This window comes from Megalobrama amblycephala, linkage group LG7 (genome assembly GCF_018812025.1).
Source record: "Megalobrama amblycephala isolate DHTTF-2021 linkage group LG7, ASM1881202v1, whole genome shotgun sequence".
NCBI lineage: Eukaryota > Metazoa > Chordata > Actinopteri > Cypriniformes > Xenocyprididae > Megalobrama > Megalobrama amblycephala.
In genome coordinates, this window is record NC_063050.1 from 26,860,830 (window position 1) to 27,005,008 (window position 144,179).

General features: G+C 37.0%; 7 protein-coding genes and 1 long non-coding RNA gene across 17 annotated transcripts; 7 read left to right on the plus strand and 1 right to left on the minus strand.

Moving 5' to 3' along the window:
* Positions 1-10,373: 10,373 nt before the first annotated feature.
* scoca (short coiled-coil protein a) lies at positions 10,374-19,663 on the plus strand. Of its 5 annotated transcripts, XM_048196777.1 has the most exons (5): positions 10,374-10,457; positions 10,537-10,602; positions 18,693-18,767; positions 18,890-18,967; positions 19,148-19,663. In XM_048196777.1, the coding sequence occupies exons 2-5, from the start codon at positions 10,539-10,541 to the stop codon at positions 19,288-19,290; spliced, it is 360 nt and encodes a 119-aa protein (XP_048052734.1). In that variant the 5' UTR covers positions 10,374-10,457; positions 10,537-10,538; the 3' UTR covers positions 19,291-19,663. The 5 variants fall into 5 exon arrangements, with proteins under 5 accessions (XP_048052734.1, XP_048052733.1, XP_048052735.1 ...); XM_048196776.1 differs by having other exon boundaries at positions 10,398-10,602; XM_048196778.1 differs by lacking the exons at positions 10,374-10,457; positions 10,537-10,602 and adding an exon at positions 17,976-18,133.
* Positions 19,664-20,532: 869 nt separating this feature from the next.
* clgn (calmegin) lies at positions 20,533-37,867 on the minus strand. 2 transcript variants are annotated; one of them, XM_048196774.1, is made up of 15 exons: positions 37,682-37,867; positions 36,938-37,111; positions 36,707-36,780; positions 36,329-36,387; positions 36,050-36,191; positions 35,878-35,959; positions 34,955-35,147; positions 34,452-34,641; positions 34,040-34,153; positions 28,219-28,375; positions 27,333-27,548; positions 27,121-27,237; positions 25,148-25,295; positions 24,947-25,056; positions 20,533-21,571 (listed from the first exon to the last, which is right to left on the minus strand). In XM_048196774.1, exons 2-15 carry the CDS (start codon positions 37,109-37,111, stop codon positions 21,491-21,493), a joined length of 1,857 nt encoding a protein of 618 aa, XP_048052731.1. In that variant the 5' UTR covers positions 37,682-37,867; the 3' UTR covers positions 20,533-21,490. The 2 variants fall into 2 exon arrangements, with proteins under 2 accessions (XP_048052731.1, XP_048052732.1); XM_048196775.1 differs by having other exon boundaries at positions 37,577-37,867.
* A 1,207-nt stretch (positions 37,868-39,074) lies between these two features.
* naa15b (N-alpha-acetyltransferase 15, NatA auxiliary subunit b) lies at positions 39,075-65,538 on the plus strand. The gene is made up of 20 exons (XM_048196781.1): positions 39,075-39,340; positions 48,911-48,995; positions 49,354-49,458; positions 50,301-50,458; positions 53,301-53,435; positions 56,502-56,655; positions 56,825-56,944; positions 57,061-57,156; positions 57,246-57,352; positions 57,436-57,508; positions 60,091-60,260; positions 60,480-60,632; positions 60,715-60,843; positions 60,952-61,165; positions 61,709-61,902; positions 62,074-62,182; positions 63,751-63,849; positions 64,018-64,161; positions 64,252-64,349; positions 64,515-65,538. The coding sequence occupies exons 1-20, from the start codon at positions 39,287-39,289 to the stop codon at positions 64,713-64,715; spliced, it is 2,598 nt and encodes an 865-aa protein (XP_048052738.1). The 5' UTR covers positions 39,075-39,286; the 3' UTR covers positions 64,716-65,538.
* Positions 65,539-65,990: 452 nt separating this feature from the next.
* Positions 65,991-68,765, plus strand: LOC125273143 (ras-related protein Rab-33B; the record flags this gene model as incomplete). The annotated part of the gene is made up of 2 exons (XM_048198409.1): positions 65,991-66,245; positions 67,804-68,765. Coding segments are annotated over 2 exons (729 nt in total), but the record flags the coding sequence as incomplete, so codon positions are not given.
* Positions 68,766-72,028: 3,263 nt separating this feature from the next.
* Positions 72,029-84,517, plus strand: htra3a (HtrA serine peptidase 3a). 4 transcript variants are annotated; one of them, XM_048196782.1, is made up of 11 exons: positions 72,029-72,973; positions 76,847-76,946; positions 77,063-77,092; positions 77,184-77,406; positions 80,899-81,093; positions 81,198-81,230; positions 81,311-81,425; positions 81,679-81,738; positions 82,744-82,801; positions 82,965-83,060; positions 83,710-84,517. In XM_048196782.1, the coding sequence occupies exons 1-11, from the start codon at positions 72,556-72,558 to the stop codon at positions 83,876-83,878; spliced, it is 1,497 nt and encodes a 498-aa protein (XP_048052739.1). In that variant the 5' UTR covers positions 72,029-72,555; the 3' UTR covers positions 83,879-84,517. The 4 variants fall into 4 exon arrangements, with proteins under 4 accessions (XP_048052739.1, XP_048052741.1, XP_048052742.1 ...); XM_048196784.1 differs by lacking the exon at positions 81,679-81,738; XM_048196783.1 differs by lacking the exon at positions 77,063-77,092 and having other exon boundaries at positions 72,032-72,973.
* Positions 84,518-86,351: 1,834 nt separating this feature from the next.
* LOC125272153 lies at positions 86,352-94,905 on the plus strand. Its single transcript, XR_007185782.1, has 4 exons — positions 86,352-86,716; positions 87,046-87,150; positions 87,453-87,500; positions 94,543-94,905. It is a non-coding gene; the product is annotated as an uncharacterized LOC125272153 (long non-coding RNA).
* A 17,361-nt stretch (positions 94,906-112,266) lies between these two features.
* On the plus strand, positions 112,267-116,322 carry gpr78a (G protein-coupled receptor 78a). The gene is made up of 3 exons (XM_048196789.1): positions 112,267-113,701; positions 113,798-113,911; positions 114,771-116,322. The coding sequence occupies exons 1-3, from the start codon at positions 113,031-113,033 to the stop codon at positions 115,030-115,032; spliced, it is 1,047 nt and encodes a 348-aa protein (XP_048052746.1). The 5' UTR covers positions 112,267-113,030; the 3' UTR covers positions 115,033-116,322.
* A 109-nt stretch (positions 116,323-116,431) lies between these two features.
* On the plus strand, positions 116,432-130,325 carry cpz (carboxypeptidase Z). Of its 2 annotated transcripts, none has more exons than XM_048196787.1 (11): positions 116,432-116,712; positions 117,470-117,499; positions 118,194-118,568; positions 118,697-118,912; positions 121,613-121,848; positions 122,779-122,940; positions 124,809-124,970; positions 125,061-125,196; positions 125,631-125,770; positions 129,081-129,180; positions 129,315-130,325. In XM_048196787.1, exons 1-11 carry the CDS (start codon positions 116,571-116,573, stop codon positions 129,659-129,661), a joined length of 2,046 nt encoding a protein of 681 aa, XP_048052744.1. In that variant the 5' UTR covers positions 116,432-116,570; the 3' UTR covers positions 129,662-130,325. The 2 variants fall into 2 exon arrangements, with proteins under 2 accessions (XP_048052744.1, XP_048052745.1); XM_048196788.1 differs by having other exon boundaries at positions 116,433-116,712; positions 121,613-121,809.
* The last annotated feature ends 13,854 nt before the right edge of the window (positions 130,326-144,179 follow it).

Consider the following 144,179-nt stretch of genomic DNA (forward strand, 5'->3'; position numbering starts at 1 on the left):
ATATGGAGCCTTTTTTGCATCCTATCTTGGAAGCATTTTTATTATTATTTTTTTTTTCTTGATGGCATTTGTCCTCCAAGCCCCCTTTAATTTTTTGACTCTGGTGTACAAGTGGAGGTCTCTTCTGTTGTGAGGCCCATTTCAAGTGAAATGGGTGAAACATAGCAAAGGTTGCTACTGTTCTGAGCACTATAATGTTTTGCTGTAGTGGCTGGCAATGATACTTTTGGCTAACTGAGTCATGCTAACCAGCCACACCCAGAGAAATGCATATGCACATTTAAATTAACTTGAGAGTAGAGGTGAGAATGAATACATTGAGCTGGTAGTGTGGAAGAGTGAAAAATGAAGAAGAATGAGTCGAGCTGAACTATGGAATGTGAAACTACAGGTTGCAGATTAAGGAAAGGTAAACTTCCAAGACGGTCATTCAGAGTGTTCACTGAAGCTTCCTTGACTGATTAGAGGGTGGGTTGTTAAGAAAGTGGGTTGTTAAACTGCTCTCATATGTTGGTCCTCTCTTAAAAATGTAGCGAGAGAACATAGAGGGGAGAATGACAATACTGGAACATCAGTCAGAATCTTAATAGACCTGTTTCTGGTGCTTTAGAGCAGGGGTTCAAACTTCACCACTTCAACCGTAAAGACTTAATAAATTGTATTGGTAATTATTATTATTATTATTATTTTTGACAGTGGATCTCCAGGATCAAGTCTGGACACCCCCTGATGTAGGGCAACAAATAGCCTGCTGGACCTTTACAGACCACCAGGGGTTCACAGCAGAAATCTGGTTGAAAGTCAGACTTTAGAGTAGCGGTTCTTTGTTTTTGAGGATCTGTTGTCCACAACAATATTCAAAGGCCCTAGTCGTTCATAATTTACTCAATGAGGATTTTTAAAAATATTTTTAACTTGCAATTTTAGAGCTAGTAAACTGTATACTCACTATAAAAATAGCCATGGGCCTAGACAGGGCTTAGATTAAGCCATGATTAGGCCTTAGTTCATTTAGGACATTTGGGTAGCTTTTATAAATGTGCCTTAGAAAAAACATTACTGGTGTGCATCTTGAGACAAAACAATGGCACTGACATATTTTAAGATATACAGTGGAATTATTGGCACCCTTGGTAAATATGATCAAAGATGACTGTAAAAATAAATCTGCATTGTTTATCCTTTTGATCTTTAATTCATAAAATGAGTAAAAATCTAACCTTTCATTGAAGGAAAAGAATTGAAAGTGGGGGGAAAATCACATTATGAAATAAATGTTTTTCTCCAAAACATGTTAGCCATAATTATTGGCACCCCTAGAATTTTTTATGAGTAAAATATCTCTGAAGTATATTCCCATTCTTATTTACATTTTTTTTAGCACACCAAGGTGATCATAAACATGAAATTGTCCAGCCATGACTTCCTGTTCCACAGGAGTATAAACATGAGGAAACACAAATGCCAAATTCCCTTAATCATTCATCACAATGAGTAAAACCAAAGAATATAGTTCTGATGTGCAGCAAAAGATTGTTGAGCTTCACAATATAGAAAGTGGCTGTAAGAAAATAGCTAAAGCATTGAAAATCCCCATTTCCACTATCAGGGCAATAATTAAGAAGTTCCAATGAACTAAAGATGTTACAAATCTGCCTGGAAGAGGACGTGTATCTAAATCGTCCTAATGCACGGTGAAGAGGAGAGTTTGAGTGGCCAAAGACTCTCCAAGGATCACAGCTGGAGAATTGCAGAGATTAGTTGAGTCTTGAGTCTCAGAAAGCGATTAAAAAATAAAATAAAAAATCAAACAGCACCTACATCCCCACAAGTTGTTCAGGAGGTTTTCAAGAAAAATCCTCTGCTCTCATCCCGAAACAATCTCCAGTATATTAAGTTGTCAGACATGACTGGAACTTCAAATGGGACCGGCTTCTATGGTCAGATGAAACTAAAAAAAGAGCTTTTTGGCAGCAAACCCACCAGATGGGTTTGGTGCACACATGGATAAAAAGTACCCCATGTCCACGGTTAAATATACTGCTGAATCTGTAATGCTGTGAGCCTATTTTTCTGCTGGAGGTCCTGGACATCTTGTTCAGATTCATAGTATCATGGATTCTACCAAATATCAACAGATAAAAAATCAAAACCTGACCGCTTCTGCTAGAAATCCTATAATGAGCCATGGTTGGATCTTCCATCAGGACAATGATCCAAAACAAAGATCAAAACCAACACAAAAATGTGTCACTGAGCACAAAATGAAGCTTCTGCCATGGTCTTCCCAGTCCCCTGACATGAACCCTAAAGAAAATGAGTGAAGTGAACTGAAGAGAAGAAGCACCAACATGGAGCTGGGAATATGAAGGATCTGTAGAGATTCTGCATGAAGGAATGGTCTCTGATCTCTTGTCAGGTGTTCTCCAAACTCATCAGGCATTATAGAAGACGAATCAGAACTGTTTTCTTGGCAAAAGGAGGTTGCAAAAACTATTGAATAAAAGGGTGCCAATAATTGTGGCCAACGTGTTTTGGAGAAAAACATTTATTTCATAATGTGACTTTCCCCCCACTTTCAATTCTTTTTCTTCAATGAAAGGTTCGATTTTTGCTAAATTTACGAATTAAAGATCAAAAGGATAAACAATGCAGATTTATTTTTACAGCCATCTTTGATCATATTTACCAAGGGTGCCAATAATTCTGAGCATCACTGTATCAGTGCAAGTTGTTTTCAGTGCAGCTCAAACATGCATTTTAGTCTGGGACAAATCTCAAGCCTAGTCTATGAAACCGGGGGGATTGTGTTTTAAGATTTTATACATTTATACTACTTTTCCAGGTCTAAAAATCACACTTTTAATAACCTTCCACATACAGTGTATTCAGGTTTTTAAAGACAGCGGGAACCCTGGTTCTTTAAAGAAAAAAAACTTTAATCAAAATAAGGACTATCTTGATTTTTTTTTTTTTTTTTGCAGTTTTAATTGTTTAATGCTTGTTTTGTCTAATTGTTTGTCTTAAATCATTTTAAGTCACCTTGAGGCCCCCTTGGAAGTTTGCTGATGCCCCCTAGTGGGCCCCAGGCCCCTGGTTGAGAACCACCCAAAGTCTTGTCCAAAAGCAGTGAGTCCAATATTGACCATAAAAGAATAAACAAAACCAGGCATGAAAAGTGCATGTGAACACATAAGAATATTAAATATGAACGTTCAAAAAAATCACAACAACAAATGTTTACCATGTTCAAAGGGTTCCCCATTAATACCTTGTGTTATGTCCTTCACACATTTTTGCTTTATCATATGAGCAACATTGCATAGTCTGATGTTTCAGAATGAGTATTTGAAAGTGCAAACTGCAGATAATAAGAATAACCACAAATCCACTGGATCTTAAAAAAAGAGTTTGTTTACTTGTATTTGCATGTGGATTTACGGGTGGAGGTTCTGTCAGGAGAGGAAGATGACGTCATAATGTCATAGAGACCATCTGCAGAGATGGCCCTGGCACTCCACCACAATGACAGCTCCTTCCTGTCGTGTCGCCGCAACAACGCCTCACACTCCCCTTCCTGAAGCCTCTCCAGGGCCAACCCTCCCAAATTCTCTCTTACACATTGCATATCATATTCTCAGCATGAGCATGTAAACATATTCAGACAACACATCAATACAATATACACTGGAAATTAGGTGATTTTAGTGTCACATGATACAGAAATAAATCTGATATGCTGATGTGGAGCTTAAGAAACAGTTCTTAAAGGGATAATACACACAAAAATGAAAATTACCCCATAATTTACTCACCCTCAAGCTATCCTAGGTGTAATATGACTTTCTTCGTTCAGACAAACACAATCAGAGTTAAATTAAAAATTCCGCTTCCAAGCTTTATAATGGGGGAGATTGATGAGATATTGAAGCCAAAAAAAGTTCATCCATCGATCATAAAACATACTCCACGCAGCTCCTGGGGGGTAAATAAAGGCCTTCTGAAGGAAATCGATGCATTTGTGTAAGACAAATAACCTTATTTGAAACTTCATGAAGTAAAATAATGAGCTTCCGTCGCTACAGCCATACGCATTTGGCTTGGACTTTAAACAGCAGCTGCTGACACAACACCATTCTGGCATTCTGTTGCGTATGCGTTAATTTAACTGCTACTTCATGATGTTCTACTGTAACCCAGGTAGTAACTGTCTACTACGGGAGAGTAGCCGATTTGCCGTAGTCAATAATACGTGACAGATTAGATAAGTAAATGTTATGTTTTATGATTATGTGGCATTTTAATTGTATCTGTATGTAATTTAATGCCAAAAGCAACTATTCTCTAGCTTTTATATAAATGTAATTTATTTTTACTATGTCAAATGATTAAATGACCCGTTACGCCATTCTCTTTGTTGTTGCTCAGTGAATTTTGCATTCTTTAGCTACAGCAGTTGACAGTTTACTTCTGGTTGCCATTGCCGTTCCATCAACTGCTGTTGCTTAAAGTCCCTAACGATATGACGTACTACGCGTTATAATGTAGGAAATAGTGTAGTACATCATGGCGTAGCGTAGAATGTCATGGCAACGAGTTTCCGGCATGACAGCCATACGCATTAAACTTAAAGGGTTAGTTCACCCAAAAATGAAAATTCTGTCATTTATTACTTACCCTCATGCCGTAAGACCTTCGTTCATCTTCAGAACACAAATTAAGATATTTTAGTTGAAATCCGATGGCTTCGTGAGGCCTCCATAAGGAGCAATGGACACTTCCTCTCTCAAGATCCATAAAGGTACTAAAAACATATTTAAATCGGTTCATGTGAGTACAGTGGTTCAATATTAATACTATAAAGCTACAAGAATATTTTTGGAGCGCCAAAAAACAAAATAACGACTTATTTAGTGATGGCCGTTTTCAAAACATCTCTTCTTACTAGTTAATTTAAAGCATCAAATAAACATAAACGAACATCAGAAGGAATGTTCATCTGCGGAAAGATGTCAGTACACACCATTTTCAAGTTCAAGTCCATGTTACTTACTCCCCTGACTGCTTTGTCAGACATAACGGCGGATTCGACGTTATGATTGGTTAGATCGCCTGTCAATCAAACTCCTGGTGGCGGGTCAATCACTCCCATTATAAAGCTGGGAAGAGCCAGGATATTTTTAATATAACTCTGATTGTGTTTGACTGAAAGAAGAAAGTCATATACACCTAGGATGGCTTAAGGGTAAGTAATTTATGCAGTAATTTTAATTTTTGGGTGAACTATCCCTTTAATGTTATGAATTTTGAAATGGGGGCTGACATGTTCAAATCACATGACAAGTAAAATACTATTGATATCTCAGAATACCCCTATTATCATTCACTTTTGCACATGGAATCAATAAATACTGTTTCCTGCTACATTTCTGTAGTGGAAATGGTAACTAAAAATAGGTCTTGCAATATCATTGCTCTTTTACTATACTTTTATCAAATAAATTCAGCCTTGGTGAGCATAAGACACTTCTTCCAATCTTTTGACTTTTGTATTTATATATTGCTTCGTCTGCAAGCATGTGTGTCTGTATCATTGGATGAGAAAGCAGGACCATTTTGAGATTCCTTTCTCAAGGTCTTGTTAAGTATCTTGAGGGATTTCATGCTCTACACAGAAGGGGAGTGATTTGGAACATGTCTTCTGTGTCTGGGGTTCAGTTCTACCGCATCATTTTGCAGTGCAGGCAGATTGAACCTCGGCTGGATGTCACGCCTCAAAGCACTGGAGCCAGGTTCAGTGCCGCCTCCTCTTCCCCTGGCTTGGCTGACCAAAACGTGGGCACAGGGGCACCTTCACTCCCTGGTGTGTCCTAAGGTCTGGATGCGCTATGTTAGCATATTATCATTTGTATGGTGGCCGGCAATGTGATTTCCATTGATAGAGAGGACAGATCTGCACGTGTAGTAAAAAAAGAGGAAGATAGAATTGGTTTGAAAAACAACACTGTTACACCACATGCAGGTGTGTGCTGTACTGCAAATTATTAAAATAGCAAAAAGGCCTAGTATTTTATACAGCTGTTTGGTTGGTGATAGTTTTAGTGGCCTTTTTGCATGTATACTTCATTCTGCCAGTAGGTGGAGTGAGTCATTGAATTACACTCAACCTATTCGTTCAGGAATTAAACAAGTGACTGGATATGCCGGAAATTGCATGTTCTCCAAGTAGGTACTTCTTTTGAATAAGCTCTTACTTTGCGACCATTAAAAAAAATCTGTTTTATCTAATGTTTGTAATCTGGACGTACTATATATAGTCATTGTCATGTGATCTACCAGGTCAGTTGCATCACACTGCCATTCACAAAGCCTCTCCTGTGCCCTCATGGGAAAGTAAAGTGTCCACTGGGTTCACACTTCTGAATTTTGCTGAAAGTTGTTTTATGAATACTGTGAATTCATCTTTTCACAAACTGTTTTTCGCAAAGAATATTTTAGGTAAACATATTTAAAGTACACATATGTGAAATGCAGCTGCCTGTCTATATTGATGTGTCATTGAATGATTCAAGCAACTGATTTGTTCAAAACACTGATTCAGGAACGAAAAACCTCTTACCATCTGCTTGGAGATATATTTGGCTTCTTAATGAACTATTTTAAATAGCGGAGCAGTAATACACAATCTAACTGGCAATATTGTCTCTGCATTATAAGTTACTCAATATTACCTTCTTGTTTATTGAACCACCATTTAAAAGCAATATGTTCTGAATTGCATGGCTGTGATTACCTGATTTTTTCTGAAATGTAACTGACTCGATATTAACTTCTTTGTTCATAGCATTTCATTATTTCTGGCTGTACAGGGAGAGATCCCGTCGCAGCATGTGCTTGGTAACATGGTTAATTACTATTCTTGCACCAGTCAAAAAATAACATTAATTCTCATTGCTCTGCTGGTGTTCCTAAACACAAAGCTGATTTGGGGTCTGTTCAGGGTTTATTGTTGCTGGTGCTTATGCACAGTGCAGATGGGTTGTGCCTCCTTTACAAGCATCAAGAGAGCCTCTGCCAGCCATGGGCATCTGTTAACTCTGCAGTCTGAAAGGAATGAGAGATAGAACGAGAGATTGCCTATACATCTCCATTAGAGTTTATTCTTCATTCTGGCCCTCTGTCACTTATTGTGCCATTTTCTATCTGTCAAACTTTTTATCTCCTGTCAATGTATCATTCTGTTCCTGCATCTCTCTGATTTTCTTCATCTCATCCTTACCATCTCAACCTTCATCATCCTTTCATTAAAATTTCCTTATTCTTCCTTTTCATTCACTCAATCATGTTTCTACATTTCATCTGAAGAGACATTTATGCTATAAATGCTAACAGCTATCTCAAATTAAATTGTAACTTGAATACGGGAGGCGGTCTGGCGGAAGCTAGATATTTTACTAAAATTAAAATGGAATAAATTAAAAAAGATTCTAACAAAAATTAAAATGGAAAATATAAAAATAATATTTAGTTCAAAATATGATATAACTTTTAAAGGTGCCCTAGAACTTTTTAAAAAAAGATGTAATATAAGTCTAAGGTGTCCCCTGAATGTGTCTGTGATGTTTCAGCTCATATAAATGAGCCGATTCAGGGCTACTGGCCCTTTAATTCTCCTGCTCCACGCCCACGGAGCTCGCGCTTGCCTTGAACAGTGCATAAACAAAGTTTACACAGCTAATATAAACCTCAAATGGATCTTTACAAAGTGTTCGTCATGCATGCGGCATGCATACGTCGGATTATGTGAGTATTGTATACTGTTATATTGTTTACATTGATTCTGAATGAATTTGAGGCTGTGCTCCGTGGCTAACGGCTAATGCTATACTGTTGGAGAGATTTATAAAGAATGAAGTTGTGTTTATGCATTATACAGACTGCAAGTGTTTAATAATGAAAATAGCGACGGCTCTTGTCTCCGTGAATACAGTAAGAAACAATGGTAACTTTAACCACATTTAACAGTACATTAGCAACATGCTAACAAAACATTTAGAAAGACAGTTTACAAATATCACTAAAAATATCATGATATCATGGATCATGTCAGTTATTATTGCTCCATCTGCCATTTTTCGCTATTGTTCTTGCTTGCTTACCTAGTCTGTTGATTCACCTGTGGAGATCCAGACGTTACTGGCTGCCCTTGTCTAATGCCTTTCATAATGTTGGGAACATGGGCTGGCATATTGCATATATTGGGGCGTACACCCCGACTGTTACGTAACAGTTGGTGTTATGTTGAGATCCGCCTGTTCTTCGGAGGTCTTTTAAACAAATCAGATTTATATAAGAAAGAGGAAACAATGGAGTTTGAGACTCACTGTCATTTCCATGTACTGAACTCTTGTTATTTGACTATGCCAAGATAAATTCAATTTTTCATTCGAGGGCACCTTTAACTATTTTATATAACTATAATATAACTAGTATCTGAATGATACAAAAAATAACACTGCATAAAGTCTAGTCAGAATTCCCTTCATATGACACAAATGTTTTAATATGTTAAAAGCAATTCAATTTAAATAATTGATTGAAAAGATTATATTTAAAATACAAACAGGTAAAGTGTACTTGCAACTAGTTTACTTTACTTAAATGGTACAGTTTGCAAGTAACATGAAGTTTTCAAAGACATAATTTTTGGCAATATGTTTTGGGATTGCAGTGTACTTGCTTTCAAAGAGAAAGACTACTACTTGAGCCAAATAAGTATGGTTACATATGATCACATACAGTATATTTAGTTTTATTTACTTATACTTCAGGCTATATTTTAGCACAGAGTAGACTGTGTGGCTGTGTTTTGATTAGGCTCATTAATCTTGCATTAACTGTGTTTCTCTGCCATGTAATCACTATCTTGTAAAAGCTCAGGCTTCCACGGAAGTGTGAACATCCTGTCCAAAACCCCAACTCCTAAAATACATGGTTCATAGATCTTGCAATAAAAAAAGACTATTATATGAAATAGCACCATTTTAAGCTTGAATAAGCTTGCATTTGCAGGAATGGCGTATATTGTTCAATTACCTTGAATATAATCAAAGGTATGATCGAACTGAACCACATGAGTTAGTTTTGTATTCATAAAAATGATGGGGCAATCACTATAAAGGTCAGTCTATGGGAGTGATATTTTTGTGTATTAATTGGTGTTGCTGGGATTGTCAATGCCAGTTTCAGGAATTACATGTAGTATTTTCGCAAATATAATACATGACTATTTAAGCTTTAGTCTATATGATATTATTATTGTCAATTAGGTTTATGCTATAAAATCTATTAATATTTCTAGATATTTAAGAATCACAATTAGGCTAATAAAATTCAAAATTAATAGGCCTAATATAAAAATATAATAAAAATAATATTTAATAGAAAGAATTAAAAGCGCAAACAATCATTTCACCTAATTAATATGCAAAAGGCTGTGATGCATAAGTATTTTTTTTTTTTGACAAGCATCGCATCTGTGTTTCATGAGCACAGTTCCTTCTTTAATTTGTGACAGGCTTTAACCACTAGGAGGCACTTCACACATATTTGTCAGGCGATTTTCAAAGCTTTGTTGGCAACAGACAAGACTTCACCAACCCAGATAAGGTGATTCTGCACAGATGATCCTTACCAAGAAATATAAATATCATAATATTTAATAATTTATCCCACACTACACTTTCATGCTTGGACTTGCCCATACTCTCAAAATATATTTACTAATAATTTGTTAAACAGTTATAAAGTGACCATCAAAAGAAAATAAAGGTATGAAGTCTGTTGTAGCCATTAAAAGTACAATTAGGACACTTTGGACATTACAAAACTCTCTACTGGCAGAGACTGTTACATTTACAGACACTATTTGCTGCACTGTGTTAGAGTCAGAAACTAGCCTAACAACATATTTTTACATCTGCAGCCTAAAATGAAACAAGAATGAAATGAAAGCTCCTAGAGGGCAATCAGTTCATCATGACGTGTCTTTTCAGTAACTTGTAGTTATACTCTGGGCTTTTTACAACACTGATCGAAGTGCAAAACAACTAAGCTGGTACTGCCATGTGGTTTTGTTTGTGTGAGGCCATCAGACACTTCCTTTAGTTAATGTGTCACACTCATAGACTGTATTGTCACACTACTACAGCACAAATGAAATGAGACAGATGGCAGGAGAAAGTTAAAGGTGTGCGCTGTTGGGGGAGGGGGGAGTGAACTTTGGATCTCTCAGGCGTTGCTCTGAGTCTTCTGTGGCATTGTCATCGGAGTTGCCACACAGGTCTGGTTGGTAACCGTGGTGATGGTGAATAATTGAGAGGGTACGACCAGACAAACACACAGCATTTCAGGAAGAGAGAGAACTAGATAGAGAGGAAATAACCTTCCAGAGACATGTAACTAAATTGCTTAACATGTTAAATTGTTGTTGTTAACAGGCTACACCCATACAGACACATTTGTGCATATTTTCAGTCATGGAGGGTGACGTAGATGAAGATGATGGGACTTTTACTAACATCTCACTAGCTGATGATTCAGGTAAGACTCCATGTCTTGTCTAAAAGCTGATTTGTTTGTTTTCTTTGAGGAACCAAATCAGTGATGGAACTTGGAAATGTGCATGAAAAAAGCACACAGGTACACATTAAAATGACAGTTATAATCTGAATAATGTATCCACTTTATATTAAGTGTCTTTAACTACTATACTATTTAACTACATTTAAATGAATCATTTGAGACAATACATTGTAGTTACATTGTACTTATTGTACCATTGGTCAAAAGTATGGAATCATTTAGTTTTTTTTTTTTTTTTTAAGAAATCTCATATGCTCACCAAGGCTGAATTTATTTGATCACAAATACAGTAGAAAATGTAATATTGTGAAATATTATTACAATAAAAGTGTTTTCTCTTTTAATATATTTTAAAATGTGATTTATTCCAGTCTTACTCCAGACTTCAGTGTCACATGATTCTAATATATAAATAATTTTAATATGCTGATTTGGTGCTCAAGAAACATTTCTTCTTATTATTAATGTTGTAAACAGTTTTTGCTGCTTAATATGTTTTTGGAAATTGTAACACAGTTGTAACTGTTATGTTCGGTTTTATTGTCATTGTGTTTGGTTTTCCCTGTCTAACTGCACGTCTGTTTTCCTAGTTAGTCTCCTTGGTTGTTAATTAGCTCTGCACCGTTTATGTTTTACCTTGATTAATCTGTCTGTGTATTTTAACCCCTAGTTCTGTCTGTTCATTGTATGTTGTTTACATTTAATGTGGTTGTGTATTACATCTCCTGAGATTTCCTGTTGCAGTTCCAACTGCTCTGCCTGGAGCAAGAGCAATGAAGCCTTGAGGACCACACCATGGAATTTTTAGACATGGCATACCTTACGATATTTCCAGACAGCGCTCTGTGCATGTTTTTCAGGACCAGCATTAACAAGCGCACAAAGGCCATCTGCCTGGTGATGGTCTTCAGGGAAATTTCGCTGCGTTTGTAGAGTGGGTGCTGGTGAACAACGGTTCAGCTTTCACCATCTGCCCCGCTGAGGAGGACATCACCAGCCCCACTCTGGACCTAGAGCCCAGCCAGCCACCTAAACTCTGCACGGAGTGTACACCAGAGCCCACCACAGACACGGAGCCCAAGCCTGCCGTGATGTAAGCACCAGTAGGAACTAAGACTGTACCAATCATCGTCCCGGAGCCCAAGCCCAAGGGAATGTCTGACCAGGTGCGAGGTGGAGTTTGAAGGCATGGAGTGGAGCCACGCCCACGCTCCTGTCGCTGAGGGAGCGCTGCATCTGGCCTCTACATTATATGAGGAATTGGAAGATGATATCTCCCTGTGTCTCCTGTTTCCGCTGGTCCCATCCAGCTCCAAATCTCCTGTGTCTCCGCTGGCCCGCCCAGTTCCAAGTCTCCTGTGTCTCCGCTGGTTCCGCCCAGCTCCAAGTCTCTTGCATCTCCAGTGATCCCGCTCAACCTCCCTCTCCCAACTCCTCTGCCTATAACAGCCAGTTCAGAGCCTTGGCTCCTCCTCTGACTCCAGTCTGCTGTGTGGATATGCCTTGGGTTTTCCTGTTTCCAGCTCTGCCTTGTCAAGTGTATCCCCTGGGTCCGCCTCCAGCCGCCAAGCCCAGCTCGTCAATCTGTCAGCTCCACCTTGGCTCCCCCTTCCCTCAGCTCCTCCTGGGACCATCGCCCTTAAGGCTCCACCGGTCTCCCTCACTCTGCCTGGGCCATGGGCTTCCAGGCCTTCAGCTGTGTTTCGTCCCTTCACCCCTTTGACTCTGTCAGGTTCCACCTTGGTTCTTAGTCCCACTGGCTCGGCTTCAGTCCTCTGACACCCTGGCTCCACCTCAGACGCTCGTCGTTGCGGCTCACTCAATCGGTGTCACTCGGCCTCATCTTCATCGGCTCAGTCTCCATCTGTCATCCTACTGGTTAAACATGCCAAATCTCCACCATGGCTTCTTCCTCCTTCGACTCTGCCATGGGCCTTTTTCCTGGCTGTGGTCTGCGTCCACACCTGGCTCCTCCTGCTCCTGACCCCTCCCTGGCTCCTCCAACCATCATCACCTCCCTGTTTTAACAGTTCTGTTTAGTTCTGTTTAGTTTTAGTGTGTTTTAGATTGGTTCTCCCTGTGCTCATTTGCCTGTGTTCTTGATCCTTGTTTGTTTCCTAGGTTGTTAATTCTACACCTGTTCTGTTTTCCATTGATTATTCTCCCTGAGCATTTAAACCCTTAAGTTTGCCTCTGTTCTTTGTCTTGCGATAACATTAAGTTGTAAGTGTGTATTGCATCTGTGTTCCTAGTGTTTATTAAAAGTTTGTTTGTAACGCTTCGTTCTTTGTGGATTTCACTACCGCTAACTCCTGACAACACTACCATACAAATGTGTGGGGTAACAAACCAATTTATAATTTTATTCAGCAAGGACAATCAAAAGTGATGATAAAAACAGTAAAGGATAGTAAAGGATTTCTATTTAAAAAAATGCAGTTATTTTGAACTTTCTATTCTTCAAAGAATATTGAAAAAAAATGTATCATGGTTTCCACAAAAACATAAAGCAGCAAAAAACTGCATTTCCAACATTGATAATTGTAAGAACCATTATTAAAGGTGCTCTAAGTGATCCTGGGTGGAGTAACTTCCTGTTGACATTCGAAGTGTTGTCAAACAAAACAGAGGCTAGCTAGACCCCCCCTCCTCCTCCTCCCCCTCCCCTCTGTGCTTCCTGAAACAGTCATGAACACACATTTAAAATCATTCTTGTTGGTTATTGGCTGGAGCATGTTTATTATGTTTCGTGGTCCAGACTGCACCAGGTAGTTTTTGTTGCCGTTTTTGGAGCTTGTGGTGACTACAGAGACCGCGTTTTTTTACAGTGTGTTCAGGGGACAGGCAGCTATCGGATAGTGAGGAGATGTTTTCTGTATGTGACAAAAAATGTTTTGGCCTAAAAACGCGTGACATCACTTAGAGCACCTTTAATAATTGAGCACCAATAATAACTGATAGCATATCGGAATGATTTCTGATGGATCATTTGCCACTGAAGACTGGAATAATAGCTGCTGCAAATTCAGCTTACCATCATAGGAATAAATTACATTTAAAAAAAATATTAAAATAGAAATCAGTTATTCTAAATTGTAATAATTTTTCACAATTTTCCTTTTTTTTTTTTTTTTTTTTTACTGAATTGTGGATGCAGCCTTGGTGAGCATAGGAGGATTCTTTCAAAAACATAAAAAATCTTAATGATTCTATGCTTCTTTTTTTTTAACCAGTAGTTTGTTTAAAACTGTCACAATCATGTTCTTTCTCATCTTGTTTAGTTTCTAGTCTTTTCATTGTATGTTTTGCCTTAGTTCTATTCATTCATTTGATGCAATAGTCCCTGATTAGTGTCACTATTCCCTGTTCCGTTGATTACCTTTCTCTGTGTATTTAAGCCTTTAGTTCTTCTCTGTTCTTCATCTTGTGTTATGTAAGATTTATGTTATGTAAGGCACAATATGTAAGATTTTTGGATTAAAATATCCAAAAACCACTAGAATAATGTTATATATTTTGTTGATTTGTACTTACATTATCCCAAATGTTTCCAAGAATGTTTAAATCCAGAGAAATAAGCTATTTTAACCAGGACACGGACCCTGTCTCTGCGTTGCCTATCAATGCCATCATACCCGCATTACCCCCGATTTCCGGTTTTATTTTGTAAAAACCATGGAAACACCAAAGACGCTTTAATATATTATGTGTTTTATTAGAAAGGTTAGCAACTGTTTGCATACATTCATTGACAGAAATCTAATCATGTTATATAGCTCAACACAGTAAGTCTTATTGTTTAAACATAGTTTTCTTGATTTACCGTGAGTACCATGTTTTACCATATCGATCTAGCTTACTGCAGTGTGCAACAAGCGTCTCATAGTAGCTGCCAAGCTATAGCTGCCACTATAACAACTTTCAACACACAAATTTACCTAATATGATTAAACAGCGCTGTGTTACCCCACATGCGCACGACCTGAAGCAGCGGAAGTGGTTGTCTGTGGCATAATAAAAGCTCCACTGCTCTCGAGCAGCCTCGTTCAGTTCCGACGGTTTTCAGCCACACACGGCTTCATAGTACAATAATGTTAAAAAATCTTTAATTTATTTGCTCATCCATCAATATGATTTCTGCCCGAGTCTCGTCGGATTCTTTTCCACTGGCTGTAGACGTGAAGACGACACCTCCCATGATTCCGTGAAATCAAGGCATCATCATGATACACCTTTGTTTTGAATAAGCGACCTCTAGAGGCGAAAACTACATAGTGTGCCTTTAATTTTACATTTGGTTTGTGTAGCTGGATTGTTCTCTGTGTTCATTCATTCAACTTATTGTTCATTCTGCATTGTCTGTGGAATATCTATACAAGTCAACCCATGGCAAAAACATATCTGCATGTAATTACCTGAAGTTATATCTATAATTACACTATTTATCCTACCCCTTAACCCACCCTTTAACCTACCCATACCACCAAAACTGCCACTAAACTTACCTGTATTCCATCTCAATAGCAGCAAAAGTGTTTTGCAATACAACATGAACGCAATAAGTATATTGTACCTTACAATTTATATTTCTAATGTAAGTATACAGGACTACATAATATCAAAGGCTATAGAATAACACGACGTGTCACTCGTATTGTTTTGAATGGGAGAAAGTGTAATGTGACGTCACTGTATTCTATCGCCGCCATATTTGTGACCGGTCACAGCTGCGCGCTCTGTTTAAGTCTATGGTGACAGCAGCTACAACTAGCAGAGGAAGGCCAACAAAACACTCTCAGAAGGTTCACAACAAATTTACAATATGTCTGGGATATGTGGTGCTGTTAGCCGCTTTAACAGTCGTCAGAACTACACATTTATTTGATCCCAAAGGAGTTAGATCGGCAGAATTATTGGCTTCATTCAGAAGGGACCACACCACTGGCAGCCAAACAGCAACGCACAACATTAATAACTGCTGGGACTGTCATTTACATAAGATTATAATTGTATACAATATTGTATTAAAATATTGTGAATTCTAGTTGCTGTGTTTCGGCTTGTTATTACAGGATGAACAAATTCACGACACGAGCTGACTACATTACTTAGTTCAAGTACATGCGTGCATGATTTTGTGCAAATATAAGTTGTAATTTTATGTCTATCTTGTATAAATATATATGAATTACCCTATATAGGATGTGTTCCTTTGAGTTAATTAACTTAAAGCGCTTCATTTTACGGGTGTTCATTCAGTGCGTGCAGCTCAAATAATCAAAATGAGATGATTTGAGAAAAAAATCTGTTATTGTTCGTGATCCTTATTAATCAAACCATGTGTTGCTGAATATAATACAAGAACAATATAAGAGCTAGTTATTAAAAATAATGTATTATTTTTTTTTTTTTTTAAATATGAAAGTTTTAATATTACTGTAAACATTTTAATGACTTAATCATTGCTGTTTGAGCTGCGCACGCTGAAGCTGAAGAGAATAAAAACCCGTAAACAAAGTTAATTAACTCAACGGAACACATCCTATATATTTATACAAGATAGACATAAAATTACAACTTATATTTGCACAAAATCATGCACGCATGTACTTGAACTAATGTAGTCAGCTCGTGTCGTGAATTTGTTCATCCTGTAATAACACGCCGAAACACAGCAACTAGAATTCACAATATTTTAATACAATATTGTATACAATTATAATCTTATGTAAATGACAGTCCCAGCAGTTATTAATGTTGTGCGTTGCTGTTTGGCTGCCAGTGGTGTGGTCCCTTCTGAATGAAGCCAATAATTCTGCCGATCTAACTCCTTTGGGATCAAATAAATGTGTAGTTCTGACGACTCTTAAAACGGCTAACAGCACCACATATCCCAGACATATTGTAAATTTGTTGTGAACCTTCTGAGAGTGTTTTGTTGGCCTTCCTCTGCTAGTTGTAGCTGCTGTCACCATAGACTTAAACAGAGCGCGCAGCTGTGACCGGTCACAAATATGGCGGCGGACATAGCGGAAGTGACGTCTTTGAAACCCATGGATATGGCGGAATAAGTCCCGCCTTCTAAATAAGAGCCAATCGCCGACTGGTAAAGTCATCGCGTCACTTCAGCGGCCGTTAGAATCACGCATGCGCATTAGCTTGATCCAGCCTAAAAAATATTTTTTTTGTCATGATTCGAGAGTTTAGAAACTAAATTTATGAGCCAGTTGTTGTTAGATTTCATTGTTTTTTTAAGAAATATGAAATTTAATCGTAAGGTTGACGAACAGTTTTGGAGAATTTGATGTTTCCCCATTCAAAGAGATTGCATGATGCCCAGGATGCCCGAGAGGCGTTTCAAAGATGGCCGCCGAGTGAAATGACTTGTCTTAAAGGGACCTTAATGATCTTTTTTTTAAATTATGCTTTATGAAGTATATTCTTGCAGCAAGTATAAACTCAGTGTCTAAATGCTTTAGTACTGTGCAGCATGTAGTTTTTCCAAATACATGAATGAATGGCGAGACAGTCAACACATGTCAGAAACCTCACCCGCCATAAGGGTCAGTAAGTGTGTACAGTATCTGCATGTGTATAAGGACTGTGTAGAGACAGGCTGATACATACAGTGAGCATGTGTGAATGAAGCTACTGTCAGAGCAGTAAGTAGAACAAAAGCTGCATATTTCAGATGACTCATGTCTACTCTCGTGATCATTTTTAGAGATGGTTCACCCCAAAAAGAAAATTCTGTCATACTCACACTCATGTTGTTTCAAACCTGTATGACTTTATTTTTTCTGTAGTAGACAAAAGATGATGGGGAGAGGAGACTGAAGCTAGTTGTCAAATTTGTTTTGTTACTAGTTTAAAAGCTTTTGAACATTTCCACTTCCATTTCTCAGAAAAACACAGATATAGATAATGTGTGCTTTTGTGCCCCAATAGCAGGACATGTTGTCAAACTGTATGGGGGTAAGTTGTCACAATGGAATCAGTCTATTATAGAGAGCAAAATGTAATAAAATATTAAAACAATTATGAAATAAAATAACGTAAATCCTATCAAACCATTGTTTTACTACACAACTATTATAAATGATAAATTTATAGCATTGTTTTGTTCACTTGCAAAAAAAAAAATTATTTGGTGGGGTGCAGAATTTATTAAAATATATATATATATATATTGAAAATAGTTCTAATGAGAGCAAATGTTTACTATGTTGCATAATGCATTCTGTTTCAAATACTATTCTTTTAAAAATAGAGGGCAGTAGATAGGCATGCTAGCGTTGCTTTGTGCACACTTTACAGTGAGCTTTGTCTCCCTCTGTCGGTATTTCTCTGTAGTGAGTTAATGTGAGAGAGAAAAAGAGAGAAGTGATGAGGTAACGGACAGTCTGTACCATTATCCTGACATCTGCTTTGGAGGCCTGATTATTTTTGAACATCTTTAATAACGCTGAGAGTTTTAGTCTTATATCAGGTAGGACTGTGTGACTGTGTTTACTCTAGGGCTTCGCTATCACATGCGATCATGCTTATTTCGTCTCAGCGTGTATTAATTTCCTAAAGGCCCTTTTACCAAGTTTATTTGTTGCTAATGATTTAAACTGAATTTTGTTAACGGGTCATTTAATGCCATTTTTCCTTAGCACAAAGGGTGTAGAGGCCTGTAATGCATGAGAACGGGTGGAGACTGAGTTTTGGACCTGGCACGAGTTAAAACTTTATAAAACCAGAGTAATAATGTTATGTCTCGAGTACTTATAGCTATATAATTACACTTTAATCATGCCATTTAAATCACAGTGATCTTAGCTCTCTGTGAACTATATTGATTCATGTCAGGCGATGATTGTTTTGCTAGCCGATAGCTAACTTAGCCAAGTGTTTATATTGATGCGTTAGGACTTTGAAACCGCTTAGTTTACATTGTATTCGCGTGATACTTAAACGAACACCATAAGATGTCCAAAAACATAAGCAAATGTTTTTATTGTAAGTATATTTTATGTCACACTGAATGATAATACCTCTTTTAGCTGACGGTGAGCCGACAGTCCTGCGCTTCATACCAGAGGACCAGAACAGCACCACCATGAACTGTGAGATTGACGGTAAATAGCTCTCACAATTTATTATAATAATTTATAATGTGTTGTTAAAATGCATGTTTTCCATTTCAGTTTAAATTGCTTTGGAGTAGTTTCAGATATTTGTGTGTGTATCTTTTCTGAAGATATGGAGAATCAGGTTGAGCAAGAGGAGAAGTCGAGACTCATAAACCAAGTGTTGGAGCTTCAACACACACTTGAAGGTATAAAAGCATATAATTTTTTAACAGTAGTTTCTTGTTGCTGCTTTTTGTTACTCAATATACACCCTTCATGTTGCTGTTTTTCCTCTAACCAGACTCCACTGATCCACTCAGGCACTCTTAATGGCTGCCAGAAAAGCTAAGTGATGCACTCTAATGCTTTCTGTCTGTTTTCATTAGATCTCTCTGCGCGTGTGGACGCAGTAAAAGAGGAGAACCTTAAGCTCAAATCGGAGAACCAGGTTCTCGGGCAGTACATAGAGAACCTCATGTCCGCCTCCAGCGTGTTTCAGACCACCGACACCAAAAGCAAACGAAAATAAGTGACCATGTGTATCACGTCAGCTAAATCCATCTCTTCTCTTCCCAACATTCAAACTACTAGCCTTACATAAGCCGCTATTTGTTTTGTATTTATTTTGTTGTTAAATATACTGATGCATCTCTCAGCATGGGTTGGGTAATACTTGAATGGACTGAGCTGCTGCCTCTCCCCGTCAGCTCACTGTGTTACAAGATATAAAAGGATGCATGATGCATTTTGTGATCAGATAAGTACAGAGCTGGTGTAATACCACCTCTTCTGTATAATTCACTTAGCAGGTCCATAACCAATCTCAGACCCTCTCATTGACTTCACCTTTTTAAGTACTAGAAAGTACCAAAGTCTGTTTTTTTTTTTTTTTTTTGGCTTTTCACTAACATTTACATTTAAAAATGCATTATGTAAATGGAAGTTCAAAGCAAGCAGACTGTACCCAGATATGTTCCCTTGAAAGTGCATGACATCCCATAACTAAATTGCATGAAGGCTAAGGATGGATATCCTAAACTAGTCCTCCCTCTTAGTATCTTTTTCTTGTTTGAACCAAGGTCCACATTCCCAATTATATCAATGACAGTTGCTCAGCTGGCATAAAAATATGCTATTTGAATTCTGCCATATATAAAAAATTGGCCCCTGACCCATACTTATACAAGTATAACTATAAGGACTTCCTTTAATTGGGTACATTTTAAGAGGCCTTGAGTCAATGAATTACATTTACTCTCTTTCATGGGTGGATTTATCTTAAAAGATCTGACTAGTGCTCAACATCTTTTGAGTAGGATCAATAGACCACAGTGTGAACTGCAGCATTGTGTTGTAGAGTTTGCTCTTCATGGTCACGTCCTTTGGGTCGACTTAAAACGGACGAAATAAGCTTTTACTGCTTTCAAAGACTGAAGTGAGGTTGCCGAGTGATATTGATCCGATTGCTCCAAAGCATCTGCTTTAGCGACATTTATGGGTCTGGATGCTCTGCTCTTTGCTCAGAGTTTGCTGATGTGAAATTTCACTTAGTATGAATTATTGACATGACACTTAAAGATCTGCCACAACACTACATATTCACTCAGTTCAATATTTCTTTTGTGAAATTGTTCATTTATGTAATTTATACCTGCTTGTTCTGAAAGTGTACATTTTATTTTGTAAATATTTTGCCTTTAATAAAATAATTTGCTTTTGCACAAACGACTAAACTGTTCTTAGTTGAAGTCATGGCAACGGTGCACAGATGTTTATAGTAAATATTTATTTCCAAGAGCAATGAACAGTTTGCAAACATGTAAACAAAAGGCTGTCCTTGTAAGGCTGAACACACGACCTAAAAAAGCAGAAAAACAAAACTGTTCATCACTTGAAAAACAACCTGTGTGTTTCCAAAGCTCTATGGTTTCATAGATGGCGGTCAGTCTGATGTCAGTGGGAGTGTTTTCAGTGTGCTTATGACTAGCTCTGCGGTTAGAGAGTGTCAGTGATGACAACTGTGCGTAATGACTTTTTTTGATGCCAAAAAAGCAATACTGATCTGAGATCCTAGCACTCCGCTGACCTAGATGTTTGGTGGAGACGGCCTCTGGTCTCATGGAGCTCTTCTCCACAGCCTGCTAACTGTGGTAATGACACAGTAGAATGCGAGATTAAAAAGTTCTATGCCTAAATTCAATTGCATCATTTTTCAAACAAGATACAAACAATAAATACGATCAGAGCGATTTGATCATGTTAAAAAGCCCATAACTTAAAAACTCACAAAGAACTCACCCCTTTTTAATAACTTAACTTGAACTGAAATATTGAGGTGATCATAAACTAGTTCATCTTTCTAAAATATCCATTGTACATTTCCCTTCACAGTATTCAGACTTTCATCACTAGTAGGGAAACACTGGCCCAGTAAAACTTATTGAATTTTAATCTAAAAAGAAAAAAAATAGGAAAAAAAGTGGAGATAAAACTCAGCAGGTCTGACTTTTGTATCTAAATCCAAATCCCAACAGTAACCGATAAGAACTAAGCGGAAGACTGAAAGAGGGGAGGCGAGGTTCAGTCGGATGAAGGATGACCTCTTCGGGAGAACGGCTAGGCTTGCCGTTTTTTTTTTTTTTTTTGCATGCTAAAGGGCATAAGCCGAAAGCATGCAGCAAAAAGAGGCAAAGGACTGAGAAGAGGGAAAATGGGGAAAATGTGGTTCTTCAATCCTTCCGTACTCTTCTCTTTCTCACAGCTTTAGGTTCTTCTCCTGTGCTCTGAATTTCCTCATCAGCGTCCTTCATCTGCAAAGACCCAAAATTGTCAGTCTAACAACAATCCGTGGATCTAATTGTCAGTACAAATTAAAAAAAAATCTCCCTAAAAAAAAGGCACAGTGACATCAAGTTAGGACAATGCTTCAGCAAAATAGAATCAAACAATGTTACCATAACAGGGCTCAACGCTAAGGATTATTTCTACCAGTGGTTCAAATTTTTACTTGCCCTGCCAGAATTTTCACTGGCACCACAACAAAAAATTAATAAAAGTAAAAGACAAGAGAATGGGCCTATAAAATAGCATAGTTATTGTTTTCGTTGTCTTTGTTACATTTAACCTCAATAAATAGGTTTATGACACCAAAAGCTATTAGATTAACTCACTTATATTTTAAATATTGTTACAAATAAACAGTAAGTAATAAAAAATAACAAATAATCAAATTCCAAGTAATAGCACAAATAAATACAACAGAATAAACATATAAATTAAATAAATTGTGCTTTTCAAGTTTTTCATGTAGGTTTAAACAAGATTTTCAGGTACAGAAATTGTAATCTAATGTATAGCTAAATATATAACTATAGATTAAACTTTATTAAAGTTAATCAGTCAAGAGCAGTTACAGATGCATAAAAATGTTTTTAATGTTGAAAATATAAAACGTTAAACAATGTTACTTGAAATGATTAAAAAAATGAAGACACTTTAAATGTGAAATTAAACCCGCCAGCAGGAGGCAGTGAATCACTGTTAATGAGCGAGTCATTGAGATTCAACCGATTCATTCAAACGGCTGATTCATTCAGGAAGTGTTGCTCAGAGACGCAAAACAATTCTGTGGACTTTGGAACTATTTTCGTTGGCAAAATACAGCGAAACAGACGATTTGGTGTGTAAAATGTAAGTCACTTGATATTAAGTTCTTGTTCATTAAACTGCACGCTGAATAAAATCAATATCACATTTGTAATCATGCTAATTTTTGGAGAAAAACTGCATTCTTTGTGTAATATTGGTTAACTATAATAAATTATATAAATATGAAATGTATACAGGGGCATTTTTGCCCCTTATCTTGAATTCTGGGGCATTCTAAATGTATTTTAATAGACTAAATCACGCAGTGAATGCGTGCATCTAAATATGCACGCGCACTAGTCTAACCTACTAGACTACATCACGTAGTGTATGCGTGCACTCAATGGGTGTTTTTTTGTTTATTTTTTGTAAAGTGAGGGACATAATCGATAATATCAGATTGTTAAATCAACAATTACGATATCATAGACGATATATATCGCACACCCTACAGCACAGGCCCGATCGGGCAAGTGACCTTTCCGTCTACTGTCCCGAGCGTCGTTCACACTGGCCCCGGGCCATCGGGCAGTCCTTATTATCGAGCCCTGCATAATGTTTCTAGCAGGTTCTTTCTAACTGTGTTATTGATTTCAGATTTGCACGCTTTTAAAAGTCATGTAAAAACACAAACTATAATTGATCATTTTTACGACACCGGTCGAACAGTCTCTTCTTGGTTTTCGCACTATGATTTTCGTAATGCAGACGAATCGCGGAACAGTCATAAAAATGGAATTTCCAGTATAAAAAGGAATGTCACAGAATTTGGCAAATTTTGGATTAATAAAGGGCTATACATTAAATCCAATCATGGTATGGATTAGCCAGTGTCTATGAATATTAAAGCACAAAAAGACTGCCATTTAAATATAAAGTCTGAATGTTCTGCGTGTCTCTATGTGAATAAGTGGCACAGTTTCGTCAGGTACACATAAGCCCCTTTCACACATACAGTCATTAGGTTTGGGAATTGAAAATCGACTGCAATTTTCTAAAATAAAAACTGATTCTGCTTACTGATTTCAAGTGCAAGAAGATGCGAAAGAGAACTCAATTCGGTGCTGTTTTCTTTGCGCACACATCCAAAGCTCGAGCGCAGAGAGCCGTCTCTCATATAGTACGCGATACAGAATTGAGTTCTAGTATGCGTCTTGCGCTTGAACGCACAAATACACACAAAATTAGGTCAAAACATCCTTGCAAACAGTTGGTTATGTCTTAAGTGAACGTAAACAGTTGAGAAAGAACACGCATGTTAATCAAAGAAAAGAAACAGAAAAATCACTGATATTGACTGAATAACTTTTGTAACTTAAATCGCTGCAGTCCGCGATTTTTCCTCTTTGTCGCCATCTCTTGTTTGAAACCTGCAATTGCAGTTATATGCAGAACAGTTATCTGTAAGTGCGTTGTGCCTCGGCATAATGTTTAACCAAAAAAAGTTGTGGACTGCAGCTTTAAATAAGAAATAATCTATATTTTATTTATAAAAAGAAAACTATGCAGTGTTATTTTACATTTGATTACAATTTCAGTACCTGAACTTTAGTTGTATTTTTTGTGCTATTGCTAATTTGTTTATTTGTTCTCATTTCATTACCATTTACATGTCTTTAATCATGTTTGAAATTTATATTACTTAGCCCAGTTGTTTTTGCTTTAAAACCATAGGAAAATGTTAGTGTTCTTTAGGCTGCTGATTTTTTGTAGGTTGCAGATTTTTGTTCATGAAAATCAGCTGCAACAAAACGTTTTGCCAAAAGAGACAGAATAAATATGTTTGATATAAATGTTTGGCTAAATGTTTTACCTAACTGGAATTGAAACTGGGAATTGATAAGAATCGGAATCATTAAGCAGAACTTTAATTGCTAAAATTCAAATGATACCCAACCCTAACAGTAATTACTGGTAAATTACTGTTAAGAGATCAAACATACTATTATTCAAAAATGGTATTAAAAATACTGGTAAATCGGTTCTGGCAATTTCCCGGTATGAAAAGTTGTAACATTACAAGACGTACAAGGTCAGAATATGCTGATGTATGAAGTCTGCTTTGGGCCAATCATAAAGCTCTGTCAGAGCCGTTTACAGTAAGTTCTGCTGCTTTTAATTGATTTGTATGTAATCATGCGCTAGACGGACATCTGACCGTTGAGCTGCGTCTCATGCTCAAGACTCTGCCTTCATTTCTATTCATAAGCGCAGTTACTATTGCATACTATAGTAACTCTTAAGCGTCACTTGTTTTTAAGAGTGTGATTCATCCCCTTATGTCTGTCACTCAGAAATAAAAAAAATATATAGTGGACAGTGAAACTAAAGCGCTTCTTACCCAGGTGGATGAAGAAAATGTCGAGTTTTCAGGTATTTTGGTACTGATGTGTGAATGGTATCTGACCAGTACAAAGATGGAAAGCTGTTGCTTGTGTGAACAGCACATCGGACACTACTCTTTTTGCGGAATAATCGACTTCATGTTGATCAAAATCTGTCTACGGAAGACTAAACGACAACGCAAACTTGCTTACTTCATCCTCTGAGGCTGTGTCATTTGGCTTACTGGCCTCTTCCTCATCCTCTGTATCTCCTCCTTCTCCATCCTCTGTGTCCTTCTCCATCCCATCCCCATTCTCATTCACTGGTAAGGGAATAAAAAAAAGAAGAAAATTATGGATAACAGCTACACTGGAAAAGTACTTAAATGGGACACAAGGATAAATTTTACAAACCATTAGCTTCAGTGGCTTCCTCTGCTTTAGTTTCATCTTCATCTTTCCCTTTCTCCTCCTCCTCCTCTTCCTCCTCCTCCTCTTCTACCTCCTCTGTTTCTGCTTTGGGCTGATCAATTTTCTTGTATACATAGTCATCATCTGACTTCTGCAATACACAACATATAAACATGTAAGTTGAGAATATTCAAGAAGTACTTCACTACGAAAGGCACTGAAGGAGCAAGAGGAAGATGCGCACCATCCTGTCTGTAATCACAGATATCTGTTCATATCTGTTGACAAACCTGTAGAACGCTTCAGGGCGGGTCACTGATAGTCTGTTGCTACACCACCAATGATAAACACTCATTAAGAGGATTTTGTGCTTGCAAGCTAATCCTAAACACCATAATCTTTTGCAACATATCAATTGAGTTAGCATAGTAAACCAGATTGATCAGCTGTATTGTTTATGTTTCAAGTGTACTGTTGATGTGGATGTCATCACATAGCAAACACACAACAAATACCAGATTTGAGCCAAGTATCTCAGAATGACCTATACTTGAACTTGAGTATCACAGTACCTCTTTTTTAAAGCTTTACTTACAGTATATATATTGAATAATTTCTATCCTGGATGCTGATCGGCCATTAGATCATTTTAGCCATGTGAAAATAACATACAAAATAGTAAAAGCTGTGACACAAAATGCCTTTCAAACCCTGAAATACCGGTTCTTGACAGACAGCAAACAATATTGAAAACAAACAAAACAAAAACAAATAAAACAAAATAAATTTGGGAAAACAAACAAACAAAAACTAAATAAAAAAGCTAAACAAAACAAAAACACAAAACAATGAAAAACAAACTAAACAAAACTCAGAACCGTGTTTTAAGTAAGTTTTAGGAAAGCTTAAAGGTCCCGTTTTTCGTGTTTTTTTGAAGCTTTGATTGTGTTTATAGTGTGCAATATAACATGTGTTCATGTTTCGCGTGTAAAAAAACACAGTATTTTTCACATAATTTACTTATCTGTATACCGCTGTTTCCACTGTCATAAAAACGGGCTGATGACTTCCTTGTTCTATGAAGTCCCTCCTTCAGAAATACGTAACGAGTTCTGATTGTGCCAGCGGTTCCTGTGTTGTGATTCGACAGCTCTGAGCGCACCGTGCCCGGAAAGGTCACGCTTCTACCATAACGTGGAGATGCACGCGCTCAGTGTTATTGTAAACATGTCTGTAATTTTACCCTATCAATTTGAGCCGGAATCAGACCCGGTGATTGGACTGCGGGATGAAAATAACAGCATTTCGACGACATGGCGACAAACACACTCTACAAACGCAACTCTTGTGTATTCCTGTGGGCGGAGGTTAGTCAAAAAACTGTTTTAGTGACGTCATTAAAGAACGAAGTAAAGGGATGTAGTCCAAACTGGCCGTTCGATGTAGGCAACTTCTGTTAAATAAAATATTTCGCTTGGCATTGAACTTTGAGCTTTAAAATTTTACAGATTTTATTTATACTCTAACAACAACATTACACACTAACTAAAGTTTGAAACATGGGATCACGAAGAACGGGACCTTTAAGATTTCTCAGTGCTAGCTTGTCCTGTACATTCCAGTAGATTTTAGTACTGTGTTTTACAGCAGTTCTCACTGTCTCCTTAAAATGAATCACTTGTGTAGACCTCATTTGTAAGTCGCTTTGAATAAAACTGTCTGCTAAATGTAAAATGTAATTTTGTACGGTTGACTGTGCATGATTGTTTATTTCATTCTGCTTCTCTTCTCATCCGATTTTGCTTTTGGTAGTACGGGACAAATCTTGCAGGTTATGTAATGAATCATTATGCTGTACCCACACACATCTATATGATTCACAGCAAAATACTGACAACCTAAATATATCTGTGCCTGCTATATCGAGTGTTTCCTTTTGCATTCAATGGGATCTCCTCTGTGGGGTCAGGCCTTACCTTTGGCCAACAGAAGAGCACAGCCAGTCCAATAGGCAAACCAACGGTAAGGATGTAAACCACCCACAGCCAGGGCCTCTCTTCTGCAGCTAGTGCCAACTGACTCAACACTCCAGGCTAAGACAGCAAAAGACAGTGAGTATGTCAACCAAACTAAAGCCCAATGAGCAATAATTCCCAGAGCAAAGCTTATGCGAGAGGCAGAGGCATACCTCATTGGCACTAGCCACCAGTTTTTTGAGTCCCCAGCTGTCTGCAGCCCAGCGGTCCGCCACTTCCTTCTCTGCGGTAACAATGAAATTGTCAAAGTAAATGTCAGAGGTCATAGACCACAGCTCCAGACCTACAGCTCTGAATGCTTCCATCCTAAATGGGTGAAGATCCTCAAAGTAGTCAGGGTTTGCAATCTTCCGTGGACTCCACACACCCTGTTAACAAATACAAAAAGTCGTTGAATATAAGTTAAACATTTTTCGTATTATACTTAAAGATCAGTGGTCACAGAACAGTGCACACCCACTTTTTCTGCCATTGGTTACAGAAGTATTTTTCCGTTCATTTTTCCCATGGGGATTTAAAATCTTTGTTAAAGCGCTATAAGCCATGAACCAAGCCAATATTTCAAAATTAGACAAAAAGACAAAAGTACAAGACTGTATACTTCAGTGTACAGCTTTAGTGGGGGAAAGAACTATATATTTTTAACAAAATATTCAAGTCAACTCTGACTGGAATTTTCTATGCACCATAATGGTTAATGTAGTTTTTCACCATGAATTTGTCTGTTAAATGACTATTTAAAAAAATAAGTGGAAATAATGCAAACAGATGGCTTCAACAAAAACATATCGTCGATTAACAACTTTGGAGCTCTAACGGGGCTGTGTTGAAAGGTTGGTAAGTTATCATTAAAAAACAATTTCCCTATGGTGAAAATGAATTAAGTTTTTACTACAGTATCTGACTGTTGCACTCTATTGTCTCTAAAATACAAATATTTTTAACCTAATTTTCAAAGACAGGCTGTGTGTCACATTGGCTTGTACTGAATAAAATCTGGGTACTTCAACAACATTTCCAGACTTCAGATGTCAGTACCTGGTAGTTAGGGTTGTCTATGAGAGGAGCTTTCCATTTGCCCTTATACTGAGGATTATTAACCATGGGCGGCTTCCATTCTCCACAGCCAGGAGCAGCTGTACATGCTGGATTTGGCACCTGAGGAGCCTCCCATTCTCCATCCATTTCCTCATCCCTGAGAGAGAGAGAGAGAGAGAGAGGGGGGGGGGGGGGGTATGAAGAGAATACTGCTGACATGATGATATAAAAGGAAGAAATACAGCTAAAATGACAGCATTGCATATTACATAATACAGATGATCGTCTGCCAAACGGGAGCATTTTTTTTATGATGTATAATAAAATGTGTGAAATAATTGCCTAATAATAATGTACTTGGGTGCTATACAATGCCAATATTGCGTACAACGGCAAGATAGTCTAAAATCACTTGTCAATGACAATATGTGACATAATGATTGAGATGGCCAATCAAATCAAGGAAGGCAGGACTTTACTGTTCACAGAGGTCAAGTATGAATTCCAGCGCAAAGCTTTAATTTTAACGGTAAAAGAGTCTGAGATTAAGTGCATGTAGCTAAACGTCATATTTGACAACTGTTACAATAGAAATGTTAAACGACCAACAGTAATATCCAGGGATGCAAACTACTCAACATTTGTCAAATTTCTCATTTTGAATTTATTAATGTAATGTAATTTCTAACTGAATGTGACGAGACAAGAAACATTAACAGCCCTTTTCAGCATATTAAGCACAAGATTAAGAATGAGTGTGTGCATATTGAAAATTCACTTGTCTATAAAATATTCATAAAAAACTTAAATTGGTAGAGTTACCCTCCTCAGACTTATGAACATGGAAAAACATGTGGCTTTGACTCAAGTGTGTTTATAGTTTGTGGTTAGGACAGTCATTTAGCCTAATACATAAGCTAAATACATTATTTGCAAATCGTTCAAAAGCATACATTTATAGTAAATTATAGTTCTTTAAGTTCATTTATTTATTCTTTTTTTCCTTTTGACAAGAAACTGTACTGTTCAAAGCATAACATAAATTTCAACGCAAAATTTCTGGATTTTGATTTAAAAATATGATACATGTAATGTAATTTCCAACTGAATGTGACGGGACAAGAAACATTAACAAAGCTGTTTTCAGCATATTACGCAATGTGTACTCATTGTAAATGTTCATATTGTTTGTTTTGTGAAAATTCACTCCAATAAAAGAAGTTGGGTAGAGTTACCGTCATTAGACCTACATTAGAATATGGTAAAACATGTGGCGTTGACGCAAATGTTTATAGATTGTGGTTAGGACAGTCATTTAACCTATTAAAGTGCCCCTATTATTCCTAATTTTGTTTTGGAGGTCTCCTGCAATAGACTGACATGCATCAAAGGTCAAAAAACACTTTAATTTACTTAGCACTTCACCTCATTTCTCAGAGTCTGAAAATGGTTTGTTTGCAGATTCAGTCTCTCTAAACCCATCCTTACCGAAAGCCAGCTTTTCTCAGATTGGTCAGACGGCCCAGTCTGTTGTGACTGGCCGACAGCTTACAGCACGTTGGAAACAAAACTTCCATTACCGTTATCTGAATTTTAGCTCCAGAGGCTTCCTCAGGGCTTGTATACAAAGTGATACGAACAATAACGACGGCATCAGTTTTTTCTGTATCAATTCCAGCGCGAGTCCTCATCGCTTTGAAGTGCATGCAAAGTGGATTCACAGTGTTGAAAACTGACATGAACAGCACGAAACTCTTCCAGACCTCAGCTACAACTACAGTGTTTGAGGGCGGTTCAAAGTAGATGATGTTCATGAGTAGCCAATGAAGCCCATAGGCTGATATTATGCAAATGTGTTAGATTGTTACGTTGGTATTATAACAGGAAGTGAGATTGGAATTGCTGACGACTTGTTTCGGCAGTTCAAACTGATTCTTTCTTTTAAGAGACAATCACTTTATTTGTCGTGCACTTTGATCTATAAAACTTTGCAGACCTTTTACATTCACAAACAGCTATATTACACACTGTATGAAAGGTAATATTCGAAAAAGCATAATAGTGGCACATTAAAATAAAAATATTTTTGTAAATAGTTCAAATACATTACAATAAATTCTAATTCTTTAAATATTTTTCTTTATTCCTTCAGGTTTCTCTTTTTGACAAGAAACCCCAAGTGTCTGTAAACTTTGTATTTGTCCATGTAGTTATCCATGTCTGGTCTGTGCTCAAAACAATAAAGGGATATTTTACATAAAATGAAAATTCTGTTATCATTCACTCACCCTAATGCAATAAGGTAATTATCCAACGCTAAATACTACTTCTCATGAAAGTGCGTTTACTTTCTTTGTGACATAGATGAAAACGAAAAAGACTGACGTGGTTTTAAAGCTTTGGATATCCAATTTTTGGTCTACAACCGTCTTAAAATTCTAGATTAATTTCTATATGATATAGTTAGGCAATATTACACAAGTAGGCATGCTGTTTTTCCCAAATATCAGCACAACTGCATACTACTAATTTTATACAACAGTTCAATAAACAAGAAGTTAATATTGTGAGCCAAATTTTAGACACAATATTGGCAATATTGTCCGTTTTTGCTCTATTACGCCGACACAAAAATAGTTCCAAACAAAGCCGCGAGAGAACCGTTGTGCCTCTCAGAATAACACACAGTGGTGTTTCTTTTGCAGTGCAAAAATGGATTTTGTTTATACAAATTTCCATTGTTTGGTAACAACCAAAGTTTCTAATTATTGTTAAAGGTGCCCAAGAATGCTTTTTCACAAGATGTAATATAAGTCTAAGGTGTCCCCTGAATGTGTCTGTGAAGTTTCAGCTCAAAATACCCCATAGATTTTTTTTTATTAATTTTTTTAACTGCCCATTTTGGGGCATAATTAATTATGCACTGATTTTTTTCAGCGCGCCGCCCCTTTAATTCGCGTGCTCCCTGCCACACGAGCTCTCGATTATATTACAGCACATTTACAAAGTTCACACAGCTAACATAACCCTCAAATGGATCTTTACAAGATGTTCGTCATGCATGCTGTATGCATGCTTCGAATTATGTGAGTAAAGTATTTATTTTGATGTTTATATTTGATTCTCTATGAGTTTGAGGCTATGCTCCGTGGCTAACGGCTAATGCTACACTGTTGGAGAGATTTATAAAGAATGAAGTTGTGTTTATGAATTATACAGACTGCAAGTGTTTAAAAATGAAAATAGCGACGGCTCTTGTCTCCGTGAATTCAGTAAGAAACGATGGTAACTTTAACCTCATCTAACAGTACATTAGCAACATGCTAACGAAACATTTAGAAAGACAATTTACAAATATCACTAAAACTAACATGCTATCATGGATCATGTCAGTTATTATTGCTCCATCTGCCATTTTTCGCTGTTGTTCTTGCTTACCTAATCTGTTGATTCACCTGTGCAGATCCAGACGTTACTGGCTGCCCTTGTCTAATGCCTTTCATAATGTTGGGAACATGGGCTGGCATATGCAAATATTGGGGCGTACACCCCGACTGACGTAACAGTCGGTGTTATGTTGAGATCCGCGTGTTTTCCAGAAGTCTTTTAAACAAATGAGATTTACATAAGAAAGAGAAAGCAATGGAGTTTGAAACTCAATGTATGTCTTTTCCATGTACTGAACTCTTGTTATTCAACTATGCCAAGGTAAATTCAAATTTTGAATCTAGGGCACCTTTAAGTTAATGTAAGAATTTGACATAAAAGATGATACATATCATCTAATAAGTTTAGAAAAAATTGCCCTTATGAAGGAAAAAAATGCCCCTTGAAATCAATTTAAGGTTGCCCCTTGAAGAAAGAGTTTCTTAAAGAAAAGAATTAATGTCACTGCTGTGAAAAGCTTTGGGAGTCAGCTGTCTACAACAGGATAAACCAGCAGCACAAAACCCACTCAGCAAAATACTGGCTATTTATCTTTTATCAACAAAATCCCAGAAAATATTGAGATATAACCGTTTGTCAAAATCGCATAACCCTACTTCAAGAATGTGTATATATTTTTTTATTGTACTTTTTGCACTGAAGTCATATTCCTGTGAAAACTTACAGTGGTGTTTAAAGCTGCCGTAGAAATTCTCGTGCTCCCCACCCCAGGAGCTTGTGCTTGCCTTAAACAGCATAAACAAAGTTCACACAGCTAATATAACCCTCAAAATGGATCTTTACAAAGTGTTCGTCATGCAGCATGTCTAATCGCGCAAGTACAGTGTTTATTTGGATGTTTACATTTGATTCTGAATGAGTTTGAGGCTGTGCTCCGTGGCTAAAGCTAACAAGTCACTGTTGGAGAGATTTATAAAGAATGAAGTTGTTTATGAATTTTACAGACTGCAAGTGTTTAAAAATGAAAATAACGACAGTCTTGTCTCCGTGAATATAGTAATAAACGATGGTAACTTTAACCACATTATAACATAATAACAGTACATTAGCAACATGCTAACGAAACATTTAGAAAGACAATTTACAAATATCACTAAAAATATCATGATATCATGGATCATGTCAGTTATTATTGCTCCATCTGCCATTTTTCGCTATTGTTCTTGCTTGCTTACCTAGTCTGATGATTTAGCTGTGCTGCTCCAGACGTTAATACTGGCTGCCCTTGTGTAATGCCTTGAACGTGGGCTGGTATATGCAAATATTGGGGGCATACATATTAATTATCCCGACTGTTACATAACAGTCGGTGTTATGTTGAGATTCGCCTGTTCTTCAGAGGTCTTTTAAACAAATGAGATTTATATAAGAAGGAGGAAACAACAGTGTTTGAGACTCACTGCATGTCATTTCCACGTACTGAACTCTTGTTATTTAACTATGCCAAGGTAAATTCAATTTTTAATTCTAGGGGCACCTTTAAGATACATCAATTTGATGTACTATGACACATCATCAGTTTACTCCTGGCATTAAGATTTGTTTTGTTTGATAGGATCACAAGTGGACGACGCTAAAAACAGGTGTAAACGGGGTGTAAATGTTTTGAGCTTTTCCACTTTCGACCACTTCCAAAAATAGTCGAAAACACATTCGACCGGATTGCTTTCATAGTGTAGACGCTCATGTGGTCGAATGCGTTTGAACAGCCACTAAAGGTAGCCAACTCTTCGCCTACTGACCTAATGTGTAAACATAATGGGAAGCGCTCTAGCCAGATGGGATTTAAACTTTGCCAGCTGAAGACCCAAGTTTGATCTGAAGATAAAAAAAACGTAGCATGCCCAATGTTCTCTCACCGTTCCTGATTTCTAACTCACTCACAGCGTTCAGTGTGGTTTTGCGGCTGTCAGAGCAGAAACGAAAGCTGATGCTCTCTGTGTTTTTCCATTGTCTCTGGGCGTGTTCATATGTAAATTGCACAAGCTTATTTTGCCCATTAGATTGAAACATCTGAAAAAACCCATACATTTACCTGCCCATAGACCCTCCCCTCGAAGAAATCAGGTCAGAAGTAGTTGAATGTGGACAAAAGAGACGGATTAAAACACCAGGTGTAAACGGGTATGTGTCTCCCTCATCTACTTGTGATCCGATTGACCAAAACATATCTTAATACCAGGTGTAAACAGTGATGATGTACTCTGGTGTCCTCAGATGTTTCGGGTCTTTCAACATCAGACACCTTCTCCGAGGGATGAGAAATACTGACAAATTTACAGTGGCAAATAAATTGATTCTGTTAATTACTCTATAGCTCCTCACTGAGCACTGACATAAGCCACTGGATTAAACAAAATACTTTTGCTCTCACCAATCATCAGGCTTTTCTGCAGTGGGGTCAGACACAAACTCTGGCTCATCATCCAACCAACCATCAGGCTTCACTGCATCAGGATCCGGCACCTTAGCAGGGGCATCCTCATCCCTAGATAGAGAGATGCATAGATAAAGGAAAGAAATAGGGTCTTGACATAACACTGCTGCTATTCTCTTGACACAACTTTATCATAAGTTTACATGGTTCATCATATGACTGGCATGTCTGTCACTATGACTTTAAAATTGAAATAAAAACTGTGAAGGTAGTCACAACAATGTACTGTTTTATGTAAGTGGCTTTGGCAAAATAATAATAATAATAATAATAAAAAACCCACAAGCTATCAAAAACATGCCAAATATGTTCTTTGCATTTGACATTGCTTCCTATTCATAGACCTCACCAGTCATCAGGTTTGACTGCTTCTGGGTCCGGGATTTTGGCTTTCTCATCCCAGTCCTCTGGCTTGGAGTCTTTGGGATCGTCAATCTCTTTTGGAGGGTTTACAGGTGGAACGACGTCTGTCAACAGGCTTCCCCTGCTAACACTTGACTGGTCAATAAAGATCTCATAGGTATTGTCTGGATTTAAAACTGAGAAAAGGAGAAGAAGAGAGCAAAAATAATTAAAGAATAATTTACCATTGAATAATATAATCTAAATCATTACATGCATGCATAATTGCTTTCAATTGAAGAAAAAACAAAAAAATGGCTTTACATTAATGTCACATTTCATATGTGATATAGTGAAATACTTTTCAGATTTAATCTCAAATTACATTTGATTAATTTAATTATTTATTATAACATTTATATCTATAAAATAGTAATAATAATTGTTTTTAAAAGGTTGTCAGAGCTTTCACAAGCTTATCACTACAAGAACACAAGTGTGTGTACGCACCAAGTGTGAAGAGGTGTGTCTTTTTATCAGTATAGATCTTTTTCAGATCGACGTCGGGACGTTTGGCATGTTTTTCTTCCATATCTCCGTTAAGGGGGTTTTTATGTCTGAAGATGAAGTGCAGTTTGTAGTCCTCTCCACATTTGTCCGGCCCAAACATGATGCTATATGGTGTCCTGTCATGAAACTGCTCCTATGAGTCAAAAGATGCATACATCACCCTTAAGATAATTTTTTTTCCCCTTAAAATGGCAATTTTATATCATATTGCTTATACCATATTCAAATCCAATATCTTACATTTCAATTTCTACAATACCAGGTCAGGGTTTTTTTAGGGCATGTTCACGCTTGTAGTTTGGTTAACTTTGTTCTTTTGGTCTGGACTAAAAAGGAAATTATACATTTAGTCCTGGTTCACTTAGTGTTCACACTGTCTTTTTAAGACAAAAAAACAAAAGCTTTTTTTGTTTTTTTTAAACATATGATGGTATTTTTAACAGCTGAACAGAAATAAATACAGCTTATAAAATGCGTAAAGGAGTCAAAAGCAGCAGCAGGAATTCCACACAAATGAAGATCTGAGGCAAGGATACTGTGTTTCCGACACCTATACCAAACTGTGATGGGCAACGTAAGCTCCTATGTATGCTTGAGCATTCGGTCCTTTTTACGGTTGCATCTTGTGACATCACATCCTTATTTTGGTTCATTTATAAGTCTTTGGTTTATGTTGCATTCAAAATCATAGAGATTGACTGGAAGGGGCCTGAAAAGGGTCTCAGTCTGTGTGTTCACACTTATTAAAATGAACCGCACTAACAGAGCAATCGCACCAGAGTTTGTTTTAATCGAACCAAACCTGCCGAGTGTGAACACACCCTTAATTTGTTCTAAACATATGAAGCAGTTAATGAACATACCAGGTCTAAGTCTTCTGAGTCTGACAATAGCTTGATATAAGCGCCGCCACAGTCAATCCCATCCTGAAAATTGACCTCATACCTGCATAGATCAGATTTTGTTAGAATGCACAAGCTTTATTTTTCAAGTATCATAGAAATCCAGGGTTCTGTAAGCAAGAACAGCACTCACTGGACAATGAGGGGCTTGTCCTTAAACACAAAGGGTTTGTTAAGCAGAGCCGCGATGGCATGATGCTTAGCACGAGACTTCAGCACCAAGCCCAAATCACCAGGCACCTTGTTTTCCTTCAGGGGCTCAACCTCCCATTTACCTACAGGCACGAGAGACATAATCATTTGGGATTTTAAGTGGGATTAAAGATAAAATATATTATCAGTATTATTTACTAATAAAAATATTAATAAGCGGCACTCAAAAATCACAAATCCTCTCAGCTGGAAAACTAACCATCATATTTCGCAATATCTTCATCAGCATCCTCCTTCATTGTTTTAGACACCTGCCAACTGCAGAAAATAATAAAACATGAAAAAGCTTACAAATAATTAAGCGATAAGTAACAAGAGGCCATGCTATTTGCATAGAGTATTTATTCAATATATTCTGTGATCATTAAATCATTGTTTTTACAAATATCTGCACAAAATCAGTTATCAATATTCTTAGTCAGTTTAAAATGTGTTTATCTGCTAAATGTAAATGTTGTCAACATTTATGAGTATAGTTGAATAAAGATGATCTCAAAGCAAACATACAAGACTTTAATATTGTTTTCATTCTTTTAGAATAATTTTGTGCAATATCAAATTGATAAGCTTCACAAACCTGCCCAAAGATCCGTCATCAAATGTCTCAGTAAAGAACACATCTCCTGTTGGGACTGGGGTCTTGTATGTTACCTGTGCATTTCATATAATGAGTAATTACGAAACACTTAAAGATTAGAGCCCAAGCCATTTAGTGTGAATCAGTGTTAACTGTTCTTATACAAAATATGATATTCATATTTATGTCTGTTATGACAAATGCAATTTTTTTTATTTAGTGGTATCTAACCTGAAAAGACACATTGGCATCTGCTTCGATGCTTTCACCACTGTCTGTCTCTATGTCCACGTCTCCATCTTCCACTTGAGCCTCCTCTTCATCCTCCAGGTCTTCTTCCTGGGCCCATGTTACCATGGAGACGGAGAGTAACAAGAGACACGTCCAGCCCCACCGCAACTTCATCTACAAAAACATGCAAAAAAAGGCATGACCAAACGAAACAACTAAATAATAATAATAATAATAATAATAATAATAATAAAAACGTGTATATATATATTTATTTTCCTTTGAGGCGGAGCGTGTGATTTCATGACACTTTGACCCCGATATTGATCGACACATCTGCCATCAGAAGGAGCTTTTTGTTGTTTCAATATTTGTCGTTTCAATATTTCACTGTATTTCACACTTATGGTTTTATAACAGAACAGCAAATAGCCGCAATTATACTAGCAGAATAAAAAGCGAATAAGACAAATTGATATTTCAATAACATCTTTAACATTTAATCACAATAACCTCCAGCTCTTCGATGTAATTGATATCCCAAATTAGTAAAATATTAAAATTATAAAATTGTATAGTTTTGTTATTTATATTATTTATAGCAATACTATAATAACGTGCTCTGGCTAGCTGCGGTACCGTTAGCTGGGTGACGACGATGATGATGATGACGATGAAGAGGAAAATGATGATGCCTGTGTCTGCGTTTGTAGTGTTTAGCAGAAAATGTCTTTCTTCACTCACCTCCTCCAGCTGAATTAATACTGGCAGTGTGTCGGTTAACTGTAGCTTAAGCGGATGGGTTTGTCATCCAGTGTTTCGGCGCGAAGAGTCCGCTATGAATGAGAGCGATAGCCAGTGTTATCAGAAGCGCAGGACGCCACTGACAACCGCCCCTCTGCGATAAAACACACTTCCGCAACACCTGTCAAAATAAAAGTCCCATTTATTTACCGTATATGCACTCTGTGATGAAATCCACTTTCACATCTCACGCCATAATAAAGGTCCCTTTAATTTTCACTTGGCTTTTCTGTGAAAAAAACACTACTTCCGCATCACGTATCAAAATAAAGTGCCAATTTATTTCTTCAACAATATATATGCCACTGACGCTTGCATCACCAGTGGCACTCAGTTGTCGCAAAATAAACAAACAAACAAAAACCTAGGCCTATTTATGCAAAACTTACGCCAGGATTCTGTACCTAATTTTTTTATGTTAGGAGTTTAAAAATATATTTTATTATTAAAGGATTTATATACCTGCTTCAGTAATGATGTAACAGAAATGATAAATTAAGCGTTTCCAATCTACTAATACCATAAAGGTCACACCTGAACTCAGCACAAAACAACAGCGAAGCGGAAAAACGTTTTTATTTTTTATAAACAACAAATTCTTTTTTTTTTTTTTTCCACAAAAAATACTGCATAGGATTTATCATTTGATACATGTATCGGATGTGAATTATTCCTATAAATTCTGTGGTAATGACAAACGATTTTAGATGTACAAATAAAATTGCAGAAATTATAATCTAGCACCTTTTTACTATCGAGTTATCTAATTTATTGTTTACATAATTTAACCAATTATACTTTGTAAAATTATGTTAATTATATAATGTCACTACTTCTCTCTGTGTCGTCTGTATTCTTCTTCTTCTTCTTCTTCTTCTTCTTATTATTATTATTATTATTATTATTATTATCATTAAATTGCAAGGACTTTACTGAACAATAGAAAGTTAACAAACATAAAGGAACACTATTGAAAATGTCTTAACCAGACAACAGACAAGCATCATAAAACAAGACAAAGAAAATAAAGAATAGGTAATTGAAGAACAAATAAATAAATACGCAATAAATAAACGAATAAATACAAAAAGAGGCAAAAAGAGGAGTTGTCTGCTTGTTTAAATTCCTCTGTTAAGTTAATAAAATTTAAGGCATTCTTCTTCTTCCTTAATTTCAATGATGAGAAATAATGACACGGTTCCTTGGGAAAAATGTAAAGATTTGGATAGTGTTTATATTGATATCTGAATTGATATTCATGTATTGATAGTAAAACATGTTTGACCTACAAATGACGCGCCCCCTGCTGTCCGTGAGGCGGCGAGCAGTCAAACAGCTTGACCCGGAGGAGAAGCGCCGCATCGGCCATTTTGGGCTCAAAGGGGGCTTTTCTGTCACCACGTGAGGGCTGGGTTAGTAAGTCTGACACGGGCACTAAATCGAGCCGAGCGAAGACTCAGAGAACAAGGGGGTAAAACACGGGAAAGACGCTGCCTCACACACCTGCACTCATTTTCACATGTGCTGATATAGAGAGTGTAAAGGATGCCGACAGTCACTCTGCCTCCCAAAGAAAACGCTCTGTTCAAGAGGATCCTGGTGAGTGCTAATGCTCCAGCACAAAAACATCCGTCTGACAAATAAAGCCTGTAGGCAACCGTCATGAGTATGATTCAGAGCTAAAGTTAATGCTCGGGCAGATCCAGCACTTTTTTTCTACGTGCAAAACTGAACTATCAAGAATCTCTTTCTGTCAAATGGAGGTTAGCTTTTAGCCTGTTAGCCGCTAGCTGTCAGTGTGCTAATGTAGCTTATCATACAGACACAATGCTGATGGAAAGAGGCTGTCATTGGTTGAATATAAGCGTACGGGTAGTGTAGCCTTTATTTATTTGATTTTAATGTTGATTTATTTGATCGTTTATACAGTGAAGTGCTTTGCTGTGAAGCTGAATGTTGCATGTCAGTGGCTGAAGTCAGTTTCATGGCCTGTTCAACCTGCAAACCACTTTTAAAGATCCTCAGGATATTTCTTGGAAATTTTTGGAGGAGTTTTGATTTAGCGAGCTTTGCAGAGTTGTTTGGGAAGATATGAAGATCTCAACATGTTTGCAGTGTTTCCGTTGTTTTGCCATTGAAGGAAAACCTGAAAGTTAAGTGATGTTCAACTTCAGAGCTGCAAACACTTGACGTCTCGTGTAATTCACTGTCATAGTGTACATTCTTTTCCCTCTACTGATATATATTGGAATAAACTTTGATTTCAATTAGATTTTAGCAGCCAGACCTGCATTTTGGCTATTTTATCCATGTTTCATAACACGTCTTTGAACGGCTTTGCATGCTTTTTTGTCAGTGCAGACCTTTAAATTTATTATAGTTGGATGTGGGCATTAATTTGATATGGGCAGAAGTAGATTTTGAGATGGTAGACAGCTTGAGAATTGCAACCGACAGCATGATGGGCTTATATGCATGCATAACCTCAATTAAAACTGTGTGCTTACATAATGTCATTCCACCATGTAAAGTGTAAAAAAAAACAACCCAAAAACTATTTTATACAGCATGCATATATCTGCACCCCTATTGTGTTCACTTTTATGCAAAACTCTTGACTTTCAACTGCTATTTTTGTGAAACTGATATGCATTAAAGGTGCAATATGTAAGAATTTTGCAGTAAAATATCTAAACCACTAGACCAGTGTTATATATTTTGTTCACTTCAGTACTTACAGTATCGGAAATGTATGTGTTTACAGTTATTTGTAAATCGTGAGAAAAATTGCAATTTTAACCAAGGCTCCGGGACGTGTGAGGAGTCGCCTGTCAATTGCGTCATACCCGCGTTAACCCTCGGTTATATTTTGTGTAAACCATAGAAACACCAAAGACGCTTTAATATATTACATGTTTTAATAGGCAAGGGAACAACTGTTTTGATATATTTATAGACAGAAAACTAATTATTGTTATATAGCTCAACATGTTTAGTCTTATTGTTTAAATCTAATTTTCTAGACTTTTTTAGCGAGTACCATGCTTTACCATGCCTCAGAGTTTTGTGAAGTAGCTAAAATAGCATAATCAGATGCAGCTTTATTTTTAGTAACAGTAATACAGAATTTTCTCCATCATACAGTACGTTTTAAAATGAATTGCATGCCATTTATCAACACAAGCCATCCAGCATTTAATATGATATTCTAAAATCTAAAATTTTTTTATCTTACTGCAGTGTACAACAAGTGTCTCTCAGCACCCGCCGAGTGAACGCACAGAGTAAATCATATTAGATACACTCAAATGTATCTAATATGATAAACAGAGCTGTATTACCTCATACTCATGACCGGAAAAGCAGAAGCGACGCCGGCGACTGCGGCATAATAAAAGTTCCCCTGCTCGTGAGGCGTGTGTTGCGCAATCGCTCCAGCGGCCTCGTTCAGCTCCCACAACACTCAGTCCTGCTCTGCTTCATACTACAGTAACGTTAATAATCGCATCCATAAACATGATTTCTTCCCGAGTCCTATCCCAATTGTTTTCCACCGGCTGTGAGGTAAAGTCCACATGTCCCAAGATTCCGCGTTCAAACTTGGCGTCATCAAGCTGTGCCTTTTTTTGTATAGGCCTCTAGCAGACAGAAAATATTACATATTGCACCTTTAAATACAGCTTTTTTCCCTTCATGCATTAGTGAAGATTCTAGTGTTGTGTTTTGGCTTAGCCTAGGTATAAGCTGTAACATGCACAGTCTATTTTATGAAGATGTTAAACTGTAATCATAACAAGGCAGGTCTACAACAACTTGGTTACCTCTCTGTTGATCTGATTCACTGTTTTTTTTTTTTTTTTTTTTTTTTAAGAGCATTTTATGTATTATTTTTTACAGAACTTTTATTTCTACAGAAGTTGTAGTTTTTTAGAATCTTATCCCCCGGTTTCACAAACAAGGCTTAAGGTAGTCCTAGACTAAAATGCATGTTTGAACTGTTTCAACTGAAAGAAACTTGCTCTGAGATATCTCAAAATATGTGCATAAGTGCAATTGTTTTGTCTCAAGATGCACATCAGTAATATTCCAAGACAAGTTTATAAAAGTTACTTAAATGCCCTAATTGAACTAAGGCCTAATCCTGGCTTAGGCTAAGCCCTGTCTGTGAAACTGGGCCTACATCTTGTAAAATACTATATGTGTACTCTTAAGCTCAGTCAGATCATGATTGATCACATTGTTATCATGAATCCACTGACTGATTTAGCAGTCAAAAAATGTTTTATTAATGGCCCATGCCTATATGATATCACACTAATTCATTCAAAGATAGTAAGTAATGCATAACCATTTCTGCAATTGAATTTATATTTAATAATATTTACTAAAATAATTAGAAATAAAGAATTTAAACATGAATCAGTCCAGAACTTGGACCACCCCCACCCCCTAAAAGTGCTTTTTTTATCCTGGCAGGCGCTTTTTTAAATGTTGTATTTTTTTTGGTTTGGAGTCTGAGAAACTCTCTTACCAGGGTAACAGACAGTATATAAAGAATGTTGATGATGGTGAAGTATGAGGACAGATCCCCTGTACTTCTACCTTTGCTCATGGATTGGCACTCTGTTCTCTGTTTGATCCAATCACTCAAATCGTGTTGATGGTCAATGTAAAAAGATGCTCTTTACAGTCAAAGTGTTTAGTTATGGCATCTACCAACAGGGGCTAATGGGGGTATGCTATCCAACAAAACCTTGACTCCTCGGTTAGGACTGTCTGAGGGACTCAAGATCATCATCCGAACGTGGAGCCACAGAGTTGCTTTCTACTGCCAGAGGAAAAAAAGGGGCAGTCACACTAGATTTTGTGTTCTGTTCACTTACGTTTAGGCTCTCGGGTTTTTCTTTTTTCTTTTCTGCACTGCAGGATAGGCGAGACGGATATCTAAGCTCTGTAGTAAAGTCTACCAGAACCTTATGAAATGTACCATTAGCCACATAAGAAACTGTGTTGGCATTTTAGCTAAAACTAAATGATCTATTTAATTAAGTGTTAATTGAAATAAAGCTGTTCGTAAACATAAAAAATGTAAATGCAAATTAGAAATGTTGCCTTGGTATTTAACTGAAGTTTAAGTTGAAGTGCTAAAAATGAATAACTGCAATAACTATTAGAGATCCACCAATATTAGGGGGTGTGATGAGTGACAATATTTCTCGTTGATGTCTCGCGATATCAGCATGTCGGAGTTGAGTTTGTGTCTTTTACTGCATATGGTAATTCATGCTCAAAGTAGAACTGAAGTGACCTTCATAACAAGATGATTAGTTTAGGGCTGTCACGATTTCTTGATTAAATTCGAGTGCTTGATTTAAAAAAAAATTAAAGATTAAGTGGACATTTGTATTAAATGTTGTTAGACCATTTGATCATGCTGTAAAGTGTAACAACAACAATCACCAGGCCATTGGCGCCCTCTGTAGGCATTTATTATAATACGTAATGTACAGAAGTTGATTATTGTTTATAGTGTATTACATTATGTATTTTAACAGTGTTGTTCAATAAAACCATATGATTACTTGCTTTTAATACTTGAATTTGAATCAATTATTATTGCCTCATTGTTATTATATATGTATTTTAAGTCATTTTAAAGGCTATCGTTCACTTAGGTCTGTTTTTATTATCACATTGTTTTTACCTTTCAGTCAAATAAAAGACTATTAAATAAAAGATTTCTTTAAATAGTGTTAAAATATAGTCTCGTTTCGTTCTTGTGAACCCAAATTCGTGTATTGTGTCGTGAGCTAAGTGTATCATCACGCCAACTGATATATATATATATATATATATATATATATATATATATATATATATATATATATATATATATATATATTTATTTATAATGGTAATAATTATAATTTGTATGTTTTTATGTTTGATAACCAATATGCAGAACCAATGTTTTTGTTTTATTCTTACTATATTTCTTTTGTTTTTATTTAATTATGTTTATAATACGATTAGCATTTATTTATATATTATATATTAATGATACGATTTTTTTTAATATATATTTTTACAACAGCGACAATAATATTAACAATAGGCAAATTTTTCAAATGGACAATAAAGATGACAAGGTAAGTCTTAATTTTTAGATGTTGTTTATAGGTGTTGACACTAAAGAGTAAAGACAACTATTTCACTGGAATAATTATACAGGATATATAATTATGTCAGGAAAGTAAACAAAACAGTAAATGCATTACATTACAGTCCAGTTCGAAACACATGTTATGATAATTATAAATGTTTTTGTCATGGTCTAGAATAGGTTAATTAAACTGCTTTATTAACATGCACTTGTCCAAGGCTCTTTTACCGATAACCAATAATTCTTTATATTTGAAAGCCGATAACGGATATATTGGCCAATCTAAATCCATATCCAAATTTTAATATAAATTTTGAGGGCCTGATTACAAAAACAAAAGGCTCACCATTAAAAACCATGTCCCAAGCACTGCTACATAAATCAAACATATACAGTACAGTAGCCTAGTTTGAATCAGTGTAAGATTCCTTAACTTGTAAAATTAATTTTACACTCCTGGCCAAAAAAAAAAAAATCTATTGCCTTACAATGAAATAAAATAATGCCTAAATAATGCAAACAAGTCATTGGACAACATTACTTGCATATAAAGAATCAAAGTGCATGTTCCATGGATGAATAAAATGGAATAGCCTATGCACGGACAATAATTAAATTATTTGAATTAAACCATATTGTTGTTGATAAACAATACAAGAAAAACATAATTTCTTGTTAATTAATAATGTGTCAGTGTTTTTGAAAAAGAAAAATCTAAATAGAGCTGCAAGCAGCAATTAAGGGGCCAAGCACCACAGAGGCAGTATGAGGAGCTAAAAATCAAGGCAGCAACATCAGAAACTGCAAAAATGAGTAAAGACATTTGGAGACGAAATGGTTGAAAAATGGTAGCAATGGTAGCAAAATGGTTGAAAGCCCATAAATACAATCACTTGTAATGTGAAATTGCTTATTACTTTTGACCATTAGGTGGTGCGGACACCAAATCGATTTGGTGTGGTCAGTGTTTGGTGTCAGTATGTCAGATCTTTCTAGAGATACAGCCTCAGATGCAGTTTGATATTATGCCATCAAATTTGTTGATGTGGTATACGGAAATGGTTTCGTCTATCAGCACGAAATCCATACCTTTTGCTGGCATGCGCTGAAGATGTTGATGAAAATCGGAGCAACAGTCTGGGAGGAGTTTGATAAAGTAGGTTTTTAAAGAAAATCAAAATGATGGACAAGAAGTTGGGCTGACTGTGGTCAAATTGGTATCTATGTTCTCAGCATGACCTAAGAAATCTATTAAGACCAGTTTCATTATAATACAAAGCTGCACCGAATCTAAAGAATCAAGTCTTGCAAATATTTACTTATTTTTTTGGTAAAACTGTTCAAAAGTTATAAGCAAAAATACCAATTTTTCATATCTTATGACCACAAGGTGGCATGCTAAAGCGTTGCAGAGATATAGCCTCATGTCCATTGCGTGCTGTTCATTGAATTTGTTTGTGCGTTAATCGAGAATGGTTTAAAGAATTGAATTGAATTCCATGTTTTTTGTCAGCATGGTCTGAGGATGATCTGATTCAGTTTCCATGTTAATCGGAGTAACGGTCTAGGAGGAGTTTGAAGGAGGAGTTTTTTTTTTTTTAATGAAAATCAAATGGCAGACAGAAAGTTTGGCCAGCTATGGCAAAATTGAGGTATGACCTAAGGAAACTTTAAGACCAGTTTCATTACAACAGGCAAAATTAATCAAAAGCTTTTGTTGAGTACCTTTAAGGTATGGTGCTGATGACGCTGAGTTTCGTAACGATACACCCATGCTTTTGTAAAATACAGAATTTGATGACAAAAATCAATATTGCAGACACCAAAAATGGGAAATTTGGACATTGTTTGAGGCCGGTGATTTTTGGCCAAATCATTCAGAAGCTACAAGCAAAAATGGCCCTTTTATGTCTCCTGACCACTAGGTGGCACTGTGCTGAAACTATGCATGTACCCTCAGCAGTGTTGCCAAGTCTGCGGCTTTCCCGCAGAATTGGGCTACTTTAACACTTTTGCTGCAGGTTGATTTTCATGTCCGCGGGTTGAAGCAACCACAAATAACATGTAGCCCCTGCAATGCGAATTTTACCAAGGGAACCCCGCCAAAAACGCGGATTTTACCCCCAGAAAGCAATTTTTACTGGGGGACCCCCTCTGAAACGTGATTGGAGTAGTTTTGGGTTAGTTTTGAGTAGCAATTTGACAGGTTTTGTTGCGAAAACCTGGCAGCCCTGACCCTCAGGTCCATGGTTTTGTGTCTGCATGAGCTGAAGATTTCATGAAAAGCTGACAAATTGTCTAGGAGTTTGAAAAAGTAGGTTTTTTTTCATTACTTGAGCCAAGGAATCAGAGGAAAGGTTTTTTTTATTTTTTTTATCTTCTAGCCCTTACGGTTCAAAAGTTATTAGCATAAACATTGTTTCAATCTCTGATGTGTTATGCAGCATAATTTGCATTATTCTTTTCAGTTGTTAAGAGAAACTAAATTGTTTGCAGTTCCATGGGGAAATCGAGTAGGTGGTGTACTTTAACATTTTGAATTTATTGTTCTATTGTACTTACCACTAACACAAAGTTGTTAGTAACTTAAGTAATATCATATTGTTAAAATCCACTGGGACTGGCCTTTTAATAGTTTTCAAAGACTCTATTTTTAATTTATAAAGGCTGTTGTATATACAATGCACTGAGTTGATTCAGTAGTGCTGTATTGAATGGGTAAGAGCAGACTCCAGATTTGCTGACAGAATGAGGTGATGTTAGTGATCTAACAGGCCTGCGTAATAAAGAGGAAACAGAAGCTGCTCCAAATAGAACTACTCAGAGTAAATTACCATCATTTACGGTGTTTGCAGGGGACGGCGCAAGCATGTGCATTGATCAAGTGCACCCTCACACAAGGTTAGCCAGCTATGGATTGTCTTTAGAAAGCACTATCTAACCATAAAGGAAGATAGTACTGCCAATGCTCTGAACTTACAATTTTGTTTAGGAGAACCCAGAGTTAAAATGAATATTAAATTAGTACATTTAATATAATAAATAGAGATTGACTGATAATTGGTTTTACCGATATTTTTCTTGATATTTAAGCATTTTTCCATTATTGTGTATTAGAGCTGCACGATTAATCGTAAAAATATTGCGATCTCGATTCAAGCACCCACGCAATTGTACTTTTATTAATGACAACGATTCTCCCACATCTATTAAACCTTTGACAAAATCATACCGGAACGTTCAAATCTGTGTTCGTGCTGCCAGAGCCAGAGAGAGCCGTTTTGAATCACACATTAGTTATTTCTGTGTAACAAATATTCACATTATTACAGAAGTATTGAGATATAAGTTTTAAGTTAGTATTTAAACAAAAATGTCTACGATAGTGATAAAAATAGAGCAAACTACCTTTTGAAATGAACTTGGCACGTCAAATAATGGTTGTATCAATTACATCTAATTCCACTAGGTGGCGACAACTGACCGTTAAAAAATGTATTTGTCATTGAATTGTTCATTCAAAAGATTCGTTCAAAAACACTGATTCATCCAGCAATAAAAAAAAGTATTTATTAAAGAGTCATTGAATTAATTCAAAACCATTTTTTAAATAATTCATTCAAACATTTTCCAGCAATAAGAGTCAGCAATTTAGATTTTGTCAGAACCTCTAGTAAATTACATGTTATTTTGTTTGGTGGTATATATTGGAAGGTAAACCTTCGGCCCAGTCTGAGGTCCTGAGCACTCTGGAGAAGGTTTTCGTCCAGGATATCCCTGTACTTGGCCACATTCGTCTTTCCCTCGATTGCAACCAGTCTTCTGGTCCCTGCAGCTGAAAAACACCCCCACAGCATGATGCTGCCACCACCATGCTTCACTGTTGGGACTGTATTGGACAGGTGATGAGCAGTGCCTGGCTTTCTCCACACATACCGCTTAGAATTAAGGCCAAAAAGTTCTATCTTGGTCTCATCAGACCAGAGAATCTTATTTCTCACCATCTTGGAGTCCTTCAGGTGTTTTTTTAGCAAACTCCATGCAGGCTTTCATGTGTCTTGCACTGAGGAGAGGCTTCTGTCGGGCCACTCTGCCATAAAGCCCCGACTGGTGGAGGGCTGCAGTGATGGTTGACTTTCAACAACTTTCTCCCATCTCCCGACTGCATCTCTGGAGCTCAGCCACAGTGATCTTTGGGTTCTTCTTTACCAAGGCTCTTCTCCCCCGATAGCTCAGTTTGGCCAGACGGCCAGCTCTAGGAAGGGTTCTGGTCATCCCAAACGTCTTCCATTTAAGGATTATGGAGGCCACTGTGCTCTTAGGAACCTTAAGTGCAGCAGAAATTTTTTTTGTAACCATGGCCAGATCTGTGCCTTGCCACAATTCTGTCTCTGAGCTCTTCAGGCAGTTCCTTTGACCTCATGATTCTCATTTGCTCTGACATGCACTGTGAGCTGTTAGGTCTTATATAGACAGGTGTGTGGCTTTCCTAATCAAATCCAATCAGTATAATCAAACACAGCTGGACTCAAATAAAGGTGTAGAACCATCTCAAGGATGATCAGAAGAAATGGAGAGCACCTGAGTTAAATATATGAGTGTCACAGCAAAGGGTCTGAATACTTAGGACCATGTGATATTTCAGTTTTTCTTTTTTAATAAATCTGCAAAAATGTCAACAATTCTGTTTTTCTGTCAATATGGGGTGCTGTGTGTACATTGAGGAAAAAAATGAACTTAAATGATTTTAGCAAATGGCTGCAATATAACAAAGAGTGAAATTTAAGGGGGTCTGAATACTTTCCGTACCCACTGTATGTCTGTTATGTATATGGTTTATCAGGCACATGCAAATAATCAGTATTGATTATAAAACGTTAACATTGGATGATCTCTAATAATAAAGATCATGAAAATCATCTGAAAAAATTTAATAACACTGGCCTTTACAATTAAATTAGTTTATATTGTTTGTATTAATTGTTTTTCTCTCCTTATCTCATCAGAGATGTTATGAACACAAGCAGTACAGAAATGGACTGAAATTCTGCAAACAGATTCTCTCTAATCCCAAGTTCTCAGAACATGGAGGTAGGAATCCTACTTGGCTTAAACAGTTTAATGTGAATAATATGGACACAAATCTAATTTAAATAAACATATTCTAAACAATATTTACTCAAACATGTCCATATCTATTGACAAAACAGGACATTTAGTGACTGTGCAGAATGACTAATTGGGTTATTAATAATCTCGAAATAGTCACATATCACTCTGGCTCATTATTATTGCATAAAACATACATATTTATGTAGATTTAGAGTGCATTTGAGAATTTGTATTTTATCATCTTAAACATTAAATCATTCCTGAATGAAAGGTTTTCTGTTTTAATCCCATGTAAGTTTACTAGGGCTTAATGGGTTAAAGGTTATGATCTTTGCAGAGACACTGGCGATGAAAGGCCTGACCCTGAACTGCCTGGGAAAGAAAGAAGAAGCCTACGAACTTGTCCGTAGAGGTCTACGAAATGACCTGAAGAGCCACGTTTGTATCCTTGGAGCTAGTGAACAAAACACACATTTGAAAGCTTTCAATTTAACATTTATATTTGTTCACCTCCAGTATGCAGAGTTGAGTACAGTAATGGTTCATGTGTTGGAGCAGTTGGAATGATTTTGTTTCCTCATGTTCATAGCAGCAGAATTAACACTCCAGTATTTGTCTCAATTTGAAGCCTGTCGCTGCCGGTGGGGGTGATGGAGCCCAGCCAAGATTCCTGCCCTGTGTCTGACCATGATGTGCAGTGACACCATGAACTGTTTAAAGAGCCAAACACATAGTGCAGTGTTTCCTCGCTGCCAGTCAAATGCTTCACATTCTAGAGGCTCATGGTTTACAAGAAAAAAATATAATTCTGGAATATAATGGATTGCTTCATTTTATTGGTTGTTTGAGATACATTTACCACAATTTTACCTAAATTATAGCAAAAATACCAAAAAGTGCTTCAATTTGTTTGAATTTAATGTAAAATGTTTGATAGTGGATAGACAAAAGACACTGTCAGCTTAATATTAATTAGTTTCTTGATATTTTAGTAATGTGGATTGGCCTTGTTGAAAATACACAGTAAAAAAAATTGCAACATATTGTTCATACAACTTTTTTGCCTACTATCACTCTATCTATTTTCTTTCCCCCTACAATATAAATAAAAACATATACACCTCTTGTGTAGTCCCTGGTATAGTCGACCCATTGTGCCCGGGGTCTTGGCTTTTGTGAATTTTAGCTATCGTTCTGGGAACACTACTGACTGTCATCAGCTCTCTTGTCTTGTTTCTCTTTGCAAATAGTTTTCCCTGCTTGTCCTTAACGTGACATTTTCAGGTTGGCACGTGTACGGTCTGCTCCAGAGGTCTGACAAGAAGTACGATGAGGCTATAAAGTGCTACAGAAACGCACTGAAATGGGACAAAGACAACTTGCAGATCCTTCGAGATCTCTCACTGCTGCAGATCCAGATGAGAGACCTGGAGGGTTACAGGGTGAGTATGTGTGTTCGCACTTCTATTTAATTCTTTAATTACAGTACCGTTCAAAAGTTTGGGGTCATTATAATGTTTTAAAGAAATTAACTTTTATTCAGCAAGTATGCATTACATTGTTTAAAAGTGACAGTAAAGACATTTATAAATTTACAAGAGATTTCTATTTTGAATAAATGCTTTCTTTTGATCTTTCTATTAATCAAAGAATCCTGAAAAAAAAAAAATCACAATTTCCACAAAAATAATAAGCAGCACAACTGTTTTTAACATAGATAATAAGAAAAAAATGTTTCCTTAGCATTAAATCAGCATTCTGAAGAATCACGTGACACTGAAGAATTACTTTAAGTTGTAATGATAATTCACAATATTATTTTTTTAGATTCTGCTGTATTATTTTATCAAATACAACCTGAATGTTGGGACGTTTTTTTTAAAATTTGAATAAAATAAAAACTAAAAGACTTTCGAATCACATGAGCCAATATTTTATTCATGATAGAACATAGATAACACAACAAATGTTTAAAGGGAGAAATTTTACACTTATCCATTAAATTAGCTCATTTCAAATTTGATGGCTGCTACAGGTCTCAAAAAAGTTGGCACAGGGGCAACAAATGGCTGAAAAAGCAAGAAATTTTGAAAAGATTCAGCTGGGAGAACATCTAGCAACTAATTAAGTTAATTGATATCAGGTCTGTAACATCAGCTATAAAAGGGATGTCTTAGAGAGGCAGAGTCTGTCAGAAGTAAAGATGGGTAGAGGCTCTCAAATCTGTGAAAGAGTGCATAAAAAGAATACTTTAAAAACAATGTTCTTCAATGTCAAATTGCAAATCTCATCATCTACAGTGTATAACATCATCAAAAGATTCAGAGAAACTGGAGAAATCTCTGTGCGTAAGAGACAAGGCCGAAGACCTTTATTGGATGCCCATGGTCTTCGGGCCCTCAGACGACACTGCATCACTCATCTGCATGATTGTGTCAATGACATTACTAAATGTGCCCAGGAATACTTCCAGAACCCACTGTCGGTAAACACAATCTGCCGTGCCATCTGCAGATGCCAACTAAAGCTCTCGTGCAAAAAAGGAAGCCATATGTGAACATGGTCCAGAAGCGCCGTCGTGTCCTGTGGGCCAAGGTGAAGTGTTCTATGGTCAGACGAGTCAAAATTTGACATTCTTGTTGGAAATCACGGACTCTTGTGTCCTCCGGGCTAAAGAGAAGGGAGACCTTCCAGCGTGTCATCAGCGTTCAGTTCAAAAGCCAGCATCTCTGATGGTATGGGGGTGCATAAGTGCATACGGTATGGGCAGCTTGCATGTTTTGTAAGGCACTATGAATGCTGAAAGGTACATAAAGGTTTTAGAGCAACGTATGTTCCCCTCCAGACGATGCCTATTTCAGGAAAGGCCTTGTGTATTTCAGCAGGACAATGCAAAACCGCATACTGCAGCTATTACAACAGCATGTCTTTGCCCTAGAAGATTCCAGGTGCTGAATTGGCCTGCCTGCAGTCCAAATCTTTCACCTGTAGAGAACATTTGGCGCATCATTAAACGAAAAATGCATCAAAGACGATCACAAACTCTTCAGCAGCTGGAAACCTACATCAGGCAAAAATAGGACCAAATTCTAACACCAAAACTCCAGAAACTCATAACCTTGATGCCCAGACATCTTCAAACTGTTTCGAAAAGTGGAGATGCTACACCATGGTAAACATGCCCCCATCTCAACTATTTTTGTGAGACCTGTAGCAGGCATCAAATTTGAAATGAGCTCATTTTGTGCATAAATTTGTAAAATATCTGTTTAAACATTTGTTATGTTATCTATGTTCTATTGTGAATAAAATATTGGCTCATGTGATTTGAAAGTATTGTAGTTTTCATTTTATTCAAATTTAAAAAATGTCCCAACATTTCCAGATTTCGGGTTGTAAATTGGTAACGCTTTACAATGTTTCATTTTTTTAACATTAGTTAATGTATTAACTAACATGAACCAACCATGAGCAATACATTTGTTACAGTATTTATTAATCTTTGTTAATATTAGTTAATAAAATACAGTTGTTCATTGTTTGTTCATGTTAGTTCACAGTGCATTAATGTTAACAAAAAACTTTGGATTTTAATAATGTATTAGTAAATGTTGAAATTAGCATTAACAAAGATTAATAAAATGCTATAGAGGTGCAATTCATTATTATAATTTTTTTTATCTAATGTAGTTTACAATAAGGTTCATTCATTAACATTAGTTAAGTGTTACCAATAAATTCAGTCTTGTTGAGCATAAGAGACTTCTTTCAAAAACATTTAAAAATCATGAAGACCCAAAATCTTTGAACAGTAGTGTGTATTTCATTTATTGCAGAATATTCACTATGTTCACTTGAATATGTAAAATATGCTCTTCAAAGTAATTAATTAAAGAGATGAAACACAAAGGATGCATGTGTGTGTTGGACCAAATACAGGGGCCATGACTCAGCAATGTCCATTTCCTGTCTCTTGAGCTTGTTTCTTTCTCCCCTTCTCCTGTGTCTTCGTTTCTTTGTCTTCTGCGGTATTATAAAGTGGGTGTTTAATGTTTCATAGCCGCAGGCTAGTCTGATATCTGCTTTTACCACTGAAATGAAGCTGTTCAGATTTGGGCATTGTGCAATATGGCTCCACTGTTGTGTTCTGTAGTTTTACATGGTACTTTGTTGTATTGTTTTGAGATCCAATTTCTCCTCTGCATTCAGCAAGAGCTTAAACCTTTTAAAAAGCTTTTTAAAATCTAACACCTTTGTGCTGACTTTGTTTTGACTTTCTTGTAGGAGACCCGGTATCAGCTGCTGCAGTTGCGGCCAGCCCAGCGAGCATCATGGATTGGTTACGCCATTGCGTATCACCTCTTAGAGGACTATGAGATGGCCGCCAAAATCATTGAGGAGTTTAGAAAAACACAACAGGTAGATACAGACATGACAGGCTGATGCAGTGTTTATCTTGTAGGGTTGTCACAATATCAAAATGCAAGTATGCTAATATTTCATATTGATAATATATTAATATGATTTGAAACAACATGGATTGTGAAGTGTTATTTAAAAATGTATTTGACATATTAAATGAAAACAATGGTTTGTAGTATGTACAAGGGTTTTATTTTAGTATTGTGCGCTTGTATTAAGGTTATTATAACTAAAATTAACCCCAAAAAAAAAAAAAATAGTTACTTTAAATTAGGCATGTGACGATATCAAATTTTCAAGTTGCGATAATTGCTGAAGCTTTTATCACATATACGGTATTATCACGATTTTGAAATAAGTTGCAAAAAAGTTGTCATAATATGACAGGTTTAAGAACTCTTTCTTATAACAAAAAGAACCCTGAACGTTTAAATATAATAACACAATACACTAAAAAAATTATAAAGTAAAATGTTTCAAACAGATTAAAGTGCAAAATAATTATAAAGAACAACAGGTAACACTTTACAATAAGGTCTCATTATTTAATGTTATTTAATGCATTAACTAAGATTAAGAATGAGCAATAGCTACATTTTTTTTTACAGAAATTGTACAGGTATTATTTTTTTGTTAATGTTAGTTAAAGGTGCTAAAGAGGATGTTTTGTTTTATACATTTTTGCAATATTACTTGAAACTGTCTTTACTAACTGATAAAAGACTATTTATTAGGTGCACTGAAAGGAATAATATTAATATACATCATCTGTGCACGAAGTAGGGCCTTAAAAACATCAGCCAATCGTTTACGCGATCATCGGGTAAAATGATTGGCCCTCTGGCTTGTCAATCACTGCCGTGACATTCCTTGTGAGATACGAGCGCGGCTGCGCGCTCCAGTAACTTTCCACACTCCACAGGCGTTGCATGCAATGTTTTTGTCAGGAGACAGGAGTAACAACTGCAGATTATGAGTTACCTGCGGTGAGTCCGACATAATGAATCCACAAACACGATATAGAGAATGCCAGTGGTAAACACTCGTTTTCCAATACTCATGCACGATTTTTGGGAGGCGTTCCTTTGAAATGAGCTGTGAAGGAGGGGGGTTGTTCTTACGCATGCGCTCATTTGAAAAACTCACTAACAGTCTTTGGATTCTCAGTCGACGAAAAAATCCTCTCTATCACCTTTAAAATATACAACTGATCATTGTTAGTTTTAGCTCCGGTCCGCTAAATAATAGTTACAACTTTTTATGTTATTAAACATTAACTAACAAATTAACATTAAATAAGATTAATAAATGCTTTATAAGTATTTTTCATTGTCAGTTTGGTAACAATGAATTAACATGAATTAACAAATGAAGCCTTATGTCACTGTTGACATAGTGTTACAATAACAAATAACAACAACAACAAGTGTTATTTAACAATAACAAATAATCATAACATTTTCAATCATTATAGGGCATGTTGTAGCCCAGATTAAAATACAAAAAATGTTTAAGTTTGAAAATAAATAGCATATTGAAGTCTTTAAGTATTTAAGTATCTGGTGCTTTGCGAATACGAAAAACTGAATGACTATTTGGAGCATTTTAAATACTAATCAGTAGCAGCTGCTTTGTTTCCGGGGTAACCGCTGCTTTTCTGCTCTTCCATCAGCGCCCTCTGCTGTCAGAAAGTGAACTTTCACTTTTATTCATTGCCTCTCCTTCACTTGTTCTGACATGTGCTTCTCATGCACATTGGGTTTGTTTACATCTGAGTGTGCATGGTGTTGTGCATTTTATACTGTTGATAAGGAAAGTATTATTAAAATTTATTATAAAAATTTGAATAATTCATAATAAATAATTATTCACATATTTTGAAGTGCCCACGATAACAATGTTGTGCATATTCGAGATATCATATTACAGAATCTCGGCACATGTCTACTTTAAATAGAATAAACATTAATTGAAATAAAATATAAAATAGTATAATGATTTAATTTAGTACATCCTTTAACTTGATATACTAAAAAAAAACTAATTGAAATAAAAAGAGAAAAATTAATAATAAAAACTATACTGAGAACTATACTAAAATAATACTGGCTTCTATACAATTCAATTAGCTTATTTTTATATTTTCAGTTTTCATTTTGGTTTGTTCTGCTTTTGTCATTTTTATTATTAATTTTTTTAATTCAAATTTACTTAAAATTATCAACTTAAGCGTAAAGTGTTTTATCTAATATTTTATTTTATATCATATATTTTCATATCATTTCAATTAACAATATAGAATTTTAATAGTTTAACAATAGCTAGTATTTTTTCACTTAGACACTCAAGTTTTTCAAATAATAATTCAAGTACAGAGCCAGTAAATAAAACAAAAATTGACAATTGAGTTTTTCATAATGCTGTTGTATGACTATTAAGTACAGACTTTTTCCATAATGTTGTTTGACTAATATTAAAGAGACCTTTTCTTTCTTTTTTTTTTCCATAATATTTTCGTTTGACTAATATTAAGGACAGACCTTTTAATTTTTTTTATTATATGGGAAAGTGGAGAAAGATTTATGCAAACATCTGCATTGCATCAAGACATGAATGCTCTTCTCAGAGTGTCTATACAAAAGCACATATGAATGTTCAAAAACTGCCTGTCAGAAAAATTAAATAGTGCAGTATAAACATGCGTGCCAAAGTACCTGTACTTTTCACATCCCTATTAGCTTGGAATAGATTTGTAAGAACAGGGGCAGAGTAACAGGAGTGTTAAATGAGGTATTGTGAAGACTTTGACCTGCCACTCCAGGTCAACAGGCAACACAATGGCACACGATTATTGTGGCTTCCAAGATAAGGCGCTTACTTCCTCTTGTTGGTTTCTAACACAACAGGAAATTACAAGTTGGCAGGCTAAATAAATGATTCCTAACTATTGTATATTTTTTTGGAGGGATTAGTTCATGCAACAGATCATTTCTCTATATATGTGTATTTTTTAATGGCGTTTATGAATGTTAGTTGGATATTTTATTATTTTTTTTTCCCCAGACGTCCCCTGACAAAGTGGATTATGAGTACAGTGAACTGCTGCTGTATCAGAATCAGGTCCTGAGGGAGGCGGGACTCTTGAGAGAAGCTCTGGATCATCTCACCACCTACGAGAAACAGATCTGTGATAAACTGGCTGTGGAGGAAACCAAAGGTACACATTTTTCCTTTGTTTCCTTTTTTGTTCTGCATTTTATATTTTGTCCATTATGCAGTTTTTCTTGTTCACATTTTGCCTGTCTAGCAGATTGACTTCCTGTTTGTGGTGCCCAATGGAAAGTTGTCTCTCGTTTCATTCCTCTGTTCCTGTTGTGGATGTGTAGGGGAGCTTCTGTTGAATCTGGAACGGTTTGAGGAGGCGGCAGATGTGTACAGACGACTGCAGGAGAGAAATCCTGAAAACTGGGCTTATTACCATGGCCTGGAGAAAGCACTCAAACCTGGTACACACATGCAAACTGATTCCCCAACATCGTTTTTATCCCTCATCTTACAAAAATAGGCATGCACATTAGTAACAGTTTAAAAAAAAAAACAGCATTTCTGGTGTTTTTTTCAGTGAATACAGAAGAGAAGCTAAAGATCTATGAGGAGGCCTGGGAGAAATACCCTAAAGGTCTCGTACCTCGCAGGTTACCACTCAGCTTCCTGTCTGGTAGGCAACTCCTCTTCTAGTCTAATGCGTCAGCTTCTACCATAATTTTACATTTGTTGAATAAAATAAAATGTTTCTGTATTGTTCAGGGGACAAGTTTCGAGAGTGTTTGGATAGATATTTAAGAATGAACTTCAGTAAAGGCTGTCCTCCAGTCTTCACCACACTCAGATCTCTCTATCAGGACAAAGAGAAGGTGCGGAAACACACTACACATACAGAACATACATACAAGTGTTTATGTCCAGATGGGTTTTTCACATTTTATTTTAATTGCAGGTGTCAATAATTGAAGAATTAGTTGTTGGTTTTGAAACGTCGTTACGGAGCTGTCGAATGTTCAGCCCAGATGGTATGATTTTTTTTTTTTTCTTTATTTCCTGTATCTACCTTTTTTATTTAATTTTATTATACTATTTGAATTATAGGGATCGTATCATGAGGAATCAAATTTTGCTTGATCTTTTAAAAAAAGTCAATCTTTATTGTAGCTTTCAGAATACAAAACTTTCTCCCTAGTGCAAAAATACCATATCAAAATGGTGTTAAAGCAGTTGTTATTATTATGTGAATACCCACATCTATGTGAAAAACAGTTAAAGGGATAGTTCACCCAAAAATTTTAATTCGCAGTTAATTTACTAACCCTCAGGCCATCCAAGATGTAGGTGTATTTTTTTTTCTTCTGTAGAAGAGTAAAGAAGATTTTTAGCTGAAACCGTGGTCCTTGATGATTCATATAATGCAAATCAATGGCTACAGTCACTTTGGGAGTCAAAAATATATACAGTAAACACAAAATTAATACCCGTGGCTCCTGACGATACATTGAGGTCTTATGAAGCGAAATGATCGGTCTGTGTGAGAAAATGTACATTATTTACAACATTATTACCTGTAATCCACAACCTCGGCAAACGGTCCTGAGAGCGTTCATGGCAGCCTGGAGTGCGAGCTTCCTGATGCATAATGACGTATGCGCAGGATCTAAAATGTTGGGAATCTGTGAAAAGATTGAGATTGCACAAGTGTATGTAATCAAAATTTTTTATATAGGTTGCGGCATCCAGGATAAACACGAGCAAGTACTACTTTGATGAACAAAACCATATGCACGTCATTCCTCTCTTTTGTTAACAAACACAGTGTCAGCTCACGTGTGAGTTTGCTCTCACGCATACATCATTATGCTACAGGAAACCGCTAGTATGCATTTTGTTTTTGCCTGTATATTAGGGGTGTGACGAGACGGGTATCTCACGAGACGAGACTCGAGATTGAGTTCACGAGACGAGAAGATTTTTACACACTATTTTTAAGAAATCCTCAGTGGTGAAATACATGACTAGAAAAAAATATTCTGCAGGTGTATTTGAAAGGTTTTAACTAATCATCTTGTAATGAATGTCATTTCAGTTCTACTTTCTTAGTATGAATTATCACAGTAAAAGACAACAATACTCAAGCACTGTAAAAGGTTTTGCCACAAACTCGACTGACTTCTCTTCTGTATGATTTCAGTCTCTTCAGACCTTGATGTACATGATTTATGAGCTTCTACAACTTTTGACCTCCTAACTGAACTCCTTTCCACAAACTGATCATATAATAAAAAACAGTATAAATAAAAATGGTAACACTTTACAATAAGGTCTCATTTATTTACATTAATGTATTAATCAACATCAACTAACAATGAGCAATATATTTGCTACAGTATTTATTAATCTTTGTTTATGTTAGTTAATAAAAAGTAATTCATTGTTAACAAATGAAACCTTGTTTGTTCTTAATAAGATTAAGAAAACTGTTATTCATTTTTTATGGTAACAACACTTTACAATAAGTGCAGCCATAATCGCACTCTCTCAATATTCAAAGTGCAAATAAGACCAAATTTTTCTTTGATACAGAGCTAAAAGATGGTTACAACTACACTGCCCAGCCTAAAACAGCTTTCATATTGAGAGATATTTGCATTCATCAGGGAGCCGCTTTCAAAATGCGGGGTATTGAAATCGCGTTTGAATGCGTAATGTAAACGTAGCTGTGGCATATTCTTTCCTAATCATCCTAACACTCTGTCAGGGCAATATCACGAGACTACTTTTCGCCGTGACGAGAAATCTCGTCACATATTAGTCTCACGAGATCTCGTGACATCCCTACTGTATATGTTACTCAAAGTGACTGTAATACTCTCAAAGTGACTCTAGCTATTGCATTATATGAATCATCAAAGACCACGGTTTCAGCTAAAAATCTTCTTTATACTTCTTCTGAAGAAAATAAGATGCCTACATCTTGGATGGCCTGAGGGCGAGTAACTTAACAGCAATTTTTCATTTTTGGGTGAACTATCCCTGTAAGCCCAAAGCATACTTTGGCTGTACACATTCCGTGACTGCCTGCGTGACATAATTTACGTCATCAGGAGGGTCCGTGGACATCCATGCACACTGTGTCCGCATGCAGCCCAATTTTTGCGTCTGCGCAGATACAACAGTGCATGCGCAAGGTGAATATTGAGACCAAAAAGTCCACTAGGTGGCAATACCCAGTCATGATGGATTGTGTTAGAAGAGTGCAGAAAGAGGGATACAAAACATCATGCTGTTCTAAGAACAGTAAACACAACAGCATATCATTCTCCATCGTTTTTGTTTTGGTTCTTGTTCTAAACGTTGCATACAGTGGCGTACAAAACCTTTCTAGCGAATGTCCTGTAAATTACACTACTCAGTGCTGCCCTCTGTCGTCTTGTAGAGTATAGAAAAGCAACTGCACTCTGCATGTGTCGAACTCATCCAGCAAGTGGAAATTATGGAGAAATTAAATAATGATAAAATGTATGATATGATGCTTTTAATGCTGTGGTGAGCCTGCATGGTGGATTAGTATTATCTGATTGGTTCTTTTGATGGTTATATGTAGATGATGGCAAAGAGGAGCCGCCCACTACATTACTTTGGGTGCAGTATTTTCTGGCTCAGCACTATGATCAGATCGGCCAGCACACCATGGCACTCGAATACATCAACGCTGGCATTGAGAGCACGCCTACTCTGATCGAGCTCTTCCTCATTAAAGCCAAGATATACAAGGTAACGTACAAAACACATCACACACCATTACCATTTTGCAGATGCTTTCCATTCAATCTGCAGTATGCTAATTAACGCGACAGTCACAACGGCTTGGGTCTCTCACTGAAAGGTGCAACTAATCAAAAAAATAATGAGAATAATTAGGTGGGTTCATTGATTTGATTGTCAGATTTCCTAGCTCCATGATTGTGTCTCTTTTGTATTTTCCTCCCTCAGCATGCTGGGAACATCCGGGAAGCAGCTCGTTGGATGGACGAAGCTCAGGCCCTGGACACAGCAGACCGTTTTATTAACTCCAAATGCGCCAAGTACCTGCTTAAAGCAGGTCTGGTCAAAGAAGCTGAGGAAATGTGCGCCAAATTCACGAGGGTAAGCGGAGTGTGCGTTCATGCTCATTTACGTACATAAGCAGTCTTCCCTGTATCCATTTTGTGTGTAACTTTTGTCTCAGGAGGGAGCGTCTGCAGTAGAGAATCTGAATGAGATGCAGTGTATGTGGTTCCAGACCGAATGTGCTCTGGCCTATAAATCTATGAAGAAATGTGGAGAAGCACTCAAAAAATGCCATGAGATTGAAAGGGTCAGTCTTTTTCTGCTTTATTTATATCATGGTTTTTGTGTGCTGATTTTACCTCATCTGATTGTTTCCCACTTTATTGGCTCTCTGTCACACATTTGTTCCTCACAGCACTTTGTAGAGATAACAGATGATCAGTTTGACTTCCATACGTACTGCATGCGGAAGATGACACTGCGTTCCTACGTGGACCTGCTTAAGCTGGAGGATGTGTTACGCATGCACCCATTCTACTTCAAAGCCTCACAGACCGCCATCCAAATCTACCTCAACCTGCATGACAACCCGCTAACGGATGACAGCAAGGAGCTACAGGCTGAAACTGGTAATATGACTGAATTAAGCCTGTATGTCATTGTCGGGCGGAAACCTTCCATATTTCGTCTTATTTTACACCCTTTGTCTGTGGGTTTTGCAAATAATTATCCAATGAAAATTATTAAAAAGAGCTTGTGTCTAAACCTCATAGCTGGATCCTCAAACTCTCAGTAAAACCTCATAACTTTGATGTAAAAAATGTAATGCAATTCACTTAATGCCTCAGATGTAGCCGTTCTAACGAAGGACAAAATGTGTATGTCAGACATTTGCTGGCCAAAAACCTTGTAACTTCATTTGAGCTTGATTTTGATAAAATGTTAATAATTTAATAACACATGCAAGTGTCTGACCATATATAAAGCCACAATATAAACTCACAACAGTGTGGGTTTTTTTTTTTTTTTTTTTTTTTTTTTTACAAAATACAGTGTTTTTTCCACATTTCCTGAAAAGCGGTTTTGGATTACGAGGTTTCTGCTCGACAGGGACAATATGTTTTCTGTGTTTTCTTAAGAAGTGTGCTTAATGTTGCTTGTTTTTCAACCAGGGAACCTGACTGACAAAGAACTGAAAAAGTTAAGGAATAAGCAACGGAGAGCACAGAAGAAAGCACAGCTGGAGGAGGAAAAAAAGAATGCAGAGAAAGAGAAACAGTTAAAGAACCAGAAGAAGAAAAAAGAGGATGATGACGAAGAGATCGGCGGCCCTAAAGAGGAACTCATACCAGAGAAACTGGCCAGGGTGTGTGTTTTGTTTTGAGAGAAATGTTTGTGAAAGTGGGGAATTCTGATGAGACCTGCAAATAGAAGATAAACACAATTCATGTCATTAGTTGGAACCTAAGGGGAAATTTGAAGGAACTTAAAAGCTGTTATTGTACTTGGACAGAAACAGTTCTCGTTTGTTTTCCAGGTGGAGAATCCATTAGATGAAGCTGTAAAGTTTCTGACACCTTTGAAAAACCTGGTGAAGAATAAAATAGACACACACCTTCTGGCCTTTGAAATCTACTTTAGGAAAGGTATATGCTTTATATTTCTGAACCACATTCTCATCTCCATTTGAACATTCTAATAATAGTAATCTGACAATATTTAGTCGTCATAATATTTAAGTCGGAATGAAAATTCACCTTATCTATTTTCTAAATGCACATTATTGATCTTATTGCGAACAATTCTTTCGACCTCGTAATTTGAATCAAAATATCATAATCGGTGAAACGTAAAGGATTAGTTCACTTTAAAATGAAAATTACCCTGAGATTTACACACCCTCAAGCCACCCTAGGTGTATATGACTTTCTTCTTTCTGATGAACACAATCTGAGTTATATTAATAGATATTCTGACGTGCCCAAGCTTTATAATGGCAGTGAACAGGGACGATGAGTTTGAAACTCAAGAAAGTGCTTCCATCCATCATAAACGTACTCCACGGCTCCAGGGGGTTAAAGGTGCTATAGAGGATGTTTTGTTTTATACATTTTTGCAATATTACTTGAAACTGTCTTTACTAACTGATTAAAGACTATTTATTAGGTGCACTGAAAGGCATAATATCAATATACATCATCTGTGCACGAGGTAGGGCCTTAAAAACATCAGCCAATCGTTTGTGTGATCATCGCATAAACGATTGGCCCTCTGGCTTGTCAATCACTGCCATTTACGTTCCTTGTGAGAGACGTGCGCGGATTGGCCCTCTTGGGCAATCGTGGCAGTGATTGACAAGCCAGAGGGCAAATCGTTTATGCGATGATCACACAAACGATTGACAGTTTCCTTTCAGTGCACCTAATAAATAGTCTTTTATCAGTTAGTAAAGACAGTTTCAAGTAATATTGCAAAAATGTATAAAACAAAACATCCTCTTTAGCACCTTTAATAAAGGGCTTCTGAAGCAAATTGATGCATTTGTGTAAGGAAAATATCCACATTTAACACGTTATAAAGTAAAATATCTAGCTTCCCGCCTGATCGCCTTTCATATTCAACTTACAAAAAAAGCATAACTGATGTCGTGTCAGTTACACTTTTTTTATAAGTTGAATAGGGAAGGCATAGGACATAATGCAAGCATTTTGAACTGCGAGAGGCGTTACACTTTCTTTGTAATTTGAATACGGATGCTCGATATTTTACTTTATATCTTTTTAAATATGTATATTTTTCTTACACAAATGCATTGCTTCAGAAGGCCTTTATTACCCCCGGAGCTGTGTGGAGTACGTTTATGGATGGATGGGTGCACGCACTTTCCCCCGTTCATAACCATTATAAAGCTTGGACGCGTCAGGATATTAATATAACTCTGATTGTGTTCATCAGAAAGAAGAAAGTAAATCCTTGGGTAATTTTAATTTTAAAGTGAACTAATCCTTTAACTTCTCTCTGGTGACGTATGACGCTCACTTTCAGATTTGCCTCCATCTAGTCAACAACTACCTTCGTTTTTTTTCTTTTTCCAATTATATTTCACTTGGATGTACATCACAATATGGAAGAAATTTTCTGCCGCTACTTCCGTTACATTGCGACTTTAATAGTTTAATAATTTGAACATTCTTTGTCATCAATTTCCTCACAGAAAAGTTCCTATTAATGCTGCAGTCGGTGAAGAGGGCCAATGCAATAGACCCGGACCACCCTTGGCTTCACCAGTGTCTAGTGCGCTTCTTTAAAGGAGGTGAGTGAACCCAGAGTGCCTCTTGCTTTTAGTTTGGTTTTATCAATTTTATCAATTGGTCACTATTTTGTCCTATTTGTTGCTTTTGACACCATATTCACCCCCATGTGTTGTGATTGGTTTTGTTGTAAAGTTTGGTCGGTAATGTTCATATTGATTGGCTAACAGTGTCCGAAAGTAAAGACCTAGCAGAATCGGTCAGCATGGTGCTCAAGCAGGAAATCTCCAGGCTGTTTGGGGAAAGCAATGCTAAGAGCTTCAATCAGGCCTTCCTCAGCAAGCACTCCAGTTCCATCCCTCACCGAGTAGCAGGTGCACATGCTCAACACGTCATATGCTTTTTTTTTATTTGTATAAATACTACTTTTCCATAATGCATTTTCACATTTTCTTCCTTTACAGCTGCCAAAATGATGTTCTACTTAGACCCTTCAACACAGAAGAAGGCAGTGGAATTGGCTATAGCACTTGATGAATCACTGAACAACAGGAGTATTCAGGTACATAGTAGACTACATGACCTTGAGATGATTTTACTAGCTGGTTAATGTACAAAAAAGTGACAAGAATGGACACATTTGGTAAATATTGTAAAACTACTTTTTTGGAGTTGCCAGGTGTAAACAAGCCCTATATTATAGCCATACTACTTTATTTTCTTGCAGATCTGTACAGAGGTTTTGGAAAGCCTGTGTGATGGCAGCCTTGGAGAGGCTAAAGAAACGGCCGAGTTATACCGGGCAGAGTGTCATAAGATCTACCCCTATACGCTGGCCTTCATGCCCCCAGGCTACGAGGAAAACATGAAGATTGCTGTCAATGGAGACGTCTCCACGGAAACTGAGGAGCTGGCCAATGATATGTGAACAGCCGAAGAGGGTGAAGGACTGAGGGAGGAGGAGGTGGAATGGGAAGCGGTGCGGCACCGCCACTGTCGAACACCCAAGACGGTTGCCATTGACTGCTGCGGTTCTTTGAGGAACTTCCTGCGATCTTCTACGCCCCCAGATAATTGCAGTTAGGACTGACAGACAATGACTGTGTTTTGGAGTGGAGGAAGAAGAGGAGGGGTGTGGAGGGAGAGATGAGAATAAAACGCCCATTTTACTTTTTTAACCTTGCTGATGACTACTCTCTAACTAAAAACTAGTCAAACATGCATCCCATTTTGAAATACAGTATGTCTGAATGCAAACTTTGTGCAATGGCGAGAGCAAATCCCATAGTCAACACACCAAGCAAGAGAAACGCACTCAAACCCATCTTTCCCCTGTTTTAAAGAGTAATTTATATGAAAAATAAAAGCTTAAAAAGGATATTGCTTTTTTGTGCAGAAGATCTGATTTCAAGTGGTGGCTGAATCATCTGAAGTTGGACATGGTTTTGGGGGCAGGCTCGGTGTGGACAGGAAGTGATGTCGTAATGAGGAAGCAGCATGTGTAGATGTTCCTTATTGCATTTTTTGGGTGTCGATGGAAAAAAGAAAAAAAAAAAGAAAAAAAAACTTGCTTGATAATGACAGCAAACCATTATCAAGAGCCCTTTTCCCCCTCTGCTCTCTGTTCCAGCTTACCTCATTTTATCACTCTGTCTGATCCAGTTGGGTTACAGTGTTCAAAGAGTTTGTTGTATGATATAGATTTTTTTGTAATAAAAAAAAATCAAAATGTGAGCACATATTTAGCACCATCTCGTTGACATTGGTAGGTTCTTTAAAGTATTTTATTGGCTCTGAAAAAGTACACTTTGTCACACACACACACACACACACACACACACACACACACAAAAAACTTTTTCTTTCACTAGATACATTTTAAGCTCCTCAGAGGGATATGAAAAACTGTGGGCTGTTTTTGGTTTCTGTCTAAGCTGGATGTCAGACTTCCCTTTTAACAACGGTTCTTACCCATTTTATTATGCATAATTACATAAATGAATTCATGAATAAAAATGAGTAATCGTGTGTATTATATTGCAAAAAGACAAAAGTTTTCTTTAATTACCTGCTTATGAAGGTGGGCTTAGAAAACGAGTTCAAGTTTCTCTTTAATTTAAGGGGAAGTTGTAATCAGTAACCATCAGTCATGGGCATGTGAGGAGTGCTCACTTGAGCACTCTGAACTTTAAGCCTCCTTTAAACATCCACTTCGTGTTTATTTTTCACCACGGGAACGGTAGATGGATTCGTCCTTGAGAGCTCCAGCTCATCGAACGGTGCGCTGCCGGTGCGCTGCTGTCGAACCTGTAAGATTATTGTGATCGGAGATGCCGGTGTCGGCAAGACCTGTCTGACACACCGCTTCTGCACCGGACAGTTTCCCAGCAGAACGGAGGCGACAATTGGTGTGGATTTTCGTGAGAAAGTTCTTGACATAGAAGGCGAGAAAGTCAAAGTAAGAATTTAGTCTTTTCATTTTTACTGTATTTTTGATTAATTTTAAAGCACGTTTATTTTGGAGCAGATTACAAAAGGTTGCCTGGATGTCAAATCATAAACACTACGTTTTATTTGTAAAGTCGTTATTTGTAACATGTTATTCGGCTAAAATAAGTTTTCACCCTTTTAACTTTTCACCCCATAAATCGAATCCTCGGTACATAATTGTTCGACTATCATCGTTTCTCTTCTCACGACATGAATCAGATATGAATCGGGCGTGTTCGAAAGAGCGGCGAATGACATCAAAGTACCGCGAGAGCGTTTGGGGAGCATACGACCCTTTATGCTTTTGAATCGCTCTCGCGGTACTTTGATGTCATTCGCCGATCGTTCTGACTCCAAAAAGGCCGGTTTTGGAACTGATTCGTTTTAGAGATCCGACTCAAAGAAATGACTAGTTGACTAAATCGGACATTCTGACGCCTTATCATGATTTGATATATTTTGGGAAGTAAATAATTAGGATTTACCGGATCTGTTTATCGGATTCAATAACCATGACGTAAATTCTTTACTTCTTCTTTAATTTTTAAGTGGTAGGAGATTTATTGCTTGTGAATCCCATGGAGGAACAGCAGCAGAACGCGGGATTTCACCGTGTTGTTGAGATCTCACCTTCTAAATGAGGGATTTGACTTCACTTTTGAGAAGAGAATATGTAGTCCTACGCCACAAATATTAAATAACAATTGCATTAAAGATGAACATTTACTTTACACTACTAGTACTACCCATATTACCCCCATTTCAACCGAGGCACTAGTTTTTTCTTTCTTTCTTTTTTTCCCTTTTTTTTTTTTTTTCATTTCAAGCTCTGTGTATATTTATGTACACTCTAAAAAATGCTGTTAAAACAACTGAAAATGGACAAACCCAGCAGCCCAGCCGTTGGGTTAAATGTTTGCCCAACCTGCAATTTTATTAAACTCAGCTATTGTTTAAAAATACTATATGGCTGGCTTAAAATAAACCCAAAATAGGTTGGAAATTAAAAATAAGACACATATTTACTAGAGGCAACAATAATCATCAAAAGATGAACATTTATTAATAAGCAATTTAATAAATGTTTATTGTTTAATTATTATTAATTAAACTTATTAATAAATATTAATTGCCAACATATTTTGGGTTCATTTTAAGCAAGCAATACAGTCATTTTTAAACAATAGTTGAGTTAAACAAAACTACCCAGGAGGTTGGGCAAACATTTAACCCAACCACTGGGTCAAAACAACCCATTTGCTGCGTTTGTCCATTTTCAACCCAACTTGGGTTGTTTTTAACCCAGCATTTTTTCGAGTGTAGTCAAAAAAACAAATAAACTCAATAAATACCATCAGATCAGGCAGATATAACTCAATGAACACTCAAGTTTCAATTTGTAATGTTTCTGTAGCTCAACTGTTATGCCAAGCAATGCCAAGGTTATGAGTAAAAATCTGTATAATATATATGTAGCCTGAATGTGTACAAAAATATAAATCTTGTCATTTTCCATCTCACTTTAGGTACAGCTGTGGGACACAGCTGGTCAGGAGCGTTTTCGTAAAAGCATGGTGCAGCACTACTATCGCAATGTGCACGGGATTGTCTTCGTGTTTGATGTCACTAACCCCATTAGTTTCCGCAATCTGCCACTGTGGATGGACGAGTGCCGTCAGCACTCTCTTGGTCCAGATATACCCCGGGCCCTTGTTTGCAACAAGGCCGATCTGGTCACTTCAGCAATTACATCTGTGTTAATCGAGCAGGCTCGTCATTTGGCCGAAGTCCATGGAATGTCTTTTTATCTTACTTCAGCCAAAGGTCGCAAAGGGGACCAGGTGGACAGCATCTTTGTGACATTGGCAAAGAGTCTGAAAAGCCAGAGAAGCCAGAGTGTGAACGAATGTGTGTTACAGTGCAGATCTGAGAGCTTCACAATCCCAGCAAAAATTATAATAGCACAAGAGAGCAAGAAGAAATGGGCCTGCATCTGCTAACGGACAGATGCACACAAGAGTGGTGTGCTTATTTCAGTGTGTCCACTAATAGGGACAAGAGTAAATAGCAATTTTGTCCTTTGAGAATCACAAGTCTGTGGTCAGAAAGAGAGAGAGAAAAAAAATCTTTAAACTTCTTGCAGTCAAAGCAACTTATGTTGGCCATTATATAAAGAAGGAATTATGAAGTAATTCTTCCAGCATGGAGTCTTCTACAGAGAAGTGTAACACTGCTAGACTAAATGACTTCACTCTAAACCTGGAGATAAGGACTAATTGTGACTTCACATGTTAAAAAGTATAGCTTTTGGCTGTATATTTGTAGTCTCTGACAACTGATTCTTCGCTTATTTGTTCTTGCTGCTCTGTGCTGTCCCATGTGGGTCTAAGGCTACTGACTAACCATTACAGTCAAACCAAAATTTATTCAGACACCTTGAACATTTAATTCATTAATACAGTTTATTCACTATAGTTTAATAAAATATGACAAGATCTCAGAGTTAAACTGTGTCAGAAAAAAATAATCTTAATTATGTCAGATAACACTTAAGCAAAACATGGTCAGGTCAAAGTGTCTGAATAATTTTTGTTTCCAAATTTTTATCAGTTTTACTGGTAGTCCACTGTATGAAGGATTTTTGGGTATAATATGTCACAGTTTATTTTATTTTGTTATCCTCACTTACATAAATGAGCTATAGTGTCCTGCACCCACTAGTAAAAATATATCAAAAATGTCTGAATAATTTTTTGGTTTGACTGTAGATGTAACTGTAATACACAATTTAAATATATTTAACAGCAAACTTGTTTTTATGATTCAATAAAAAAGAAGTACATTGTCTCAGTTAATATTTTTCAGCATTCTGAAAGTTACTTCTACAATCCTCTGACATAATGACATATACCTGCAAAAAAGAACAGATTCTGGAACTGAAGCAGGAACAAAGATTCATTGACACCCTCATGTGGCTATTAGAGGAAACTGATGGGGGTTACATAAGTTAAAAAAAAAAAAGATTTTGAAGATTTATTTACATTTTTGGCTGTTACAAAGTTTGGTTTGTTGATTATCGGACTATGGCTTTGCTGCAGCTGTCAAATAGTCAAATTTAATCATTGTATAGATTACAAATAGGCTATGTGTTGTGCAGTCTTTGTTGTCTTTATGAAATACTGTACAAAATTTAAATTCTAAAATTTGCATTTAGGTTTTTACTTTAAGAATGTTGCTTGTGCATTTGTTTTTAGCCTACTGTCTAAATACTGTTTCAGATCACAGCATCAGACGTGGAGAAAAGAGCTCCCTGTCCACCAGTGATGGGAATAACGGCGTTATAAATAACAGGCGTTACTAACGCCGTTGCTTTTTTCAGTAACGAGTAATCAAACGAATTACTTTTTCTCCCGTTACAACGCCGTTAGCGTTACTGACAAAAAAAATGCCGCGTTACTATAATTGAGCTCACTGAAGCGGTTTTCATCCGAGTAAGCTCTCTCTCAGCCATAGGACCTGCAAAGTTTTTTTCTCTGGTGTGTGCTGCGGTTAGTCATACACAAATATAATTTTAAACTGATAATAATGTATGATGCGCTGTGTGTGTGTGTCTGTCAGAGCATGCGCGCGAAGCGAGAGCTCAAACCAGAATACCCTTTTTGATGCTTGATCGAAAATATGTGAAATGAGTTTTTTTCTAGTCGACTAGTAGTTGTTCATTTAAGCTATTAGTTGACAAATCACATTTATATTAATTTAATTTCTTAAATACTGGAGAGAATAAACCATAATAAGGAGCGTTTACATAATATAGGCTATATAGCACTCAAGGGCACGCATAATTGCCATAAAGAACCGGCAAAAGTAATGATTATGAGTGTGACAAAAACAGCAAGGAGACATTTTAATTGTTTATTAATAAAGTAATGTTTTCTGAATCAGTGTCGGCTGCAAAGATGAAGTTGACATTGCTGATTCTCTTTGCTGATCATCTGCTCATGGACGCGCCTAGAGAGATAATGCACATTTCATTCGGATTAGGCTATATAATCAGAGTAGTCTCTTTCTTTTCATTTTTAATTACTTCATTTTCGTTAAAGTAGATATTTCAAGCATTCTATAGATATATTTCTCATGTCTGCGAGGCAAGCAGCCTCTGAGTTTCGGTTCATTTAGCCTATAAGACGCGCTCCAGTTCACGCGCCAGTGATCGCTCCCGCGCCTCCATGTCATGATTTTATTGTCTGCTATATTTGCTTGTTATATATTAAATCCAAGCAATTGGTTGATGAAACATTGATTAAAATTAAGATACAATTTTTACAAAACGAAATTCACTTTAAAGAGAGGCTTTCTATAAAACAAAACTTAATGTAGTGTTTAAAATCATGTCTGACCCACTCCATGTCTCCCGATATATTTTCGCATCTTGTGATGCATCTTACTCACGCTGTTCACTTTTCATAATCGAATAAATGGATTTAAAACATAACATAGGACTATTTAAACATAAATATGAAACTACGTTTTCTTTAATGGCTACCAACACAGTACAGAGAAATTTCATGTCGTGAGCAAGAGCGGATCATGAGTCAGGAGTCGCATCAAGAATAATTTATTCTTAGACTTATACGTAATAGTGGGGGCATTCAATTTATTTGGCATATTTTTATTTTTTTATTTTTTTTTAAAGTAACGCATAGTTACTTTCCCTGGTAATTAGTTACTTTTATAATGATGTAACTCAGTTACTAACTCCGTTACTATTTGTGAGAAGTAACTAGTAACTATAACTAATTACTTTTTTTAAAGTAACGTGCCCAACACTGCTGTCCACTATCTCAACCAGTATAGGCCTATAAAACAAAACTTTATAGATTTAACTTTGGTATTTCAACAATAAGAGTAGCCAATTTCAAATTAAAATGATATCATTCTCTCTCTAAATGGTGCATACATGAAAAAAGGTTTATTTCAATAATATCAAAACTGTTCTAATACTTTATTATCTTAAAGGGATAGTTCACCCAAAAATGAAAATTCTGTCATCATATATTCACCCTCAAGTTGGTCCAAACCTGTACAAATTTCTTTGTTCTGCTGAACACAAAAGAAGATATTTTGAAGAATGTGGGAAACTGAACTGTTTTGGGGCACCATTGACTTCCATAGTATTTTTTTTTTTTCTACTATGGAAGTCAATGGTGCCCCAAAGCAGCCTTGTTACAAACTGGTCAACAGACCAAAGAAATTTATACAGGTTTGGAACAACTTGAGGGTGAGTAAATGATGACAGAATTTTCATTTTTGGGTGAACTATCCCTTTAAGAAGACATTCTGCATACAATGGAAGTCAATGTGGTCCATCAACTGTTTGGTTACCGACATTCTTCAAAATATCTTCTTTTGTGTTCAACAGAAGAAAGAAATTGATACAGGTTTGGAACAACCTAAGAGTGAGTAAATGATAACAGAATTTTCATTTAAAGGTGAACTATCCCTTTAAAAGCCCTCCGTGAAGCAAAGCCTCGATCACCTTGTCATAATTAAGTTTTAGTATGCAAAATGTTTGGCATTTTTTCTGCATACGCCACAAGGAGGCATGATAAAGTAGGAAGCGATGAGCTGAGAGAAGCTCACATGTGTTGTAAAACTGAGAAATAGGCTTTTACAGAAAATGACAGCAGAAATAAACAACATTTTTCCACATTTTGTATTTCTGTTATGGTGGGGAGTTTCTATTGGTTTTTATTGTTTTTATACCCTGATTATATTTTTCTAGCCTGATATTTTGAATTTGAATGCATATTCCATAAATTTCTTGAAATTGAGCTATTTCCACATAATGTGATTAAATGAATTCGCTCTTTATTGCATTGTTTTGTAATGACACTGCCCTGCCTCTTTCATCACACCTCACACTGAGAGTGTGAAGTATATACAAAAGCAGTGTAGTGGAGGGAGTGAGTGTGCCGCACACGAGAAATCAGAGAGATTTATTCAGCACTCTATTTTTTAATGGCATAACACAAGGAGCATAAGAAAGAGCATATGAGACTGAAATTTTAATCTAGGGAATTAACTACATTTCATGTTAAACTCCATTACATCAGCGTGTGATGCTCATGGAAAAGTCAGCGGAGCTCTTTGCTGTATTTTGGACATCATAGGCCACGAATGAATATCACAAAGAATTAAAGTAGCTAACTGAACAAACTGACCGACTGCCTGTCTTCACTGACTGAATTTCTCTCCAAGTGTACCTGAAAACTGGAGGAATGCTGGTCATTCTGTTTGCAGCAACAATGCTCTTTGCGCAGGACCTCGCCTTGGCCGAGCCGAAGACGAAATGTTCATCCAGGTGTGATGTGAGTAAATGTCCGAGCCCGAGCTGTCCGAGCGGGTATGTGCCCGACCACTGCAACTGCTGTCTTGTGTGCAGCCTGGGCGAGGGAGCGTCGTGTGGTCGGAAGGATGATGCTCCGTGTGGCGACGGGCTAGAATGTAAATTTCCAGCCGGTAAGCGACTTTCCAAAGGCGTTTGCCAGTGTAAGACAACTCACAGAGTGTGTGGCAGCGACGGAAACACCTACGGTAATGTGTGCAAGATGAGGGCAGCCGCGCGTAAAGCGCAACAGCGAGGGCTTTCCGTTATTACCCAAGCACACAAGGGTTCATGCGCGCCATCAAGCTCAGGTCAGTAACTTATAAGTTCAACTATTCATTTTTCCTCTTGATTTTTCTATTTCTGTTAAATTATACTATCAGAATTGGTGCTGTGCAGTTTATCTGGACTAGCAACAATTATGTTAGCGCCACTATTAACACTGCTAGCGCATGGCAATTAAAGGGTTAGTTCACCCAAAAATTAAAATTCTGTCATTTATTACTCACCCTCATGTCGTTCCACACCCGTAAGACCTTCGTTCATCTTCGGAACACAAATTTAAATATTTTTGATGAAAGGGCTCTCTGACTTATCCATAGACATCAATTTAACCACCACTTTCAAGGTCCAGAAAGGCACAAAAACATCGTTAAAATAGTCAACGTGATAACAGTGGTTCAACCTTAATTTTATGAAGCAACGAGAATATTTTTTGTGCGCAAAAACAAAAATAACGACTTTAATCAACAATATCTTATCTTCAGTGTCATTCTCCTACATTGTTTACGTTCAGCGCTTCCTGGTTCTAGTCAGAACACCGGCTCATTATTGGTCGGATCAAGCATCAGCATCACGAATGCATCGTGCTGCTCACGTGAACAGCGTCAGACAATACTGAGTCGACATACAACCTGGAAGCGCTGAACAGAAGAGAAGATACTGTTGAATAAAGTTGTTATTTTTGTTTTGTTTTTGCACAGAAAAAGTATTCTAGTTGCTTCATACAATTAAGGCTGAACCACTGTAGTCACGTTGACCTTTTTTAACAATGTCTTTAGTACTTTTCTGGGCCTTAAAAGTAGTGGTTAAATTGCTGTCTTTTGGGGATAAAAAAAAAAATATCTCAGATTTTATCAAAAATATTTTATATTCTGAAGATGAACAAAGGTCTTACGGGTGTGGAATGACATTAGAGTGAGTAATTAATAACATTTTTGGGGTTTTTTTTGGGGGTGAACTAACCCTTTAAAGGTGCTAAAGACGATCTTTTCGTCGACTGAGAAACCAAAGAATGTTAGTGAGTTTTTGAAATGAGCGCATGCGTAAGAACAACCCCCCTCCTTCACAGCTCATTTTGAGGTAACGCCTCCCAAAACTCGTGCACAAGTATTGGAACACGAGTGTTTACCAACGGCATTCGCTGTGTCGTGTTAGTGGATTCATTATGTCGGACTCACCGCAGGTAACTCATAATCTGCAGTTGTTACTCCTGTCTCCTGACAAAAACATTGCATGCGGCGCCTGTGGAGTGTGGAAAGTTACTGGAGCGCGCAGCCGCGCTCGTCTCTCACAAGGAACGTCATGGCAGTGATTGACAAGCCAGAGGGCCAATCCGCGCACGTCTTTCACAAGGAATGTAATGGCAGTGATTGACAAGCCAGAGGGCCAATCGTTTACGCGATGATCGCGTAAACGATTGGCTGATGTTTTTAAGGCCCTACCTCGTGCACAGATGATGTATATTAATATTATTCCTTTCAGTGCACCTAATAAATAGTCTTTTATCAGTTAGTAAAGACAGTTTCAAGTAATATTGCAAAAATGTATAAAACAAAACATCCTCTTTAGCACCTTTAACTCATGCTAGTTGTCTACTATAACTCTATTTGTATGAAAGCTTGAATTTCATAAATGCATTGCATTTGACAGTATGTCCTGTCTTATAATTTCCAAAGGTTTGGCAAATATGTTTAAATGATGTAAACTCACATTAAGGGAAGACTCAATTCAGTGGCATACATAGGGTTTTCCCTATCTCTTTTCCACCCTCCTTTCTGAATAGTAGAAACCCCCTTGTTATTGGACCTTTTTGAATGTGGGGTTATACAAATGCACCTGCAAAATGGCATCACAATGGCATCAATAACTGAAAACTTTTGACTGATGCGTCATGCATATTGATAAGACCATTGTTGTACTGACTGGCAAAATAAACAAAAAATAACTTGTGGGTGAAGCATAATAGTCAGTCAGCTGTAGGACTGTTGCTATATCTCCACTAATTTTGGCTTCCTGTGTGATGTCTGATTTTGTCTGATTGAGATATCTTGGAATGTCTACTAAGTAGAAACACCAGTGTGATTTTGGATGTTTAGTGAGATGTAGAGTCAACAGCTCTTAGTTCCTCTTACTATTCAAGTGTGGTCTGTAGTTATTTCACTCAGAACCAGAGAACATAAACACCATCCAAATGCAGCTTTAACCTTTTTATACTTAAGTGCGAAAAACGTGCAACAATGTTAATAGAGTCTAGCTCTCGAATAGAGGACACAATCTAGGCCGAATACCATCTGGGTCCAGCCCACAGAATGTGAGGGAAGTATTAAATATGACACACCTAATCACAGATGAGTAGTGATCTAAATTATTACAATGGGTGTCTTATATCTATTCTGTTATGTGCTCTATGGGACATCAGATAGAACAAATAGAACATTTGGTCACCGTGATTTTGTAAGTAAGACATGTTGCTGGGTCAACATATTTTGTTGATTCTGGAAGAACATTCCAGTCCAAAAATTTTGTCCCAACCCTTTCCTTACCCCTAAACCTAACCCTACCCATAACTTATCCCTTAAATCAGAGGGAAATGATGAATTACACTAATGTAGAAGCACCTAACCCTGGTTGTAAGCCTAGACATAAACTGTAAACTTGTCCCTCAAATTCGATTGGTTGTTTGGAATGTTGTTCCAGGAACATGTTGTACTTGGTGAAATCATGTAAACCCAGAAGATTTAGTTCTGAGCAGCACTTTGGAGGTTGCTTAAGTTAATGAAGCCTAAATATGTTTGTCTTTCATAGATCTGGGCCTACAGTATATTTAGAGGAAATTCCTGTATCATTGATTTCTCACTTAAAAACACTACCTGTCAAAAGTTTGGAATAACTAAGTTATAATAATTTAATGTTTTCAAAAGAAGACTGCATTTATAAGTATAACTGAAACAGTATTATTAAAATAAAGTAAAAAGCTTTATTATTATTCATTTTAATTATGTTGAAAACAGTTGTGCTGCTTATAATTTTGTGGAAACTGTGATAAACTACTATTCAGAAGTTTCGGGTAAATAATATTTAAAAAAGTAAAGAAATTAATACTTTTATTCAGCAAGGGTGCATTAAATTAATCAAATATGATGGTGAAGACATTTATATTGTTACAAAAGCTTTCAATTTTAATGAAATGCTGTTCTTTTGAACTGTCTAAAAAAAAAAAAAGTATCACATTTTCCAGGGGGAAAAAAAAACCCAGTTTCCACAAAAATATTAAGCAGCAAAAATAGTTTTTAACATGGATGATAATAAGAACCATTATTAATAATAGAGAACCAATAATAACTGATAAATCTGAGCGCCAAATCAGCAAATTTGAATATTTTCCATAGGATCATGTGATGATGAAGACTATAGTAATGGCTGTTGAAAATTCAGCTTTGACATCAGAGGAATAATTAACATTTTACAATATATTTAAATAGAAAACAGTTATTTAAATTGTAATAATATTTTACAATATTACTGTTTTTTTATTGTATTTTTTGATCAAATAAATGCATAGGTCTACTTGGTAAACTTCAAAAACATACTTTTGATCAGTATAGTGTATTAATTACACCATACATTTAAATTTTGTTTCAATTCAGTTCATCTTTATTAATTTCCCAAAGGCAATTTGGTTGCAGCACAAAAGCATTTGTGTGCTGTGTTGACACTTATTCTGCTAATACAATATAAATTCTGCGAGAAAGATTTGCTTAAATATTAATTTAGTGCACATTTACACTTGTATATTTAGGATATTTACCAAAAACAGGTAAGTATTGCTAAAATATTAGACATTAGTCCTCATATCTGGCATATCATGTCATTGACGTGAACAATTCTTCCTGCTAGTATAGGTTCTGCACATCTGAACAGCCCAAGGTATAAGTTTAACTTCATCGCTGATGTTGTGGAGAAGATTGCCCCTGCTGTGGTACACGTCGAGCTCTTCCTCAAGTAAATACAATTCTGGTCTTCTATATATTTATTTGTCATTTTTGCACTGATTGATATCTCACTGATTGATATACCTCACTGATAGCCAACAGTTGCTTTGGTATCATTTTGTTTAGTTCTGTAGTAATCACAGTCACATATTTCAGGTCAGTTTTATTTTCAAGCAATACTAGAATATAATTGTAACATTTTCACACTTAGTCATGCATAACTACTGTTTTCAATGTTTGTGCCCAGCCATCCGCTCTTTGGTCGTCATGTACCTTTGTCAAGCGGTTCTGGATTCATAATGACGCAGGCAGGTCTGATTGTGACCAATGCTCATGTGGTAGCTAGTAGTGCAACAGTAACAGGAACCCAGCATCTACAAGTGCAGCTACACGATGGCCAAACCTATGAGGCCTCCATCAGAGACATCGACAAGAAGTCTGACATCGCAACTATCAAAATTAATCCAAAGGTGAGAATCAATTAATGACCCTTAACGGAAGCTTGTTTCAGGCGCTAAATAAAAAATTAAAAAGATAATTTGTGACTTTTTATCTCACAATTCCGACATTATAACTCACAATTTCAACTTTATATCTCACAATTCTGTAAACTCGCAATTGCGAGAAAAAAGTCAGAATTGTGAGTTAAAAAGTCACAATTATCTTTTAATTTTTTGTAATTCTGTGGCGGAAAGTTTCAATACTTAACTTGCTGCTCTTTTTTATTTACTTTTTTTGTTATCACATATTGTAGTAATAATCGTAAATTAGGTATCATTCAAAATAAAAAAAACATCCTGTGAAAGTGCTTTGAAATTGGACATTGCATTAACATGGAAATGGTACATTAAAACCTTTTAGCAGGCTCATCCCCCTAGTGGACATTGTCATGTTTCATATTTCAAAATGCATTTACAATTTACAATTATTTTACAAAACTAGATGACTTTGTTTCTTCAGTAGAACATAAATGATGATTTTTAACTACAACCATTGCGGTCTGTCAGTCATTTAATGCATGTCAATGGGAACTTCGTCTATAAGAGTAAAAAAAAAACATGCACAGACAAATCCAAATTAAACCCTGCGGCTCGTGACGACACATTGATGTCCTAAGACATGAAACGATTGGTTTGTGCGAGAAACTGAACAGTATTTATATCATTTTTTACCTCTAAAACACCACTATGTCCAACTACGTTCAGCATCCGGTTAGTGAGGTCTGAAAACACGTTCTGATGACGGAAGTGATGTCTCGTGCTTTGCTTCAATGAGTATGAGACATCACTTCCGTTGTCAGAGCGCGATCAGACCTCACTAACAGGATGTGCAGGGCAGTTGGACATAGTGGTGTTTTAGAGGTAAAAAATGATATAAATACTGTTCGGTTTCTTGCACAAACCAATCGTTTCGTGTCTTAGGACATCAATGTGTCATCACGAGCCGCAGGGTTTAATTTGGATTTGTCTGTGCATGTTTTTTTTTACTCTTATAGACGAAGTTCCCAATTGACATGCATTATACGACTGACAGACCGCAACGGTTGGAGTTAAAAATCATCATTTGTGTTCTACTGAAGAAACAAAGTCACCTACATCTTGGATGCGCTGGAGGTAAGCAGATAAACATCACATTTTCATTTTTGGGTGAATTATCCCTTTAATATTTGTGATATCAACTTCATTTTATAACTTTTCATAGTTTCATTTTTTGAAGTGCTTCGGGGGTCCTTTATTCCTTCTTTTTCCTTTATTTTTTATTTTATGTTGTGTTTCCATGGTCTCCTTTATTTCTTTTTGTAAATGTGGAACAAGGCCTTGAGGCTGAAAAAGTTTAATCCCCAACCTTTCTTGCTGTCACCATACAGTTTTCATTACAGTGCAGTTTCCCAACACAAAGCCTATTAGCCAGTAGACCAGAGTTCACCTTTCAGAAACTTTCAAAGTATAAAACTCAGCACAAATCATCCAAAAATGGCAACACATTTGACTCTCAAATCCTATGTTTATGACTCCAGAGGCAGATGGTTTATATCACACAATCTGCCTCATCTAGACACACTTGGACATGTTGACCTACATTTGTGTGTGAGAATTTAGGAGGTGTTGTGTTGTAAGAGGTGTTTTGTTTCCAGATGCATATGGATCTGATTATGGAGATGCGTAAACTGTCTAGTGCAATATTTCTGTAGCCAATTTTTGATTTAGACTATCAAAGAGAAACTATTCAGAGTACAGACTGCTTTGGAAAAATAAAATCGTAGAATGTTCCCATGTCAGAGAGTCTGGAATGCTTGCAGATATTTTGTGTCTGTTTATAGTAGTTGATGTCATTTCCCCATCTCTTGCCCAGCAGCCTTAGACTGTTTCTACACTGCACCCCATTCTGATTTGTTTTTCAAATTTGTTCTTAAGGATAGACTGTTCAAATGTTTTTGCAAGTAATGAAATCAGACCAGTTTGTTCAGGTAGTGTTATCAATTAAGCAATATTACATGAGTATGAGTGCTGTTGTTCATATCACCATCCCAGCCTGTGTTCTGATGATTTGTGCTACCTGCAGTTAAAACAGTCATTTTTCAAGTTTAGTAGCCTGCTTCGTGAGGCAAAAAAGAAGCTGTCAAATGTGGTAGGACAGCGTGAATTGTGTAAAAAAAATGTGAGTAGCATATCTTGACAGGAAAATAACTAATCAGAATGTGCCATTGAAATAACAACTGACATTATTTCAACTACATTTCAACAATGAATGTTGATAGCTGTGATTCGGGGCAAGGCTGCACTAAATCACAGCTGTGCTGCTTTTCAGACCAACAGGATGATTTAAAGGTGCCATCGAACGTTTTTTTACAAGATGTAATATAAGTCTAAGGTGTCCCCTGAATGTGTCTGTGAAGTTTCAGCTCAAAATACCCCATAGATTTTTTTTAATAAATTTTTTTAACTGCCTATTTTGGGGCATCATTAACTATGCACCGATTCAGGCTGCGGCCCCTTTAATTCCTCACGCTCCCCGCCCCCGGAGCTCTCGCTTACCTTAAACAGCATAAACAAACTTCACACAGCTAATATAACCCTCAAAACGGATCTTTACAAAGTGTTCGTCATTCATGCTGCATGCATACATCAGATCATGTGAGTATAGTATTTATTTGGATGTTTACATTTGATTCTGAATGAGTTTGATAGTGCTCCGTGGCTAACGGGCTAAAGCTAACATTACACACTGTTGGAGAGATTTATAAAGAATGAAGTTGTGTTTATGAATTATACAGACTGCAAGTGTTTAAAAATGAAAATAGTGACGGCTCTTGTCTCCTTGAATACAGTAATAAACGATGGTAACTTTAACCACATTTAACAGTACATTAGCAACATGCTAACGAAACATTTAGAAAGACAATTTACAAATATCACTAAAAATATCATGATATCATGGATCATGTCAGTTATTATCGCTCCATCTGCCATTTTTCGCAGTTGTTCTTGCTTGCTTACCTAGTCTGATGATTCAGCTGTGCACATCCAGACGTTACTGGCTGCCCTTTTGTAATGCCTTGAACATGGGCTGGCATATGCAAATATTGGGGGCGTACATATTAATGATCCCGACTGTTACGTAACAGTCGGTGTTATGTTGAGATTCGCCTGTTCTTCTGAGGTCTTTTAAACAAATGAGATTTATATAAGAAGGAGGAAACAATGGAGTTTGAGACTCACTGTATGTCATTTCCATGTACTGAACTCTTGTTATTCAACCATGCCAAGGTAAATTAAATTTTCCATTCAATGGCACCTTTAAGTGTGATATACAATAATTCAATTAAAAAAGAAGTTAATATTGAGTAATGTAGTGGTGTTTCATTCCTGAGTGAACCTGTGTTTTTGAACAAACAGAAAACATACTGACTAAATCACATTTCAGTTGATTTAATTTGCATGAATTGTTCTGTTTGTCTCCAGAAAAAATTACCAGTGTTGTCACTGGGTCAGTCTGCTGACCTGAGGCCTGGTGAGTTTGTGGTTGCCATTGGCAGCCCATTTGCTCTTCAGAACACAGTCACAACAGGCATCGTCAGCACAACACAGAGAGATGGAAAAGAGCTCGGCATCCAAGACTCTGATATGGACTACATCCAGACTGATGCTATCATCAATGTAAGACAAAAGAGAATGATGTTTTCAGGGTACAACAGTTGTTTAATGGATGTTTTGCCTGAATTTAATTCTCTATTTCTCTCTCTTTCATCATCAATGGGAAGTATGGAAACTCAGGAGGTCCACTTGTCAATCTAGTGAGTGTGAATGGAAATTTACGTAAGAGGACACTGGTTAGATACATTATCTTTTTACATAATATTTTTTGTCTTGTTAGGATGGTGAGGTAATTGGAATAAACACACTTAAAGTTACTGCAGGGATCTCTTTTGCCATTCCATCAGACCGAATCATCAAGTTCCTTGATGAATCCAATGATAAACAGCAGAAAGGTAAGCAATTCAGCAGAAAGACAGGGAATTCCAAAATTAATTCATCAACAGAAATGTTAGCCCACCGAAATCTGATATAGAAATAGATGTTAATTTTCATTCAATTCTGTGGATTAATCAGAGAATAGGTATTTGTGAGTCCCACCTATTAAGTTACATTCTGCCAACTGTAACAAAATGGCTACAAAACACAAACAATATGCATGTAACAGCCTGTCCATTACATCCTTGGTGTCATTTACTTTGATTTCAGTCAAACAAAGGGTAGTCAGGACAAACTTCACGCAGTCTCAAACTGTGAAGACTGCCTCAGGTGAGGTAATTGCTAGCAAATTTCACTTTGCTAGCTAGCTGCTAGTCATCTTGCCGGCCTGATAACATCAAACATACAAGCTATAACAGAATCAATTTAACTGGTCCATCATACCATTAAATTACTTCGTGAGAGGAGCTAAAGTGGAGGTACAGTATTGTAGATGTTTAGGCCTGAATACTGTATTAGGTTGTTAACTGTTAATCAAACATACTGTGAAACTGCTATGCATGAATTTGTCCCAGTAACCTGCTACTAGCTAACTGCAAGACAATATAACTCTTTGCTTCGGTGTTTAACGAAAATCGCTAACAAACAAAAAAACAGCTGTTATTTTGTTCAGTTTCACATTGCAATGCAAATATTTGTGCTAAACCCATGTTTGGAAATATGGGTTACTACAATTATCTGATGGTACTTTTTAAGTCCTCCTGGGAAGTTTGTATTTATGAGTTGGGAAGTTATGATGGCAGGTGTGTTCAAATCACTTTGTTTGGATAAAGATGGCCATGTACCAATTCTACAAAAAATTCTACAAGATTTTGTAACTCTGCTACTACAAAATGATGAATAAAGAATGTGCATCAGATGTTTTTGTTGTTGCTTTTTTATGGTGCTATTGAATTTTTGAAGATGCTGAATTGTTATATATTATATTGTAATAGTACAATACTGTCCTATTTAGTACATGCAACTATAGTTTCATTGTAAATATATATATATATATATATATATATATATATATATATATATATATTTACAATATTTTACATAAATTTACCATCAATACCGACCCTGCATCCCTGGTGTTCACCCTATTTTCACACTGACATGCCCCCAACTCGGAAATTCATGCAGGGCTCAAAGAAAATCCTGAATTTCCCAATCGTATTTACTTTGTGGTGCCATTCATGTGCTTTTAACTCATAAACACAATCTTTCCGGCATGACTTAAATTCACTATGAAATTGTACAAATATCTAAAACTAATAATTTCTCTTTCAGATATAAAAGGCCCCAAGAAAAGGTTTATTGGAATCAAAATGGTCACTTTAACCGAGAAGTATGTTATGTCAGTCAGTAACATTGTTTTTTGTTTTTAATAGGATCCTTTACATTTGTTAGTGTCAGGTACAAACAGTAAGCTTTCTGAAAGGAGAAATCTCTGTCTGCATCACTTTTTCATCAGATCTATGAAAAAGTTATATTTCTCTTCTTTTCCTCAGCATTGTCCAGGGGTTAAAATGGCACAATCCAGACTTTCCAGATATTGGCAGTGGAATTCTTGTCCATGAAGTTGTCCAGGATTCCCCAGCTCAGAAGTATGTCTAAAGGCCAATTCACACCGCACCAACAGACGCCGACAGACGGCAACAGACACTTCATTGGGTTTTCTCGGATCAGTGTATTACGCGCCTGTCAGAGTGTGTTGGAGCTTATTTTCGCCTACTGAACATGCTGAACTGGATTTAGAATGTCTGGTGACTGTCGGCATTGGTCTGCGTCTGTCGGTGCAGTGTTAATTGACCTTAAAAGAATAGTTCACCCAAAAGTGAAAATTTTGTCATCGTTTACTGTTGACAATGTTGTTCTGAACCTGTATGAGTTTTTTTCTTCTGTTTAACGTAAAAGAAGATATTTTAAAGAATGTTGGTAACTAGACAGTTGATGGTAACTTTTGACTTTTGTATTTTTCCTACTATGGAAGTCAATGGCTATTATCAACTGTTTGATTGGTTTGGAACAACTTGAGGGTGAGTAAGTGATGACAAAATTAGTTTTTGGGTGAACTAAGCCAAAAAATATATATATTTTTTTTACCCCAGATTCTTTTCAAAATGCTTTTTAGCATATCATATTTTAAGCTTTCTGTTACATACAGTATATGTTGTTGCAACATCAACCAACTGCAGTTTTATTTATCCCAAACTAATCAAGTGACATTCTTCTTTCATTGGTTCCTGTTCACAGGGGTGGGCTTGAAACAGGGGATATTATAGTGAAGCTAAACGGCCATCCATTGGTCAACACTGGAGAATTATTGGAGGCGATTCAGGGAGACATGCCTCTCCTTCTGGAAGTTCGGCGTGGTAATGATGATCTACTATTTAACATTGAACCTCATATCCTTATGCAATGACAATGGCAGAGATGTGGAGCCAGAGGAGTGATCTGAAGAACAAGATCAAGTGAAGCAGATTGTGGATGAAAGTGTAAAGAATGTAAAGCACAATTTACATTGCATCTGGGCTTCAAAGGACAAATAACAATTGCCTAGTATGCCCACTGGATCTTCAGACCATTTTCATCATTTTTAATAAATTAATTAATTGTTATTAATGTCATTCTAACTCCAAAGTAACACAGTGTGTTTCTGTCTGGACAGACTTGGTCCTATCAATGAAGATCAATTATCATTTCGAAATAAAAAAGAGGCATTTTGTCAATACACTTTAGATTTACGCTACTGAATGCTTTCAGCACATGAAGTGTATCATTTTCATTTGATTTGATATCATTGCTTACAGGAAATCCACAAGTCACAGTAGTCTTTGCACATAGCTTTTGTAAAGGCAAATTCTGATATTGTTTATTAGTTTATTAAATGCAAAATATTTGCACAATGAATATGCGTTTTGATAAATGACTATTGAATAGGCTATACTCTTGAATAAATATTATTTTCCAAAGCTGACTGACAGTGTCTAGCACTGTTTTAACACTGTTTTTACAATGCGTTTTTGAATGTCAAGTAATAAATGCTCAGAATTTTATCAGTCATTGTACTCATTTGTATCACTCACTGTGTATCCAGGTATCCTGTTGCTGGATAGGCAGAAGGAAGCCAGGCTTTGTGAGAGTAGTACAGCAAACAAAAAGATGGATGAGTTGATGTTAAGAGTATGACATTATTATAATAATACATTATTCCCTGATGAAAAGCCTACATGTAGAGTAATAAATACAAAGAGCTAAATGTATTTTTATATATTTATTATATTTTTATTTGATTTGGGTTCTTGTGTGTGTGTGTGTGTATTTGAGTGTTGAAGTCTGGTGGGGATTGACTCTTAATGCAGATTAGTGAAAGTGTAAGTGAGGTCATTTAAATCAGTGAATCTCAACCTTTTTTGGACCCCAGTCATATTTGGAGAACCCCAGAATAAAATTGGCTCATTGGTATCATTACTGTCTTTGTGACGAACCAAATGCAATCAAGTAATTTACTACTATGTTAGTTGACTTGTCCTATATTTAGTCATATTGTCAGTTATATTATACATATATTATCTTCTTTTATGGGAACATGTCAAATGTCAAAATATACAAAAATTCATATTCAGATATTTTATAAGGACCCCCTGGCATTATGTCAAGGACCACTAGGGGTTCATGCAAGGTGCGAACTAAGGGGGAACTAGGGGGAGCTCAGCTCCCCCTGATAAGACATGGGCTCCCCTGAAAACGTGCTTTGTGAAATTTTGGGGGGTCTATTTGGGGGTTATTTTGATGTGCAATTTCAGTTTTGTGTAATGTTATCATCATTGATTATTATGTTTTAAAATTGCAAAAATGTTCATTCGCATGATGGCGATTTAAACCTAATTCACTTCAATAAAGAAAACTATACATGCTATTCTTGTCATGAGCATCAAGGTGTGGGGGCGCTGCGGTGCAAATTCTACTCATGTTTAGTACATGTTAAATGGATAGTTCTCCCAAAAATGAAAATTTGATGTTTATCTGCTTACCCCCAGAGCATCCAAGATGTAGGTGACTTTGTTTCTTCAGTAGAACACAAATGATGATTTTTAACTCCAACCGTTGCCGTCTGTCAGTTGTATAATGCGTGTCAATGGCAACACAATCTATAAGAATAAATAAAAAAAACAAAAAAAAAAAACACGCACAGACAAATCCAAATTAAACCCTGTGGCTCGTGAACTATAACTCGAACAGCAAAGGAAGCTGACCTCAGGCCTGTGTTAAGGTAAGGAAAGGCATGTTATGTTGTGGCTGAGTTGTTACAGGTCTGCGTGACTCTCAATGTATTAGACCAATTGAACGGAGGAATTTTGGTATTCTTCTGTAGCCTGACGAGTAATTTTAACCGTTGGTCATGTGAACTCGAAGACAGTGACAGCGACAGCCTAATGCTTTGTTTATAGACTATTTGTGGGTGGCTGTTTGTTGTTTCACTTATCAATTCGTGTCGATAACGTATAATAGGGTAAATCCTGTATAGTGAATTATCCTATATAGTGCTTGCATAAAGCAAGTAGTGTACACAGTCTTAAGGGGCGGTGCACTTTTTGTTCCATTGACTTCCATTCAAACGCATGCGAAATTTGCGAATGCGTCAGACCGGAAACGCAATTTGTGCGAAAAAAATTCGCATTTCGCTGCGTTCCAAAGTTCAAGTTTGGTGAATTCTGACCTGCGAATTCGCATCACGTGAAGACGTGCGACCAGTAGAAGATCGATTCGTCACGGCATGACCTCTTGGCTGAATGAAAATAATTATATTTTTGCAGTGAAGTCGAGTATGTTCTATATTTTTACATTTTGAATGTATTACTTTAAGTTATGCGTTGAATTCATGTTTATAAAAAAAGACGCTGTAGACCGTGACGTCATATCACGACCGTTACAGCATCCGAAAAAAAATCTCACGTTCAAAGTCTAGTGTGACCGCGGCTTTAGCTGTTATGTTTCTTTGTAACTCATTGTAAGTCAAGCGCAAGCGCACAACCCATGTTGACCGATCACTGATGCTACTTTCAGGTTTTTTTTCCAGTTCCACTGCTCACTTCTCGAATCTTCGAATTGTGAGATTAATTTTGAGATCAAAAGTCGCAATTACCTTTTTTATTTTATTTTGTGACGGAAACAAGCTTCCAATGGCATCAAGACATGTAGGCCTACTCAAAATTTCCAGCATGTGAGACAATTTTGTGGCAAGTTTTCAGCATACAGAGTAAGTGTTCCACCTGACATGGATAAGATAACAGTTTGAAAAGAAAAAAAAGTGCAATTTTATATTTTTGATTGATGAAATAGGGCAATTGCGGAAAGTAATATTTTTCTCTTGCCTGGGTTGAGGATGAGTGGATACTTCCGAGAACTGTTTTCTGTTTGGTCATCATCCTAAATCATCACAGACAGATGTTATGAAATAGCTTTCTGCTATCCAGAACTTCCTCTATTTCCAATAATTCACAGTTTATAGTTTCTCAAAATATATTTTGAAGAATGTTGCTGGATAAGACATTCTCAACAAACATTGTAACCTACTTTCCTTTTAAGGAGATCTCAGGCAGTCAGGAACAGTTCTGCGCTGTTATTTCATCAAGGCAAAATCCAAAACAACTAGCAAAGCCTGCAGTGACTCCACTGCTGTCCTGAAGACAGGTAGGTGTGATTGGCACAGTGGTGGAATGTGACACTAATCTGTGTAAACAAACACATCTCATCTACACAATAAGTGCTGCAAACAAAATATAACACATTTAATTCGGTTTCTCCAGACATATTAGCAGTAATAAATAAAACAAAACAATAATAATGTTAGGTGCATAGAGTTAAACATTGTTGCTTTGTAATAATAATATGAAAAAAATATATATAATATAAAAGAATAATCATTTGTTTTAACTTTTAAAAGTGGAAAAATGTCAAACACTGTATTAATAACATTTGTTATTATCTGGTAGGATGCCTAAAATCTGATGCATCATGTCTTGACTAGATCGAAGACATAGGTAAGTTCAAGTCCACAGGCAACCTTTTTCTGGAAGTAGGTCATTTTTGAACACGTGTCCACACTCTGACTCACATGGCAGTTCCTCTACTCTGTTTTGAGGCCGTTTAGAAGGGAAGTGTTTGTGTATGTTGGTCAATATGTTGTTTACTAGATAGAAAACAGAGACAAATATTTTTACACTTTAAGAAGACATGATGAAAAGTGTTTGAATTTCAAGTCAAGGCTGAACTTTTACAAATAATCCAGCATTGCTAATGTACACTGGTTGGCAAGTACTGCACCTTATAATTTAGTTTTCAAGTTTTTACTATTAAACTTTTTAAAGGGACACTGTAACTTTTTTGTTCAAAATTAAGACGCGATGTATGATGCAGGATGTAGGTGCAGCATATCATACATCGCGTCTTAATTTTGAACAAAAAAGTTACAGTGATAACTAGCTTCTGGCAGACAGCCGTACGCATACTCAATTGGCGACTTGCACAGTATGCGTACAGCCGTCTGCCAGAAGCTAGTTATTATAGTTAATAAAGTTTTAAATATGGATATTTTTATTACAAAAACCGATCCCTTTGCTTCAAAAGGCCGTTTTTAACAATCAGAGATCTATTTTTAAATATATCTCTGATTGTGTTTATCTGAAAGAAGATTGTCATATACACGTAGGATGGCTTGAGGGTAAGTCATGGGATAATTTTCATTTTTGGTTGAATTAAACCTTTAATGGATACAGCTACAGTAACATCTTCAGCTAGTCAGCTTGAGATCCTTTCCATCTAAACTGGTTATATCTCTCAGTAGTGAAAGTTTTATTTATGAGAATGAACCATATTCAGTCAATACAGTCATGCAGAGCTGAAGCACAACCAAAACAATGTTCTTCTACAAAATGCATGCAGTTTTTATTTATTTAATTTTTTTTTTAACCAAAACGGGCCAAAAGTTACATAGCGTACCTTTAATGTAGGCAATATATGTTAGTGAGAAAGAGAGTAGAGTAAAATCAGAACCTGAATAGTTAGAAAGATGATGCAGTATTCTTTTTGGCTGCCAACACACTTTCTCATGTACGTGTCCAAGTTTATTTTGGAGAAAGTTAAACCAAAGCTGTGACGAAGCAGTCTGAAACCTCAAGACCTTCACTATGGACTTGATCTGATCTTCAGCAAACTTTTGTCTAGTTATTTTGGTTCATGTTGTGGTAAAGCTGTGGGCTGTGGGATTGAGACATTATTGTGGATTTGGGAGACTTCAAGAGTTATAATTGTATTTTTTTTTTTTTTTTTTTTTTAGGATTTTCAAAGAGAGGTCATTAGTGTGTGGTATTATCTAAATTATAGTGGACTGATTTTGATCTTCTGAGGTTAATACCAGAATTATAGCACAGCAGTAGCACATGTGCTTATGTCACGTAAGGTTTTTAGTGCTCCTATAAGGACACAAGTCTGAAGCCAAACCACATAATTTCCCAATCCCACACACCCCTCCTCCCTCCTACTCTTTCCTGTCATCGTTCTTTAATAAAAGGTATAAACTTTTCTTGGCAAAAGTTAAAATTAAGTCTTTTGACATGTCTATTGCCTACAATTTCCCATCTTGGATAAAGCTTAAGGTGATGAAGGCAGGCAGAGTCAAATTTAATTTACTGTATAGAGCAGTTTGTGAGCACCCTCTGGAGGAACAGACCATCAGAATAAAACTAGCTCATGCCACATGCACCTATAGCTACTGTATAAAGGAGGACAATTGCAGATGATTTGACCCTTATTACATTGAGTGCTAATTCAAACATATAGGTTATTTACATTACATATGTCTGTCTTTTGTAACTGCCAAGTATGTAGTGCTCGAGTGACTACTTGTTTTAACAAGTAATTCTTTGAGAGATTTCAACAGTTTTGAAATTTTAGTTAAACTTCTCATTTCTACTATAAACACTGTTGGTTCCAGCGGTGACTGATCTACTCAAGCTGCCAATACCTAAATATTTTTTTCTTCCACATGTTGTTTTCTTTGTTTTTGAAGTCAGTAATGTTGACTGACCACTAGATGATGCTATTTGTTTAGTCATCAAGTAAGTCCTGGTCTTTGAGAGACGTGGCACAGTCATGTATCTACTTTTTTGTGTTTATTCTAGTCTTTCTCAGGCTGTTTAAATACCAGAGTTGTTCTTCCAGCATGATTCCATCGTGATTTTCTTAATATTTTGTTTAAAGTTAAATTATCCTGCTATATATATATATATATATATATATATATATATACACATACATACATAATTTAATGTTGTAACATCACCTCACTAAATTTTGTTACATTTATACTGATTTGAAAAAGCTGAAATTAAGTCTTAGTTTTGCTAATCAAGTGAACTTGTTTAGAATTTTTATTGGAAAATAGGACAAAAATAATGATTATAAAAAAATATATATTTTTGTTAAATTATAAAGTAAATAAACGGAGCAATTCCAAGAGGGTTTGCTCACAATTGGTGCTCTGGCCCTAATGAGATTTTGTTTGCACAAAACTATGAGAAAATATGCATGGTGAGATAATGTAAATATTAACACTGCATGCCAGATCTCCTTTAAATGTTTGTCCATGTCTCATAATGAACTTTCTCTGTCACATTAATAGCATAACAGATCATTATAATAGGAAGGCAAGACAGACGTCATCTACTGTATGTTCCTGTCATTTTTTTACCCAGCGATTTATGTCTCGTCTTTTTTCTTTCTCTATTTCTTAAATTCCACCACTGAACATCACTTACAGAAACTCACAACTACACATTGGGGCCCTCCTACAGAGACTCCTTAGCATAAACTTTTTTTTTTTCTGTAAGTGGTAAAAGAGCAGTGTGGATTCATACCTCTGGAACACACAGCAGACAAAAGAAGTTAAACACCGGTCACAGATGCACTGGCATCTGCTATACTGTCTCTGCGCCAGTACTGATAATCTGTTTCCTACACACACTGTGCTAATACTCATGTTATGACATCTGGTTTATGGATAAAAAATAAGATATTTTTTGTATAATAATTAAACATTGTTAATCTCTTATTTAATTTTATTACAGTTAATGTTGTATACACTCAACTTCCAAACTCAAATGCTCACATACATATGTCATCTTCTGAACCTCTGAGTCTGAATATGAGTGAATGTCCTTTTTGAGAGCCAGCATACCTATTTCATCACATCTAGCTCATCTACGGTCACAATACTGTAGCATTTGGAGATTTTTGTTTGTGTTATTTCAATGCAATTTCAATTCAATGACTTGCAAGGGTTTATTTAATGGCAATTCTCTTGGAAAACTTTTATCTTGATGTGAAACAAAAATATCAACGTTGTGTTTAAAAGTAAATGTTGATGTGACTTGAATCGCCACTTAAAACCATCATTTGTGATTAGTCAGTCATTCTTATAAAAGCTGAAGTCCCTAAGTTTTGTCTCTTTGTCGCCATATCTGTTTGAAACCTGCAATTGCAGTTATTTGCAGAATTATCATTTTTACGTGGGTTGTGCATCGGCACAGCTCCTCAGTGCGGATAAATCTAATGTTTTTAGTATAGAATGTGTGGCTGTCAGAGGTGGGTACTGTACTTCGGGATAACAGATTGTAGTCTTGGAAGTATGACCAATAGGGATGTAACAATATTATCAATATCGTGGTATTGCGATAGCAAAATTGTCTCGATATTATCGTGGTCACATGACTGTATGAAACGATACGTCTTCTGGGCAAAAAGTGTAGTTTTTTTTTCAGCCCGGTTTGGATAATGGTTCTGGTGTGATGGGTGGGTAAATTGCGAGGAGCATATCCTTTAATAGACACATCTCACCTCATAAATATTATAACAATGAATGCACTGAAAAGCCCTCGCAGCTCGCGCTACTCATATACGTCAGATATCAATGCAGAGAGAGAGAGAGAGAGATAGTGGTGCACAAAGGCAAGCTGCACGATTATTAATCTTTAAAAGATCGCGTTCTTGATTTCATCACCCACATGATCTAACTCCTAAATGACAACGATTCGCCCGTGTGTATTAAACCTTTTGACAAAAATAAAATCGTGACATTCAAATCTGCGTTCACGCTGCCGTTGATCTAAAGAGAGTTGTCATGATTAGATATATAAACAGCTTCACAAACAATTTTGTGAAACACACAGAATCATTTCTGTTAAAAATATTACAATTATCACAGAAGCGTACAAAAGTGTGTATTATTCAGATACGCTGATGTCTACTTTACTGGTCAAAATAGAATAAATCACCTTTAAAAGTGCAATTGTTTTATAAAAGGGAGTTTTTGGTCATTTAACTAATCTCATAATTACCTCATACCTCTAAGCAACAGTTATGATTAGAGGATAAAGAAAAGAGGACAGGATATGACATGGTTAATTTGTTGTAATGTTCAATCATTGTTTAACACTTATGGCAATTTTTTCCAAGTCTTCATTTGGCTTTTTTTAAAAAAAATAAAAATAAAAAAAATATCGCAATAAATATCATATCGTGGACTTTATATTGAGGTATTATCATATCGTGAGATTTTGATATCGTTACATCCCTTGAGACCAAAATAAGAATTTTCACCAGAGAATGATCTGAACAAGTAACAAATCTGCCATTTTTGTTCTGACCAACTGAGATAAAAAAGCATTATAATAAATCGCGCTGCCAATGGTGATTAAATCTAACGATCACTTAGCTCATATCACATCAAACTGAGCAAATTATTATTATTGTTATACTTTGCTCTCAAATTGTTAATGTTAACAACATCAGCATTGCGTGACTATGTGTATTTAGTATGTATTAGCGTTACCTGTAGATTTCAGTTGTCCATTTGTCATACCATACAATCCGCCATCAAAATGATAAGTTTAATTATTTCAGCTGCTGTGAGAAAAGGCTATAAATGATCCGCCACCTGCAGCATCCTCACATGCCATGTAGCCTACAAGGCTACTGGGACTTGTTCTTTATGTAAACAGACGTGACGTAATGACACAAAGACGAACGGCGGCACGCTCAAATTTCCCGCGGAAACCTACCAGTACCACCCGAATTAGAAAACATTATTACAAGCTTACCGTTGTAAATCGGGCTAAGGTAAGGAGATAGTTTTGAACACTGGCTGGTTATGTACTTGCTCAAAAATTGATTTTGGATCATTTTTACTAAAAAAGTTACGGACAGCAGCTTTAAAACTTCATGTTAAAATCAACCACAGAGTAGAAACACTGAATCTATTGGCTGGTTCATGTCTGTGATATGTAAATGACCCATCTGTCAGAGAAAGTCATCCACATAGCAATATTTCTATGCTATACTTGATTCGTCTGAAACTTGCTACACCATGTTTAATGCATGCCAGTCACACAGTCAAAATGTGGTAAAGGTCACACAAGGAGACAATATGGGATCTTATTAGGTCAAACCTGAACAAATGATGTCTGGGATAATCTACAAATCAGAACAGACAGTTATCCTAATCTCTGGCGATTACAGTTGAGCGATTATAGTTACAGCTGTTGCTAAGCAGCATCAGAATGAGAAGACTAACTATGGTAATTTAATGATTTTATTAACTAAGGTTGTATCTCTATTTAAATTGCATGGGCTGAGCTACAGTATATGTGCATGAGTTTGTGTCTGTAAGCTACATCTTATACTGAATGTGTAGGACTGCTGACTAATGCTCTTTTAGGTCTAGAATGTCATTTGCAGTTGTAGTACTGGTTACAAATGACAACTACTGAATTATTTTGAATTACATCTGCTAATTTTGGTGTTTAGTTTTAATTTAAATATTTTAACAACATTCTGCTTTCAGTTTTAACAGAGACATTTATGTATGACAGATTAGTGCACACAAAAACATTTTGACTAATGCAGACATGCAGGCTTATTGGCTTCATGTAGGCTGCAAATAGTTTACATTTGTGATTTAGGCCTGTAATAAACCATGCAGAAAATTATATATTAGGCTACTGTTTAACATTAACATTAAAGACCAAACCAAAATGCAGGAAGTGAAAACTGATTTAAGGGCCGGATTTAAGGATAAACTAAACACTTGTGGGATGTACAGCAAGTATTGTGCACATCAAATGTTCGAGACCCCTGATCTAAACTGCTACTATCTCCCTTAATCTTTGGCTTCTTCCTTTTATAGCTGATGCCTGCAGTTTTTTTTTTTAATTTGTTTTTCATTTTTATTCAGTACTACCCACTATTTCCAGATGCTATTTTTATTAGTGGTGTTCTGATGAAATTTTAGACAATGGGTCTCATTCGCTGTTAATTTCACATGAATACACAGCAGGTGTGTGCGCTAAACACATACTGTGTATTTGTTCTTTCGCTTATTGTAATGTTGATGATTCTCATGTCCACAGCTAGTAATTTGCATAAAACACACAACATGTCTAAGTGCTTTTGGTACAATGCTCACTTCTCCCTCTCCTACTTGCTCATGCTCTCTCTCATGTAGAACTCTTGCCTGAGCACACAGAAAGATCTTTGAGCAAAGTAATTTCAAAACCAGTATTATGAATCAGCTCAAAGTGGAAATATTAATAATTATTCATAACTCATTATGATTAATTATGAATATTTAACCCTTTAAAACCTGAAGGCTTTTTTAGAGGTTTTTTTTGCTGAGCGACATACACAAAAGTAAAAACTCATAATTTCAAAACTATAGCAAGGAGAGTCAAAAGGTAGGTATCGTATGATATAGCTCTTTTTAAATTTTTAGAAAATATAAATTACATTACATTTGGATATTTTCATGCTGAGAAACTGCTGATAAAATACAAAATATATATAGAATTTTTATTATAATTTTTCTATTTTTTTTTTTTTTTATTTGACATGGAATAACTCAGGAAGGAAATAAGATCAGAGAAAAATTATTTTTGGTGATGCTCTCCCACATGTGAGGTGCATCTGGTTCAAATTTTGTGGTGATAGCATAAAGTATAGTTGAATGAAGTATTATCCCTTTTTTTGCAGCTAGATGGCACCCACAGGCGGTAAACTCCGGTTTAGAGGCACTTCTCAGCACACGTTAGGAGTTTATCAAAATGGTTAGATGCATTAAAAAGCTTCTTTAAAATGATACATATTTTGTGTTATTCCAAGTTGGAAAACGAACATGGATGCAGGGCTCCAGACAAAAAAATTAATTAAAGAGCCATTGGCTCCTATAGGGGGAAAAACAGGCGCCAAATAATTTTTTTAAGAGCCACACAGCAATGAACTTAAAATTTTAAATCACTTACTTTTAGTCACTTACTTCACTTTACAGTTTCACCATTTTCATCTTGAATGTCACTATTTCCACTTAATACTATTATAGTTTTTGTTAATATTTTGAATCTGATTAGATTTTTATATTTTCTGCTTTCATTTTTAAGTTTTAAGTTTTTTTTAAACATGTCTGTTTAGTTTGTATAGATTTTTATTTTAGTATTAACATTTATTTCAAGCAATAGAAAATGTTTTTAATGGTTTTTAGTTAACTATAATAACCCTGATGCTAGTAAAATCTTTATATTGAATAATATGTCAAATAATGTTCGTAGTCCTTCCTTCCTGAAGCTACAACAGTTTACTTTGAATCAAATGAAAATAAACATAAATATATGGAAATAAATATATAAATATATTTAATTATATTAAATACAGCGGGACTCTTATTTTGAAATGTCTGTGCTTTACTTTTGCTGCTCATTCAAGTTCAGATGAGGATTAAAAAAATATGTTGCAACAACCGTTTACAACACAATATAATATAAATAATATGAAGTAAATTTTTGATAATTGATCAGCATTAGTTTATAAGCAATCGGTTGACAAATGTGCACTAATCATTGAATGCGAGCTGCTCTGAAGAACGCGCAACAGCGCCATCTTTTGACTTTAAAACATGCAGCCCTCACATTTATTTAATGAAATTAATAATAATCACATTAGAGAGTTTTTCAATTAAAAAAATATAAGATGTCTTAAAATGATCGTTTATACTCTTGTTATACTTTTTAAGGCACTGAAGAGTTTTAATGACTTTTAATAATGTGTGTTCAAATGCAGCTGTTTTGCACCGACGCAGCTGACGCGAGGCAACCACACAGTCGGCTTTCATCAGCTCTAGTTCTTTGCCGTCTGTTTGGTGTGTGAAATTTTTCCATACCTGTTCATATTTCACGCTCTAGTGAAACATTCACAGCAACTCATTTAATTTGTATGGTCGCCAATGGCGACCTCAGCAAAAATATCACTCGCACATTAATAATTTTAGTCGCAAATGCAACCGTTTTTGCCGCAGTCTGGAGCCCTGTGGATGTTTCCAGGAACATTGGATACACACTGCATCTTGGAAAGATAAGAGACATGTTTTTAACCAAGCACATTACATCATTCTGTGACTAATATATTGTGATCAACACAATATATTATGTTGATTTTAATCATGAGAATCTGCTTTAAATGATGATATGCCATTTTCTATGATCTGTGCATTTTTCATGAAGTGCATATGATTCATTAGAGGGTGAAAACAATTTAACATGAGCATGTGGGAGGCTTAATCTGAATGTGCAAAGTCTCTGATTTTGTATGCAAAAAGAATTATTGTGCTACCTATATGGGTTCAGTTTTTATTGGCTCTTAAACAGAGACATGCTAACGGGAGCGCCGACGCTCCATCCGGTCTTAAAGGGTTAAATCATTTAATCAGATGAACTTGATGTAGCTACATTAAAATTACAATCAATAAATCAATCAAACTGATGCACAGGTGAACCCTCAGGATTGATTATTAATTAATTCTAAGATAATGGTATTTTTCACGGCCACAGAAAAATAATTCTTTCTTAGCATTTACAGTGCTTAGAGCTGTTAATAAGATCTGATCATTTAAGAGACAATCTATTGCAGACAGAGAGTCAGAACCAAATATGTATTGTGCACAAGTTTTATTAACTAAATCAAAATCAAAACTGCTGGAGAGTCTGTTTCTACAGATCCCAAGGCAGTGCCATGGCGGAGCTGGTGCGACTGAGGTGGATCCAGAAGAAAGAAGAAGCCCGACGGAGCCGAAGGGTTGGAAAAAGATGTGAAAAGACTGGTTGTTAGGCTGAGATGGAGTGATGGGCTTGGAGGTTCGAGGTGGAGCCAGGGGTTTGACATACCAGGGTGAAGCTAGTGAACAGGAAGTCCAAGAGTGGATCAGAGCTGCAGAGAGGAGCCAGTGAAGTAGGAGCTGAAGGACTGAAGGGAGCTAGCAAAGACATGGCCGAAGAATTGGAAAGCATGGACAGGGAATGGCCTCCTTGGCTTGTACTGGACAGGCAGACAGTTCAAGAACAGTTCCTTGGCCGATACAGGAGAGGCAGAGAGTTTAAAATGCCTCCTTGGTCGATATGGGACAGGCAGAGGAGGTGGGAGGCATCATAATCCACACTTACATGGTGCTTGGCGACAGAACAGACATGGTACTTGGTGATGAAACAAGCATGGTGCCGTGTGACGAAACGGGCATGGTGCTCATCCTTACGTACTCCTCAATAATGGGGTTCAAAGTCAGCACACTCACATTAGCATTGGTACTTTGGGCAGGGCTCCACTCCATGCCCTGCGGTGGGCTCGTCATGAAGTCCGCTGGTGGCTTGGCTGATAGTGTGATGTGCTGTGGTCGCTAGTGGGTTTTGATCCTCCTCACTCTCACCACTGGAGATGGGGGATCCACACTGATGTAAAATCCACTAAATGTACTCATGGAATGTTCTTTGAGGGGTGTCTCAGGGCAGGTCGACTTGGTCTGTTGATTCAGACTTGACCGGAAAAATCACAGAGGCTGATGTCATCATAGTGCAGAAATGGAATCAGACCTTAAAACTAGGGATGCAACGATACCAAGCTCATGTACTTGTACTCATACTTGTAAAAATACTCCCGATACCAAAGACCGATACCTCACGTGATGTAACCGACATAATTTTCCGTGCACAGAGAAACCGGTGGCAGCAGCAGAACCAATGTCTGCCTCAGGGGTGTGGAAATACTTAAAAATGAATGATGACAACCCACTCATTCTTAACTGCATGCTTTGTTCTGCATTAATATCAAGAAGAGGTACAAAACAAATGCTGTAAAGAACATCCTTAGCTTAATTCTTATGATTTGCAGCAGGTGTAGTGTTGCTTACCCAGATTTAACAGTACACTATTATATTTCACACTTTCGGTTGCGTTGGGGTGAGCAGACATCCCATTTTTCTGGGACAGTCCTGTATTTCAGCTCTATTTTTAGTGTCCCGACTTATTAAGAAAAAAAATCATGTTTTGTCCTGTATTTCATCTTTCCATCAATTTTACAAAACAAAATTACATCAACTTCATGATCGGCTCTTTTGATACTCCCCTTTTGAGGTTTTTCGTATTAGTCCCATTGGAGTGGCTACTAGGAAATTCTTGGGTAAAAAAACTCCTTTTAATTGATTTGTCAGCTCTGCATAATTCCCCATTCCCAAGCATAAACAGCTTGATTTATCTCAATGAATATTCTCTCAAATACCACGACATAGATCATGCAATCTTTACGATAAAAATCATGGATCAAGGCACTTGGCTCGCCAAAGTTGACATCACTTTTGCTTTCAAAGTGATGCCTATCCATCCGGATTCATGGTGCAAATTTGGGGTGTGCTGGCACAGGAAATTGTACTTCGGCGTGTGCTTAGCTTTTGGATGCAAAAGCAGCCCCAAGATATTCGACATGTTATCAGAAACCGTTAGTTGGATTTTGTCAAACAACTAAACAATTCCTCACCTTATTCACCTGCTAGAAGATTTTCTTAATCATCTTGCCTCCCGACGCCATCCCAGCTGCGCATATCCTTACAGTTCAAAAAGTTTTTTTTTTCCTGAGCTCCAAATCCCCATTGCCCAGGAGAAAACCATGGGCCCTGCCACATCGATTTCTTCGGCATTAATGAGTGAGTGAGTGAAGTGACATGTGGCCAAGTATGGTGACCCATACTCGGAATTTGTGCTCTGCATTTAACCCATCCAAGTGCACATACACAGCAGTGAACACACACCCAGAGCAGTGGGCAGCCATTGCTGCGGTGCCCGGGGAGCAGTTGGGGGTACGGTGCCTTGCTCAAGGGTCTCACCTCAGTCGTGGTGTTGAGGGTGGAGAGAGCGCTGGATATTCACTCCCCCTCACCGACAATCCCTGCCGGACCTGAGACTCGAACCCGTGACCTTTGGGTTACAAGTCCGACTCTCTATCCATTAGGCCACGACTGCCCCAATTAATTTTGATTCAGACAATTTCCAGGCTTCTCTGCCCAAGGAAAAAAAAAAGGCCAAGGTCAAAAAAATCAAATCACAGACTTTCTCGTTCTCTTTCTCTTTCTCGTTTTCTGTTTCAGAAATTCAGGATGCTGGCTCCAGAGGTAGACCAATATTCAACTCCAGTACCTCACTCTTCAGAACTAATATTCCCATTACCAACCCGTTAAAACCCCTCGTTGATGCATCGCTTGATGCCATTCTCCAAGCAGTTTCTCCCAGAACCCTCTAATCCTGTCACAGCATGGAGGTGTTCAAAGCCTTTCGTATAACCTGCCGTTACCCCATTTTTCCCTCCTCTCAATCACCTCATTTATCTCCTACCTTAGCAGTGTTAAGGGCCTCCAAGTTGGGTCCATCAAAGGCTATCTGAGTGGCGTCCAATTTTTCCACAAACTGATCTATGGCACTGCCTCCCCCGAGATAAATAATTCAAAAACCTCCTTCCTGATCAAAGGAATTCAGTGATCCCAACCCACCCGCCCTGACACCAGACAACCCATAACGTTAGACATTCTCACGAAATGTATTCAAACTCTCCGCACAGGCTACCACCCCATTAATACTGCCCACACACACTGAGCTATGTTTATTTTAGCCTTTTTTGGTTTTCTTAGATGCTCGGAACTCGCTATCACTTCCAAATTGCTTCCAAAAATCCACCCCACCATCTCAGACTCATTAGTACTCAATAGGGAAACAATCTCCTATTTGATTACACAAAGCAAGACAGACCAAGCTAAAAAATAGGCCTTTTCTTTTTATATATTTTCACCCTCTAGTCACCAATCCAACCATACCAAATTCTTTTTGCCTACCTCCAATTCAGAAGCTCTCAGACTAAATCCCCTTTCGAGCCTCTGTTCATAGATAACTCCATAAAACCTGTTATACTTTTTGGTTCCAAAAACGCCTAAAATCTGTTCTACAATTGGGCGTCCCCACAAAAAAGTTTCTCCAGTCACTCTTTTTGCATCGGGGCAGCCACCACAGCAGCCCAAAAAGGCCTCTCCCAGCAGCAGATCCAAGCTCTCAGTGATGGTCTTCAGAGACTTTCAAAAGCTACATCAAGACCAATCAGTTCCACAAGCCCACCAAACCCTCATCAACTAACTAGTCCACACCTACAAAAAACAAACAAAAAAAACCCTGGGGTTTCTATCCTTGGTCGACCTCAAGCAGAGCATTGAACTCCCTTCGGATGCTGCAAGAGCTGTCCAGGTTGAGCGACCACGCTTTCTCTGTTCAACAGGCGGGGCTTACCCTTCCGATGCCGTGATAATTGAAAGGGTCGAACGGCTATGCTTTTTCCCGTTTGTTTGCCAGCGAGGCTTACCCATCCAGTGCCATGAGTTTTGAACATCTGTCGGATGCTGCGAGAGCCCTCCCGGTCGGTTGTTTCAAATCGTGCTATACCCCGTGCATCGGCCAGTAGAGCCCGTCCACCCGGCGGCATGAGCCACTCCCATCAGAGAAAGTGTAGGCCCTCCTGATTGGGTGGTTCAAATCACGCTGCTCCTCATTCATCGGCCGGTAGGGCTCACCCTTCTGACACCGCGAGCTGCTCTCATCAAGAAGTGGCGTGAGCCCTCCTGATTGGGTGTTCCAAATCATGCTGCTCCTCGTTCATCCTCGACCTGCTCCCGTCTGAAGTTGCTTGGGCCCTCCCAATCAAACATCTAGGCTTATTTTTGAAATGCCAGCCTGCCAAATTTCAGCGCTCATTTTAGGGGGGCTTTTTGCTCATTACCATAACCTTTACTCTATTTATTTAAGTGTGAACTTGAAATGTTATTTAAATACATTATGATACTTTGCTTATTACATATACGTGCAACATTTCAGCCATAAATAAATCATAAATGTTAGCTATATTATTTTAATTATCTGTCTAGTGATGTATGTTCATGCTGAAATATAATTAAATAATAGTTTGTATTTTAAAGGTCCCGTTCTTCCTGATCCCATGTTTCAAACTTTAGTTAGTGTGTAATGTTGTTGTTAGAGTATAAATAAAATCTGTAAAATTTTAAAGCTCAAAGTTCAATGCCAAGCGAGATATTTTATTTAACAGAAGTCGCCTACATCGAACTGCCAGTTTGGACTACATCCCTCTACTTCCTTCTTTAATGACGTCACTAAAACAGTTTTTTGACTAACCTCCGCCCACAGGAATACACAAAAAAAGGGGGCGTGGTCTTGTTGCGCTCCCACGGAGAAGAGCAAGAGTTGCGTTTGTAGAGTGTGTTTGTCGCCATGTCGTTGAAACGCTGTTATTTTCATCCCGCAGTCAAATCACCTTTGTTTGGCCTTCCCAGGGACGCTGTACTTAGAGATCAATGGTTACAATTTATGTTTAACTCGGTTCCCGAAAATTATAATCCACATGTAAAACTATGTGCAGCACTTTCCGGGCAAGGTGCGCTAAGTTGCTGTCGAATCACAACACAGGAACCGCTGGCACAATCAGAACTCGTCACGTATTTCTGAAGGAGGGACTTCATAGAACAAGGAAGTCATCAGCCCGTTTTTATGACAGTGGAAACAGCGGTATACAGATATGTAAATTATGTGAAAAATACTGTGTTTTTTTACACGCGAAACATGAACACATGTTGTATCGCACACTATAAACACAATCAAAGCTTCAAAAAACCACGAAAAACGGGACCTTTAAAAAACATTGCGTCATTATGTGTTATCTTTTGGGCTTCAGAACTTCTGTTAAGGGAACATAGTGAGCATTGATGCTCCCTGGTTTTCACATTGCGTTGTGGGACTTTTTAGGGAGCGAATGTTTCAGTGCACTGAATGGATTTTGCGTTTGAGACAGCCCTTAAAATGGCCAACTCCTTGAACAGTGTCCTGACTACTGAACTAGGGAGCTGATTGAGACGCACCCAAACAAAACTCAAACCCAGAAACAGATGTAAGTATACATGTGATTTTTGTGTACATGTGGTTTCAGTTGGTTTTAAATTTTATTGTTATTTAAAATACATTTTAGTGTGAACTTAATTGATAATGAATTCTGTGTTAAACTTATATATATATAATATGATATGCATACAGTGGCAAGAAAAAGTTTGTGAACCCCTTGCAGAATCTGTGAAATTGAGAATTATTTTAATAAAATAAGAGAGATCATACAAAATGCATGTTATTTTTTGTTTAGTACTGTCCTGAGAAAGATATTTAAAAAATGTTTGCATTTAGTTCACAAGACAAAACAATAGCTGAATTTATTAAAATGGCCCCATTCAAAAGTATGTGAACCATTGATTCTCAATACTGTGTGTGTTTACCTGGATGATCCACGACTGTTTTTTTGTTTTGTGATGGTTGTTCTTGATTCCCTTGTTTGTTCTGAACAGTTAAACTGAGCTCTGTTCTTCAGAAAAATCCTTCAGGTACTGCAGATTCTTCAGTTTTCAAGCATTTTTTACATATTTGAACCCTTTCCAGCAGTGACTGAATGATTTTGAGATCTGTTTTTTCACACTGAGGACAACTGAGGGACACACTCATATATGTAAAAATGCTTGAAAACTGAAGAATCTGTAGGATACAGAGGATTTTTCTGAAGAACAGAGCTCAGTTTAACTGTTCAGAACAAACAAGAGACTCATGAACAACCATCACAAAACAAACAAACAGTCATAGATCATCCAGGTAATGACAAACAGTATTAAGAACCAATGTTTCACATACTTTTGAATGGGGTTATTTTAATAAATTCAGCTATTGTTTTGTCTTGTGAACTAAATGCAAACATCTTTTATGTAAAATATCTTACTCAGGACAGTACTAAACAAAAAATAACATGCATTTTGTATGATCTCTTATTTTATTAAAATAATTCTCATTTTCACAGATTCTGCAAGGGGTTCACAAACTTTTTCTTGCCACTGTATATACAACTTAAATGCATATTTTACACACAAAAATGTGAAAATGGTTAGTGAATAAGACTGTAGAATTTTCGTCATAACCTCAGAGGAACAGACTTTTAATCACTCACTCCTTCAGAGTTCTATTTCTGGAGGCTGAAGTAAGCACATGTGGCCGTTTATGCAGCCCGCCTCGGTGGAGAGTTTGCACACAGACTGATAGGGGAGAGGGAACAACGGAGAGTGCTTTTGCACAATTGTAGTCTGCCACTTACCGAATCCAAGCTCCATGGACACACACACATTAAAACACTATTACAAATGGAGCATCTATGCCATGGTAAATAGCCTTTGAAGCTAATCTGGACACATAATATATAAAGCCATTACAAGAAATGAAATAGCAAAGGTGATGGAGATGATGAGACAGAGCAAATAGGGTGTGTTTTATTTTCCCTGCTAAAAATTGGCTGTTTGAAGATTTCAGACATATATTCTCTAATAGCACTGACCAAGATTAAAGGCCTTCCAGAAAGCTTATTATACTATTTTTAGTAAGTACTTTTTCCACATACTTTATCTTTAATGCTCTTTATTGATGTATTTTTGTCTTTCTCTGTTTCTGTTTTTCTCTTGTCATTCTTCATTATCTCCTCTCCATGTCCAAGAATGTTTTTCCAACCACATTCTTCACATTCATTCAATTAATTTTACTCTATTTGCCAGCAGATAGAAAGAGGAAGAGAACATTAGCTTTGTCTTCTGTCACTCCATTGGTAACAGACCCACCGTCTCTCAGAGCAGCAGGTGCTTGTGGATGATAAGAAGTACCTGTCAACTGGTACAGCACTCACCTGTCACATTCAGACTGCTGTGAAGTGCTAAATATAGTCAGACCACTGCAGTGCGTGTGTTTGTGGGTGTGTTCAAGAAAATAATAAACATAATTTAAAATCATTTGTTTAATTGATACCTTAATTCAGGTTTGTTCAGTTGATTTTCAGTTTTATTAATTCAAATTAAATGAAATCCCACTTCACAATAAGGTCTCATTTGTTATCATGAACTATGATCAGTATATTTTTACAGCATTCATTAAGTTTTGGTAGTAAAAATACAACTGATCATTGTCAGCTCATGTTGTTTATCATTAGTTCATGTTTAAAGGTGCCCTAGAATGTTTTTTCACAAGATGTAATATAGGTCTAAGGTGTCCCCTGAATGTGTCTGAAGTTTCAGCTCAAAATACCCCATAGATTATTTTAATTCATTTTTTTTAACTGCCTATTTTGGGGCATCATTAAATATGTGGCAATTCAGCGTGCTTCTCCTTTAAATGCTCACGCTCCCCGCCCCAAGCTCGCGACTCTATAATACATTGCATAAACAAAGTTCACACAGCTAATATAACCCTCAAAATGGATCTTTACAAAGTGTTCGTCATGCAGCATACCCGATTATGTAAGTATGGTATTTATTTGGATGTTTACATTTGATTCTGAATGAGTTTGATAGTGCTCCGTGGCTAACGGGCTAAAGCTAACATTACACACTGTTGGAGAGATTTATAAAGAATGAAGTTGTTTATGAATTATACGGACTCCAACAACAATGGTAACTTTAACCATATTTAACAGTACATTAGCAACATGCTAACGAAACATTTAGAAAGACAATTTACAAATATCACTAAAAATATCATGATATTGTGGATTATGACAGTTATTATTGCTCCATCTGCCATTTTTTGCTATTGTCCAATTGCTTACCTGTATAAAGTCTGATGATTCAGCTGTGCACAGATCCAGACGTTAATATTGGCTTTAAATGGTCTCTCAGTCTAGTTCTGTAGGCTACACAATCATGGGGAAGACTGCTGACTTGACAGTTGTCCAAAAGACGACCTTTGACACCTTGCACAAGGAGGGCAAGACACAAAAGGTCATTGCAAAAGAGGCTGGCTGTTCACAGAGCTCTGTGTCCAAGAACATTAATAGAGAGGTGAAGAGAAGGAAAAGATGTGGTAGAAAAAAGTGTACAAGCAATAGGGATAACCGCACCCTGGAGAGGATTGTGAAACAAAACCCATTCAAAAATGTGGGGGAGATTCACAAAGAGTGGACTGCAGCTGGAGTCAGTGCTTCAAGAACCACTACGCACAGACGTATGCAAGACATGGGTTTCAGCTGTCGCATTCCTTGTCAAGCCGCTCTTGAACAACAGACAGCGTCAGAAGCATCTCGCTTGGGATAAAGACAAAAAGGACTGGACAGCTGCTGAGTGGTCCAAAGTTATGTTCTCTGATGAAAGTAAATTTTGCATTTCCTTTGGAAATCAGGGTCCCAGAGTCTGGAGGAAGAGAGGAGAGGCACACGGTCCACGTTGCTTGAGGTCCAGTGTAAAGTTTCCACAGTCAGTGATGGTTTGGGCTGCCATGTCATCTGCTGGTGTTGGTCCACTGTGTTTTCTGAGGTCCAAGGTCAACGCAGCCGTATACCAGGAAGTTTTAGAGCACTTCATGCTTCCTGTTGCTGACCAACTTTATGGAGATGCAGATTTCATTTTCCAACAGGACTTGGCACCTGCACACAGTGCCAAAGCTACCAGTACCTGGTTTAAGGACCATGGTATCCCTGTTCTTAATTGGCCAGAAAACTCGCCTTAACCCCATAGAAAATCTATGGGGTATTGTGAAGAGGAAGATGCGATATGCCAGACCCAACAATGCAGAAGAGCTGGAGGCCACTATCAGAGCAACCTGGGCTCTCATAACACATGAGCAGTGCCACAGACTGATCGACTCCATGCCACGCCGCATTGCTGCAGTAATTCAGGCAAAAGGAGCCCCAACTAAGTATTGAGTGCTGTACATGCTCATACTTTTCATGTTCATACTTTTCAGTTGGCCAGGATTTCTAAAAATCTTTTCTTTGTATTGGTCTTAAGTAATATTCTAATTTTCTGAGATACTGAATTTGGGATTTTCCTTAGTTGTCAGTTATAATCATCAAAATTAAAAGAAATAAACATTTGAAATGTATCAGTCTGTATGTAATGAATGAATATAATATACAAGTTTCACTTTTTGAATGGAATTAGTGAAATAAATAAACTTTTTGATGATATTCTAATTATATGACCAGCACCTGTAATGTGTTGCTAATGTTCCACAAACCATGTTCACGTTCGCGAGTCAGACCTCTTTAATGATATGCTAAAGCCCGCCGGCACGTTGACATGATTGGTTACAAGGTAGTTTGTGACGTTAGAAACACCAGTGATTTCAAACCGCGGGTTTGTGTAGCAATGGTCAACTTGTGAATTTGCACATGGTTTGTCTTAAAGCATATTAAAAACACCACATAGTCATAGACATACAAACATTAAAAACTTGATTTTCACCACAGGCGGACTTTAAAATGTCTTTTCCTTTTTTCATTTTAGCATAAACTATCTTTTAGTGAGCTGTGTCCAATACATTCCATCTGTATTGTGTATTATTGTTTGTGGACTGTATGTATTGGGGAATATGGGAGGACTGTGATAAGCCCGTGGAGCCAGTACTGATAACAGACGTGCTGCTTGCAAAGAATACATCACTGGGGGGCTTGTGCAATCTTATTATAAACAAGGCAAAATGATGCTAAGTGGCTTGTAAAAAAAAGGAGAGATGTTAGTGTTTACAGGCAGGGTAAGAATGGCTTTGTCACATTGTTTAAATCAAGAGCACAAGTAAATAAAAATGAACTTCAGCTTTTTGTTTTAAAAATTATGAAATAAAAAAAACTTTCTACTAGAAAAAGGAACATTTATATTAGATATGATTAAGTGCTGCAATCTTGACAAATAATAAAGTGCTGACAGTATGTCTTATGATGTCAATAGTTATTTCAGATGAAATTCTTGGCTTTAGGATGTTCACTATGTTGTATGGTGTACTCATAATTAATAATGAATTGGATCTTGAGTGAACACAACCCCATCCACACACACAAGTGGAGAGCCCATTAAATTTAAAGGGAAAACAAGTTCATTGCAAAACTGAAATTCCAGTCGCTTTAGTGTAACATGTTGCTCCATTAACAAAGGAATTAAACAGGAACTATTACCCACAGCAGTAAACTCCTTCAAACCCCAGAGCGCTTGAGAGGCTGGAAAATTAATGGGATTTTTGTGGAGGAGTAGCGTATTTCACAACAGCCTTTGGGTTCACTCCAGACTAGCCTGGCTCTGGGTCCACTTTCACTCAATGTGATTAAATCTTTTTTCAGGGTTATTTTATCAACTTTATTCTTACAAAACTTGTGCTCCGGGATGACGCCCATCTATCCCACTTTCAAAAATAAACCATCTGGACATGTTTTTAGCCACTATAGTCACACAAAGTACAAGATGTTAATCAGCACCCACAACAAAGTTAGCAGATAGTAAGCAGATAAGAAATACAAACAAGACAGTTTTCCTGAGAAAAACATATAATGCAACATATAGATGCTTACACTATCAGTTAGTGACAGGATACAGCCTACAGATATAGTCTCATACTGAACTTGAATAATTTATGGAATGTTTTTATTGCCTCTTTCTTTGCATTTTATGACCTGACATTTCTGTTGTGAGATGTCATGTCTGTTGAGTTAATTAAGAGCTGATGTCTGTGGGAAAGATGCTCTGTAAAGTGTCCTGGAAATATGACACGTGATAAACAATACAGGTGCAACCGTTTAGAGGAGCGGCGGAAACTGTTTCCCACCCTTCCCTTAAACTTGCAAACTGCAATGGAAAAATCATGGAGTTAATTCAAACTAATACTTAACATTAATATTTAAGATTTAAAATACAATTACACATCGAAATGATTGAGGAAACATGCACATGTGACATCACATACAAGAACTGCAAGCAATGAGCCCAGTTCTAGACTCAGCTGAACTTAGGCGACATGAGTTTTTAGTGAATTATTTACTGAAGGCTGCAGTGCGGAGGAAAAAGCATGTTATATTTAAGGCTTGTATACCTAAAAGACGGTCTGTCATTTTCAGATTTCAGTAGGTCTATTTGAAAACCATTATATACAGTGGATATAAAAAGTCTGCACACCCCTGTGAAAATAACTATTTATTTGTGATGTATAAAATGAAACAAGGATCAGAACTGTTGCACCTTTAGTGTAAAAATTGCAAATATACACTGTTTGCATCACAATGTCCATTTTATATATGTATGCCATTTACAGAAATACTGAACTAATTAGTCCACCATACACAATGTCTTTTGTCTGTCTTGGAGGGAAAAAAATATGGCAGAAGTTATGAGTCTTAACTGAAAGCACATTATTTTACATCTATGGGGATGAAACGATTTTCATCTATTTCAAATGCTGCCCGCCTGCTGTGTGTGTGCCTGTGGTGCAGGGAAGCTGAAGGCTGTGGATGGTCAACCTGTCTTATCATATTAATATAACTGGAGCAATAGCAGAGCCACCGGTCTTCTCTTCCTCTTCTACTCCTGTCCTTCTCTTATATGTGTTTGCATATATATTTACATTACTTGCTTTTACTACATAAAGAAAATGAACCTGTCAATAATTACTGTGCCCTTATCATGCCTTTGACTAAATATGGGGTGTAATACAGGAAGTCATGGTTTACTTTGGATAGATTAACTGTTCTGCAAACAGTTGATTTTATGACACTATAGGCTGCTTAATTTGATAAAGACATAAATATTGTAGCAGATGTGATCCTGGATCGGGTCAAATGTAGGTTCATTAATATTGTTGACACAATAAATGACAATTTTGTGTGTGTGAGTCATGTTTTATATCCCACAAGGAAATCGTAAATCCTGAAATTGCATCATTGCATTTGAAAAACGTGCCTCTATCTACATTTTTTGCAAAATTAAAACAAGCACCAATACATATACAAATCACTGCAGTTTTCAGCTGAAAATGAACACTAGAGGCAGAAAAACAGCAACAATTTATTATTTTTACACAAAATTATGATTATCTTTTGTGCGCCCAAAAAACCCCCCAAAATAACAACTTTATGCAACAATATCTAGTGATAGGCGATTTCAAAACACTCCTTAATGAACCTTTACGAATCTTTTGTTTCGAATCAGTGGTTCGGAGCGCTTATCAAACTGCCAAAGTTACATGAACCATTGGAATTTCGAAACACTTATGACGTAACAAAGCCTCGTTTACTGAAATCACATGACTTTGGCAGTTGGATACACGCTCCGAACCACTGATTCGAAACAAAAGATTCGTAAAGCTTCGAAGCTTCATGAAGCAGTGTTTTGAAATCACCTATCACTAGATATTGTTGAATAAAGTCGTTATTTTGGGGGGTTTTGGCGCACTAAAAATATTCTCGTCGCTTTATAGCATTAAGGTTGAACCACTTTAGTCTTATGAACTGTTTTAAATACGTCTTTAGTAGCTTTCTGGGCATTTGAAAGTGTTAATTATATTGCTGTCTATGCAGGCCTCACTGAGCCATCAGATTTTATGAAAAATATCTTAATTTGTGTTCTGAAGATGAACAAAGATCTTACAGCTGTAGGGTGAGTAATAAATGAGAGAATTTTCCATTTTTGTTGAACTAACCCTTTAAAACTGTCAGGTATGTTTAGAGTTTGGTGTAGGTAATGCGTCATTTTCAACCGCGAAGCATTAACCTTTAGCTCCACTCTAAACATTTCATTTCCGAACTACCATGATACTTAGAACAGCCAACTTAATAAAACATTGCCAGATTCATGTTCATCTGTTTCAGATTTGACTGAACATGCTTTTAGTACCACTCACTAGACATTTCACTTTCCAATGAGCCTGGGTTGCGAAATCACCATCATGGTACCAACCACCATTCGCCTAAACGCCTCATTAAATATATTTCTTAATATAAATGCAAAAAAAAATTCCATGGGGGTTAGGGAAAATATCATTATCTCTGTACAAAAACAGCAGAGGTCAATGTAAATTGCCCACCATGATAAAAAATCAAAGTATGTGTTTGAGAAAATATGTATGTGGTTGTAGCCTACTTTATGGGACAAAAATGGCTAGAGGGTGTCCATATGGATGTGGGTACAGAACACCTCCATAAGAACAGCAAACAACCTTATGTTATGTAATCTCTCTCTCTTTATATATGTATGAAGAGAGTGAGAGAGGGAAAGAAAGAGAGAGGTATACCCTGACTGCTGACATCTTAAGTGGTTCTGTCATCAGCACTTTCTTGCGTAACATCCTCTCAGGGTCTGAACATGTGAACACAAAGAGGTTTCCTTCTTTACCACAGGACATTTGCTCAGCACTCTAAAGAGGTTTTCCAGCAAGACATCTAAAATGAGCATACACTTATTATCTCAATGTGTGACAGTAAACTGTTGAAGCACTGTTGGAGCCTCATGGTGTTTTTTTTTTTTTTTTGTATATCTGCAAATTGAATCACAGCAGAGACATTTTCATTTGTATGTATAATATAATGTGATGCAGTATGATGTGTTACCAATGAAGTGATGGACACAGATTCTTTTATTTAACCTGCACTGCATGCTCATCGTCATCATCACCTGGCTCTGAATGCAGATGACTCTTGTCTGAAATCATCTTAAATAAAACATAATAGACAGAGGTTGAATATACTATCTTATATAATACAGGTAGTTTAACCAAACTGAGAGGGAAAATGAAGTATTATTCAGATTAGCCTTGGATGTATTTAGTAAGAGCCATCTGCAAACATAGCAATGCCAGTATATTGTTTGTGATTTGGAGTTTAGTTAAGTAGGGTCAGGCATTGGTTTTCTTTTAGTATTCAATAAACAATTTTTTCGATCATCATTTTTTCAACCAGAAAGAAAATCCTTAAGGGGTTCATTGTACACAGGATCAGCTGCCTCAAAATACCACAATGACAGACATGTTTCATAAATGGTCCTCAGTGTTTAAAGAAGAAAAAAACCTCAAAATATGGAATAAAAGCCCATGCTTTACAAGTTGCCATGGTGATGGAGAAAAAATAGCCCTAGCTTTACCTGCTGAGCAGTTGTTTACATGTGCGTATAAAGAAACACATTTCACATTTGTACTCCCAAGAAAGAAAGAAATGCAGAAGGAAATGGACTATATAGCATTAAAAGTGGTTCTTGGCTCTAAAGGGGAACCACTTTTGGTGCTATGTAGCACCATATCTTTAAAGGTGCTCTAGCACCTTTGTAAAATGGTGCTATGTACCCATAAGAGGTGCCATATTGCATTTTATTTCTTCAACAAAAATGGTGCTAAACAACACCAACAGTAGTTCTTTGGCTCGTAAAGAATCTTTAAAGGGGCTTAACAGGTTCTTTGTATGGTGCTATATAGCACCTTAACCACCCCAAAGAACCACTGAAGAACCACTTAAAGGGTTAGTTCACCCAAAAATTATGTCATTAATGACTCACCCTCATGTCGTTCCAAACCCCCAAGACCTCCGTTCCTCTTCGGAACACAGTTTAAGATATTTTAGATTTAGTCCGAGATCTTTCTGTCCCTCCTTTGAAAATGTATGTACGGTGCACTGTCCATGTCCAGAAAGGTAATAAAAACATCATCAAAATACATTTTGGTCCAAAAATAACAAAAACTACAACTTTATTCAGCATTGTATTCTCTTCTGGAATCCTTTCCATTGAATTGATTCCATTGAATTGATTCCATTGAATCCTTTCATCTGTCGGCGTTGGTAATGCACTTTTACGTCGCCGTGGTTGTTTTTGGCGATTAGGACATCTGCAACATGCACACTTATGCACCATTTTAAAAAAATATAGCAATACCAAAATACAAACAATGTAGAATACAGCTCGGGCGCACCAGATAACACGTCAGCAGCGTCTTACATCAGCAGCGTCACTGCGGAGTCATGAACCACACTCCGGAGCAGAAGGGGGCGGCAATGCACCAGTAAGCTGGATGCCAACCGCCGTAAAACAGGAAAGAAGAAGAAGAAGAAGCGGAGTCGTGAACGCGAATTGACAACAGACCCGGAAGAGAATACAATGCTGAATAAAGTCATATGTGACAGATGAAAGGATTCAATGGAATCAATTCAGTGGAATCAATTCAATGGAAAGGATTCCGGAAGAGAAGACAATGCTGAATAAAGTCGTAGTTTTTGTTATTTTTGGACCAAAATGTATTTTCGATGCTTCAACAAATTCTAACTAACCCACTGATGTCGCATGGACTACTTTGATGATGTTTTTATTACCTTTTTGGACATGGACAGTATACCGTACATACATTTTCAATGGAGGGACAGAAAGCTCTCGGACTAAATCTAAAATATCTTAAACTGTGTTCTGAAGATGAACGGAGGTCTTACAGCTTTGGAACGACATGAGGGTGAGTCATTAATGACATAATTTTCATTTTTGGGTGAACTTTAAGACCATACAGGGTGCTATACAGCACGTAAAGTGGTTCCCCTATGATTACAAGCCAAAGAACCACTTTTAGTACTATATAGCACCATTTATTTTTAGAGTGTATATCAAAAAGTCTTTACCTTTACCATATAAAGTGAGTTGAGACAGGCTATGTAATATAGAAACTATCTCTCAATCCTTCACTGATCAATGGCTAAATTCAGCTCTTTATTAGACAGGTTCCAGCCTGTTAAGTATCCTCACAATTGTGCTGTGTATATAATCAAGCTAATGATTTTTCTAAAATATGCATTTTTTTATATTACAGTACAGACCTCAAAAGGTACTGCATCGATTCTTTTATTTTTGAACTGAGCTTTGCAACTTCCTTAGGCTTAAAATAATCTATCTCTTCCATCTTTCCCGCTGGCCAAACTGCATGTTTATCAAGCAAACGTCACATGTAATAAACTGGCTGCACGTGATCCGGAGCGCTCAGAGAAGAATAATTCTAATACGCATGAGCACGCGCTCCGGCTGCGCGCTCTCAATTCACCTTCGAACGTGTTGTTATTCGGTGCCTAATATAAAAACATACAAAAAAATTATCATTTTAACTTAATCAATGTGGACGACAGGATTGAGCTTAATTAAAGGATGTGATGGTAATCAAGTCAGTCAGAGATAACTTCAGCACACTGGACAGCGTTCATTTTTACCAAAGCAGAATGGAAAGCAGCAAAGATGAGCCACCGAGGACCCTTGGGGATATCACGGACAAAACCCCGCAACAAATCAGCCGTTATTGACTTTAGACAGAGACATGAACTTATTGGAAATATTTCTGGAGTTACTCATCGTTGTAATTGCAGTTGTGTCACTCGTGGCGAACTTGCTAGTGTTAGTATGTTTCACATGCAGCGCACAAGTTCGTGCACAGGTACCAGGGATCTTCATCGTGAACCTGTCATTCTGCAACATCCTCATCACCGTTCTCAACATGCCTTCTACCCTACTTGGGGTCGTAAAACGCCAAAAGCCATTTGGCGACCACTTTTGTTATACAGTGAGTTTCATGGATACTTTTCTGACTACCAACACAATGTTGAGCATGGCAGCTCTTAGTATAGACCGCTGGATAGCCGTGGTTTTTCCTTTGACTTATTCCAGCAAAATGAGACTCAAGAATGTCGCGCTAATGGTCATCTATGCCTGGCTTCACTCGCTCGCATTCTCGCTTACTGCTGTCCTGCTGTCGTGGGTCGACTATAGCCCCGCGTACGCGTCATGCACTGTGCACCTGAGAGACGGTGATGGGAGCCGTGGTCACTTCATTGTGTTCACCATAGTGTTCCACGCATGTACTTTCGCAATCTCGCTTTTCATCCTGTGCTTTACCTACCTGAAAGTACTTCAAGTGGCTCGCTTCCATTGTAAGAGGATAGACGTTATAACGGTGCAGACACTTTTGCTACTTGTCGACATTCACCCAAGGTACGTTTAAAACATTATATATCAACTGTTCAAACAGAGAACAGTTTACATATTGTAAGCATATGCATTCTTGACGTATTCTTTGAAACTTTTTAGTGTGAAACAACGGTGCTTACTGGAGCAGAAGAAAAGGAGACAGAGGGCCACCAAGAAAATCTGCATATTCATCGGGTCGTTCGTCCTGTGCTTCGCCCCCTATGTCATAACACGGTATTGTTTTATGACAATACATTTTAGTAGAATGGAAAATATAAAAATAATTATAAACAATGTGCACATGCTATTGCCATGATACAGATAGGCCTATTGTTTCTATGGCAATATTAGCATAGGCCTATGTGTAACAGTAAGAGGAGACCGAGCTGAGGCTAGTTCAATTTAAGTAATATTACTCAGAGTAGGTTTATTTTTGAAAGTCAATTTCTGTATATCTTAATGCCTTGCTACAATGAAGGTATTGAACATTTACACCGTTATCGCCCAGAAAAAAAGAATAAATTTTGTTGCATGTGAGCCCTATTATGTAATATGATTATTAAAGCAACCTCTTTAATAATCCTACTGCAGACTACAAAATACTAAGAACTAGTGCTGTCAAAAGTAATGACTTTGATACCAAGTCAGTACTGAAATTTAAAAAATGTGACGCATTGAGCGCTGTTGAACTGATGCGTAAACACCTCTGATTGGTCTTTGTGTTCACGCACTCATCAGATACATCTGTGATTGGCTACAATGATCAATGCACAAGCATTTGAAAGGCACGGAAGTGTTTGAATTTGAAAGTGCCTGTGTGTATCTGTGTAAGCGCTTGATGTCTATTTACAACATGTTTTTGAAGCGCTGATCATTGTAGCCAATCACAGACATATCTGTTGAGCGCGTGAACACAACGGCCAATTAGAGGTTCAACAGCGCTCAAAGCATCATATTTTTAAAATTTCAGTACTAACACTAACACTAATTTCTTGTAATTTGCTTCCAGCATGGTCATATATCAATTCCCTCAATACAGTGCCATATTGAATGTTTATATAATAGCCTAATATATATCCTTCTTTTCTCATAGACTGACTGAACTGACTGCTTCAGTAAAAATCGACCGTTACTGGGGGATCATGAGTAAGTGCTTGATGTACAGCAAAGCTGCCTCTGACCCTTTCGTGTACTCCCTCTTACGGCAACAATATAAGAAGGCCCTTTTTGGAGTGTTCAACAGGATTTTGGGACGGAACTCATACACACTGTCTGGTCACAGCAGCCCCTCGGACATAGAAAATGGATGCTACTCACAAAGGGTTAACAATATGCTGAAGGATAACTGTCACTAGAGCAGGTCAAAAAGACTGACAACTGACACCTTCAGAAAGACGTGCTCAGCAGTGGGCTCTGGTTAGTTAATGGCAAAATGCCAAACGAAACTACCTATAATTTCTGAAATAATGGCTTATACTGTATCATTTCTAAGTCTGTATAAACCTTGGAAAGCCACAAAGTTTGCCATTCACTGGATTTTCTTTTATTGAGTTCAGACCATTTGCACACTCATCTGTTATATGACTTTATTCACAACATAGTCCTATAACGTGTATTATAATGTTCATTCTGAAATAAAAATAATTATAGTAGAAGAGTAAGTATTGTATAGATATTTGTTGCCTAGCATGAGATATAAATTTATTTGGATAAACTTGACTTTTTCACTATCCATCGACTCATAATAGTAGGCCTACATTAATCTCACATGTAATTAAATATTCAGAGCCTTATTCTGCCAAGAGCAGCCTCTGGCAGGGCCACAAGGCCATTAAAACCTGTACTAAAGTCACTCCAGTGTTGTCTTGAAAGGTGAAAATTAGGCCTATCTTAAAATGTCTGTTTCTATTTGATTCAATATTCTCTTAATTCAGTTGTTGCCTTATCAAACTGCCATTATCACTCTCTGGTTGTGACTGTTATTTGTTTTGTAGAAGTTATGTGTGTCTAAATTACAGTTGACAGTCACATGAAAAAGAAACATTTTGGAAACATAACAAGACATACTGAAATGCACAGCTTACAATGCAGTTAATGTGTTATTACCATAAGCAGATTGCACACTTTAAAATTACTGTATTGGTTTACAAATAAAAATGTAAAAATACAATTTAATTCAACACATAATGCTAACTAGTTTATAGTGTATGTTCAGAATTTTAAGTTAAATTCATAAAGAAATGCAGCAGGTAGGCCTAGTATACATTCCCATACTACATCTGTCATGCATTGTCCTTTGACCCTTGTGTCCTTTGACCTATGACATACTAACAGCAAGCACTAAAATATGTGCAATTTAAAACAAAAGATATAACTTTTGTGGTAGGCTTTTAATGTACACTTAAAAATGCCAATTCTACACGTTTTTCAAAAGGCTCCTCATCAGCTCCAGTGAATAAAGATTTGTTTCTTACTCATACAACATAGCTACTTGAGTTCCTTTATAAGCTGTTAGGTTTTAGATTTTGGTCTAAAACAACGAGAAGTGGGGCTTTATATAGCCAGGTGGCCACGTGCCTTTCTGAATCCCGTCCAGGCAAGTGAATTTACCACACATAGGGATTACAGTCACGTTCTTGGAAATGGAAAAAAGTACGTTTTTGTTTGTTTTTGTTTTTTTCAAACGCGGCATTGATTTTTTTAAGTCTATACCACAATAAGGGTAAATGTGAAGTCAGGCTTTCTGAAAGAACTATAATTATAGTGGGTCCCAGACACAGCAGAAGAGCGGCCGCCTACGGGAGAAACTTTTTTTGCTGTAATTTGATCATTTGGCAGCGGTGCTCGTGCAGGCTCTCCCTTAAGCGATGGGGGTAGCGGGACTTTTCGGAAGATGATCAACTTTGTACGTCGTAGCGACTGCCACATCATTCAGTTTATGGACAACAACATGCTCACGGTTTTAATTCTTTTAAGCGCTCTGGCGACGTGCTTGTGCATCCCACCACAATGTACACCGGAAGAAGCAGCAATAGGTAACGTTGTACATTCATTCAATGTTACACCAACTTTAATAGGCTACAGTTAACTCATGCAATGTTATGTGAGGGAAAAATGGAGACGTTTACAATATAACTACACTAATAGTCACAAATTTGAACGCTGTTTTGAATTTGTTTCTCGTGATCTTAAAAATATTTTTTTATTAAAAAAATTAAAGCAGTTTTTATTTTTGTAAGCATAAATTGTGACTACAAATGATATTATTATTACATATTACATTTTATTATTGCAAAAATATTAATAATAAACATTTTTTTTAATAGTTTGTTTTATCAATACGCTAAAGTAAAAATAAGTTCACAAGACGCTTAAATACTGTTTAAAAAGCATCCTAAGATGCACCTCATCAAGCTGGTTGGTTGAATGCCCAGAACTGTAGGCTAATTGAGGCAACGGGCTGCTGCCTTTACTAAAAAGCAAAAATGTTAGCTTAAAATATTAGCAATAATAAACCGTACTACTAATTTAAATGTGTAAATAGCAATAATAAAGAATGAGAGGGTGTGTAACCTACAAACTTTTGACTGGCAGTATAAATGCTCAGAGGTCAAATAACGTTTTGCTTATTCACAAATGCACGCGCCAAGTGTGAAGGCTTGACATTTATATATTCGTGCAGAAAAATGTCTTTCTTTCCACTGTGTACTCTACTGCCATCTAGCCTTCAGAGACCAGGCTTTGCATCGACTTCAGCAGCTGTAACATCCTCTGTGAATAATTGTTTTTTAGGAAGATGCAGAACACCTGCAGGAGAGAAGCGTAAGTATTCATTTTATTACATTGTGCATAGTGAGTCAGGTTACTGCATGTACCTATAGTTGTATGTAATACACAATTGTTATATCATCATGTTGCTTGTTTTTCTGAAATAAAGTGCAGAAACTTCTAGTGTTTCACAGCTCTAGCATGTAAGGGATGGTGAATACCAAACACCACTGCAAGATGGGACTTGTCCACATCACTGTAGAAAGGGAAAGACATAAAATGCATTTAAAGGCCTTAGGGTGATTAAGTAAAAGTTTTGAGATGGCTTATAAGGTGCAATCTGTAATTTGTTTAATAAAGGCCAAAAAATTAATCTGATAAATTAAACTAGCAGTAATGTCTTGTCATGCTGGGTGTCACATACTGTCATTGTAAGAAGGTATTTATTATTAAACTGCCACTAATAGGCTGAATAATCGAAGCAGCCATGCATTTCTTTTCTTGAAACTTTAAAATAGTCCATATATTTGATTCATGAGGCCCTCCCTTCAAAATGTAGTATTAAAAACATTCCACTGCAGATGACATTCCACAAACTGTTCCATTCCAGGAAATTGGAGCAATATAATTCTCTTTAGTTTCCATATTAAATTAAAATAGTGCTACACTGCCCACGACACATTCTTCCTCCATTCTCCACCAGCCTCAAACTGATTTTAATGTAAAATCCTTTCTCTCCTGTCTCTAGCACAGTGCATAGAGATGGTGCTTGGTTACTGTCAGGATGTGCCCTACAGCCACACCACATTCCCCAACATTGTGGGCCACCGTACACGGCAGGATTTAGAGATGGGTGCAGAGTACCTTCTCTTGAGCGTGATCCATGGGCTGCTGAAAGGAGAGTGTTCTCCAGACATCCGTCTGTTGGGTTGCTCCGTATTGGCTCCACGTTGTCAAGACGGCAGACTTATGAAGCCGTGCCGTAGCACATGTGAGATGGTGAAAAAAAGCTGTATCCATGCCTTTGAGGCCATACAAATGGCATGGCCTTACTTTCTGGACTGCGACCGATTCTTTGTTGGCCGTGAGGAGGGTTGTTATGACCCATTGTCAGAGCTAAGAGGTAAGAGTTAAAAATTACAGTTCATAAAAAATATTAATATGCTTAAATACTTAATTTATACTTAAAAAGTATTAATAAGTAAGCTTATTTTATAAGTATTAAGAAAAATACATACTTTCTCCCCTCAGAAAAGCAGGAAGTGGCCTTCGCCAACATATCTGATGGTGGTCTTTCCACTATCATTCAGTTCACTTACCACTCTAACTCTCAGATGTTCAGCATCCTGAAGAAGACAGCAGCAAAATGCCCCCATATCTCACAAACGTACAGCATTGGACGCAGTGTGGAAGGAAAAGACTTACTGGTTATTGAATTCTCTAATAACCCTGGACAACATGACCTATGTGAGTATGAGGTACACTACAGTTTAAAATTTGGGGGTCAGTAAGATTTTTTTAACCCTTAAATGCATGACTGTTTCGCCAATCATTCTTACATATTCGGGTCTTTATCGACCTGGATCTATATCTAACACGGAAGGATCTCTACCTGTCACGATAATATAAAACTCCTCTGATATTAGAGTAACAATTACAGAAGAATAAAATAAATCATATTTTGTTACCTTTTGGAGCTTGAAAGGGCTCCGTTTGAGCAGATGTTTTATGCCATCATCACTGTCCTCGTCAGAGCTCATTTCCCAGTAAATTCAGCAAATAATGGGCTAGTTTTATGTTTGAGGTCATGAATATGAGCCCATTCGCGATCTCAAACATATTCTCAAAACTATATAATTTTCAACATCTTCAAAATCAATATTCAATATTCGATCGAAAATTTCGATCGCTAACAGCTTCACCAGATCCATCCAGTGACAGTTACAGTCATATTTGATTGTGTTCAGTACTTGCTCTGCAGTAAATCGCTGAGCCATTTCATGTGTTTCTTATTATTTCGTTTTCTGTCTGAATGAGTCGTCACTTCAGCATTGTGTATCAGACATTGCCACCTTGTTGAATAAAGGTGAATTGCACTTCCGTCATCTAAGATTCAATTATTGTATTGCCGAAAAAATATACATACACTCATAGACACCTCAGGTCATTTGCGACCCTATACAATTTTTACAAAAATGAATACAAAAATAGGCATTCTTATGTAATTTTATGATTTTTTTTTTGTTATATTCTTTATAATAAATTGATTGAGGAATACCAAGAAGGTTGATGTCTAACTTTAAAAAATTAATGAGGAGGAGGGTAGTGATTGACGTCCCGGGTCACTAAAGACCCGAGGTATGCATTAAAGGGTTAAAAGATTAGGGTTTTATTCAGCAAATATGCATTAAATGTATCTAGAGTGACAGTAAAGACATTTATAATGTTACAAAAGATTTATATTTCAAAGAAATACAAAGTTCTGTCATAAAACTGATGGTGCAGGCTGATAGATCCTTAACTCAATCTGCTTGCAATCACATCATTCTCTATAGGGCACAGCTGATTGGTTCCTACTTTATCAGTAGCCAATGAGCTTCCTGTTCATCCTTTAAATACTTGGTCAGCATTTTGCTGTAGCAGTTTGAAGCGCGTTTTCAGAAACCCTCCATCTTCCCCAGCTCCACCTGTATAGATCTGCGACGGATAATTCATGTACGCTAAATTGTACAGCCGCAGCTTACTTGCTCACAGCAGCATGTTGTGTATTGGCAGTAGCAAGTCTGGAATAAATTACATTTTAAAATAAATTAAAAAGAAAAACATTATTTTAAATTTGTCACGTGTGGTTGTAGTGAAGCGCACAACGATCGATATTTAAGGAAATAAGGTCTTTGCACACAGTCTGAAATTCGTGTCCAAAACTTTTGCATGTTCGACCTCACGTTATGTCAATCACATTTACACACTGCCTCCGAAACTTTCGTCCGTCATAAAAAAAATCGAATCAGGTTCGATTTTCTGCGTTTTTCGCATCCGTGGCACGCATTTTGAGAGACGTTTTGACAATTCAGAGCCACCGTACGCGAGTGCCAAAATCCAGAATGCCATCTGACAAGTTGATCCACGTCATCTACAGCACAAAGCAGCAGCGGAATACAAAGAGACAGAATATAAAGACAGATTATGCCAGTAGCAAAGCATCAAACTGAGCCACTGACATCCTGAAGTAAACTTAGAAATGCTCGGGATAATCAAGCAGCTCCTTGATGAGGTGGAACTCTCCTTTCTCTCTATGCAATCTCGGGATTGGATGGACCCAATATTTCCTCTTTATTTTTCTCTTTTTAAGAAGAGAGACGACAACTAAATCATGCTCACTGCTTGAAGACTTCATTTTGTATTGTTTTGCTTTTTTTTTTTGCAACTGTTTCATTAATACGCATCGAACTCAGTGTGCAAGGCCTCTGTGCGTGACGAATTTTTAGGATCACGAATATGAAAAAACGCATGCGAAAATTTCGAACTCAGTGTGCAAAGGCCTATAGTCTTTAATAATTCATTCATCCAATGGGCACATGATAACTCAGGAGAAAGATTGTACAACCACGTATAACACAAACAATACCAGGCAATGCACTAAGGAAACTAAGGACTTAGTTAACACAGATAGGGTTATCAATGTAAAACAGAACAGGTGTAGAGCTAATTAATAACCAAGGAAACCAACTAGGGAACAGAACTCAGGCAAAGCAGAACAGGGAACAGAATGAAAACACAATGAAACTGAACAGACATAGAACCACACGTTACAAAATTGTTATAATATTTCACAATATCACAGTTTTTACTGTATTTTTGATCATGCAGTATTGGTGAGAATCAAAAACTTTGCAAAACATGAAAAATCTTACCAACCCAAAAACTTTTCGTAGGTAGTTTACATTTTGATACTATAGATTTCACAAAAGAACTGCAACAAGAGTGAAAAACATCTTTTCATCCCCTGTTAAATCTCCTTCCTAGACACAATATCTGAATTTGGAGTAGCATACTTCTCTTGCTATTTCTGCTCTAAACAATAGTAAGAGTACTATTCTAGTATACTATTCTGAATTCAGCTTTGATTAAATTCCTGTTCCCATTTTTCTCTTCACTGCCCTCTAGTGGAGCCGGAGATAAAATTAATTGGAAACATGCATGGAAACGAGGTCCTCGGCCGACAGCTGCTGATATACCTGGCTCAGTATCTGTGCTCTGAGTATCTGCTGGGCAATGAGCGAGTTCAGACCCTCATCAACACCACACGCATCCATATCCTGCCCTCCATGAATCCTGATGGCTATGAGATTGCCGCTTCTGAGGTAGCCGATAGGAATGACCCCGAAAACATCTACCAGGAAGTAAATATTTTGTTGTCTGAGTCTGTCTGCCTGTCTGTTTGTCGGCTGACTGACCATAGCAAGCTCCCTGCACCAGAGAGTGTCCTCCAGAACAGTTCAGGCCTCGGAGGAAGTCCATATCAAGGCAACTACAGCTCTTGCTATTGTGGAATAATTGTGTTTCAATGTTGGCACAGTTTATTACTGCCTAGGAAATAAAAACCATAGCAAAACAAGCATAAAAAAGGTACATAAAATTGGTCTAGTGATTCAACTATGAATTGAAAAGGACAACTGGTAGAGGGAGGCCTTGACTAACCACTCTAATAGACTATTGGCCGCATTTTGTTTGTCATATAACACAGCAGTATTTTAACAATAGCTTGGTAAACTAATAGATTCATCTACATCTTCTCAAAATCTTTTTACTGGTCACCACGGGTGATGTTTAAGAATATAATGTGTTGTGTTGGAAACAACTGTTTAATTAAGTAATTTCAAATAATGTTTTATAAGAATTGTTATAAAAAATATTATTTATTTATTTATAAAAATAAAATGAATTCCACATAAATTGTTTTAGATAACATAAAAATGAATTCTAATCTTAGTCTGAATCTTAAATAGGAGGATAAAACCGTGTTGGTCTACTCATTTAACACTAACAGACGTATCTTTGCCTGGTTCTGATGTTTTCTGTCTTTGTATAAATTTTCATCGACTACAGTCTTTTAACACTTGCCTTCTTTTTTAATATTTCGCTTTCTGATCCATTAAATGTGTTAAATTGTTTAACTCCTTTATTAGTAATTTAGTTTGATGTGTAGCTAATGTCTTAGATGTAAATTGAAAGAGAGTAATACAAATATTTTTACGTATTTAGTGACTCTCTTTGAAGCCCTGTTAAAAATTTGCCCATGAATTTTGACCGGTGGGATTTGTAACATTTAGGGTCATGAGTACAACGGATGGACCAGCGGTCGGACCAATGCACAGAATCTCGATCTGAACCGCAACTTCCCTGATCTCACCTCCATCTTTTACAATCGGCGTCGCTTCAGACATTTCCGTAGTGACCACATACCCATCCCTGATTCCTACTGGTTAAATAAGGTAGAAGTATGAATGCATAGCCATTTCTATCAAACATACAGTTGCACAACAAAAATACACTTGATTCATGTTCTTTGTGAATATCTGAATAACATTTGTATACAAATGTACAGTGCATCCAAAAAGTATTCACAGCGCTTCACTTTTTCCACATTTTATTATGTTACAGCCTTATTCAAAAATGGATTCAATTCATTATCCTCCTCAGAATTCTACAAACAATACCCCATAATGGCAACGTAAAAGTTTGTTTGAAATCTTTGCAAATTTATAAAAAAACAAAAAAAAACAATCACATGTACATAAGTATTCACAGCCTTTGCTCAATACTTTTTTGAAGCACCTTTGGCACCAATTACAGCCTCAAGTCTTTTTATGATGCTACAAGCTTGGCACACCTATTTTTGCGCAGTTTCTCCCATTCTTCTTTGCAGGACCTCTCAAGCTCCATCAGGTTGGATGGGGAGCGTTGATGCACAGCCATTTTCAGATCTCTCCAGAGATGTTCAATCAGGTTCAAGTCTGGCCTCTGGCTGGGCCACTCAAGGACATTCACAGAGTTGTCCCATAGCCACTCCTTTGTTATCTTGGCTGTGTGCTTAGGGTCATTGTCCTGTTGGAAGATGAACCTTCGCCCCAGTCTGAGGTCCAGAACGCTCTGGAGCAGATTTTCATCAAAGATATCTCTGTACATTGCTGCATTCATCTTTCCCTCGATCCTGACTAGTCTTCCTGTTCCTGCTGCTGAAAAACATCCCCACACCATGGTATTGGCCAGGTGATGAGCGGTGCCTGGTTTCCTCCAGACATTAAGCTTTCTATTCAGGCCAAAGAGTTAAATCTTTGTTTCATCAGACAAGAAAATTTTGTTTCTCATGGTCTGAGAGTCCTCCAGGTGGGCTATCATGTGCCTTTTACTGAGGAGTGGCTTCCGTCTGGCCACTCTACCATACAGGCCTGATTGGTGGAGTGCTGCAGAGATGTTTGTTCTTCTGGAAGGTTCTCCTCTCTTCACAGAGAAACGCTGGAGCTGACCATCGGGTTCATGGTCACCTCCCTGACTAAGACCCTTCTCCTCTGATCGCTCAGTTTGGCCGGGCGGCCCGCTCTAGGAAGAGTCCTGGTGGTTCCAAACTTCTTCCATTTATGCATGATGGAGGCCACTGTGCTCATTGGGACCTTCAATGCTGTAGAAAATTTTCTGTACCCTTCCCCAGATCTGTGCCTCGAAACAATCCTGTCTCAGAGGTTTACAGACAAGTCCTTGGACTTCATGGCTTGGTTTGTGCTCTGACATGCACTGTTAACTGTGGGACCTTATAGACAGGTGTGTGCCTTTCCAAATCATGTCCAACTGAATTTACCACAGGTGGAGTCCAATCAAGTTGTAGAAACATCTCAAGGATGATCAGTGGAAACAGGATGCACCTGAGCTCAATTTTGAGTGTCATGGCAAAGGCTGTGAATACTTATGTACATGTGATTTGTTTATTTTTTTATTTTTTATAAATTTGCAAAGATTTCAAACAAACTTCTTTCATGTTGTCATTATGGGGTATTGTTTGTAGAATTTTGAGGAAAATAAATGTAATCCATTTTGGAATAAGGTTGTAACATAACAAAATGTGGAAAAAGTGAAGCGCTGTGAATACTTTCCGGATGCACCGTATGTTTCGTTACTTTCATATGAATCTGCTGTATTATTGTAATGTTCAATACAGTGATTCAGTATAGTGACAATACTGTACCTTGTTTATACAGTGAAGCTATGAAGTGACAAATCACATAGAATATTATTTAGAGAGCATTTAGAAACTTTAAAATGACATCTTGTGTTCATTTATTTTTATTTATTTATTTCTTTTTAGGTAATTGCACCAGAGACCTATGCTGTAATGAAATGGATAAGATCATATCCTTTCGTTATATCTGCCAGTCTACATGGAGGAGAACTGGTCATCTCATACCCTTTTGACTTCTCTAGACACCCTCAAGAAGAAAGGATGTACTCACCCACACCAGATGAACAAGTGAGTAATTGAATGTTCCTCCAACTTTTTCTGCGGGTGAAGCTCCTGCACTTACTTATTTTACATAACAAAGTCATTTCCTGTGTGTAGATCTTTAGGCAGTTGGCTAGGATATATGCAGATGCCCATGCCACAATGTCCAACAATGACACAGAGAGATGTGGAGCCTCATTTGCCAATAAAGGAGGGATAACAAATGGAGCACAGTGGTATAGCTTTGCTGGAGGTAAACACTTTCCTTACAGAAAATCATTGTGTCTTTGAGGCTTAATTATAAAAGGGTTAGTTCACCCAAAACTGAATGCCGGCCAATAATGAGTCGATGTTCTGACATAGAACCTGAAAGCACTGCACTGTGTTTACAATGTCAACTACAAAGGAGAATGACAGGGAAGAAAAGAAATTGCTGAATAAAGTTATTTTTGTTTTGTTTTTCCGCACAAAAAGTATTCTTGTTGCTTCGTAACGTTAAGGTTGAACCACTGTAGTCACGTCAACTGTTTTAACGATGTCATTACTGCCTTTCTGGCCTTTGAATGTGGTAATTATGTTGCTTTCTCTGGGGGATCAGAAGCCTCTTGGATTTAATCAAAAATATCTTAATTTGTGTTCTGAAGCCCCATTCTATTTCCCATGTCTGTCTATGTGTTATTGTATCAGGGATGTCAGATTTTAACTACCTGCACAGTAACTGTTATGAGATCACAGTGGAGTTGGGCTGTGATAAATTCCCCTCTGAGGAGGAGCTCTACCCTGAGTGGCTCAGGAATAAGGAGGCACTGCTCAGCTTCATGGAGTCTGTGAGTTTACTGTTCTATTGGCTCATTGAGCTAAGAGTAGATTGCAGAGTTGCAACTGCATAGACTCTTTGTTTTGTTTGTTTATTTCCTCACCATGCTAAATATGTGCCTGATTTAATTTTCTCTACACTGAACTCTTGTACACGTAATTACACAAAAAGACTGCTTTGCAATTTTTTTTTGCATGACACTACATGCAAAAAACGAGTTTTTCTCATGCACTGAGCCAGAAATCTCAACTTCAGTAGAAATTACAGCACATACACCAAACCTTGTAACCTTTCTATATTCTGAAGGTTTTTACAGAGGGGTTTATGCTTTTTCTGTCATAAAAATAGATATGTAAAATCAATTCTGTAAGAACCTGTAAAAACTAATATGTCAACAGAATGAAACGAATTCTGAATCTGGTTTTATCCAATGTTCATATTTCTGTTCTTGAAATGTCTGCAAATTAGTGCATATTTAATCAGATAATGCCACATTTGCATATTTAAGGGTACACTATATAACTTTTTTATTCAAAATTAACAAAATTTAAATAAGTTGACACTTCATCAATCTTTCTTCTAAAACATGTTTTTGTCTTAGCCTGATTAACTATGGTAAACCTAGTATAATATATAATTTATATTTTAGACCTGACGGGATGAAATTGTTTACATATGTTACTCGCCTCTGCATGTTTCATCATTTTATTGGTATTTTATTGAACCGATAAATGTAGCTCTCTAACAAAGTTCATTGTAAAGCATTATCTATTGTGCTGGAATGTATTTTCAAAGAAGTACCGTGTCTATTAATGGGTAAAGCTACGGTGATGTCTTCAGCTAGTCAGCTTGAGATCCTGGTTATATCTCTTAAAGGAGTACTTCAATGCTGGAAAAATTGCTTTAGTAGGAAATACTTTTTAACTTTTAGTCATAATGGTGTCGACTTGTATTGTTCCCAGTTGAAGAATTCAAAGAGTAAACATTTAGCGGGAGTGAGTTACTGTCCAATGAAGGATCCAGCACATTGTAGGCAGCGGCTAAAGGCTGTCCATGGGTGGGAATACAAAAATATAATCTGTAGTTTTCATGAAAGCCCTACACTGCTGTAAAATAACTGTAAAATACTTGCAGCTGTGGTTGTCACCAGTAGTGTACTGTTAGTTTACAGCTCTCCCTTTTTACAGTATGTTACCATAATAATACCATGGAAGGTAACTCATTTCATTTGGGAAACCAATTGTTTAAAACATCCAAGTTTAAAAACTAGTATTTATACAGTGTTAGTAATTTATACTGTGAACTTATTTCATTTAAGTCCACTGAAAATAGATATTTCAAACACTTAATGTGTAATAATGAAATAATCACAACATGACTTTAACTCAAATCAGTGCAGTCCTTCGTTAGCTAACAAAAGTACACATGTGCTACAGTACTTAACAAAGAGATCATTACTTCATCAGCAAATTCACAAATCCACTGCCTTTAAATATAGCAACATGCAGTATAACATCAGTGTTTCTCAGCTCATCATTGACTGAAGCAAAACTAATGTTTAAAAATCAAGGGTCAAGAGCCCAACTAAAGCAAACACTGATCTCCATCATGGTGAACGTCAAAGTTCAAAGTTTCTGTTCTTGTTTCTCTTTCCTTCTGTGATTCTGCTTGTTAACAGCAGGTGTTCATCAGTGTCTGATGTCACTCATTTGTTTTTAATTCACTCTTTTAAGTGGGCTGTATTAGTAAACTAATGTAGTGAGTAGTGAATAGTGTGATTTGGAACAACCTCTGAGTGTCAACTTTGAGCGCTGTTAATTGACCCTTCGTAAAGACCCGCCCCCCCTTAGTTACTGTTGCTTTGTCTGACAAGCCGTGGCACTGTCATGCCAAACAGAATGATAAAAGGACACTGACAACACGTCGACAGTCAAGACAGAGCAGGTTACTTATGATATTATGATATTAAGTCCCAGCTTTCAAACTGTAAATTTTTTTAAAGAATTTTTTTGTTTTGTTTTGTTTTGTTTTGTGGCTCTTTAATGTGTTGTAACAGATTGCTGTAACGCCTCAGCTCAAGCGGCTCGTGAACTGATCATCTCTTCCTACTAGTTAATTTATAGCATCAAATAAACATGAATGAACATGAGAAGGAATGTTGTTGCAAACGCAGAAAGATGTCAGTACACACCATTTTTCAAGTTCAAGTCCACCAAGAACTCCTGACTGATTTGTCGGACAAAATGAGGGATTCGGCGTTATGGTTAGATCGTTTGTCAATCAAACTCCCAGAGAAGGGTCAATTCACGGTATATTGCTGTTGGCTACTTTCTCAAACACGACAAATATTACCCAGAATCCATTGTTTTCTACGGTATATTACTGTTTTAATGGAAAACAGTATGTTACTATTAAAATGTGGCCTTTTTTTACAGCAATTTTTAACAGCGTGGAGCTAAAAAAGTCCAGCGGACTTTTGTTGACAAATAAACGTGAATTTCTTGATCCAGGTAACATGGAGAATGAGTAAACATCATTCATTTGCATATACTACCCATTTTATAGCAATACAAAGCGGGTTGAAAAATTGCCGAATTTACACTTTAAGCCTAGTAGTGAATGTTTATGAGCGGTAGGATAACCATATTCATCCAAAGAGTCACATCCGAAACAATGTTCTTCCACAAAATGCATGAGTTTTGTTTTTTAACCACTGGACGACCAAAAGTTAAATATAGTGTACCTTTAAACAGTTTCTGAAATCTTGTAATACAAAAAATGTTTGTAATTCTTAAAGTAATGAATCAGAAGTATGGTGATATATTCACCTAGTACTAATACTTACCATTCAGTGTCTTGTATTTATTTAGCTGGTTAAATGGTATGAAATGTTATGTTGTATTTATCCTTCATATTTTTTCCCCATATTCCTCACCTTATTTAAGTGTTTTTAACAGTATCTAACAAATTAAATGAATGAACATTGCGCCTAGATACAGCAACACACTGGACTAGTCCATTCTCATAAGAGAGGATGACTGTTTTGATATATATATATATATATATATATATATATATATATATATATATTTATATTTATTTTTTTATTTTTTTTAATTATTCAGATTTCTTCTTAATTGTTGGAAGAACAAGACCTGGAAAACTTAGAAAAACAAGATGAAATATGTGGGGCTATAGACCCCATAGTTATGCCCCTGATCTCTTCTAACTATGCTAGTATCTATATTTGAGAGAGAGGCTTATTTTAAATGGCTATATGGTAACAGATAAGATAAATAGCTACTTTATCACTCTTGTAGGTCCACAGAGGTATAAAGGGCATTGTGAAGGATGAACAAGGAAATGGCATTAAAGGAGCCACAATAACTGTTAGGGGCTTGCGACATGACATCACTACAGGTAACAATTTATTGTAAAGTCATAATGCAACCTTCAACACACTTTTACAAACCTCTTGTGTTCCTTTTCATTGACCTGAAATGAATAATGCAGATGTAAATGAGTGTTGATGTAGCCTCTGTCTCTCTCTACAGCTGAGGACGGTGATTACTGGAGATTGTTGAATCCAGGTGTCCACATTATGACTGCAGCTGCCTCTGGCTACTCTAAAGTATCCAAGCGCATTAACATGCCAAGGAACGTTCGGATGGGCAGAGTGGACTTTGTGCTGAAGAAGGCCCCACGAGAACCCTCTCTTGACTACTTTAACATCCCTGAGCTGGACAATTATGAGCGTTTTGACCCATTTAATCAGTTTGAGCAATACAGCCAGAGAGAGCTGGGAGAGAACGGAGAGGAGAGAACTGAGAAGCCCTGGTGGTGGGCTTATTTTAGCCAGTTAGGCATATCTGCGCCTACCTGGCTCCTGCGGAACTACTAGGGACCCTCAGGACACCATTGGAGAGCAAAATGATCCCTAACTTTTTGCACCCAAGCTTTACTTGATTGTCATCATGATGATATAGCATTAACTCCTTATGACATGCTAGATGTGCAGCTAACCACTGGGAATGGTGAAGCATTACTACTTTGGTAAATAGCCTATCTTATAAAAAAAAGTCAAAAGTTTGGAATAATTAAGATTTTTTAATGTTTTTGAAAGAAGTCTCTTGTGCTCACTAAGGCTGAATTTATTTGATCAAAAAAAGAAAAGAAGTTAAGATAGTGTATCAGACTGGCATCATATAGTAACAGAATTCACCTGTAAAAATACTGGAAGTATTTTCTTTTATTTCTCTTTTATTTTTGTTCAGCAGTAGATCAAATTCTCCAAATGCAGCAATAAACACCTTACTCTAAAGTTTGGCAGCTAGACATGGGATGGATAGCATTGCATAGTAAATGATAGCGTTGCTGTGGCTTTTGCAGTGTGTTATCTGTTATCAGGGCATATATTGTATATTAATCTTTTTCTGGCACATTAAGGATGTTTCAGTGCATGACTTTTGAGGCTGTCATTAAAGTGTTAAAGTACTGTTTTAAATAGGCATAAAAAAATCTATTAAGATAAATCAAGATAAATAAAAGAACAAACTTCTGTGCAATTTCAGATTATTTTCTTTACATTCTACAATTTAATGTACATTAGAGTTGGATTATCATAAATATTTGAATGAGGATTCCATAATGGACCAAAATGAGCACAAAAAAAAAATGTTAGGAAGCCACAGTACTTTGTTGAACCGCTAGATGGCAACAAAGTCTGTATAATGAATCAGCTCTATCTAACTTTAATTTTAGGTACATGCCTTCTTGTAAACAATGGCAATAGATAAAGATATTAGGATTCTGAAACTGGGGGTTGATTATTAAGAATGTACAATGGCTGATTCTGATATCTACATAAAGTATTGTGTTACTTTAAAATATTATTTACTAAGAGGATATTTATTTCTGTTACTTAAATTTCTGTTTTGAGTTTGCTCTTAAACCTGATTGTGAAAAATTCAAGAGGAAATCCAAGGAAATTATATTTGGGCATCAGTCCTGTCTCTGTCTCAGCAATCATAGTCTGTTAGCTCAGATTTAGCACAACAATTCTCCATTTGCCTTCAAACCACTTCACGACTGACCCATAAATGAACTGGTGGCAGGGGTTAATCCAGTGTCGCATTCAATTTAAAGACCTATATAATAGTAATGCACCCATAGTATGCTCTGTTTTAAAGGCTACAGTATTATCTCAGTGTCACTGCAGAATATTACACCTATGCTCTGAACACCAAATAAGACATGTTGAGAGCACAATATAAGGCAATATAATTTGCTGTCAGCATAGCCTATCGTAAATTACAATTGATGTCATAACACCGCAGCTGCAGTAGTATTCTTTACAGTTGAGCAGGTGCCTGTCCCAGTGGCTTTGTAAAGAAAGTCTCTAATGGCCTATAATAGCTGCATCGTTACACAAGCTCCAAACACATGCTGATGGAATTTACACGCAGAAAACATCATAACTCGCTTGTGTCAGTGCCCCGGATGCATATCACACTCGTTGTTCTTATTGCAGCAAACCATTTTGACACATTAGCCTGAAGAATAATCAGAGTGGGGTCAAAGTATCACAGCAAAGGCGCCGCTCTAAGTGCCTTTTCGCACTGCCTTGTCAAATTCTGCACTCTATAGGCTCTGCAGGTCTTTCCTGCAGTCAGTACATCTTCAGTGGTTTTCAGTTATACAGTAGTCCGCTAACAAACCCTCAGAACTAATTACATAGTCTGTGTACTTTACCTCTGAGTCAGACTTTGTCATCAGACCAAAAGAAAGACATTTGGACAAACTTCCTTAGAAATTTAGAAAAGAATAAAAAAAAAAAAATATTTATTCTGCATATTTTTTTCAACATTTTCCACGGCTGGCCTTACAAGATGCTCTACTTCATATGCTGGTCAAGATTTGGTACAGATATTTACTAGGGGTGTAACACTATATAACAATATATCCCAATACAAAAACACAACAATGTCGTATTGTGGATAGTGACAATATTTGACAATATGAATATGCGTAGTTCACCCAAAATGAAAATTCAAGTTTACAGAGTTTTAATGTCAGTACTACATTGAACTACTATATATATTGTTGATTATAATGAATAATAATGCAATAGGGGAATATTTGTGGGTCCTGATAATGCCAAATGTCTTATGTTACCAGTAAAAAGTGGCTTACGTTATTTGAAATATATCTAGTCAGTGACAGAGTGCAAACATGTTCATCTAAAATAAATCTGTTTCAGCATTAGAATCGTGAATATTTTTGTTCTGGTGTCACCATTGTCCTGTGCATTGGGTTACCAGCACCAAGTCCAAGCCTGTTCATTTCTACCCCCAATATAATACCAAATTTAGCATTTTTTGTTATCCTTTTACCATATGCCTTGGAGTTTCGCAATAATATCGTATTGTGAGTTCAGTATCGTGATACGTATCGAATCTTGACATGAAGGTATCGTTACACCCCTAATACTTGCACATCTATTTGTTGGTTTGGCAGGTCTTGCTTTTATGTACTTTTTACATTTTTTTCATTCTTACAGTTTTTAACATTTTTTTTAAAGACCTTGGTTAAGTTGGGCTTAAAAAAATCCATCATATGACTTTTCCCTCACATAAACCCTTGTCCTAGTTAATTAAATAAAAGTTTTAGTAAAAGGATTTTAGTTTAAAAACAACTTTTTTTTTTTTGATTAGTCAAATTTGCAACTCTTGTCATATTACTCAATGAAAAATGTATCAACAGGCACAAGTTCAAAGCTGCTGAGTACTGTACTTCCTTTTTTAGTGATAGCAAAATTACAAGTGACTAATTATTATTCAAAAAGTTAAGGAGTTTGCTTCCATATATAAAATTATTTTATATGTTACAGAATCAGGATATTTACTCTGATTTCTGTAAGCTCTTTACTAATAAGTTATATAATTTACATTGCTAACTGAAGCTCTCAGAAAATCTAGGAGCAAATGACAAATTCTAACAGCTTGATATGGTTTTATTCAGTCATGCTCAATAAGTTTATACAAGAGAAAACACTACTATGTATTATGCTACCTTATTTTTTTCTTCAATGTACTATACAATTACTATATTATTTGTGACCCTGGGCCACAAAACCAGTCATAAGTCGCACTGGTATATTTGTAGCAATAGACAACAATACATTGTATGGGTCAAAATTATAGATTTTTCTTTTATGCCAAAAATCATTAGGATATTAACTAAAGTCATGTTCTATGAAGATATTTTGTAAATTTCCTACTGTAAATATATCAAAAATGTATTTTTGTGAGTGAATATGCATTGCTTAGGACTTCATTTGGACAACTTTAAAGGCAATTTTCTCAATTTTTTGTTTTTTGCACTCTCAGATTCCAGATTTTCAAATAGTTGTATCTCAAACCAGATATTATCCTATCCTAACAAACCATACATCAATGGAAAGCTTATTTATTCAGCTTTCAGATGATGTGTAAATCTTAATTTAAAAAAAAAATTCCCCCTTATGACTGGTTTTGTGGTCCAGGGTCACATATATGTAATATAAATATGTTATTTCTACAAAAATGTAATTTAATAAAAAATAATATATCAGTTTGTGAATAAGTTCTTTAAAAAGGCATAACAGATTTGTTTATAATGAATAATGATAATGATAATGGAAAACTCTACATGCACTTTGTTTTACATTCCTCAAGTCATCCTTGCAGTGTCTCCTAAAATAAAACAGTTTTTGGAAGAGCTGACACTAGTGAATCCAATGAAGAACTAATAAATGAAATGTTTGCACATTTTACCTCAAGCTAAATGGGTCATTCTCACTTACTGACAGTTTGTTACATGTTTGTTCCTGAGAAGTTTTTATAGAATAAAATACTTAATATCCCCCCACCCCACTGCTGGCTTTCAGTAGACTAATTGCATACGCTTGATTTTTTTTTTTTTGCATCATCTTTAATTCTCTCTCTCTCTCTCTCTCTCTCTCTCAGCACACTGTATAATGAGGATATCATGAAAATCATCCAACTGTTATCTTTCTCTTTCATAATTTCTGCTGTCTCCAATTTAAGATTAACCTCTTTCTGCTTTCTTAGTTTTTATTTTCCCATCCGTTTGACGTGCAACTCAAACTCTTTGCCGGATTTTTTTTCCCCTGTATAATTGGAGGCACAGTACATGAACAATACAGCTTCAGTTGGAACATGTCAGCATGGAATCCGTGGTTTAGGCCTATGCATCCATGTAAAAGAGCTCTTTTGGTAGCCTGCTTTCTTCTTTCTCTCTCTCCCGGCGGTGAGGTGTGCTCAATGTGGCAGAGATAATTTGTTTGCTTTGCAATTATTTTCCATCAGTGGAGACAAATTGATTTGTACAGCATAAAGCGACAGTGAGAGTGTAGTGCACTATAAGCAGCTCAGACAGATCAGCGCTAACTTGCTTATGCTAAAGTCTGACAGACAATGGCACTGTTCCTGTCATTCACTCTCTGTTGAACTCAGTAGTTGGTGCACCTAAGAGAAAATGACTGTGGTGCTCTAAAATCAGTCAGTTGTACAGTATGTGATATGAACTGTTGTTTGCTTTAAGAAAGTTACCAAGCCCTGTACGCATGATTGCATTATTGCATGACAGAGCAAGACAATATCCAGACCAAGTTTTCCATTTATCTGCATATAACCAACAAGACTGGTAAAATGGGGGAGCCAGTGCTGTTAATGCAATATTTTTTTCTAATTTAAATTAAATATTGCATTTTAAATTTGATCTGTGAAATGTGTTTTTTGTCAAATTGCAACAGGAAATTTAGTAGTTTACTACTCTATCACAAGAATGAACAGAGTCTATGAAAAAAAAAATCCTGCCTTTTTGATAAAGATCACAGAGCTTCTACAGGTTTCTTTGGATTTTTGGTTTCCTTTGAGTCAAATATACTTTTGCCTATAGGTCATCTGTGCATTTTTTTCTATCCCCAAACTGCAGCAAGGACAGACAGTACAGCTTGTGATTTGCATTTACTCCATGGTGTGAAATACACTGTAACTGTATTTTTGTATGAATTTGAACAGTATTTACTGTAATATTTACAATAAGATACTGTAGGCTTATGTAAAATGTGTATAAAATATATTACTGTAAACAGCAAAGGATTATGGAAAAATATATGGTCACTACTGTAATTCTTTTCATAAATAAATTTACAGAAATGAACTTGCCCGCAAAAAACTCACCAATGGCAAGGAAGATTTGTTTAACCCTTAAATGCATACCTCAGGTCTTTAGTGACCCGGGACATCATTCACTACCCTCCTCCTCATTCATTTTTTTAAAAAAGAAAAAAATCATAAAATTATAAAAGAATGCCTATTTTTGTATTCATTTTTGTAAAAATTGTATAGGGTTGCTAACGACCCGAGGTGTGTATGAGTGTACGTATATTTTTTCTTCACAACAATAATTGAATCTTAGATGACGGAATAAGTGCAATTCACCTTTATTCACAAGGTGGCAATGTCTGATACACAATGCTGAAGTGACGACTCATTCAGACAGAAAACGAAATAATAAGAAAAACATGAAATGGCTCAGCGATTTACTGCAGAGCAAGTACTGAACGCAATCAAATATGACTGTAACTGTTACTGGATTGATCTGGTGAAACTGTTAGCGATCGAAATATTGATTTTGAAGATGTTGAAAATTATATAGTTTTGAGAATACTTTTGAGATCGCGAATGGGCTCATATTCGTGACCTCAAGCATAAAACTAGCCTATTATTTGCTGAATTTACTGGGAAATGAGCTCTGACGAGGACAGTGATGATGGCATAAAACATCTGCTCAAACGGAGCCCTTTCAAGCTCCAAAAGGTAACAAAATATGCTTTATTTTATTCTTCTGTAATTGTTACTCTAATATCAGAGGAGTTTTATATTATCGCGACAGGTAGAGATCCTTCCGTGTTAGATATAGATCCGGGTCGATAAAGACCCGAATATGTAAGAACGATTGGTGAAACAGTCATGCATTTAAGGGTTAACTGTTTGGTGGAAGTTGCAGTAAAAGGTCAAAAGAGTAATAAAGTGTATAACTCAACAAAAAGGTTAGCTTATTTCTATTTGTGTGTGTGTCAAATTACTTAGTTACACTATAACCGATTTTTGTAATTTGAACAGTATTTTACTGTAATATTTACAAAAAGATACTGTAGACACTACTGTAATTCTTTTCATAAATAAATTTAAGCCATTAGTCAGTTGTTACCTGCAACAACTGACTAATGGCTTAACTTTTTGGTGGAAGTGGCGGTAAAAGGACAAAAGAGAAATAATGATGTTCTGGTAACTCAACAAGAAGGTTAGCTTATTTCTATTTTATATGTAAACCTTTCTAAAAAAGAAAAAGATAACTTTTGTATGTTATGCTGCCTCTTTAACATATAAATTAGCTAATCAGGTGGAGTCTTTGGTATCTTACAGCGAGGTGAGCTAACATGAAATACTGAGAGAAAGTGAGTTAGGCAACACCATTGTTTAAGTTTTTGAAAAGTATTTTCATGTACATATTTTGTTTATTTATTTTTATATTTGTTAAGAGACAGAGAATTTATTTTAATTAATTCATTTCAGTTTCATACCCTATTTTGTTCCTTGTTCGTGGAAAGTGTCTTAACAAAAAGTTGTCAGCTGCATTAACACTGTGAGATGAATCAACACCAAACTGATAACCTAAGCTGATAACCTAATATAGCTTTTTTAGTACAATTTAGTACAGCTTTTGCTACAGTTTTACTATTTTTTTTTTTACATGTTTACTAATATCAAAATAAAGTTATAGATTGCTTATGTCTGCCAATGAAAAAGCTGTGAATGACTGTTATACAGAGAGCTCAAAATCTCTCTCTCTCTCTCTCTCTCTCTCTCTCTCTCTCTCTCTCTCTCTCACACACACACACTGCTCCCCCATGTGAGCCAGAGTTCAGGGGTCACCAATTACTTGGGGAGGCTGAGAAAGTTGCAGAGGCCAACCCACGGCTGCCATGTTGAATTAATGTCTGTTTGCTCATAGGTAGGAAGTCAGACCTCACTACAGCTCAGTGGATCTTTTGAGTTATAGTCAGTCATGCAATATGCAGAATGTATGTGAAATCACTTACATGTATATAAAGTCATTTCTCTTAAAAAAGAAAAAAAATGAAAAAAAAAATGCTTAAAATCTCTGTTTTTATAGATGAGGTGCTATTAACAAAAAACTATTTCAGACATTAACAACATTAACACAGAAACCATTGTAACAGTGTGGTTAAATCAAATGGAGAATATCAAATTTCAAGAATTAGTCTTTTAATAATAAACCAAAATACTAAGGAGATCATACAAACAGACATAAAAACAAAAAACCACATGTAGTGTCAACAAGAACCGACAAGAGACTAAACTAAACGCGATATATACAGGGGACTAAATTAATGAGAAAACAAGGGGCAGAATAGGTACACGCTAGGAAACTAGGTCAACTAAGGAAGACAGGAAATGAACACAGGAACTGGGAGTGCAAAACTAAGCTAAAACATAAACCTTAAATCCACTCCCAGAAAGGCGCATTTTCATGCCGTAACAAAAAGAGTAGGGAGGGTGGGGGCTCTGGAGAATGATGTGGAGAGAGGTGTGACCTTGGGGGGTTGACAGAGGGAACCATCACGGAGAAGATGATGGAGGGTGGAGCCATATGATGATCCAGCAGCACGGTATCCTGACGAAGGCCCATGGCGGAACCAATAGAGGAAGGAGCCATGATGGAGACTTGAACCCACCCGGCATCGGTGGAGCCAGGAGAACTGGAGACTCAGGCAGAGCCGCAGAGACCAAGTGACACGTAGGTTCTGGAGGCCAAGGTGGAGCTGTGGTGAAGAGGGGCCGAGATGGAGCCGTAATGCTGGAGGACTGAGGTGGAGCTGGTGGGACAGAGATCCATGGTGGGGCCGGAGGGAAGGCAGAGCCGACAAAGCTGAAGGGGTGGAAGGACAAGGCACAGCCACAGGCCCAGAATTCTAGGCTTCTGATTCTGGCGCTTGCTTCGAGACAGGCTTGGGCTCTCTGTCTGCAGTGGGATCAGGCATGATGTCCATTATGGGGATGGCTGAGGTCTGGCAGGGCTCTGGGTCCTTGACCATGGTGGGACTGGTGAGGTACTGGATGGGCTCAGGGTCTGTGACTGTTATGATCAGGAGTGGTAACGGAGATGGGAGGATTTCTGAGATGGGGTGTCCTGGGATGACACACACGATGGATGGCAACAGTAGGGCATGTGTGCCCTGGGAGGACTGCAACTTAATGGCAATGTTGTCTTCTACTTAGTCACTTAGTCAGTGCGTAGTCAATGTACTGTGTCAGGGGGCAAGATGTTTCTCCCCTGGTTATCCAACCCACTCCAAAAACATACCTTGAGTGTGCCATCATTCCAGGACGCCAGGTGGGAGGTCTCCTGGAAATCCTCCAAATAATCTTTCAGGGAGTGGCCAGCGTATGGTGAGTAATAACTCCTCAGGGAAGCGGGCTGAATAATCCATTGAGCTCATAATAAGGGTCGGTTCTTCTGTAACAGAGTGGTTCAATCAAATGAAGGAGAATATCAAAATCCAAGAATTAGTCTTTTAATAATAAATCAATATATTCATGAGATTATACAAACAGGCAGAAGAAGACGAGATGGCATATATACACAAGACTAAAAGAGTGAGTTAACAAGGGGCAGGTGGACACAATAGGTTACTATGGTAACAAATAGGCACACACTAGGGAACTAGAGCTTTGTTCAAAATCGACCCCTATACCCTCATTCACTATTCCCCACGTTACTCCACTAAAATAGTCCACTTGAAGGAGTAAATAAAAACGAGTGAAATCGGACACAGAGTGCATTGGAAGCTGCTGCTTTTGCATAGTGCATAGTGCTTGCTGTTTAATAATCATTTGAAACTTAGCAAACTGGCAGCTCCAGTATTGACGAAAAGTTTTATCTTGAACTCTGCATGGAAACTAGCGTGTATAAACCTTAATTAAACAATTTAATAATCAATTAAAAATGAATTTATACCTGTATGATATTATGCTTTACCCACATTGGACCAATTGTTTGGAAAATGGATGGATGATTCAGCTGCGGGTGCACCGAGACACGGGACTTAATTCAGCACAACCCTAACAGTACGTTGTGGGTATTCTCTAGCCGTTGAGTGTACATCAGTTGTACTCTCATTGTTGTGATGCATTATGGGATTGAATGAGTGCACTCGATAACATCCACTATGGCTTCGGACACCACTACAAATGGCTGTCCCCTCAAATAGTGCCCTAGACTGGGTAAACCCAGCCTGATCTGCCGGCGATTTGATTTTGCCCGGCAACTCGAAACCCATACATTCATTTCTACTGCTTCTGTTACACTTTTGCGGGAACCAATCACAGACTAGCTTATCCACCTTGCTCGCTATTGGCGGGTATAACACGATGACGATAGAGAAGTGACGGCAAGCACGACCGTCAATCCAATTCCTTTTAACCTCTCGACGATGTTGAATGACTTCTTTAGTTTAGCAAACAAATTGCTTGAGTGGGTGTAAATACCACTCACTTTCATGTTTTTTTGCACAACCTGCAAAAATCGCTCAATGCCATTGCTGCTTCTTCAAACTGCTGATCAATGCTACAAACCAATACAAACTAAACCTGTCTGGAGTTTTCGCATCGCTCTGCAAAAGTACATCACCTGGATCGTTGATCTGATTGGTTGAAGGACTATCCAATTGCGTGAATAATGCTCGTTGATCACGCCTCTTGTGCAGTAGAAAATACATAGCAGACTCCCCAGACCAATGTTCAATTTTAAATTGAGCTTGGTTTGGTGATAGCCAGACAAATAGTGCCCTACTTAAAGGTGCAGTATGTAATAATGACAGCTAGTGGTTAAAATGGGTACTGCAGTCGAAATTCAAAATATTGGAGAGAGTTGTGTCCCCGCCCCCTTCTCCTCAAACTTGACGCTCCCGTGAGTTGCCAGATTGAGGACACACAACAAGAAAGAGTGCAGTTGACAATGTAAAGTGACAAGCCTTACAATGTTGATCTGCGATCTCTGACCCAGTTCATTTGCTGGGTTCCATGGCTGCACTATGCTGTATTTAATAGACAACTGGCAACCTGGGCTTTCAAATTACGATTGGGTAAATCGTCAGTGGGTGGGATCACACAGACCAAAACAAAAACAGACATTCCAACACAGAATGCACTTTTCAAAGTAGAATAACTGGTTCGTGCATTGTTTTTCAGAGAAAGTTTTTGAACTTAGAATGTTTCCTAAATCTCTGCAAACATGTTTTTTTATCAAAAATACCATCAAAAATACTACAGTCAAAAAAATGACATAAAGCACCTGTACCTGTAAGGGTATAGGGGGCGATTTTGGACACAGCCCTGGTCAACTAAGGAAGACAGGAAATGAACACAGGAACTTAATTAACATTAAATGTGTTAATTACACTATATGTAAGTTTTAGATATTTATATAAACTATTATATGTCCATTGTTTTCTTTTTCATTATATTCTTCCTGACCAAAAACATTATTCTTTGTACAAGCACAATCTGGATCTGAGCCCTGAATTCCTCACATTGTAGCTTTCCTAACTCCAGTCACTCAGACACGGCTTGTTAAACGTCCGAAAACTCTCTCCCCACCCTGTGTAAAAAGAGAAAAAGAAAAGTGGCCATTGTTCAGGTCAGAGTTTGCAGAAGGCGAGCCCTTTGCACTTTGTGAATGATTTAAGTCTCAATGGGTCTGATTCATTGTGTTCAGCCAAACCAGCATAATTTGCAAAAACAGCACTTGATTTTGTAATAAAGGTCCAGTGTCGTCTTTAATTGAGTCCTGCTGCTCAGTGGAAGTAATTACAGGGGCCTTCTGTCTCTGTCTCTGTCTCTCTCTCTCTCTCTTTCTCTCTCTGGGTCCCCAGTCTCCCATTCTCAGCATCAGTGAAAGTCCAGCTGAGCTCTGATGCAGATCTAATGCTAATACACTCTTAACATTCTTAACGCATTTAAGAATCTCTTTTTCTGTTCCTGTACGATCAACCCCTACTCTGTAAAACTCGAAAGCCCTCTGAATTCTGAGCATGTGCTTGTAATTGATTGCACTAATACGTGGGTCCATTAGGTGGCAACACTCATATATGGGTGCTTTTAAGAACTAATTGAAGAAGATGATGGAAAATGACGAAAATGAAGCTCTAGCGCAAGTTCTGCCGGGAAGACTCAAATGTTACGTCACTTATTCGTTCAGATCTAACCAATCATTATCTAACACTTGGAGTATAAAAGATCGGTACTTAGACATGTCTGAGTTTGCAGATGCTGACGCCAACCTTCACCTCCATCCTCCTCCCCACCACCACCAGGATGGTCCCTGTCCATACATCCCAGGGGTCGGCTACGCCCCTGCCTTCGTCTTCAGGCAGGAAACGCAACGTCCGCAACCCTCAGGATGTGAGCTACAGACGGGGCCTACACCAAAGAACCTTATCTTGTGATATTTTGCTTGCTGATTGGTAATAAATATCATTGTTTCGTTATCTTGCCTACCGAGTCTTTCTGGTAGAAGTGGAAAGAAACTACAAAAATGCAAGGATATCAAAAGGTGCACTCTAAAATATGCTGGGTTGTTTCAACCATGTCTGGGTCAAATTAAATTTTTAAACCCAACAGTTGGGTTTGTCCATATTTGACCCAAACATGGGTTGAAACAACCCCGCATTTTAGTGTGTACCTATTTGTACAATATGAATATGAAGATTAAACTGATTGCAGATCAGGTGAAGTTTCACAAAATATTTGCAGTGCGCATGTGTCTGAGATTGACTGAAGTAACAAATGGGGCTGAGCTGACAGTGGACTGACAGGATTTAGACGTTGCTCAGATGGTAAAAGGGAAATTGAAGATTGAAAAACCCTATGTTTAATCCATTTAATTCACATAATTTAATCTATAATTTAAATTAAGTACACATCTGTGACCAGATTTCTGAAATGGAAACCGGGGTCATTTTCTAGTTCAGTGGTCAAAATATAATTGAAATCTCACTTGCGGGTGCATCTTAATCAGCTCCCTAGTTCAGTTGTCAGGGCACTGATCAGGGAGTTGGCCATTTTAAGGGCTGTCTCGGTTGCAAAATCTTTCCAGTGCTCTGAAACGTTCGCTCCCTCAAAAGTCCCACAATGCAACGTGAACACCAAGGAGCATCTATGCTCACTATGTTCCCTTAACGGAAGTTCTGAAGCATGAAACATAAATGATGTGAGCCAACTCACAACATAAAATTACATACGAAAACAAACCATTATTTAATTATATCTTAGCATAAACATACATCACTAGAAAGGTTTGTTTGTGGGTTCCATGTACTATTATTAGGCCTACAATTTATAATTATTATGATGTTTGTGGACAGTTCATAAAAAATCACTATAAAAATAGAAACCATTGCAAAGAGCAAACAGATCAAAACCATATATTATAACAATATTCACAGACCTATTTTGAGAGGTTAAGTATAGAAACACAGACAAGCACCTGTTGATAAAAATGGTCACTTACAGATATGTGTCTTTAGACACGACCACAAATAGAAATAGATCTGACCACACACACTGAGGTCTTGTAAGAGGCTATTGTCCAAACCTCCTGAGGCTTAACAGAGCCAGGTTTAGTTAGGTTAGAGGTATGCCAAGGCTTTGTTATGTTACTGTCTCCAACACAAAAGACAGTAAGTGGTGCTTGTAATGGTTTGTGTTTGGGTGGTGTGTGTGTTTGTGTGTGTGTGTGCGCAAGTCAGTTTAGTCAAAAACACATTGGCGGTTACGCATCCTTTCATAACAATGGCCATCAATGGTGCTTACAGAAATTTCTTTGATTTCTCTGAAATGTGGGTATTGTTTTATTTGATTTTGGCTGTAGAGCCATGACGTTCACAGGTCATCCAGCACAAAGCATGTGTAGTTAAAGCTCTGACCCCTAAAGTAATTTGACAGCTTAAGGCTTTTCATAGCCGTAGTTTCAACCAACAGTGTTTGTTTACATTTCCCCTTCTTTCCCCCTCTATTTGTTATGATTTCTTTTTAACACTCTGTTGTCCCCTAGATGTGGTTGGTTTAAGGAGAAAAAAAGAAGTTCCTGGAATTTCTCCCTTACTTTTGTCATGGGATTACTTAAATGAAGCTCTGATGATTTTTTCCCAAGTGAAGCTTTTTATGTTCAGGTCAACCAGATACAGAATTATTCTGTTGTAAGCTGCCTTAAAGATTTATTGGCTGACTGATTGCTGTTGTCGTGACTTTACCTTATCCTTTCCCAAGAAGTAATGTATGATATTATCACCATTTTAAATAGCATACACTGTATGCAAAATGTTGGAAAATAATAATATTTTTAACGGTTCTCACATGATCTACCAAGCGTCTGATTACTGGATGTCCTAAAAATTAAGATGGGCACATTGTGAAATATAGTAAACTGGTTGTCTGATTCTATACTATAAATACTAGTGAATTTACTGTGTCGTCTGGGTGTTACATGTCTGTGATACATGTGCATTAAAGGGATAGTTCACCCAAAAATGAAAATTCTGTCATCATTTACTCCCCCTCAAGTTGTTCCAAACCTGTATAAATTTCTTTGTTCTGCTGAACACAAAGTAAGATATTCAGAGGAATGTTTGTAACTAAGCAGATCTCGCCCCCCAATGACTGCCATAGTATTTTTTATTTCCTACTATGGTTAGTCAATGAGGGGCGAGATCTGCTTGGTTACAAACATTCTTCCAAACATCTTCCTTTGTGTTCAGCGGAACAAAGAAATTTATACAGGTTTGGAACAACTTGAGGGGGAGTAAATGATGACAGAATTTTCATTTTTGTTTTTTATATTTATTTTAATTCTATTTTAAAGTCTCAGCAGCACTGAAGAAAAAATGGTGTAGAAACAATTTTCATTTAGAAATTGCCAGTAAATTTCACAAACAATTTCAAAGAAATGGCAAGCACAATCCAATTTCACAGGAAAACGTAGCTATTTTACGAGGTGGCGATTTCGTATTAATTTGTACGTTGTAAAATGCGATATTCATACAAAATAGCCACCTCGTAAAATAGCTACATTTTCCTTTGAGATTGGGTTGATGAATAATGTGAAATTTTAAGAAAAAAATAAGCATGAAGGTCCTTACTTAACCCCACTCCTAAACCTAACCGCCACTGGGGCAAAAGCAGATTGTATGAAAAAAATTAGGCACCAATTGGCAAAAACTTAGTTACGATTTGCCAACACATTGAATCAAATGTGAAATTATGAAGTAA

Coding starts and splice junctions, on each gene's coding strand:
- gpr78a (XM_048196789.1), top strand. CDS start 113,031: ATGAACTTATTGGAAATATTTCTGGAGTTACTCATCGTTGTAATTGCA. Junction 113,702..113,797: donor CTTGTCGACATTCACCCAAG/GTACGTTTAAAA, acceptor GAAACTTTTTAG/TGTGAAACAACGGTGCTTAC. Junction 113,912..114,770: donor GCCCCCTATGTCATAACACG/GTATTGTTTTAT, acceptor CTTTTCTCATAG/ACTGACTGAACTGACTGCTT.
- clgn (XM_048196774.1), bottom strand. CDS start 37,111: ATGAAGTTGCGGTGGGGCTGGACGTGTCTCTTGTTACTCTCCGTCTCC. Junction 36,781..36,937: donor ATGCCAATGTGTCTTTTCAG/GTTAGATACCAC, acceptor TGAAATGCACAG/GTAACATACAAGACCCCAGT. Junction 36,388..36,706: donor GATGACGGATCTTTGGGCAG/GTTTGTGAAGCT, acceptor TATTTTCTGCAG/TTGGCAGGTGTCTAAAACAA.
- scoca (XM_048196777.1), top strand. CDS start 10,539: ATGGAGGGTGACGTAGATGAAGATGATGGGACTTTTACTAACATCTCA. Junction 10,603..18,692: donor CTCACTAGCTGATGATTCAG/GTAAGACTCCAT, acceptor TACCTCTTTTAG/CTGACGGTGAGCCGACAGTC. Junction 18,768..18,889: donor CATGAACTGTGAGATTGACG/GTAAATAGCTCT, acceptor TCTTTTCTGAAG/ATATGGAGAATCAGGTTGAG.
- naa15b (XM_048196781.1), top strand. CDS start 39,287: ATGCCGACAGTCACTCTGCCTCCCAAAGAAAACGCTCTGTTCAAGAGG. Junction 48,996..49,353: donor CAAGTTCTCAGAACATGGAG/GTAGGAATCCTA, acceptor TGATCTTTGCAG/AGACACTGGCGATGAAAGGC. Junction 57,353..57,435: donor TCTATCAGGACAAAGAGAAG/GTGCGGAAACAC, acceptor TTTTAATTGCAG/GTGTCAATAATTGAAGAATT.
- htra3a (XM_048196782.1), top strand. CDS start 72,556: ATGCTGGTCATTCTGTTTGCAGCAACAATGCTCTTTGCGCAGGACCTC. Junction 76,947..77,062: donor CACGTCGAGCTCTTCCTCAA/GTAAATACAATT, acceptor CATTTTGTTTAG/TTCTGTAGTAATCACAGTCA. Junction 81,231..81,310: donor GAGGTCCACTTGTCAATCTA/GTGAGTGTGAAT, acceptor TTGTCTTGTTAG/GATGGTGAGGTAATTGGAAT.
- cpz (XM_048196787.1), top strand. CDS start 116,571: ATGATCAACTTTGTACGTCGTAGCGACTGCCACATCATTCAGTTTATG. Junction 118,913..121,612: donor CCCTGGACAACATGACCTAT/GTGAGTATGAGG, acceptor ACTGCCCTCTAG/TGGAGCCGGAGATAAAATTA. Junction 121,849..122,778: donor CCGAAAACATCTACCAGGAA/GTAAATATTTTG, acceptor TGTAACATTTAG/GGTCATGAGTACAACGGATG.